The sequence below is a fragment of the Phalacrocorax aristotelis genome, chromosome 4, assembly GCF_949628215.1.
Source record: "Phalacrocorax aristotelis chromosome 4, bGulAri2.1, whole genome shotgun sequence".
Lineage (NCBI taxonomy): Eukaryota > Metazoa > Chordata > Aves > Suliformes > Phalacrocoracidae > Phalacrocorax > Phalacrocorax aristotelis.
The window spans coordinates 14,322,421-14,463,127 of NC_134279.1; the positions used below are offsets into that span (position 1 = coordinate 14,322,421).

Sequence of the window (140,707 nt, forward strand, 5' to 3'; positions counted from 1 at the left end):
CCCCTCCCATGTGATTTTTAGAGCAACTGACAAAATGCTGCTGAAATCCCAGTGGTTGATTGGTTGCACTCACGTAGTGCTGTAACATTTGCATTGCCTAAACTTCTAGTCCCAATATGAGCTGAGCAGTAGGGAACAGGCACTTCCTTGCTGTGCATTTTTTTTCAGCTGGACATAAGCCAGCTGCCACTTCCTGTTTACATCTGAGGGAGCTTGTCTTGCTCAAGTCATACCAAGCTGCATCCTGAATGGGAAGCTCTTGCACAAAGATCTGCATGAACTCCTGGCTGCTGGGGTGAAGCTGTGAACATGGCAGGTGTGCTGTGCACAGGGCTTCCCCATTTCTGAATTCCTCATGGGTTTTGTGCAGTTGCTGCCGATCAGCCAACTGAGCCAGAGACCACTGCACAGATAGGCTGACATCAGGCTCTGTGCATTCCTGTGGCTGACCTGCCCATACCCACAACCACCACAGTTTGTATATGCTTTTGTAGTTCACTAAAATATTGATGACAGATGTTTTCAAGAGATCTTGAGGAAGTTTTAAAGGGCTTGGTAGGATGATATTTGAGCAAAAGCACATTATTAGAAAAAAGCATGGCAGTTATCTAATTAACAAAGCTATCCAATATTATAAAAAAGCTTGACAGTTGCTATAGGAACCCTGTACCAATTGCCATTATTTTCCAAAAAAATACAGACCTGCTGTTTCCCACCACAGATACTGCTGGCTGTACTGACACTGCAGGAACTGTCATGTTTCAGTGGACTTTTTCAGCATTCATAACTCCACAATTGTGACCAAATGATTTGCCACACCACTCCTTTTCCCAAAGGATCTTTTGGACACTGCTTTCTCTTCCCAGCAACTCCTTGCTCAGACATTCACCGTCTCGCTCTGAAACACCCTCACTCTTGCTAGCACCACACCCCCCATGAGGTCTACACGAGCCCACCCCAAGTCACTCTGAGCACCTCATTCCTTCTCTCATTCCTCCACTGCAGCCTAAGGTAACTAACAGCCTTCTCCTGTGGCAGCTGGTGCGCTAGGGGTGGAAAAGCTCAGTCCAATAATATTTTTCATTTGCTCAACATCCTAACAATGCTCCTAAGACTCCCTGAGCATTGATCGTATACTACCTTTACCAAGTTGCTAAAAAAAGCTGAACGTAGAAACTGGATGCACAAAGCCAGGTTTTACTTTGGAGAAACAAACCACAAACTCTCTTAACTGACTTCTATTCCTTAATGCCACTGAGAAATACAACTTTGCAAAAGCCACTCACAAACCTTCTCCCCAAGACAGACATAAAAAGACACAAATGCAACAAGAAACAGTGCATTGCATCTTGATAACAAGCAGTCTAAGAGTCTTGACAAAGTTTTGCCTCAAAGTTTTGCCCAGGGTCCTCAATAAGCTCTGTGGAATACCCTTGCTGTCTTCAAGGGCGCTGCAGAACGGCCTTGCACATCCTTCTACTCAGTCTGAGCTTAACTCTTGCCCAGTCAGTGCTCGTGAAAAAAATTATGCTTTCTCATTAGAGTTTAAAAGAAATTGAGAAATGATCATGTGGGCTCAACTATCTGGTGCTGGCTTGGTTGACACATTTTGGCCTTTTATGAACTGTTCCACAATGTGTGATGAATTGCTAGGCACGACAGTATGCTAGTAACCAAGGGTTTACCTCTGGTAGGATTCGATCTCATGCTGAAAATCCAAGCCAGTACTTGCATCAGAAGTGGGTCTAGTGTTAACAGATTTATTTTCATGTTCCAGTGAAAATCTTCTGTGTGTATTTGTCAGTGCTGAAGGAAATGAGTGCAAAAAAAATATTTACAGAATAGTATAAATGTTTATTTTTCTTTGTGATTCATCTGACTTATTTGTACAATATAGAAAAGTGTACTCTGAATCGGTCTAGTAAATATAAATTTAATTTTTCTACTTTCAGATGTAAACAGAACTAGAAAATGAACCCTTGCCCCATTCCCAATTATGTAACTGGATGAACTTGACTGTAAATCTTGTCCAGCAGTTTGATGCAAATGGCTAAGGAAGTACAAAAACCAATTCACACATTCTACACCAGGGAGGGGGGAGAAAGGAATTCAAGCTTAATATTTGAAAAAAGCTTGTTCAAAACAAAATAGAAGAACTAAGAGCATTTGATTGCACCTTCAAAGTCTTTACAAGCGAAATATTCTCAAGCAATACCATCATACATAATTACAACTGTAATCTAAATTTCACAAGTGTTTTTGCACACTGTATATAAATACACATCACGAAAGGTGCAATTTAGAGTAAGACACAGAATATATACAAAACTAACATGGATTGAAGTCTAAACAAAACAAGGCATATTGCAATCTGTTTGAAAAATAACGTAAGTAGGTATTACTTTATTCACTTACACTAATTTACATTTATACAAATGTTACTGGACATACTGTATTAGGTCACTAAAAGTAAACTGAATATCTGCACTATCTACATGTAAAGTTACTGCACTGATTTTTAGTAAATCCAAATTCTAATTATGAAAAAAAGTGTTGCACAAGAGGTGGATTCCCTTTTCAGAGATTTGCACAAATATACTTGCTATTTATGCTCAGGGAGATGTTAATAGCAGACAGGGCCTTTCAAATGGTGACTGGGAGGTCAAACCTTGTCTGCAAGGGCCATTCAACAGGCCCACCACCACTGCTGGCCACCTCCTAGGCCCTTTGTGCCCCCAAGGCATTTCAAGGAGACACCAGAGAAGGGAAAAAGGGCCTTTTGCTCAGTGCACAGGACTGTGGGGTGAAGACAGGAGTAGAAGCATCCTCCCATCCTATTGCCATCACACATGTAGGCACTTAACTCTGTTGCTGGTTTGCCTACCTCCTACCTTTCCCCAGCCTGGCCCTGCTAGAAACTTGGAGAAAGAGCTCTGCTGCATTTTTCTTTATTTACAGTTTTACAGGAGGAATACAAAATCCCTTTTGCAAAAACCTAGCTAGTTCAGGCTGAGTGAGAGATAATAAAAACACCTGTGATTAAACATGGTTATTGACATTCATGGTAGGTAAGTAACCTCCCAGGTTAATTTTGCAAGTGTGTTGCACTATCAAAAATGGTATCTGAGATTGCCTGTAACAAATACTGAAAAAATCCCCTGCCCTAGTCTGTACACCGCTATAGTTGATTCCCCCTGCTGCCACACACCCCTCAACTCCAAGCTTTATGTAAAAGAATCCATCCATCTGTTTTGGTAGCAGTCCTGATTCTATGCTAGCATCCTCTCCGATCATGGCGCTCTCAGTCATTCTAAACAATACTAAAAAAATAACCTTCCGACAAGTAAATTACCAACACACAGAAGCAGCATCCTGAAGACCCACAACCAGGTTGAATGTGATCCATACCTGCCTTGGTAAGTCGATACAGATGCAGATTGTCTTGAGTCCTCACTAAGACAACTCCACGGTCTCCAGTGACATCAGTTTCTCAGATGAACACTTTTCCAGAGTTACAGCTCAATCCTAGAAAACACAGTGGACCGCACATCCCTTCCTCCAGTGAGGGATTAGGCTGCTGCAGACCTCTGAAAAACCAAGCTTCATCTATGCAACAGCATCGGTCTGCTGCACACTTAGGTTACACTGTAGACCAGGCAGACAGTCTGGTATTGCAGCATGGCTGCTTTTCCTCACTTCTGAAAACAGGCCACTGTCTCTGCCTTCAAGTTCCAGCTTAAACATTTGAGCTCTCAGCCACATACCTATCAAAAAATTTCCATTAATTTCATTTGCTTCTAAACCCCTTGGGCCCTGCTCCAGCAAGATTCTCTACCACTTGCCCAATGTTAAATCTGCAAGCAACCCCTCTGTATTATTACCTGTGTACTCCACAGTACTCTGTGCACTAAAGAAACTTGCTGTGTCAGGTCCTAAATACATGTACGCTTTCCATATATATGCTCATTTTTACATACTTCCTTTCAGAACTATCTTGGATCTTATTACATGCCTGTTGCCAAAAGTGTCACCTGGCTGTTGACACAACCTGTGTTTTCCTGTATGCACAAAGTTATGCAACTCCATAGACAGTAAATATATATTAAAATAATTTATATATGCTCTTCAGGCATTTTTTCTGGGGAAAGGGGAGAACACATCTTATTTTTAAGAAACCCAAGGTAAAAGCTGTACATCAGGAAGAAGAATTGACCTTTAGACATTGTCTTAAGTAGAAGAGGATTTAGCTAAGATTTAAAAGGCTCTACATCTTGTTATAAAAGATTTTTCTTGTTTCAATCTTACACAGGTCAATTTACAACAAGCACCAAATTAACAAATGTTATCAAATCCTCTATGACAAACCAAAGTGTCCCTGTGCCTTAAGTGTTCTGTTCAGTCTGCTTTGTTGTGGCTCACATGCATGGTCAGCAGTTCATGGTGCAAGGGTCACTTTTGGACTTCCCTGCAGAGTTAATAACTCTCATCAAACAGCGTCCAAACTCCTCCAGGATCATGCGCTCTGCTGCAGCTTTTGACTTGCCCATTTTCTCTGCTTGCTCTGCCTGTGCGAGAAGGCATTCGCAGGTTGCATCAGCTACCTCCTTGGTTACAAATGTAAATGGCAGCCTGAAACAAAGAAAATTCCACTCGCTCTCAGCAAAAACACACAATGAACCTAACTCAAGGGCTGGGTAACTTTTTCGTACACGGACTGATGAGATTTCATCTGCCCCATTGCTTCCAATAGCCTTTAGACAATCAAGAGGGAGTGAAATGAACTGGTGGGCCGTTGTGCTTTGGTGCCTGCCTCCACTGATGTACAATTTGAAGTAGACTTTGAAATGCACAGGTACATTGAACAATTCTCCAGCTTTTACCATAAGGGCAGCTCAACGATTACATCCTCTCAGTAAATGAGACACTTGTACTTCATGCTTCCTGTGAGCATATAGGCAACCATGAGAAGATAACACTTAGTTATGTGCTTGAACACAGCTATGCTTGTCATAACCTAGGTTCCACAGAAAGCAGTTGCATGAACAAAAAGCTCCATTCACGCGAGTGCTCCTGCTTTTACAACTTACACAGATAACATTCAAAGATGACAGGGACATACCTGTCACATCAAAAAGAAGAAACACATTAGAAGCAACTGAAACAGGGTGCTGCATTAACTTACTTCCCACCACCACTGCTGAGTGCTGGTGTTGGCCTTGTCAGCAGATCTGAGATCTGGGAAGATAATTTTGTCTTTGCAGCGGTCTGCTGCTGGACCCTAACTTCTGCAGCATCTGCTAAATGCATCAATGTCTTTCGCTCTGGGCTTTCTTCAAAATTTTTACAGCCAATGCATTTGCATATGGAAGAACACATGATTTTTGCCTGAAAGAAAGAAACAAACAAAACATGAGAAACCTGTTGCAACCTTGTCTCCCTTTATGACAAGCCACAACAAAAAGGAGATCTTGTTTTAATCTCTTACCAATTAGCCACTAGAAGCCCCCAAGTAGCAGGTTTTTTTCGTCAAAATTCTCACCTCAAACTGACTTGCCTTCCCAGAACATACACTTGAATCAAATGCAAATCAATGGTTTCCCACTGATCCCTTTCTTCACCAACCTATTGTTTCTGGTGGAATTTAGGTGGATGAGCTGAGAGAGGTCAGTCTGCCACTGTCTTTACAGCCACAGACTGATCAGTTAACTGACACAACAACTTTTGCTTTTGTCTTCCACAGACATGTTCTATCCCAGAGCATCTGTAGGATGCTGCTTCAACTCCTCCTAGGGACTTGGTGCAGTAGATCTCTTTAGAAAATACTGCTCTTCAGTAAAGGACAAATCCAAGCCTGAGTTCAAAGTTGCCGCATGGTCTAAAATTAGACTTATATAACAGAAGTTATCAGTTTTACCATATACATTACTTTCTACATGCAAACTGCTGGAATAAGAGGTAACATTATAGCAATAGAAAAGAATAGAGAGAAAACATTATAGCAAAACAAAGGAGAAACAAAGCAAATCAGAGAAGTTGCAGCACTAAAGGGAAAAAGCCAGTATATCTTTAAGATGAGATAATACCTCATACCTCGTAACATTCGCAGTAGTTTTTGAGACATCCCGAGCGTTTACAGTTACACCCTTTGCTGTGTCTCCGATCTGATTCTCCTTCCTTTCCTTTCCCTATTTTGGGCTTGAAGGCTTCAGGGTTTCTATCAAGGCAGGCCTGTCAATGCAGACCCAAAGGGTCAGTAACTGCATGCGGGGAACAGAATTTAGAGGTGCAATAAAAGAACTTAAGCCTTGCACATGTGGGAGGAGATCAGGGAATTATACATCCAACCCTGCCCTGTGCCGTAGCTTCAGAAAACACAAGCTAAACGGCTTTCATCCCAGGGGCAGGGGAAGACGCCCCTCACCTTTATTGCTTTTTGCCTATCGTTTTCATGGTCCAGGTTGTTATAACAATTTGTACAGTTGCAGTTATTGCAGAATTCACCATTTGCAAAACAATCACAATACCTGAAACAGAAGATGCAGAAGGTGTTTATAAACATGCCCATTACATCGGCATTAGTACTGATGGCAGTAGCAGAAGCTCCTAGTCTGATGATATGCACATGCGCCAATAAGGGTAAGGGTCACCTATGCTCAGCTCCATGTATACAAGTGGTATAGCTCAAGGGTGCCCACCTTAGCTGATGTTCACATAGCACAGGTCCCCATAGCAGCAAAAGGAGCTAATACTACTTTCCCCTAGGGCAACTCCTGGGTGGCTGACCCACATATTGAGGGCCATCCTGCTGCAGCTGCCTCATAGCCAGTTCAAGTCAGCCTTCAGGAGCTCTCAACAGCTGAAACAAAAGGCAACCAACTGGAATGCCAATCAACAGGCAGACTGACCAACACAGCAACAAGCCTTTTATTGTTAGTTCTGCCCATAGGTTGCTTGCAGCTGTGAACTGAGGCAGAGTTGGCCAAAGCAGGGATGGAAGAATAGAGAAGGAATAACAAGCAGTACACCTCATAGGCTTTGAAGCACAGGTAACTAGGGAAAGGATCTGAACGAGGATAAAACTGTAGTTATCAGAGACTTTTTAAAGGGATTAGTATATGAATAAAAAGCAGCAAAATATTGACAGGAAAAGCCAATCACATTGCCATGCCTCTTATGTACCTCTGCTACCTCACACAGATCTGATACAAGCAGCACCACATTCATCCCCAGCTCAAACATGGCTTTGGGCCACTACAAACTCTGGCACATTTCAATGCTTCCAGTACCACCTCCAGCTACAGCTGATAGAAACTGCTGATCCTCTTCAGTTGCTGTCCAAAATCCCGCTGGGAGTGTATGTTTATTTTTAGGAGCTTAAACCCCTTGCAAAACTGGCTTCCTGTGGCTTGCCCAGGGCAACACTACAAGAACTAGATTAGGGTTGCCCTGGAGTCCACTACAACCCTTATCAGGTTGAATTGCATTTTGGTGATTTTTAGAATCCTGAATGGTCCCAGGAACAAACTACATCAAAAGCTTCTACAACTTGTAATAACTTTCCTTTCTGTCCTGTTTAAAATTCAGTAGTGGAATGGTCCTGGTTTCCAAAACAAACAGTGCCAGCATCAACCTAGAGCATCAGTAAGCAAATAACTTCTCCGAGTTCTCTTCTTTGTAGAATAGGCTATGTGCCTACCTTCAATATTCATTTTGGAAAAACCACCCCCCCTTCCAGACAGGAAAGAGTTTTACTAGCAAGAAAGTATCTTTGCCAGAGTGGGTTAGCCATTTGCTCTGACCAATGCTTAGCCGCTTAGAGATATAATTAGAATAATTTACAAGAAAAATTTGGAAACACAGCATTCTGAAGCTGCAAAGCATCACCAGCGATGCCATTATTCTCCCAGAATTTCCAGAGCATTCAGCCGCCAAAGACCAAAATAAGTGGAAAACCATAAGCATCTAACATATATTTTACACTACAAAGTCAGTCACATATGTTGTAAAACATCTGAAAAAACAGCTACACATCTTCCCATTTTCTACATCTTCTGTGCAACAGGCACTTTTGAGGCTATGAAGCACAGGACACACCTCCCCACACAGAGGTTATTGTGAGGTTATTCAAACCGAAAAGTTTGAAAAGACACTTCTTAACTTGGGTTCAGAATCTGTTGCATCACTTCCCCTTTGAGCAGCACACCACTGATTTCCACTTCATTATCTAGGACTCAGGGAACCACAGATTAATTTCAGTACCTCCTCCTTTTATGTCCCAAAACTGGTAAACTGACTTTGCCTCAAGTTAAAAGAAACTTAATATCTCCTCAGCTTAAAATCTTTTATGTCAAATTCTTACAAAGACACTGAATGGAACAGCAAAATACGTCATGAGGATGAGCAAGACTCAGACCTACCAGTGAAGAATCACTTGTCTGTTCAGTCGTTTAAGAAAAGATACACAGCCCAGTTTTTCTGAAGTACTTGATACAGCATGGTATTACTGACACGCTTCACCAAAGTATAGCAGATACCCACTGATGATACCCTGGGATGTCATGTAACTCATGCAACAATAACAACGCAACTACAGCTGCTGAGTGGAATAGGCTCCACCAGGCAACAAGGCTACAAAGTTAGAACTTCATAAAATGTTAGCATACATATAGCTCACAGGAGTTACAAAATTACACAGACACTGCAACACCTCCACCAATATCAACAGCAACCTTAAATTAGCACTAGACATAATATTTCTGACATACTTAAAAACGGTATATTCCAATACTCGGCATAAATTTGTGATGTCAAAAAGGCGGCTTAAAAACAAACCAAAACCAAGCCGTACTTACAGTTTCAAACATAAAGACTTAGTACAATTGCAGGGCTTCCTGGGGCGGTTTGCAGATTCAGAAGAAATTATTCTGTGAGGGGGAAAATGGTGCATTTAGACACACACACACACTGTTTTATCAGTTTCTTCCTATTTTAAATTCAGGTAAATAGATCATAAACACTTAAATTTTTCTATTCCCCTTACATTAGGTTTTTGGCTGACTGCATTTAAGTAACTATTATATATAGTGCCTTTCTAACCCAGAAAGAGCTGGATTATTTGCTGCAAATCTGGCTGCATGCCTGAAGTAGAAATGAGGCTTAAAGCTAGAGGAAGCATCAAAACTGAAAACATCCTTGGAACTCCTCCACATGCAGGGGGTCTAGACCAAGACAAGGTTCACACAATATGACTGTGCCTTTTCTTGTGTTCTAGTTGACATTAAAGGGAAAAAAATATCTCTGGAATAACAAGCCAAAACATGGTATTCAGTTCATAAATAAACTTTATATCAGAGTCTTTAATTACTCTTAAAACTCAGATTTTGTGTCACTAATCGCTTTTGACGAGATTCATTCCATCCCTCTCCAGCAATTTCTGCACATAATACCAGGGAGATTAAGTCAAACCCATTTGTTTGAATAGCTGCATCTGGATTTGGGATTAGTTTGCATCAGTTAAAGTGACAGCAACAAAAAGCACCTTGGCATTTACAGTTTCCAGTAAACAATAATACAAGAGGACTGTGCAGAACCGCTAAGCCTGCTGGATTGGCAAAGGGAAAATAATACGTTAGCCATTATTTCCATTGTTAAAGAAAAAATACAAGACTGAAAAAACCCAAAGCTTCCTATCAGGATCCATTCTGCACTTTAGTTCCATGTTGCTGTTCGGCTGGATTTATGCACATGCTAAGCATCTAGCTCTTGTATCATCCAGTACCTCTTTCCAACAACGTTGAGAAATAGTTGAGGCCTGTAGCTCCCAGGTGCTGATGCAAAATGAAGAATGAGCAACAGGGAGCTTTCAGGCCAATCTCCTGCTACACAAGTTCAAAAAACAGAAAGGAAAGCACTGCTTTGATCAAGAGACTGGCTCAGCTGTCAGACAGATCCGTGTCCTTTAGTCAGAGGTAATAACCACACCACAGTACACTTGATTTTCTTGGAAAATTCCCCAAACCAAACTTCAAACCTCAGCTCCCATCCTTCCTTATAATGGGACTGAAAGATGCTGCTCATTCAGCAGCCTATACTGCAGGGTTTTTTTTGTTAGGGTGGGGCAGGGTTTTTTTGTGTTGTTTGTTTTGGGTTTTGTTTGTTTGTTTTTGCAAGACACTCACCCATTGAATGGTAGTCGTGCTTGGGACTGGATACTAGATGTCCCTGTAAAGCCAGTGTTGCTTGCTATAGATACATATGATGACTGTTGCAGCTAACAAAACAAAAACATTAATGTGTAGCCAAAGAAATCAAAGTATACACAAGAGGATGTGTAGCTATTCTTTTAATTAGGTTTCCAGATATTGTTATAGAAATAACATGCTTGGAAGTACAGTTTTAGACATCTGTAGAAATCGGGCAAGGCAGCAACCTCCTGCCTCCATACCTTGCATAAAAACATTATTTTAGATATTTTTGTTCTAGATTACATTGTCTACAGCCATACAGATAACAGAGGCTACCCATGGAAATGTTCAGACCAGAAACAGTTCCAGCTCCTGAAAATGTACTCATTTCCCCCCTTTTCCTAAGCAACCCTGACCCTAATAGAGCAGGATCACTTCCTGCACCAATTACTGCAGTAGCTTCCTCAATATATAAGCCACTCATTACAAAATTAAATAAAAGCAAGTAAAATTATTTACATTCCAACTCCTCTGCACACCTGGACAAACAGTTTGTTTTTCACATTAAAAAAACAAGATCTCCTAAGAACCTGTCAAATGACAAACTATGTGCAGCTATTTTTTCCTGCTGGGACAGGTTCTAAAGACAGACTGGCACATAACAAGATATGGACCTACTGGGACCAGGCCAAAGGGGACAGATTGTGTCCAGAACACAAAACCTCTGAGGAGAGGTCCAACAAATGGTATTATTTAGTTTAAGGTAAGATTTGTGGAAGAGGATTGGAAGAACACAGTAAGATTTCAGGGTCAAACTGCAGCTGTGACAGAAAGAAACCAGAAATGAGGTTGGTACCAGTAATGCCATGAGCTGACAGTCTTTATTTGCACAGATTGGCCAGTCAGCCTTCAGCAGAACATGCCATTTACTCTCTCCTTTTCATTCCAAATGTTGGTCAGATCTTGGCAAAGAGCAAAAAAACCTAATCCCTAGACCTGGGTTGGTGTGACTGATACCCCCTGCTACTGACCCATGGTAACGTGGTTAGCATGACTAACACCATTTTATAATGCGAGCAGCTATTATCTGACACCAAGTGGGTCACATATTCATTCCCTTTCCCCTCATTATGAAGGCCCTGAAGGTCCTGTGAACCAAGTAGACAAACAGATTTCTTCTTCCCCTCACTACTGGCCTCAAGATTCCTGGGCACCAGGCCAATTACTCCCTTCCTTACTGGCCATTAAGGTCTCCAGCACCCAGATAACCAGGTGGTGGTAATGACCCTGTCACAGAACAGGGAAGTGTAACAGTACACAGAGCACTGTCTATAAAATCAAGCAGTTACAAGTCCTAAGTGAGGAACTTGGATCAGAACTGCTGCTGGACAGCAAGACCTGTGACCCCCCGGTGGCTAGGGACACTTCCACTGACATCTGCTTCCTCTGAGGACTGAGTTAGTGACTCATTCTTTTATATGATTTTCGAGTCTAGATTATGAATATTATATTGATAAAGCAAACCATTTATTAACAATCTGGTCCAATCTGCAGAGGGCCTAGGTGATTAGAAATTATAAGTTAAGATCTAGGTGATTAGAAATTATAAGTTGTATTATAAATTCTGTACTACACTGCTTATAAAATCGTAATGCACCAATTCTGCTTACAGAAATCTTATGCTATTCAGATTATAGATTCTATGCTATGCTAATAAAAAAAATCCTGTTAAGAAAACAAAGGTTTAATTGTAACTATGATTTAGCGCCGTCATAATTCTGCCAAGGATCCCTTAAGAGCAACTGTTTGTCCCCTTAGTGTTACGTGACAGCTGGGGAGCAAAAACCTTTCAGAGGAAGGCAGTATGTTCCACAAAGCACCGCTTCCTTTTCTATCTCTGGGTTAACACCATACCTGTGTGACATACTGAGCTGGAAGGACTGCATACCCGACGTTTCCTGTGCCAGGTGCTGGTGCCAGTACAGTGCCCGGTGGGAGGTTGGTGAGGTTTGGCTGTATCTGTGGCAATGGAGTGGCTGGCATAATAAGTCTTTGTTGGGGCTGACTAGTAGTAACTATCTGGGAAGTTGGGTTGATCGGTTTGGGCACCACCTGGAGAGAAAAAAAAAAAAAAAAAAGAGTTCTTTATGAAATAATTGTTCTGTTGTTTCAGAATGCACTTTTATTAATAGAACACAATCACAGTGCTGAAACCGGATTTTTTTTCCTGTCCAGCCAAAATAAGTCAGGAGTATGCCTTTTATGTCTAGCTCACCTGTTTCACAGTTTGTGCTGGCACTATCGGAACAGACATCCGTACTGGTGTTGCATTCACCACCACTGGCTTTGCTAGTATCAAGAAACAACATCACATTAACACACCTTATTCACTCAAAGTCCACAGTTCAGTCCTCCAGAGTTTCACATGCACATAATGCAAAGGTATTTAATACTGTAACTATGCACTGAGATTACCTCACCAAACTCATGGCACGAAACATTTATGTCTAAAGAACACCTATGTAGACAGGTATTTGGCACAAGAGTGTGCACACGTTTCACATCAATGGCTTAGAAGGCAGCTTGGGTGCAGAGGTCCTCTGGACACCGGATTTCCCTTGGCAAGAGGAGAATAGAATAAAAACCCACACCTTGGTTTGAAATCTTTTATTCCATCACAGAAAGCATGGACAGAAACCAGCGGAAACATGTGGCACTTCTAAAGCACTTTAGATGGCAGGTTCTTCATGTTGCAGGAGTTTTGGCAATATGTCTGTGGGCTGTCCTAGCTTCATGCTTTTCACAGAGGATCTGGGACTTGCCAGGGAATCACCCACAAAGCTGGTAAACTAGGGAAAAGCAACCTAAAATGCTCCAGGAATTCAGGCCCAAAGACATAGCAATTTGACACAGAGGAGCATTTCCACATACAAACCAGAGGTTACAGTAGAATATGAAATTTATGGAGTCTACCACAAAACCAAATACATCTGGCTGTCTTGATGGATCTCTATTACGTACTCATTTTAATCCTCACAAAACACTCAAGAAAAAAAAACAAGAATAAACTTCAGACAATACATTAGCACCAGCACTTACCCTGTTGAAGAGGCTGCGTATTTGTACAGGGATTTTGACTGGCTGATTGGGTTGAACTATTGGCTGTTGTGGCAGTAACAAGTCTGACATAATGGAACTTGCTTCCCGGTACCTGAATCTGCTGAACATTGGGTGCAGTGGCCAAGGGAATAATTGTCTTAAATTGAGACGTACCCACTCCTCCTACAGTAATAGTCTGCACTGCTGATTTCACAGCCTGTTAAGCCAACACAGACAGCACAAAGTTACTTGTACAAAGGTAGAAAGAACATCAGTGTTTATTCCTCAACTGTTAAAGAGCAACTCTTTAATCCATTCGCATACTTGAGAACCAAGACAGTTAGTCCCATTTTTGCTTTCAAAAGTAAAACAGATGTGAGGAGATTAAACACCTCTCAACAGCTCAGAGCAAACTCAGTTCCATTTTCAAAGCTCCACACCAAACTACTATTTACATGAGTAAGGTGATTCAGTCCACTTCCCCAGATACAATATCTGCCAAAAACATTTCAGGCGACTACAGAAAACATTTCTTGGTTTGTATTCAAGAGTCAAGGAACGAACAAACCTAGAAAATTCCTGCTAATAAAAACAAATGGTAAGAACTTGCAGAACTGTTTGTGCTGGACTGTGGCATGATTTATCTCTGTGTGTACAGATACGTCCTATTAAGACAGTTTGTGATTAATACACAGAAATCACTGTGCAGCCCTTGAGAAGGAATTGGAACAGAGTCCATAAACTGATAGCTGAAGATATGAGAAAGAGGGCACAAGCTGAGAAATGAAAGATGCAAGAACAATGAAGAGTAGGAAAACACATTTATTAAAAAAAAGGCAAAAAGGGGAAAGACAGGGAGTTCAGCAGACCTGGGCTACCTCACAGCTGAAATAACGGTACATCTGGAATTTGCAAGACTTTCTCTTTCCGATTTCTCTCAAACTACAATCCGATAACAAGCAATTGTTTTATTTATATATGTTTATAAGCCTACCAGTTTGATAATGGCTTCTTTTTCCAGCCTTGCTGACAACCTCAAACCTTGGATTATTCCTCCTTCCATATAACTTCTTTTGGAGCTCAGCTTTTTATACTCAGTATCTTTTAATACTGAGATTAAATGTATCATTGTCCTTGGCGTTAAGTTTTAGTATTAAATTTGGTTGATAGTGCGATGTGACTTCTTGTTGGAAGATTTTCCCAGCTCCCCAGCCTTCAGCAGCTACATAAATGAAATCTCAATTTGCAAATATTTCACTGGAAATATAAGAACAACTCGGAAAATTGTAAAACTCAAGTGACAGTTCTTTTAAAGGAATGTTCTCGAGCCTAGAGAAGACAGGTGAAACCCTTGTGTTGTGTCAGATAGGTTTGGATCAGAACACAGCCATCCCCTTTTTGTCACTTAGAGTGCTTGCATTAGAGTGACTTAACCTTTTAACACCCGTTCCAAAAAATTTTTTCAGTTTTACTCTGAAATGAATTCAAATCATGCTGGTGTCCACATCCCCATATCCGTTTAGGATTCAAGTTAGCACCTGTATCAGTAAGATGAGACTGGCAAAATCTGTCTGAGTCTCTGCTCTTGTGCTGTATATGCAGCTGTGTCCACACACTACTATATCCACTCTGGTTATTTACACTCATACACACTATGTTTACCAAAAGAAGAATACAGACATTAAGATAGAAAAAGATTCACCTACAATTACAAAAGATGAAGAAATGTCAGTTTTGTCATTCATTAATGCAAATCAATTTATCAAAGCTATTATGGAAAACCATGATATTTTTCTAGAAATGAGGCACAGGAAATTAATAATTTCTAATTCTGTAGGTCTCAGACCGTGGTGTCTTGCTGATGCAGACTTCTACCGCAAGAATATGAACTCCATTGTTGCAAACCTCAGAAACACCTGCAAAGGAGCCCTAGTCAGTCAGTGGTACAGAAACACTGACAGACCCACCCAAAAAATGCTGCTTCGTGTCATAGGCAGCCTTTAAAGTTACTTGGGAGATTGAGAGTATGGAGACAAGAACCTGTACCAAGTGGGCTTTCCAGGTTTGAAAGCTGCTTTCTAACAGCATGCCCCTGCATGGGCTTGCAGTGGTTTGCACTGCTCAACCGAAGAAGCACGTGCTTCCTTAGGGCAATGCTTTTGCTAATTTTTAAGCATACACCATTACAAGAACACTTTGGGACTGATCACTGCCAGTTTGTGGTTCAACACTCCAGTTTCCCTGCAAGCGATGAGACAGGCATGCCAGAAGACACAGGAAAGTCAGTCTGTACCTGGGCGGTTGTGTGGTTGACTATAGCCTTCCCAGGGGAGGAGGGTGCTGACTGCTGCACTGTGAGGATCTGCTGTCCTAATGCTACATTCAGTGGGACACCCACTGTCTTCTGGGGGGAGTTGGGAGGCTGGGAGGCCACTGACACCACTGTTAGCTGCTTGGAAAAACAAAGAAGCAGTTTAAATCTCTGCACAGGATACAAGACCCTGCACACACACATTCGCCTTCTCATGAAAGTACAGTTCTCCACCAGTACAAAGAGTTCTTTCTGTGAACAAGGGTGCTGTATTTAATCACAGCTCACACAGGTCCAACTGTGCAACAACAGCACATAGACATGTTAGAATCTTCAAGGCTGGTTCCTAGCACCAAAAGGCCCCAGCAGAAAGCTAGCGCTGCTTCTGCTTTTTGGTTTTGGTTTGTTTGTTTGTTTAAGGAAACTAGCCCACTGAAGCCTGAGCATTGTCAGTGTAGATTTTTCTGAATAACAGCGTTATAGTCACTACCATGACTACTACATCATAAACAGAAATCTTAAAGGAGAGCTGTGGGAAAAAAAAAATCTCACATTACACTACTGATTCAGCCAAAGTATAAGAACATCAGTATTTTCAAGTGTACTTTCCAGATTCCTGTTGAGATCTAGTCTTCTGACTGCATTTCTGCTGAGTGCAGTGTTTGAGTACTCTATTCTATATAGCCACACCCCTTCCAAGGTTAGTTTTCTTTTTGTTCTACACTTCCTTCTTTATGTTTTAAGACGACTCCCAATTTTTGAAACCATTTGATTTTAAAATATACTTAGAATTACTTATCTACAGTAAATTCAAGATGTAACCCTAAGGACTGTTTTCGCCCCTGATGATAATTTTGATTCTATAATTTTTTTAACTTCTTCCTCATGTTGCCTCCCTCACTAATAGTTGTCAAACACAAGTCCTCCACTCCATTTGCATAATATTACATAGCTAGAGCACTGCCAAACTAAGGTGATGCTTTACTCTTACACTAGTTTTCATACACATTTAGTTTGCACGCACTATGCATCTTGTCCCCCCGACTCTTCCTTTCGCCAGCAATAGTCCTCTTCTCAGGACAATTTTATCAAGTCTAAAATAAAAGCGTCACCATGACACTTTTCTGTAACGCAACTTACAATGGACGAGTTACCTTTTCTATGTCTCGCCTACCTGTGCCAATCTCCAGCTCTATATTTGTCAAGGACCACTGCAAATCTCATTTGTTTCAGACGTGATTAGGGAAGACTAAATTTTCTACCCAATAGCAGCCAATGGTTAATAAATGCTGACCTATTAACATCATTGAGGTCTCATCTTAAACAGCCTGTAGATGTTTTATAAAGGCATTAAAAAAAGAAACACAACTGTTCAAGCACTTTGCTAAACGAGAACAGCTGCTCTCAGAATGGATGCTTAGGGAATAGCAAGAAATGGCAGGAATGGGAAACTAATGCAGTAATGCATATTAATTAAAACCAGAGTAAGGAAGCCAATTGCAAAAAATCTAGCTTAGGCCATTACCGCAGAGCATCGTGATGTGCAATGGAGACTCTGAAGTGGCGGGATCATAAACAGCTTGTAGCAAAGACACAGAGCTCCATTCAGACCACTGTGCAGGAGGGACAGAAGACTGCAGCCAGAATCAGGTCCTTACCTTATTAGGGGATTTGAGTGGCGAGATAGCTATTTTATTCGGTGTCTGTTGTGTCGTTGTACTCAAAGATGATCCAATGATTCCACTCTCAGAGATCGTTATTGTCTTTGGTGGTGTTCCTGGAGCAGACTGTGAAAGAACCCTACCTACAAACAATGAAGATACCATCAGCTCAAGTCATACTTCTTTATGTTAACTTTTAAAGCAAAGTTTTCTCTGCATATCATGCAACTGATCCCTACTGCTGAGGGTGTATTACCTGGTAGGAAGGACATCGGCATCCTTTAAGTTAGAGTTAGGAACAAAGAAAATAATTGGTATTATTGCAAATAAAAGTACAGTTCGCTTGGGCTTAAAAAAGCCAAAATGTACATGGAGCTTTCTGTGACATTCAGCTGAAAATTCTTTAAAGCCAGGACAGCATCCTGAGGCACGCAGCCCTCCAATACACCTGCATTGTGCAAAATGCCCAACCAATGGGCAGTTCCCTAGGAACTCCCTGGACTGCTGCCAATGTACAGAGAAACTGAGCATTTTTGGGGGGTGGTGGGGTGTACTTACTTTTAAAACCTCAGCCATCAGAAATGAGCTGTGACCAAGAAAAAGGTGTTTGGTCTGTCTACACTCAAGTTTGTTTTTTTTTCTTCTCTGTGTTGGTGGTTGTTTTTGTCACTGCCTAACAGAATATATGCCACTCCGTGAAAATATGGGTAATGGTGTAACTCTACAAACATTGCTTTTACAACAGCAAAAAAGTTTAAACAGCAAAATCAGCAGCTCCAAATCATGAAATTAGTCTTAGGAATATTGCAAAACTCCCAGAGTAGAAAACAGATCTTTTTCCTTTTCATTTTCATACTTCTAAGTTTCTTTCCAAAGACTACTTGACCACAGAGCTTTCATCTGCTGCACTTTGGCTTAGACTCATTTCTGCCATAGCTTCTCTGTCACCCATTCTCTTGTACTACATTTATCAAAATAAGAAACAAACACCAGCATAACTTTTCCATCCAAAACCAACCAGTGGCATGACAATTAATTCAACTGGAACTAACAAGAAAAAGCATCCTCCTTTTGGAAAGCTGCCTTCCTCTGAGGTCTACGTGCTCTAAAATAACCTTCACTTTTGTGCAGCCTAAGTAACAGCACAGATACTTGCCAGCAGCTGCTAAAGCCACACGCAACCTAGTAAAATTCCCACAGACTGACATGTTTCATCTACAGTGTTCAATACTTTGATTTTGTTTTCTCCTGGTGACAGCTTTCCCTTTCTCACTACATCCCCTCTGCGCCCCTTGGCATCAGCTTCCTAAACAGAATCTGGCTGCTTATATTAACAAGTCTTTCAAATTTAGAACTTCCACCTCAGTTTGCAGAAATTCTCAGGCAATTAAAAATATTTGTCAGATTCATAAAAACACACACACAAAATCAAAACAGAACACACAAATGTTACACCTTCCCCAAAAATGAAGCCAGTCTCTCTAACCTGGCAGGCTGTGCTGACTGTTTGGGATGGTAAGGAGAAAAGTAGCTGTTTAAAAAGATTTCCCTCTCAATTAGAGAAGCATCCTCACCTCCCAGTGATGCTTCTCTTCACAAGCTCAGGGACAGGTACTCTTGATTTTCCAACATATTGATTTAAAAGCAGGAAGTTTGTTCATTTTGTAACATATCTACTTGTCAATATTATATAGGTATGTTTGGATTTGGACATTTCCCTTCATCTGGAGGCAGCAAACTTAAACATGCTTTTGTTAGTATTATTTTTGTTGTGGTTTGTTTACCAGTTTTCATGTATTGCCAGATGAAGGTATAATGCAGCTTCAAGTTGCTCATTTCAGGGTTTTTAATGTTTTGGGTTTTTTTCTTTAAAAAACCAAAATGAAACACACCAACAACTTAATTTAAATATTTATAAACACAATGAAGCAATCTTCTTATTCACATATCTGTAGATTTGGTAGGGAACTGTTTGAGAAAGGGGAAAAACTGGGGAGTGGGATGGGGAATCCTCCTTTTACCCAAAAGGTGAGTCAGGCTTCAGGATGCAGGCAGCCTGACAACTCAAGGAAAAGATTATATTTCAGTTATGTGCCATTCACTCATATCTATCAAAGTTTTGATTACAGGAGACAGTTGCATTCTTTTTAAAACCAGCTCAAGTCTCAGTTCTGTAAAGGCTTAACAAATTTGTTCAAATATGTCGAAAAGATTTTAGGCCTACTTGGGTTGGTCAATCTGGAAGCAGTTGAAGACATCCTTCAAAGCTCTGAAGACGACTCTGGCTTCCTACATTTGTCCTTTTGAGATAATTTACACGTCTCAGATGTTACTTGCATACATGCAATGATGCATTTAGCAAGGGACACATTAGTCCCACTGCCATGATAAACTATTACACTATGGGGTTGTTTTTTTTTTAAAGGACAAATTTATTTACTGAAGAGGGAAACCATTTCTTATTTGCCTTAATTACTTTCTTAGACTCTTCTGCAGTGCTTATTTTTGAAGTAGGTGAGCAACTTCATAGAAACAATACAGCTTGATCCACTTTTTTCAAACATTTTTCCTGTTATATGCAGGTATTACATTTAAGTCCAACTCTAAGCAGATTAAAGTAATACAAAACCATGTTTCTCCTCTCCCCCCCCGCCATGTGTATTTATATAATCATCTACAAAAACTTTGTTTATCAAGTAGCCTTTTCTCTGGCTGTGAGGTATTTTTTTCCTCCCCAAAATCCAGGAAGTAAAAGCAAAATAATCAAACTCTACAATCACAAAGGTGATTTTAAATGAGCAAAGTGTAAAGGTACCAACAACCGCATTTATCTGCTTCTACCCACAAAATTATCTGCTGATTTTTTTTTTAAACTGCTTGAGGTATACTTCAACAGAAACTACAGTAAAATAGAGACACAAAAATTTCTACAATCACAGTCTCTTTGAACAGTCTTAAAAATGGCAAAGCAAAACAAGTCAAAGTAGTACAACCTGCAATGACTGGTGACACCTGAGTAGTCTGCCCTGTAACAGCTTTGCTATTGATTGGTTTTGCAAAGATCAGCTTGGTGATCACCGGGCCAGAAGTTGGGGTTCGGGTCTTCTTTGCAATCTGAAAGATGGAGGGAAAAAAGATCTAAAGTAACTTGAGCATTTTGGATCTGAATTATTGTGTTGAGTACATTAGAAAATAGAAAAGACAATACTTGCACGCAGAAGAATAATTGCTTATCTTGCATTTCACCCCCATTTCTCACTATGGAGAGAACTAGAATATCATCCATGCCACTTTACAAAACCAGCCACCAAAGCAGGATAGCCAAATCCCTTACAGCTTTTTCGTAAGATATCTCTGTGCAAACATACATCATTTTCAAGATGCTGAAATTACTTCTTACATGCTGTTGGTCTATATAAAAATATTAAAATTAAATGCACAACACTCAATATTTGAGGCTTACAAAAAGCTGCTACTTTTTCAGCCAACCAGGACAAAACTTGTTCCTCAAGTGATTTAAATACGACAACTACTGCTCTTAAACATGTCTTCACCTATTCTGATGTAGCAGCACACTTTTATCCTGGAAATGGGGAAACAGCCTTCTGCAACAGTTCTCAAAAAGTATATTCCTGAAAGTTTTGGGTACTCACTAGCCAAGAACAAATCAGTTGGCTACATCTGGGTACAAGGGGGTCTTTTTTTCCTTCTGTGATCCAATCTCCTGAAACACAGCTGGACCAGGAACATGTACGTGCAATTCGATGAGACAGATCACTTCATCTTGAAATCTTTGTAAGTAGGATTTTATAGTCTTAAGTCTTAAACAAGACTTTTTGCCCTTTTCCACACATACAGAAGTTAACTACCAAATGCATTTATCTTAATAGTTTATATACACTGGCTGGTGAATAGTTCAATTAAGAGGTTACTTCTTTCAAAGACTATTTTAACCTGTTGACTGCAGAGGCTGCCTGCAGATGCAGATTATCACTAGGATCTTTCCTGAGTCCAAGTGAGTATGCTGGAAGGCATTACTGAAGCCCTTACACTTGTCCATCCCACAGGTCAGGCCCATACTGCCTCTCCGCCACACCACCCAGCCACATCCCATGGGCACCAGCCCCCAAATCCAGCAACAGAGAGGCACAACATTGGCATCCACATGCAGAGCCACCTCTCAAAGGTGCAGAACCCCCTTTGTTACTCAAGTAGCTAACTGAAGAAATGTCACTGACATTCAAAGATACAGAGATTACAGCTACTTTTAACAGCCTGAGAAAGTTCTGAGTGCTTAAATGAAGCAACTGAGTAGACTGGATGTTATGGTTTCCTACACAAAACACTGTTTATAGAATTTGCTGACTTGAAAACACCTCCTTTACAGTAGAGTAACGCCAAAACATTTGAACTATTCAGTAGCACATAACAAATTCCCCAGCTGCCCTGCAAAAAGCACACAAGGCTGTTTCAGCTCCCAGCAGCACACTCACAGCACAGCTGGGGAAGCCAGAGCTCTCCCCTGCTATGGCACTAGAGCTCTCCAGTCTCCCATGGAAAGCAAATGCCACCTCTATGTTCAAGCTGTGCCCAGCCAAGGGAAGCCAGCAATAAGCAGCTCTGACACCAGGGCAGTGGCAGAAAACAGTCCTCATTTAAAGGAATTCATGTGCTGCTTCACAGTTACAGTTCATGTTCCTCAGAGGAAACCTTCACCTCAGACCATTGGCAGGTGAAGGTCATTTGCCCAAACGCACTGCACCCAAGCCACATTAGCTACTTTCTAGGTGACATACAATAGTCAAGGCTTAAAAGTGAATCAGAAAAAACACCCCACTGACATCTATTAACTAAAAACTTGGAACATAAGTTGTTTGAAGGAGGAAGCTTCATTCACAGCCCAGCTTACAAATTTAACTCAAAGCTATTTTAACATTTCAAGGATTCAGTTCTCTTAGCAAATACACAGCTGATCAATAAGCAGGCATTTTTATCAGTAAATTTTTTTGTAAATTCACACACATTTTAATTCCTAATAAATTCCCCACATTTCACCTGCTTGGTTTGAGATTTGTTCCACTGAAATGAATCTTACCTTGTCATAAGGTATTATTGTAACTCAACTGCTACAGCTTTTACTCTCTGAAGTGAGGGCAAAGTCTGGCTCAGACATGTTCAACATCCAGCAGAAACAGCCAGCTCTGGACAACAGAAGTCGTTTCCCAGTAACAGTCAATAACCATGCTTAAGTGACTTACATAAATATGTGTAAAATACTAGCTACCTGTTAACATGAACTATTTCAGAAAAAACTTAAAATCCCAAAACAATAGCTGGTCAACAACACAAGTAGCCATGCTTCCCTCAGACTCAACTTGCAATATCCTCCTCAAATAAATTCCCCCCTGCTTTTTGGGTGAACTGTTTGTCTATGAAGGAGGTCTAACAAATGAGTGAATCCCCTCATGGCTTAGGAGATCTGGCAAAATTCAAATGCAGTTGGTTATAGGTGAGGAACAGCCCTTGGCCCCCAAGTGCAGGTAGTGCACTCCTGCCCGTACTGGCTGCCGAGCAAGTCTTTTTGAAGTTTTTGCCACTGGAGCTGATAAACCTAGCCACTCATAAGAGCCTTCTGGGCATTGGTGAGAAACTCACTACCCCTTTTCAGTAGAGGCTGGAGAAGCCAGAGGAAATAATCAAGATGACAGGCTGCCCCTCTGATGCTTCAGAAAGAGCAAGTTCTCTGGAGCCCTCTGCCACTACATGTACTAATCACAAGAAGCTTATCATCATTCCTCTGCCTATGTAAGCTAAACATGCTCTCTGCAAGTTACTTTGAATTAGACCGCAAAAATATTTCCTGGGGCAACAAGCTCTTCCATAAGATGACTATTATATTTACACGCGCACACCAACCTTCTTCCCCCTACAGAAGCCAAGAGATTTATCTGCAAGCATCTTTACTTAAAAAGGGTCAATTTGTGTCTTCCTAAGAACTCTCCACTAAACAAGATGAGCTAGCAAGTTTCTATGGCAGGACTTTGTTTTCAGCTGTCAAACCATGTTCTATTCATACAGAAAGAGGCACATGCATACCTTGCATTTATTGGTGGATCGAATACCCACGTAGTCAGCTACCACAGAGGAGCTAACATACTATAAACCCACTCCCTAGATGACTTCATGGGAGCTTGTCCATGTGGCCACACCCTATGTAATTCATATTTGGCATAATATGAAAAAATCAGGGATTCTAGCAATAGAAAAAAAGAACAGTGTACTTTAGAAAAGATGACGAAACTGAGCTAGTAATGGGAGTTTGCTCTGAGGTTAGTTCACAGGGTCACTTTTCCACGATGAGGTGAAGCCACAACGATGGCTTAACAGTTTTCTTGCCATGGTAGTAACAATGCTATGGACACGTAGATTTAACTGCTGAAATGCAGAGCCAGTTGCCACATGAAGACAAGTTCAAGTTAGACTAGCTTAGTGACAGCAGTTGTAATGGATCTGGACATCTGGTTGAGAATCATCTGCAAGGCCAAACTCCTCCTTAATGCACTTGGACTAAAGTAGTACACCAGCAGGCACATTGTTTTTTAAGCCTGTACACAGGCAGGAGCCACAGGCTGAAAACAGAAGCACTTGCCCAGTAGTTTTGTCCACATATCTAGGGCAGTGGTTTCAAGTAAATCAGGACAAGCTGCTAAGGGACAGTAATAAACCTCTGGATATAGAAGCAGCACAAGGTCCTGTTGAATTTTATACCTCACAGCCTCTAAAACTAAAAAAACCTCTAAAATTGTAATCAGAGAGGGAGTCAGATCCCAAGGAACATTTTGCTCAACCGATCAGTCATACCTTTTCTCAAGTGCTGAGATTTCAAACGTCACAATTAGATTGTAGCAATGCTAACTGAATTTCTCTAACAACCTGCAAAGCCCCTACAACAGTGAGGATGTAAGAACTGAAGAGAGCTCTGTCATCTAATCTTTTACCAATTCACTTTTCAGCACCAAGTCAAACTGCTGTGCTGCCTTGCATCTGAAATACCTGATTCACAACACCACAAGAGAAGTTACGTAAGACCCTTGGGAGGCAGGGAGGCATTCACAGTTTCCTCTTCCACTCACTGAAAGGTTAAGAGGCTTGTTCAGGTTTTCAAAGCCAGGGACTCAAGGCGTGGGTTACCTCCCATCATGCATGATAGGGTAGACAATGAATCTCTTGCCCAGCCTCATATATTCCTCTGACACTTCAGTAAATTCCTACAGGGAAAAGCACTGTCTGGGAAGTTCTAATGTAATCATCTTCCCTGCAGTATTGGGTACTTACAACCAACTGAACATTGCCTTCTTGCTTATCATCTCTATTTCCTCCTCTCCTTATAGCAAAAAAAGGAACGCCAGGTATTAACAGTTCAACCTGTCTTGCAAATGGAAGCAAAGGTTTAATAAAAAGAGACCACAACAAAACAAATTTTCTCAAACAGCAATTAACTAGATCTACAAATGGATGCAAATCCATTTGTAACGGCTTCTATTAAGGAACCTGTACAATTCCTAATGATAAACTGCAGAGGTTGATTGCCAAGTCACTATATCTCAGTCACTGATGGCACAGGTCATCTCATACAAGCAAAAGCACATCACAGCTAAGTCCTTCTCCTTGGTTTCCTCTATCTGTCACTTAACAGTGAGCAACTGAAGCCAAGTAGCAGGAACTGATCCACTCAAATGTTCCTATGCTGAGTCAAGAGCAGAGGCTTTTTGGAAAGCTATGATGACAACCATATCACTAATGATCAAAGTACAAAAATAAGTCACAAGAAAATCAATATGTTTCAAACAGCCATTATTAAACATGTTTTCCACAGATATGATGTAGCAAAAAAGGAGAAAGCAGAAATCAGTGCTAGGATCACCTGCAGCTTTAAAACATACCATCTTGAGTTGCTCACATTTGCTTGCCATGAAATACTAGTCGGGGAACTTAGCATTTGGCTAATAACATGCTTAAAAGTTTGTCATTTTTCATGTGCAGCAAATTAGTTTTTATTAGCATACTTAAGAGTTTAGTAATTTCATTTAGACTGTAAAAGAAATATTCCTCCATCATAACCTGCATCAAGTTCTACTTTTCCTTCACTTCTATGAGGTCTTATTTCTGCCAAGAAAGTAACTCACATTTAGTTTTCCCACGTACCAGATAAAAATCAGACCCATTGGGTTATAATCCAAGTCTTTTCTACACATTTCCAGATTCCAGCCAATTCTCTGCAGTTTCAAATATTTCAACATCCATGCCAGAGATGAGAAACAAGGCCTTGAAGTGTCCAGGTTACAATAGCATCTAGTCTATCAGTATCTATTAACAAGCTTGACTTGCTAATAGAGGCAGACAAGATATACCTTTCTGTTCTTTTTCAAATGCTGGAAAGCTGGTTTTCCCCCCCCCCTCAGAGAGTTTATTTAAACAAACTAAATGCAATAGGCAGAAGCTACTCTTTCATAAAGGAGTATAGCAGTGTATGCTTTGAATAAAGAACAACAGGCATATAGAGTTCAAGTCAGTCTTCCTGAAAGCATATAGAATTTTTTAATAAAATGAAATTAATGGGAAAATTATCCTCAATTTACTGAATTTTAATAGCGCAGTTTCTTTGATGCAAGTCCTAAGACCGTATTGCTCTCTACAACTACCTGAAAGGAGGTTGGAATGAAGTGGGTGTTGGTCTCTTCTCCCAAGTTACTAGTGACAAGATGAGAGGAAATGGCCTCAGGTTGGGCCAGGGGAGGTTTAGATTGGGTATTAGGAACAATTTCTTTACTGAAAAAGTGGTCAGGCATTGGAACAGGCTGCCCAGAAAGGTAGTAGAGTCACCATCCTTGGAGGTGTTCAAAAGGCATGTAGACACAGCACTTCAGGGCATGGTTAAGGAGGCATGGTGGTATTGGGTTGACGGTTGGACCTGATCTTAGAGGTCTTTTCCAACATTAATGACACTATGATTCTAAGTTTCTAGACAGTAGCTACAAGTAAAAGGCATAAAATGGTAAATGCATCCACAGATGAAAGCATGGGTTAAGACCAGCATTGTATATTTAATACAAGGAATAAATGCAAAGGCTGAAAGCAACCATGTGTCAATCAGTGAAGGAAATGGACAACAGCTGCAGCAACAAAATTGTTCTTAAGATGTTTCATCAGCATAACTCACTTTACCTGTACTGTTTTTAATTGCTGGGTCTGCAAAACAGAAGGCTGGGCCGCAGTGTTTATCAGCTGACTTCCTTGTGTCAAAGTTGAGACACCAACAACAGGCTTCACCTCTGACCGACCTCCAATAACAACTTTGATCTGCTGGCCTTGTACCTTGGAGTCTCCACCTTGGGCTTGGGACGTGGCCTTCTGCGCCTGTGGGATTTGGCTGTGGGGTAATGCTAAAACAATAGGTTGGCCAGACTTGCCCAAAGTGGTTACAATTAGCTTTTGCCCATCCGGTTTAATACTCTGATGGCCTATTTTAATATCGGCGGTCTTGTTCAGAATAATTTGATTGGCTGATATAGTGACAGGGGTCTGAGCACCAAGTTTATGGAGGCCACTTGGAAAGCTAGGCTTTACTACTGCATTCACATCAGTTTTTGGGGTTGTGTTCACTGTCGTATCGCTTGAGTGATTGCTGGGTGTGGTAACAGATTCTGTGGTAGTTGTAGCTGAGGAGTCGCTGGTGGAGCTCATGTTCACTATTTCTTCCAGTTCTGTTTCCATGGGAATAGACTCTGCCATTGGCGACGACACGATAACTGCCTCAATGCTATCATCTTCCACCAGAGTTATACCAGTGTCCATTATTTCCTCAGGGAGCAAGCTGTTGACTTCTGCTGAAACCACCTCCATTTTAGCAGTTGTGGCAGTGATGACTGGAGCAGGTACTGCAATAATATTTTTAAATGTTATTGGCTTCCAGAAAACATACATTTTCAAAGCTTTATGAATAACATTACCAAAGACTAAAATATAGTAGCAGAAATTTTTTTCAGACTGAAGGTACTGTGCATGCACAAGAGGGATATAATAAAAAAATTGTTATCAAAACAGAACACATGAAGCTGAATTTACTCTCAGCAAGAATTTATATCAAACCTCTCCAACATCATCCATTGAAGTCAAATCAAAGCACTGACTTGCTGTGGATTACCAGTCCACTCTTGACAACACAGTACACAGAGTAGTAGAGTTCCCCTTCCCAAGATACAGGCATCTTGTTCACAGACACTTAAGCTTACAGAAATATAAAGCAAGAAAAGTTTTAAAAATACAACAGATGATAATGGCTTTTCTCATACGTGTCAACATTAATTAGCAGGTTATCTTGCCTCAAGAGACTTGTTATCTATACCAGATATAACTGGTTCATTTTTGCCAAATCCTTGTTTTGGAAATCTTGGTAAAACAAACAGCTGTCTAGTGACAGGGCTTAACAACGCCACACACAACAGTCCGCCTACCCCAGGACCAAGCCAAAGCCCTGCCCTTCCAAGATGAACTGCCACTATGCTGGCTGTGAAAAGAACAGCTCAATTTTTTTCCCTCAATACTCACAAGAAAACATAATGCCCAAATTCATAATTAATTTGAAATGTGTTCTAAACACAAAACAAAGAATACCCCATCTGAAAGAACAGATTTTTTAAGCTGACTAGTGACCAATTGATATAAAAAAAAACTACAGTGAGATTCAAAGCCAGATTCACTTCCCATTTGAGAAGCCTTAAAGACATTGCTGGAAATGGTCACATCTGCCATTCCCACTAAAACTGTATCACTGTCACAGGCTGAAAACAGGTCAGCTTAATATGGCACTTTCCCCACTTGCTGGCCCCATCAGCATGCTTGGCCACTGGACGAGCAAGCACACTGTGTAGTTATGTGTACATACTCTCGAGTAGTTGTTATAAACTCGAGACGAGAGGATCCTCACAAATTCAGTTTCCTACCTGCTGGGAAAAGCAGAGCTGAGCTATTTGTACTTGGCAATATTCATAATTAAGGAACTGTGCCACTGAAAACACTGACCAAATGCCAAGGTGGCATTAACTCCTCTGGAGTCACTGTGGTTCCATTTTGCACAGCGGCTAACTACAGAACAGCTGCGTTTTGCCCATGAGGTAGAAGAATGGGGAAAAACCTCTGCTATATTCTACCTAGTTTTCATGCTGGGTTCAGGAGGTTGTGCTGGAGCTGTCCAAGGCCTTCCTAATCATGACAGGTGTCATCCTGACTCCCCTCACCTCCAGAGTACAAGCCATATCAAACTGCCTTGATATTCAAGAAGCCTAAGCTGTGAAAGAACTTGTTCAGATGACCGAGGGTCAAACACACACAGCTCGCTTATTGGCAGGCATTTAAAGATACAAAGTTATCCAGTGTCACTGCCAGAAATACCTCATTTGGAAAGCATTTCTCCAAAAGTAATGACAGTACAACTTTCAGTGATGCCAGCCCCGGTAACTAGCACTTGACAAAACAGCTTACTCCTGAGGACACATTAGTAGTAGTATTGCATTGCTGTCTTAAAGGCAAATCGGTTAACTGCATAGGAATGGTAAAAGCAGACTGTTTCAGCATATATTAAGGCCACTAGCTCTCCTCCTGAGCTGCGTCGCTTTATCATCGCCTCATCAACCTGCATGGGCTTCAAGCTGTTTTGGACAAAACCACTCCCATCATCCTGTTCTATACTGACAACGACAAGGGACTTGGGTTCAGAAGTTAGACTCCTATGGTCAACCACAATCCAAGTAATGATTGCCTCATGTTTGAAAAGGAAGGAATCATCTAAGGAATCATACAGTATCACCAGTTAGCAAATACAAAAGGGGTAACATTTGGCATTTCCTTTGCAGAGACAGAAGTGTGACAACACCATCACTTCTCTTTCAAATAAAGGTAGAGCAGGGGACTATCAGCAGGCTATGGCTCAAATTTAAGGATTTTAAACTCAAAAATCCCACAATATTCATATAAAGTTATATTCATAAAATCAGCATATTTCTCTTAACTGGTAAACATTTTAAAACATTATTTCATTCCTAAATCCATTCCTTAAAACAAAGGCAAAAGCAGGAGGAAGTAGGGGAAATACAGAATAAATCCTTGACAATTTAACTGAGAAGAATGAGATGCTCTCATCCACATGCAAAGTTTAGGTGATTAAATGCTTTCCAAATTTTTGAGCTTCTGCTTATCTGCCCTCTTCAGTAGTGGTGATACATAAACTCCAGAAGACTGCTGAGCTGAAAAAATCCAAATTTTTTTGGTCTTAATACTTAAGAGATTAAGCAGTTGAAAATTACCAGGGCTCAAATAGTTAGAAGCTGCCACAAAAGAGAGATCCAAGTACTATTCAATAGGAACACCGCAGTAGCAATTCATTCACCTCCTCCCATTCCCCTTACTAATCTTCCAGCTCTTGGGATGGAGGAGGGAAAAAAGCATATCTTGCAATTATTCAGCCATGGAACAGTTACTAAACTCTCCATGCTGCTACCATTGACATATAACACTACAAAATATTGAGAAAGACAGGTAAAACATAAGGAGCCAAAAACCCACAGAGGAACAAACAGAAGATACTCTTTGTAGACATGCTATAAAAAAATAAAAATCTTTTACTTAAGTTTTCAAACATTCATGCCCTATTGTCTTCAAAACAGAAATGTTTTAGCATATTGATATGAAATACACTGCCTTTACCACAAAAATCTTGAGTTCATCATACCCAAAGCTTTAGAAGCCATGCATGCAACACGACCACATCTTCTTCCTTCACCACAACCGCTATTAAAAACATGCTTTAAGACTCAGCTATCCTGTGACCTGTAGTCGTTTTCTTCACATCAAAATTAATTCTCACATACCAGGAATCACAGCATGCCAGCACAGAAATTAGATTACACACAATGCATATCAAAGTGTTTTTTACAATCAAGCTAACAAAGACCTTAGATATAGTACAGAGAATACTTCAGGCAAAACAGAAGCTAGAGAGAAAGAAAAAAGCCACAACTAATTTTTTGATGAAAGCATTACATCATACAAATTGTAAATGGTTGAATTACATGTACATGCGAGTGCATTGCTTGCTAGAAAACCAGCATTTTGAAGCACTAAGATATCTAGTGAGATATCTATCTCAGACCTCCTAGAAGCTATGCTAAAGCACATGAAGGACAGGGAGGTGATTTGAGACAGCCAGCATGCCTTCACCAATGGCAAGTCCTGCCCAACCAGCCTAGTGGCTTTCTATGATGGAGTGACTGCATCAGTAGACAAGAGAAAAGCAACGGATGTCATCTACCTGGACTTCTGTAAGGCCTTCAACAGAGTCCCCCACAGTATCCTTCTCTCTAAATTGGGGAGATAGGGATTTGATAGATGGAGTGTTTGGTGGATAAGAAATTGGTTGGATGGTCGCATCCAGAGGGTAGTGGTCAACGGCTCGATGTCCAGATGGAGACTGGTGACGAGTGGTGTCCCTCAGAGGTCCATACTGGGACCAGTGCTGTTTAACATTTTCATCAGTGAGTTAGTGGGATCACGTCTACCCTCAACAAGTTTGCAGATGACACCAAGCTGATGGGGGCAATTTCTTTAGCGAGGCCTACTGTTACAGGACAAGGGGTAATGGTTTTAAACTAAAGGAGGGTAGATTTAAACTGAATACGAAGAAAAATTTTACAATGAGGGTGGGGAAGCACTGGGGAATGGGTTGCCCAGAGAGGTAGTGGAGGCCCCACACCCAGAAACATTCAAGGTCAGGCTGGATGGGGCTCTGAGCAACCCGATCCGGTTAAAGATGTCCCCGCTCACTGCAGGGGGGTTGGACTAGGTGACCTCTTAAAGGTCCCTTCCAACCTAAACCATTCTATTATTCTATGATCTATCTCTGGATTAGACAATCCCCTTTTTACTACATTACGTTGCCCAAATGTACCACCAATTACAAAACAAGATTATTAAGGAAGAACATTCTAGTCATTTGAGGTATTGAGTAGTATTATAAAAAAAAAAAACCAACAAAACTCTAAGCAGCTACCCAGAATAATTAGTATCTAGAAAACTAAACCACTTAAAGGACAAGTTACTTTCCCATGCATGGCTCACCGATGTTACCTAGCTCTCACATGCTAGTTAGATGTCCATTAAGAAGGTGGCAAAACAACACCATTTTACTAATATTAGTCTGCATTTCAAGCCATGTCTACATTTCAGAAGTGCATAGGTATCTATCTCAATCATCAGTTGATACTCTCAATGTTCACTATTTGTAGCAGAGCAAGCCAAAAATTTAAGACTTCCATGTGGTTCTGACGATGGACCATGATCAGCAAGCTGATGATAAACCTTCTTCTTGAGAACTACTTACTGCCCTTTACGGGTCTAATCCTTACTGATGCTAAGTAAATTCTAGAGTGCACTGAAGAGCAAAGGCATTGCTGTTATATGAACACTGCCTGCTGATCTAACAGTGCAATGTTCTGCAGAAGTAAAAGAACATCAACATGTGTATATTTTTCAAATGACTGGCATGTCCAGGCTAAGAAGGCAGAAACAGAGAAGTAATTAGAATAGCCATTTATGCTATGATTACCAATAAATGAATGCTGTTGACCACAGCAAGAGGTTCCATACACATCTGTACATCCTCCTTTTCTCTTGAAAGGGAGTGTTGAGGTCGCTTTATCATGGTAAGGTTAAAGTCTTAAACACTGTTTGTTTAGCACACAGCTTACAGCAACTTTCCAGGACAGAACTGGAAATAATGTTCATTGCAGCCCAACAAAGCAATTCAGTTTGCTTTCTGTGACTGGAAACAGTGTTCTACATTCAAGCAAACAAAAATTAAAATAGAACCCAAAAATCAGAACATTTCCCTTCACCCTTCCCTTGGTTTACATGCCAATTTCAGTCATTTTCACACATACAGTAGCACAAAAGCTGAAAAACAAAACTACACCAGTGTTCTTACAATCATTAAACACATTTTGAAGGTGTTTCCAGTGAACTGGAAAAGAAAAAAAACCCCAAAACTTAAATACAAAGAGTACTTATCACTCAACCCAAGAAACGCAGATTTCAGTCTTTTAAATATAGCTTGAAATAAAGGTCTTGCTTTCCAAATTCCAGATGCCTCTTGAATACGGGGCTATAGAAGAATTCAGAACACACAGCAATATCACACCAAGAACATTCAAAAAACAAGCATGAAAACTGCTATCATAGGCTTGACATCGAGTTCCCCACAGACTTCTAACAGGTGTTATCATACAGGGCACTGTTTAATATTAGGCTTGCTGCCAGCAGTTTTCAGTGAGAGTGCATTTTAGCACTGTATTTATGAGCAAAGGTTCCTCAAAATGGAATTGTAACCTTTCAATTTTACTGAGACTTTGTGAATCAGGAAGTGCAATGACTATGCAGTGCATTATATGTATACTTCAGCAGCGCTGATCAGTCAGAAGGTACAATACATGAAGTTCATTCTGAAACAAACACACATGCAACACTGATTTCATTTCCAAAAATATGCTAGCATGGCATTTTGTCCTAAACACTTAATTCCTTATGTGTCTCATGTAACCATGATTCTGTTCAAAGTCAGAAGAATGCAGAGATGAAAACCTGATAAAAATTTAAGACCATAAATTGCAATGCTTTCAGGGTAGTGCTGTCAAAATTCAGAAGCAGTGAAAGCTGTTATGGCCACTACTGCTTTTTAAACTTACCCTAGAAATCTAAGGTGGCTTTCTTCATTTTTTTTAAATACAATGGAGTATTGAAAGAAAAGCAAAAATAGCTCAAACAGTTATACTGCAGTGATTCATCAGAAAACATGCTTCTAGCTGCAGATCTCAGCAGCTCTACCAGCCTTGAACTTAAGCAGTACAGAATATATTTACTTGCAGAAGGACTGAGCTGGAGATAAATAGCTTGCCTGCGGGCAAACCACGACTTCATCCCAATGCCAAAACACACTATTACCCCTTCCCTCCCACTTTAATCTCTAGATAAAGAACTTCCATATTCTTTTTTGGGAAAACTTAAATAACTGGGATTGCGCAATAACTGGCTTTTGTGGAATGAAATTCCACATTAAGATTTTGAGTCAAGAGATCAATTTAAAAAGAAATGGGAATTTCAGTGAAATCATCATCTCTGCTCCAGAACCACATGGGCCACTTCAAATGCAGGCTTCTCAGACCTCTGAAGTCTCATTTATCATAATACAAAAGATTGAAGAGCTTCTGAAACACAAATTGTAAGTTTCATTAGGTATACATAAGAAGCTAACAATTAAGCTTTTGGATAAACACCTCAAAAAAATCTTACAGACAGGACTAGCCAGAGAGAAGCATTTCAGTGAATAGGACCACATGTTCTCCCTTACAGCTTTTGTTTTCAATATCCTGAAAGTGACAGAGATATTTACTGTACCATCGCTGGAGATGCTTTATTCCAGACAGTATACCAAGGCCATCTGGAAGGAAGAGTTCTTTGCATGCAACCTCCATGCTACTCAATATCCCCCTTTCTGTCCTTACAGAATACCCTTCCCAATTTGACTTCCATGGCAAACATGCTCTACTACTGGTTGGACAAGTCACCATTACACTATCTGAGTTGAAACAGATCCAGAAGGTTCATCTCATTCTCAGAATTAATAAGACAAGAACCAATTATATGCAGAGGCTTAATTGTGTTTCTCCATGGAAAAAGTTGTTTTCTTTTTTTATTTTGCAAGATCACATAGCTCATTGCTTCCCTCTTTACTACATCTAAGAAAACTTTGTATACACAGAAGCTTTTGCCAATTGTCAGTTTATAATTTTGTGGATTGGAGATTAACAGTGTTACTATATATGATGGGACAACAAAGCTGACTTGTAGCCTTGGTAGGTTGCTGTGTCTCAGCTGCCCTAGTCGATCACTACAGTATGTTAAACCACCACACACCCACAATGAGCTGGATGCACTAAAATCAGAGGGTGTCTCAGCACCTCAATTAAGTTCCCCCAGAATCCAGCTCAGGAGATGCACCCAAACAGCTGTGTCAAACTGTACAGTCTATCAAAACCAACTGAGCAGCAGCAATATAACTATATAACTATGGGATCAGTTTGTGCAAAATTGTATATCATCTGTGTTGTTTACAGTAGTCTAGGTTCTTATTATCTGGACAACTAAGTGATAATTCTCTTCCAAGGACAAAGCTTATTTTGCAGACATGAAAAAATATCAGAAGCAGAAGCAAATGTAACAACTCACAACAACAGTGGCATTAAGAATTTTTGTTAAGAATCCAGGAAAACCAACTTGTCAAAGCTTTTTATTCAACCTATGTCTTTTTGATGACATAACACAAAAAACTCACCTGTTCAACAGAGAATGAGCCCTTATTTTTTCCCAGTCATTCCAGTAGCAACAGTAAAAATTCACAAGTAGCCTCCCCCTTTTCATGTTTTCTGCTTCTTTCCTGGGAGAATCCATAGCTCATATGCAGTTGTTAATTTTTTTCTTCACAGGAAACAGAAGTGACAATCTTTACTAATGTCATTGTAGGTGCTAAATTGACCAGAGCTTTGTTGGTCCCTCTGCTGTAGCCAGTTCGCAGCACTGGCACCAGAACTATTCCTTGCAAGCAGAAAAAACAACACTCTTCATTTAATGTTCTGGATGTTAACCCATCAAACAGAAGAAACTTAATTCAATAAAAGATTGAATACACTACATATGAACACAAGGCTCAGTTTCCACAGATTCTTGACTGCTTGCTAGTGCAAGTGACAGAACACCTACCTAAGCAAAGCAGAAACAAGCTACAGTTAAAAAAGTAAAGGTCACTTGTTTGCCTAAGTTGATTTCAAAGGAAAACAAAAATCTTAGAGAAACAAATAATTTTATTGGGACATTTTCTAACCAAAACAAAATAAAGAACATGCTAGTTCATCCCCTTGTTTGCTGTGTTCTCCCATCCCTTTTTGCCAAGTACATACAAGCAAACTACTATTCTAGACAAGTGAAATTCATAAATATCAATAGCACAAAAAGATAGCAAACGCAGGTCTTAAACTCATGACACTGGACATATTTTCCCTCATTTGCTAGAAAAGCCTTCACAGAAGCATATATATACCCATGATTCATCCCATACTGTTGGTGTATTATCAAATGAAAGACCACAACTGCACATAGGCAATCTTACTGTACTACACTTGTCCTAATTAATTGCCATCCTTGATTTTTGCTATCATTTTAATAATAGGTAAAATAGTGTCATTTTATGCATTCCCCACTTTCTTACTCTGACACTCTACATCGTCTTTAAAATTGAAAGGTTTTGTCATAAACCAAAGAATTAAAAAATCACTCAGCACTGAATTTTTTCAGTCTTTTGTTTAAGCTTACTGAGCTAGATTGCCTTAAAAAATGTCATGAAACAAACAAACAAAAAATCAATCCGTAAGAAAGCTATGATTAACAAAGGAAAAAATCCTCTAAGACTGCAAACTCACCATGTTTACATATGTAACAGCAGAGTGAAAGCAAATAGTTTTAACACAGTAGCAAAATATGCATGTGGAACAAGACAATTTCCATTCTCCTTCCCATTCTCTACAGAAGACAAGATATGGAGGTGGTTTGTCTGCATGCTTCCCAGAGAATTATGGTTCTAGATTTATCAAATACAACATCAATGGCAAACTATAGCAAGGGAAAAACCCCAACCTTACTCCTTATCAAATGTTGGAAACAGAGCTAGTGTAAGTATCCAGTCTTTTTTCATCAGTTACAAGGAATACTAAGAAAATATCAGGTGTTCTCCACCACAAAGTTAACCATCTATAGTCACAAAATTCAAAATAATAGTTCCCAAGGCAACCATAATTCGCTCAACCAATGCACACCATTCCCTTCCCATTACTCTACATTCTGCTAGGTGAATGTTCCCTATGTGACTCACTGTACACACAACCATGTGCAACATCTCAGAGGAACGGGCAAGGTACACAAATTAGCAAGTCACATGTGTTTAAAGTAGCAGTTATCAATTCATATGGACATGAAAGTTTTAAATTACACAGTTAAGGTTTTTGTTTTGTTTCTCATGGGAAGAAAAGGTAATCTCATGTCACCAGTGCCATGTTTATAACAGAGGTGCTAGTTGTTTGCTTTTTAAGAATGGCTGGAGGATAAAGAAACACCAACAAACCAACCACTTGCTCACATACCAGTTATCCTTCTTCCCTTGGCATGTGCTGGGTAATTTAAGCTTCCATTGTAATATGAAAAGGAAAACCTTTTCAAAGGTTTTCAAAGGTAAAAAACCCTGCATCTGGCAAACTGGTAATTACATACTAATAAAACAAGCAACTGCTACATTTTTCTTAGGATTTACTGTGAAAAACATCATAGAAATATCTTTATTGCACTGTTATTTCAAATAGCATCCTTTGCAACTTTGACCACTGGGTGCACATGATCAGCAGCATTACTTTCCTTATACTCCCAATTCCCTGTGCATATTAAGCCAGCACTACTGCTAAAGCTCTGCTGTCCTCCTTTAGCATCTGCCTATTAATTTCCATACATTTTCTGTCCTTGTGCTAGCAAGCATTTATGCAGCTTCAAGGACAGCCTAGATGAAGGAACCAAGCTGTGTTAAAGCTAGCCATCCAAATTGAACTGTGAGCTGTCACAGCCCTACTTTTTCCGTGCTGCTGACATGGCTGTTCAACCCAGGAAGAAAACTACACCACAAAGTAGTGAGCAAATTCTGGTGGGTCCGTGTGCTGAGATAGCTCAGTTCAAAGTCTATGAACACCAGAACAGCACCAAGGAATCTCATCGCAGCCAACTATCCAGCTGGGTCAGGGACTGGGGAAACCAAGGAACCTCCCTCCCCCTCCCAGCTTAGCATTTATACTCCCTGCATAGAGGGAAGGGGAAGAGCACAACCAACTCCTTCAGTTGTGGCAGAACACTAGACCAATGGCTGGCCATTTTGCGTAGATTCACTCTAACCTAGAATCAAAGCCAGGTTAGTTTTAATGCAGATCGGTCTTTAACTGTGGTCTATGGGTAGCTGCTTAAGCGCTTACACAGCACAAGAGAAAGGGAAAGCATGGAAGAGGAAGAAGCTGCCAGGGAAGTGCAGAGCCACCTTCCTCACAAGCAAAGCAGCAAACACTCATGGGATTATAGTAGTGCATAGCCACATCTTCTCCCAAATAAGTGGGAGCATAACACTTAGGAAAAAAAACATTGAAAACAAGTACGAAACTACAAAAGTTGTCAAAAAGCTCCGTCCAGACGCTACAATATTAACAATTAAGTAGATCTTAAAATAGAAAGCTTTCACTTATTTGCAGAGTGTGTCTCCTGTTTAATTCAAATATTTGAGGGCAGAAAGCAGATTAAGCTATGTAGGCAGACCTGAGACCACTGGGAACTTTTCAATAAAATATAATATAAAAAAAACCCTGAAGAACTTTTCCCAGGAAAGCCAGATTAATGTAAAGAAGTTTCTAAAACATTCTTCAAATAAGCTTCTGGAGTCCATTCAGCAGAAACTTCTGCTACTCCAAAGGAAGAAAAACAACCCTAGTCAGACCACAGAGATGGGGATTGGGTACATGCCTGGAACTTCTATGACAGATGAGAGCACAGACCAAAACTAAGGACATAACCCTCATGTGGGTCCAACTGCAGAAGTATAGCTTGTGCAGGGGAACGACACAGAAGTTGGAAGAGTTAAGAAGCCACTAATCTACATCCAGATCTGGAACGTGAGGAAGCTGAATCTCTCGCATCATGTAGCTATGTACTCCCACCACTGATCAACAGATTGTTACAGCAGTCTTGTTCTTTCTTATGCAAGAAAAACTTATGTTTTCTAATGTTGTTAAGGGAGCAAGTCTAGTCACAGGCTATACAGAAAGCCACATGCTGCTTACTAGTTTTCTAAGCAACTGAGGAAACCAAGCTACTCAAATGTAAGGCCTGGCAGAACACAACCCTTGAATCAATATTTCAAGAAATGTTTTCTACTTCTCATTGGCAGGTCCTACAGCTAAGAATTAAAAAACCCAAAAACAAAACATGAGTTTGTCTCCTAGGCAGTTATTAATCTCACCATTGTACTATACAAATTCTGTAGGATATTAAGATGTCCTTCTAACAGCATGTTAAGAAAGCACTACCTCTATAGCACAAGAAGGGAACAGAAGCACAAGCAGACCAAGTGACAGATAAGGAAGCACAGTTTGTTACTGAAGCAGAAATCAACACACACTTCAATGTACCTTGATTTTTTTCTCCCATGAAATATTTTTCAAACAAGTGTAAGGGAAAATAATTTAAGGACCTTTAACTGCTTTTCAAAACCTAAAATAAATTATATCCCAACATATGAGATAACAATATCTCTAAGGCTGAAATCTGACAGCACTCTTCCCCACACTTCAAGCAAACCTTTAGATAGCAGATACTCAACCTGAAATCAGTTAAAGCTTTTTGAGAATTGTAGCTGAACCCTTCAGAGCATTCAGTTACAAACTGTCTGAGCTCGGACATCACAGAAGCATAAGCAAACCAAACTATCTGCTGTTGTACATAGTTCTCCATAAACAATCAACATTGCATAACAAACTTCTGAAACTTAAGCATTACAACAAGTATGAGGTACCTTTTTAACCCATTAGAGAAGCCAGGCTGTACTTTCTAACACACTCTCCAAGCCAGCCTTTAAGAGTGCTTGGCCTAGAGAGCAATACAGCCCCACATCTCTGTAAGTTGATACAAGTCTGCACAAGGCATATAACCAAGTTATCACTTGCTGATGCATACATAAACTGGATGTCTTGGGGAATAAGAAACACAAGTCTAATGCATTTTATTTTATGAAAGGATTCCCCTGACAGAAGAAATATTCTCAGCTGATAACCTGCTATTTTCCTTGCAACCAATAAGCCAAAAAGATATTGTGTATAAGCTAACCACATGCACAAGGCATTGCCTGTTATTGTCAAGCTTTATGTAAAACAAAGAATATTCCAAATGACTTTTCTGTATTCAGTATTTTCTACAATAACCGTAATATATTTCAAGCAACTGTTCAGAAGGATGAAGCTAATGAAAGATTATTTAAATATCTGTTCCTTCTTCCCTTGAAGTCTTAAGTCTGAGAGCTTTCCTCCTGTTCATGCTACGTTCCACTGGACAATTTCACATGCTCTCAATCAATGCTGAAGTGTTTTCCAGAACTCAACACCTCCATACCAAACGTTACGTAATTAGTACACGATGTGCTTCAAAGTCAAGGCCTCAAGTAATTAACAACACATTATGGCCATCAATACATCTTGTAACAAGCAAGAGCGATGAAGAGAGAAGCTGGGACTATCCCAAAGGACGGTCCAGCTAAATTCACTTCGAGCGTGGAGGCTGTCCACAGCCGTGTAGCAGCACGGTGAAGGCACAGGTGCGCCCTCGCATTTGGGCGAGTTAAACAAGTGTGGAAAACGCCCTACACAGTTTTCACCGTACCCACTCCGCAGGGCTGAGCCCGAGCAAGCACCCCCGAAGACGAAGGTGGAACGTCCTCAGCCCGGCCCAGGTCCTTGGGGGCAGGCCAGTCCCCCCTCTGGCGGCCCGCGCCAGCAAGTTTAGCGAAGAGCGCGTCCCCGGGCCTAAGCCAGCCGCCGCCGCGTCCCGCCACCGCCACAGACGGTGCCCCGGGACCGCCCGCCCCAAGGGCTCCCCACCGCCCGATACGGTGTCCTGTGGGCCACTGGAGGCGCGCCCGGCCGGCCCCAGGCCCAACGAGGCGAGCCACCGCGACCGTTGACATCGCGTAACGCCGGCAACGACCGCCCCCCTACCCCTACAGCGACCGTTATCCCCGCGCCCCCGCCGGGGTCTCACCTCATCGGCGGGCGGCACGGGGGCGGCCATGAGCCGCCGGGCTTCGCCAGCGTCCGCCACCGTATTTCGAAAGATCCGCCATTTTCACCCCGTCACCACCGCCCCCCGCGGCCCGCCCCCACCACACCTGCCCCCGACGCGCCGCCCCGCCTCGCCTCCCCGCCGCCTGCGGGGCGCCCCCCCGAGCTGCCCCGCCACCAAACCCCAACTGCTTCCGGACCGGCAGGGAAGGAGGCGGCGGCGGGTCTCGCACAGATCCCCGGTCCGCAGAGGAAGCCTCGCCGCCAGTCCCCCGCCGCTTCCCGGGTCCGTTTTAACCCCACCGCTCCGCTACGGCTTTGGGTGCAGCTGTTCTCGGCGAACAGCGGTGAAGAGTCCCGCCAAGCAGCAGAGGGGCGACCGGGACGGCTGTCCCCGCGAGCACAGGGAGGTCGGCGGGGCCGCCCGGGAACCCGCCCCGCGGCGTGGAGTGCGCCCAGCGGGGCCGGGCCTGTGCGTTCCCGGCAGAAGGCGGCTGTCAGCGCTCCCCCGCTCCCTCCCTGCCAGCGGACCCATGCCCGCACTCCCTTCTTCGTCCTCCCGCCGCCGCTTTCCCGCCCCTCGCACTCACCGGGCGGGCGGGCGCTATTCCTCCTCCTCCTCCTCCACCACCGCCGCCGCCACCACCACCACCACCGATGCCTCTCTCCGCCGCCGTCGCCGCCGCCACACGCCCTCCGCGCCTCGCGCCACCCCCGTCCCCCTCCCCTCCGCTACTGCGTCCGGCGGCGCCGGCGGCAGCACCCGCGACGAAGCCGCCGTGTTTGTTCAAAATCACGCGCCCCGCGCCATTCCCCCGCCGCATCCCATAATACTGCGCCGCGCCGCCCTGGCAACCGCCGGCGCAGCTCCCCGCGCGTGCCGCCCCGCCCCGTGCTTCCGGGCCCGCCCCACCCGCGCCGGACAGCCCGCTTCCGGGGCCGCGCGCGCTACTCGAGGAGGACCCAGCCTTGCCCCACGTTGAGACCACCGGTAAGCCTGCACGCACCCACGCCCGATTATATACGTATATCTTTCTATACGTGCTGCCCTGCGGCCCCAAAGGGAGGTGTGTGTAGCACCCGCACGAGCTTTATCCCCGCGGCCGGGCTTTGCCCGCGAGGACGCCCCCTGCCACGTGACCCCGCCGCGCGGCCGCCCCTCTAGTCTGCCGGCGGCGCGGCTCTATGGTTGGAGGAGGTCTGCGGCGCGCGACGGGGACGGCGGTGTGTCGGCGAAGATGGCGGCCGCGGTGAGGCAGGACCTGGCGCAGCTGATGAACTCCAGCGGCTCCCACAAGGACCTGGCGGGCAAGTGAGTGCCGACGCCGGCCTCCCCATGGCGAGGCGAGCGGGCGAGCGAGCGGCCGTTGGCGCTACGGCCGTTGGGGGGGGGGACGAGGGGCTGCCGGGCCCTGGGCGGGCGAGGCGGCTCTTGCCCCAGCAGCCGCGCTTCTTTAAATAAAACGAAGAAAGAAAGAGAGATATCGCCGTATGATTAAGTAATTTTTTATTTAATTTTCGCTTCTAACGACGGCTTGCTCTGCGCTGGCGGTGTCTTAGTGCAGGCTTTCACGCGGGGCCTCAGCCCTTGGCCGTAGCTCCCTCCTGCCCGCCCGCCGGCTGCGCGGAACTGATCGATTGGGGGATTTATCATCCTCGACTGCTATAGATATGTTAGTAAATCTGTTACTATATTTATTTATTTATTCATTTTCATTAGGTGGGTATTTTGGTTGGCAGATCTTGGGGTTTGAGCTACTCACAGTGGAATGTGTCACATAAATTTTCCCTCCCCCGAGGGTTCAGTCAGATGTCGATCAGACAACTGAAATTCTTAGAGTCTCAGTCCAGTTCCTTATTTTCTAGAGGAATTGCTTCACTTCTGGGAGTTTCATGTAAAAACTTGGAAATGGCTTCAACATGAGCATAGTACTTCATCAGCATTGCGCACGCTGGGGTTATGGTCCAGGCAAAGTTAAGCTTTATGAAGCATGAAAACAGGAGTTGCTGTTTTTGCAGGAATAAACACTTAAAAATGCATAGTTTGTGCCTATGTTCATGTCAAATGGCCGTAACATACTATTTACTTCCCATTCCCAACACTGTTCCTCGTTCTCATTGAAATGGCATTTGGAACATTTGACTAAGTTTATTAATCTTAATCCATGAGCGATATAGTTTTGATTATTTCTCTGTGCACTATACTAGGGACGTGATTTTTTTTTTTAACCTTGAAAATTGCATGTATATTCACAGATAACAAGACGATGAGCTATGTTATCTGAGAATCTAGTCCTAGGATTTAAAAAGAGCTAGATACCAGTTCCAGGTGAATGATCCAGACATTTGAGCTCAAACAATTTGGAAAATTGCCACCTCAAAGGTATAGAAAATATAAGCAAAAGTAGGACTCTGACATAGAAAATAAGCAGAGATAAAGAACTTGACAGTGAAAAAATGTGTCTTATGACTGATTTTTTAATCTGTTATTTTTTTAATCTGTGGACAGATATCGTCAAATATTGGAAAAAGCCATTCAGCTATCGGGTGTAGAGCAACTTGAAGCTTTGAAAGCTTTTGTAGAAGCAAGTAAGTGCATCTGGTATAATCGGTTGCACACTGAGTGAAGTCCAGGTCTGTAAGATTGTGTATTTGTTAGCTCTCCATGAGGCTATGTGAATACATGATATTTTAGTCCCGTTGGAACTCAAACACAACTAGAAGAGGAACCATCATCGCCACATTCAGAAGTTAAGGGAGAATGGACTTGTGCTTTGTAAGTTGTAACTTTCCAGCCTGTCAGTGTGACAGCGTCAGAAGGTGAAAACGGTCTCTGTTGAATAGTAAAATTGATACTGGATGCCAAGAGGTATTTAAACTAACAATGCCCTTCTTCCCCCATTTCAAGTTAGTTTGAAAAACTGTCAAGAAGAAATAGGTAGGGTTTTTTTTGGTGTGTGTTGTATTGGATGTTTAGCTTATTGAATACCTCTGTAAATTATACCTGTTGTAGTTTTTTTAATTTGAGAATAAACTTAGTAAAATTTAGCCTAAAGGTTTATGTTGTCCAAGATGTTTCAGCAACTGAGAACAGTGATTCAGAATGAAACATCTCTCTAAAGTATAAATCAAAGTGAGAAATTAATTATCTGTTGGGTTAGAACACTAGTGACCCCTAGTGTAAACAAACTATTTCTGAGAGAAGAAAATTCACCTTTTAAAATCAAAGAAGAAAAACCCCCTTCACTTGGATACAGATTTAAAAACTTGAAATATTCAAAGTTTATATAAAAGCAAATGATCACTTATAGTTCAGGTACTGATAAGCATTGCATCTATCTTGTGTTTTTTTTCCATGCGTCTCTGAACCAGTGGTGAACGAGAATGTCAGTCTAGTGATCTCACGTCAGCTACTGACAGATTTCTGTACCCATCTTCCAAGTCTTCCTGACAGCACAGCCAAAGAAATTTACCACTTCACCTTGGAAAAGATACAGCCTAGAGTTATTTCATTTGAAGAGCAGGTGAGACATCAATGACAAGAGGTTTTTTGTTTACAGGCTTGGCTTTGTTTTTTTTCCCCTTACCTGCTAACTATTTTAAGTCTTTAAAAAAGCTGTTCAAAACAGATATTCTTACTTGGAGTCTAATTTTGAATTCCTGTACATGCAAAACCTGAGGTAAATGCAGAAAGTATTTAGGACTGTGCAAAGAATACAGACTTTGTCTCTTCATCAGGATGCTGGGCATGTAATTCTTCCACTACCAGAAAATGACTTCTTGCAATGAAACAATACTTGTGCTACTGAAGGTAATGTGAAAAGACAGACCGGTACTCTTTGTATTGCATTTTACCCAACTAATGGAACAGGCAGGTGATACAAAGAGAGAAGCATCTTGACAAATAGTTCTTGTTTCAGAATAAATATCTCTGTGTGTGTATTTTAGCCATAATCATTTTACCAGAAAAAAATGTTTTCTTGAAATCGCTGTTCTAGTTAACTACTGAATGTGCGGCAGTTCTTTGTCAGTTCAGTTCTTGGGTTTGTTGTACAAGTATTTACCATCGATCTGAGAGTTCTTATAAAAGATGTTTATATAAAAAGCCTTTAAGATCTAATATTTTAGAAGAAAAGCAAGGCAGTTTCTGCAGTTATTTGTACTTGCTTCTCTTTATCTTTTGTCTTTTTAAGCAGCTTTTGCTCTCAGTCTTAAACTGAACGTGCTTGACTATATGTTATAATGATTATGCATAAATTAAATCCAAGGCATCATATGATTTCTTTTTTTTTTAACCACACTTCTGCTCATAAAACGCAGATTGTAAGCACTGATATTTTACCTGCTGACAGCTGCTCTACAAAGTAGAAGTTACTGCATTAGGATCTAATCATAGTTCACCCCATTCATGTTTCACAGGCATGATATGAGGTATAACTGCAAGAAATGGCTTGTGAATCTTGGTGCTCCAGTTCTTGAAAGCCTTGTTTCATCTTTTTAAAAGCTTTATAAAAGGTTACTACTTGTTGCTCCCTGAAGATGCAATCCTTTTAACTTGCCACAAGCTTAAGTGGAAATGCTTCAAATCAGCAGTCATATTTAAAAAGCTTGGTATTAAAGCTTGATCCAGGAGTCTCAAACAGAACTCTTCACACGAGGGTAGTTGTGTACGTGCAGGTTGCTGCGTCTGTGAAGCTGGGATATCTGTTGAGGGGATTCATGAACAAGAACAAATACTGTGAAAGTTAATGCAGAACCATTCAACTTTTATAGCATTTGCTATTGATTTTATCATTGTTTAGGTTGCTTCAATAAGGCAACATCTTGCATCAATCTATGAGAAAGAAGAAGACTGGAGAAATGCAGCACAAGTGTTGGTGGGGATCCCTTTGGAAACAGGGCAAAAGTAAGTACTGTGCTAGACACAGTTCTGTGTGGTTAAGTATACTTGCTGCCTTTGTACTTAACTAGACCAGCGAGTGAGAATTTTGGGGGTGCATATTTTCCCAGGGTTTCAGTAGTTCAGGCCAGAACTACTGCCAAATGCCAAAAGTATAGCTTGATGACTGTACACTGCAATAAACAGTTCAGTGAGTAAAATGACTGCACCAGAAATTTTGCACTGCTAGTTGTGTCGATAAACAGTCTTTTTGATAGTATTTTACAAAAATGGTTCTAAGGTTCTTGAAAGGTTACAGTTCTTCCACGTGTTTGGCTTTACAGCTCAAAATGAAGAGAGAGTTTGAAACTGGATATTAACAAATAGTTAACAATTTAACAAAATAGTTAAAGTTGAGTTTTTTGTGGAGTTTTTTATGTTTGTTGGTTTTTTTTTTTTTGTTAAGTCTAGAACCCTTGCTGTTACTTCTCTCTGGCTGTTCTTTCTATGCTCTTTCTCTGTATGCATGTAGAAGGAATTGCTGTAGGTTTTGTCTATTTAGCACCTATTGGTTCGAGTGCAAGTTTGCTTCTTAACTCAAGTGGCTCACCACTTACAGGAAACTTCCAATCCACTAAAACCAGATCATTAGAATGTACATTTGTGTCTTGGTGGACAGCATTATTTCTACTGGTGTTTGTAGAAGCCTATATTCTCTCTATAGGAGCCTGTGGAGTGTATATATATATTCCAAAGTTCTATATTTGCATTCATCTCAAATTTCCTTACACTGAACAGAGATCACTAATTTTGGTGTTAGTGAAAAAGAAAGCAGGGTAAAGCAAATGTAGCCAAGTGCTTAAAAATCATAATACATGTTTAGAACAGCAAAGAGCAAGGGTAGTTGTGGAGCAACTCTGAGCACTTGCTTTTCTTTTTCTCTACAGACAATACAATGTAGATTATAAACTGGAGACCTACCTGAAAATTGCCAGGCTGTATCTGGAGGATGATGACCCAGTTCAAGCAGAAGCTTATATTAATCGAGCTTCCCTGCTTCAGAATGAATCAACTAATGAACAGCTGCAAATCCATTATAAGGTTGTCTAACTTGCTTTATTGCTTTCTCTTTCTAAAGGGAAATGATTCCACTTTGAGATGTTTTTATGTAATGCCACTTGATAATGAGAAAAGAGACAAAGGGAAAAGCTTCTAAGTGATTTTGGGGACTTGAGAGCCACATCTTAGCAATAATTCAAGAGCTCATTCCTTATGATTTGGACATAAGTCTATAAAGGTTCCTTAAATGCCAACTTTACTGATTGAAAATAAAACTTAGGCTTCAAAACATCTGAAATATTGTTGAAAATATTACCTCTATCTGTGTCTGTAAATCTAAGAGGGGGAAAAAATTCATGTCCCATATTAGGGACAACAGAAGCTCCCTCCCACTAGTAATTAAATAGTAAGTCCCATCCGTAAAAGTAGCTTTAAGTTTCATGTAGTAAAGTGACTGCTAACCTTTCTCCTTATTTGTGGGTTTACTGTCTACATAGTTCATACGCTAATTTCTTGAATCATTTTAGTAACTAGGATAAGTAGTGATAACTATAGCATGACAGAACCATCAAGTGTGGTGGTGTTTAAAATTCTGCAAGTCAAAGCAGATGTGCCATGAGCTGTAACTCAGGGTGTGGTGGTTTTGGTTTGTTGGTTTTCCCTTTTCTTTTTCTCCCCCCCCTTATATTTTAAAGCATGCACTCAGTTGGAAGTGTAAATATTTTCTGTAAGCATTAGAAAAGCACAAGGGAAGGGAGAGAAGAAATATCAGATGCTGTTACAGTGCTGAAAGGCAAAAGTAAACACTTGAAACATATAAACTGCTACCTAAGTGCTAGCTGTCAATGTCAGTAATGAAGGGGGAGCTTATGTAAGTACAGGATCAGCTGTACAATATTTCTTTTACTTAGTTTCTGGCATTTAGACATTTGTAATGTTTAACGTGAAGAGTGCTGGGAAATGCCCTTTGAATTGCTTTGCATGATACTTTAGCAAGGGATTTACGAGTCAACCTAATCATCCGAAGACACAGATTTCCCTAGGATGCAGTAGAGCAATATTTATGGAGCTGTCACTTGATAATGTGGCAATTTATACACACCTATATTATGCAGCCACCCCTGTTAGTTTTTTTTTCCTGAGACATACTTTCTTTTTAGGTTTGCTATGCTCGAGTTCTTGATTACAGAAGAAAGTTCATTGAGGCTGCCCAAAGATACAATGAGCTCTCCTATAAGAGCATAGTCCATGAAACCGAACGACTGGAGGCACTGAAGCATGCTTTGCATTGTACGATTTTGGCATCAGCAGGTAAAATACACGTTACGTTTTTGTATAAAACACCCAGCAGAGCTATTTCATATCCCCTGAAGCAAGTCAGCTTGTGCATTACTTGTGGGGAGGGATCTTGTCACCAGGGTTTGGTGAGGAATCCAGAATTGTGGACGTGGTGTCAAAATTACGTGTTGGCATACTGTTAACTCAGAGTTGGATTACTTCTGTGTCTTTGCCAGTGATAAGGTGGCATCTTGGCTAAAGGTTCAAAAGATAGTGGCAAACAGTGTTTTGGAACTGAACATAACTGAGTTCCTTCTTTAGTAGAGCTTTGTTGGTTATTTGCATGTATTGAGGAAAAGAAAGATAACTTTCTGTTGTTTACCTCTAAATACTCAGTGCTTTGGTGATAATTTATGAGGATTCTTCTTGACTCTCCTAGGACAACAGCGTTCTCGCATGCTTGCTACACTCTTCAAGGATGAGAGATGCCAGCAGCTGGCAGCCTATGGGATCCTGGAGAAAATGTATCTCGACAGAATCATCCGTGGAAATCAGCTGCAAGAGTTTGCAGCTATGCTAATGCCTCACCAGAAAGCAACTACAGCTGATGGTACATATTTCTCTAAAGCCTCCTAGTGCTAGGTGCTCATCCACAGGAGTTGTATTTGCCCAATGCAGTCAAAAAGTGTGTTGGAAAAGAATTTCGTATTGCTTATGTGATTATTTTAAAATTATTTCCCAGCATGATGCCCTCATGAGTATAATTTAATAATAAAGCTTCTTAGCCATCGTTCATCTTTCTCGTTGGCTGTTAAGGTTTTGAAATACTCTTCCAGAATAAAACTTGTAAAAATCTTATTTCTCTGTCCACGTACAGTCCTCTTCACTGACAACCTCCCAGTATTTCTAACCTTGCTTCATACTTTGAGTCTCTGTCCTTTTGAACTTCTCCAGTTCTAAGGCACTGTTATTAATAGGATGCCTAGCAACATGTGACATACATGTAGGCTGTAAATGGTTTGTGCGGATGATAAATTTATTTGAACTGCTTCCTGACTTGACAGGAAGATGATAGATAGTGAGTGGACTTGGACCTCACACTGTCTCCAAATTGTTTTCTGATCCATCTCGCTGACATCTTATTAGATCTTATTAGAACAGAGTGTTCTTCCTGGAACATGTGAACAGTGAGAAATAATGTGAAGTAATGACTTCACTGGAATCCTAAACACACTGGTCTCAATTTTCTAAATAAGAAGAACATTGAAGTGGAAAAAATATATAAGCATAAAATGCCTCTTAATCAGGAAAACCTTCCTAGTGAACAATACTCATTAATTAAGGACAAATAAACAACTCTAATCACAGAGATGAAAACTGCTTAAAGGTACTCACTATCAATAAGCTGCAGCCCTTTCCTTGGGTCAATTTGTTGTTTATTTATAACCTGTACTTTTTGTCTGTGTAAGTTAAAGAATGCAGGTTAGTCGGCCTTTAATAATGTGCTTATCTTCAACTAGAGGTAAAGGGGCAAATGAATTAAACTGTTAAATCAAGAAGAGGGAAATTAGATGAGGGTTTATCACCATACAAGCACAGTAAGAGAGAGGTTAATTGTACCCCCAAGAGCTGTAATGAATAAATGAAAACGGAATGGTCTTTCCATTTGGCAAACCCAAGGGCTCCACTTGATTATTCTAGAAATTAAATAAAAAGGTTTAAGCTACCTGTCCTAAAATCAACCACATGCCATCTCTCTCTTTGTTCACTTTCTTCTGTGTAGCATAACACTGATGCAAGGCAGGTGCATCTGGACCTTCTGCACACATAACCCTTGGGGAAGAAAAGCGTTTTCCATCTGCTTTACAACACAAACCAAGTATTTAAACATTATAGTAATGGAATATTTTCTCATCTAACTCCTAAGGTTCCAGTATCCTGGACAGAGCTGTTATTGAACACAACTTACTGTCTGCAAGCAAACTTTACAACAACATTACTTTTGAAGAGCTCGGAGCATTACTAGAGATCCCTGCAGCTAAGGTATCAGTTTTCTACATTTTTTGTAAAAACAAGGAGCATCAGAGACATGAGAAAATATCTGTGGTGAATATTAGAAAATAATTAAATACTCCGTATTATGAGGAAGGTTAAATATCTAGCACATCTTATTTGAAGGAAAGGTACACGATGTGGAATGAACAATAGTGGAGTTAGATGCCACTGAGAGTATGTCTAGTCATTTAATAATTACTGTTGTCTGTAGGTTCTGTGTCCTATCCCCCCACTGTGCAGAGATGTTGAAAAACCCATAAGGACTATTAAGTGTTAATTATTTTAAAGTTTCTAACACCTTTTTCTCTCTTCATTATTTCAGGCAGAAAAGATAGCTTCTCAGATGATAACTGAGGGTCGCATGAATGGATTCATTGATCAGATTGATGGAATTGTTCATTTTGAGAGTAAGTTTAACCACAGTAATTAATTTTTTTAGCACCATTCAGAGTGAGCTTTTTGAGATGCTGCCTTACAGTGTAAGTAAGGAAATTAAGTTTCTTAGTATTTTCTGTCTGAAGTGAGCTTGCTGCGTCTTGCTGTGGCCAGGAGGTGGCAGAGTTTGCCTTAATGGAGACCCACACTTCACACACCCCCACCCCGGCATTTTCTTGCCCACCGGAAAGTGAATTTCTTTCATCAGTCTCTTTGTGGGAACAGGTTCACTAGGAAGTTCTATGTTCAATTCTACTTTGCAATGCAGGAGTTAGGCTTATAACAGACAGCCAAAATCACTTTAGCTTTTGAATACAGGAATGAGCATGATGTAGCTGCGAGGAAGGCTGCTTCTGTGAGGTAGGTGAGGGCAGTGGCCGAAGAGGAGGTTACAGTTGAAAAGACAAGGGAATTGCTAAGACTTACTTTGGTTTTTATGGGTTTTTGTTTGTTTTTTTGGTTGGTTTTTTTCCAGCTCGTGAAGCTTTGCCAACTTGGGACAAGCAGATTCAGTCACTGTGTTTCCAGGTTAACAACCTGCTGGAGAAGATAAGTCAGACAGCCCCAGAATGGACAGCGCAGGCAATGGAGGCCCAGATGGCTCAGTGACTGATTGTGCAGCCATTGTCTGAATGGAGGCAATCAACTGCCTGCTGTGCTGGAAGAAGGGAGCTGAGTAGGACTGTGAGCCAAATGAATAACCCACCTTCATTTCTGCACCTTATGCTTTCACTGTGGCTTAGGACACAATTAGGTGACACCATGTTTGGTGTGACAGTCCTCCAGTTCTCTGAGAATAGAATGATGCTGTTGCTGCCTCTGCATTGCACTCTGCTGTCCTGAAGGCTGTGGTTTTCATGTAGAAGAAGCTGTAATGTCTTTGGTTTTGGTTTATTTAATTTTATTTTTTCCACTGTACTGCTATAGCTTTGTAGCCCATTACTTGTCCTGCTGTGAAAATATAAGTGCCACGTTTCTTTTAGTTGTAATCCAATAAAGACCGGAATGAGCTACTTGGTTTAAGTGTTGTAGGGACCTGTTTTTTTGTTAGTTTTTTTTTTTCTTAAGCAGTAACTTGAAATAAATTGAATTTTTGGAATTGTCAGTCTCAGCCCCCGAAAATGTTAAGTGAAAACCAGCTCTTTTTCCTTCTCTCTGTTTGTAAAACACAAGTCTGAAATCTTAACTGAAAGAAATACTGACCCTTCTCTGGCATTGGTGCAGCAGGGCACAGAGTTATCTGTGCTGAGAGATAGGGTAAAAAACTGTTCCCAGGAGACCTTGTTGCAATGATATGGTAAGTGATGAGAATGTAGCACATGCCAAGTAAGGTAAGCTGCACATGCTCTTTGTTTTATTGTCTAGGTCAGCATGAATTGGTAATTTTACAAAAGTATCCATAGTGGTTTTTTGGAACTGGAGGTGTAACAAGAGACTCTGACAGGTAGGGATTCTGCACTACAAAAGATTGAACACCTTCTGAAACTGGAGTGGCTGGAGAATACTGTGCAGATTACTTATATAAGGAGATACGACAACTAGGTAAGGGTGTTAATGTGATAAGCAGGACTAATTTGAAATGCTTATGCACAGCAACAGAATATCAGAGTGGCCCTTGTGATGCTTTTTAGTCTGGAGTTATGCAGTTGTGCATCCTTATGGTCTGCCAGATACAGAAGTCTTATTGTGCTGTTTCCTGGAGAGGTTTTCACAGAGAGCTCTTCTGGTAATGGACAGGCTGTTCCTGTGCAGAGGTTATGTTTTAGTTTGAGGTGATCTCATTCAGGTTGTAATACCAGCTTTGATGTGAATTACCTTAGCTCCTTTTTCATTTCAGTCAAGTAATAATACTATTAATGAGTTTTTGATCTATGTTCATCTTAGTCTTTTTGTCTCAAAAATCTGGAGGGTGATGTCTTCTCAAGTCAAAGGTTTTGGCTTAATCCACAGTTCTGATGGTTTGTTTTTTTTGTTTTGCCTTCCCCCCCCCCCCAAGTTTATGCATTTAGATTTGTAGTGCTAATTTTCAGAAAAGCCAGGAGCCTAGTGAAGGGTGGTTCATCCACAAATAGGATGGACTTCTGTCAGCCTGGCAGGTGATATTTCTGAGTCCCAAAACAACTGGCCAGGTAAGTTATGATGGCTCCCAGTTGGTGGCATCCTTTAGTTTCTCTGGGAGGGGGAGCGGTGACAGAGCAGCTATGGGAGCAGGAAGGAGCTGCCCACCTCTTGACAAGTTTACTGTAAAAGAGCTGTGGAAGATGACTGTGGAAAATTTTCCAGATCCTTATTATGCATGGAGGTTGGGTGGCTCTTGTCCTGCAGTGTGGGCTGACATAGTCCGGTATAAGGGTCTGTCTACTATGGTTGGTGTCTGGCACTCTGGACGCTCACCTGCAATACCCACAAGGTCATCTGTCTTACTAAATAGACTTCTGCGTTACCCTCTAACACAGCAAATGTAAATAATTTACTCGCTACAGGAGAGATGCTGGTATTTCAGTAGATGGCAGTAAAAGCCGAGCTGACCACAAGCAAGTCCTGAGCACGCTTTACACACCTTTTCTGTACTGCTTTTTCCAAGTCAACAGTATCAGAACTCAGCGCTGGCTTTGTATACTCGTTGGAGAGATTACTTTATATCCAGATGACCTTTTTTCATATCAACTCTCCCAATTACTTTAAAGGCAAAACATTATGTGGACAGTGTAAGACAGTATCTAATCAGTGATTAACCTGAGTTGTAGTCTAATCTAGTATCTGCAGAAAATATATACCGTTCAAAAATTTGTGATTATACTTTTGATCAGTGAAGCGTAGAGACTGACTTCATGATTAAAACAGAAACTTCAAGTGATGTGGTAAATCTACTCTCTTAACTTAGTGTGGCAGGTACACCCCGTCCCGCCCCACTCCTCTAGAGACGGCTTTTGGCACAGCGGTCGCTGGCTTTTCGCGCCTCATTTTCGCGCCCTTTGTGCTTTGCCGTGCCCCCCCCAGGCACGTGCACCCCTCGGCGGGGGTGGGTTGGGGGGGCTCGCCGCGGTTCAGAGAAGCTCCTGGACTGTGACCGGTTGTGGCACAGCTCGGACCGGACCCGGGGTACAAACGGGGCGTCGCCGGAGCCCCCCTCGGAGCCTCTGCCCTTGGGCTGGGTGGGCGCCTGAGGGAACGTCCCGGGACTGAGCCCCTCGCCTGCTTCTGGGTGAGTGATTCCTTCTGGATACGTCCTTCAGTGAGCCCTCGCCCCCCGGGCGAGCGATCGCACCGTCTGGGCACCCCGGGGAGAGTTCCTTTTTGTGAGAGTGTGTGTGTGCGCTTACTTTGGAGCGTCATTCTTGTGTATGAACGTGTAGTAACGGTACCCCGGCTGACAACTCGAATCTGCTACGTGTTAAATGTTATTGGAGGGCTGACTGAGTTCAGTTTACCCGTTTCTCATTGCTTTTCTGTTGTGGTTTTGGCTGTTTCGTGAAAAAGAGTTGTTTGAGCTTGTCTTTTGTTTAGTATACCTCTGTGACACTTAGTCATACCATTACAGCTTGAGTTTTGCAGTGTAACCTTGGTTAACGACTGTTCTACAGAGGATCAGACATTCTGCCTCATTTCGTTATAGTAAGTTCATTGCTTGCCTGGCTTATCCAGAAATAATCACATATGTTTTGACTTCATTTATATTCTCTTTTGCCCTGGAAAAGTGACATGTGAAACTCACATTACTTAGGGATTTGGGGTTAGGTTGGATGCACAAGCTCTTATCTATTGAATGCTACAAGGAGATGAATTCATGGTTTTGCAGTAACAAAAATTTAGCCCTATTGGAACAAAGTATTCATTGCCAAGATTTCACTCATTTCACTGTTCCAATCTGGAAGAAAAAAACAATTTCGGAACCATCTAAATATGAAAGCAACAGTTGTAGAGGAAGCTGCTGTTTCCCAAACAAAAACAGACAACAAGGATTTGCATAGTACGGGAACTGACATAGGAAAGATAGCAACCTGAAAATTTTATATTTGCTATTAATAAATATTATATGTAACTTTTTTTAAAAATGTGGTAAAAAATAGAGATACTGCATTCACAGAATTTTAATGTATTTAGCTACTCTTTTTCCATTTCTGCTGTTGATGTTTAAAAAAACCACGACAAACATTTGAGTCTTCAGAGGCTTTTATGCTTTGTTACCTCCATTCTGTTGGAAACTCCATTCAGTCAATTGCATATGTAGTTGCATACCTTGGACGCAAGCAACTTTATACTTTTCAACTCTTTAGCTGCTTATAGAAAGAAAACCAAGACAGATGACAAGGCAAACATCCCTCAAGAAAGGAATTAACAAGGTTTCAGGATGTCAAGCTCAGGGTGACGGCACATCACTGCTCTTCAAAATAATTTTACAGCACTAAGTATTTCCTATCAAATCAAATTCATTAATAGAGGAAAGAACAGAAAGAGCGTTCATACTTGCTATACTTATTACACCTGTCTAGATTCATAAAGAGGTGTCTTGTTTCAAGGCACCTTGCCACTACTACTAAGAAACTGTCAAGTGAGTTTAGACTCAATTATAATGCTGTTCTTCATTTTGCAAGTATTCTTGCACATCTTAGTCCAACAGCATGAGAAAAGGAAGAGCAAAATGGTGACATAGATGGTGCTCCTTTTCAAGGCTGAAAAGTATTTTGACCATGTATTTTCAAGTGAAATTACTTGTAATTTGTTCAAAGTGGTACTGGCTGAGAATTTTCTCTCCATCCAAGAGTAACGTGGACATAGCTACTATTAGTCTAGAGACTGTTGCTTTTCTTCCTGTTTTAGGATAATTTTTTTTTTATATTGAAAAGCAAGTCATGCTGACTTCTGTGCACAGCTCTTCTCTTGGGAGCATGCCCTTTGCAGATCATAGAATTGTACAATGGTTTAGGTTGGAAGGGACCTTCAGAGGCCATCTAGTCCAACCCCACTGCAGTGAGCAGGGACATCTTCAACTAGATCAGGTTGCTCAGAGCCCCATCCAACCTGACCTTGAATGTTTCTACAGGTGGGGCTTCCACTACCTCTCTGGGCAACCCATTCCAGCGCTTCAGCACCCTCACTGTAAAAAATTTTCTCCTTATATTCAGTCTAAATCTACCCTCCTTTAGTTTAAAACCATTACCCCTTGTCCTGTCACAAGATGCCTTGCTAAAGAGACCGCCCCATCTTTCCTCTGGTTCTGAAAGGCCACAATAAGGTGTCCCTGCAGCCCTCTCTTCTCCAGGCTGAACAACCCCAACTCTCTCAGCCTGTCCTCATAGGAGAGGTGCTCCAGCCCTCGGATCATTTTTGTGGCCCTCCTGTGGACCTGCTCCAACAGTTCCACGTCCTTGTGCTGAGGACCCCAGAGCGGGAAGCAGTACTCCAGGTGGGGTCTCACCAGAGTGAAGGAGAGGGGCAGAATCACCTCCTTTGACCTAAGGCCACACTGCTTTTGATGCAGCCCAGGGTACAGTTGGCCTTCTGGGCTGTGAGTGCACATTGTTGGCTCATGTCCAGCTTTTCATCCAATACTCCAAGGCCTTCTCTGCAGGGCTCCTTTTGATCCCTTCATCCCCCAGCCTGTATTGATACTGGGGGCTGCCCTGACCCAGGTGCAGGATGTTGCACTTGGCCTTGTTGAACCTCATGAGGTTCTCACAGGCCCACCTCTCCAGCTTGTCCAGGTCTCTCTCGATGACATCGCGTCCTTCTGGCATGTCAACTGCACCACTCAGCTTGGTGTCATCTGCAGGCTTGATGAGGGTGCACCCGATCCCACTGTCTATGTCCTGGAGATGGAGCTGTGCTATGTATGCCACTCATATTGTGGTGGGTTGACCCTGGCTGTATGCCAGGTGCCACCAAAGCTTCTCTATCACTCCCCCTCCCAACTGGACAGGGGAAAGAAAATATAATTAAAAGCTCGTGGGTCAAGGTGAGGACAGAGTGAGATCATTCATCAACTACCATCACAGGCAAAACAGGGTCAACTTGGGGAAATCAGTTAATTTACTGACAATCAAATCAGAATAAGGTAATGAGAAAATAAACCAAGTCTTAAAACACCTTCCCCCACCCTTCCCTTCTGCTTAACTTTACTTACCATTTCTTTGCCTCCTCCCCCCACCAGCAGTGCAGAGGGATGGGGAATGGGGGTTGTGGTTAGTTCATCACCCATCTCCCCTGCCCCTTCCTCCTCAGGGAGGACTCTTCACACTCTTCCCCTGCTCCAGCGCGGGGTCCCTCCCATCAGAGGCAGTCCTCCATGAACGTCTCCAACATGGGTCCTTCCCATGTGCTACAGTTCTTCACAAACTGTTACGGGGTGGGGTCCCTTCCATGGGGTGCAGTACTTCAGGAACTGATTGCTCCAGCATGGGCTCCTCTCTCCGTGGGTCCACGAGTCCTGCCAGGAGCCTTCTCCAGCACAGGCTTCCCAAGGGGTTGCAGCCTCCTTTGGGCATCCACTGGCTCTGGCATGGGGTCCTCCTCAGGCTGCAGGTGGATATCTGCTCCAATGTTAACCTCCATGGGCTGCAAGGGGACAGCCTGCCTCACCATGGCCTTCACCACAGGCTGCAGAGGAATCTCTGCTCTGGTGCCTGGAACACCTCCTCCCCCTCCTTCTTCACTGACCTTGGTGTCTGCAGGATTGTTCCTCACATATTCTCAATCCTCTCTCTGGCTGCAATTGGTGCAGGTTCCCCCCTTTTAAATATGTTATCCCAGAGGCACTACCACTGTTGGCTGATGGGCTCAGCCTTGGCCAGTGGCAGGTCCATCTTAGAACCAGCTGGCATTGGCTCTGTTGGACGCAGAGAAAGGTTCCAGGACCCTCCCACAGAAGTTACCCCTATAGCCGCCCGCTACCAAAATCTTGCTGTGTAAACCCAATACATATCTACATCCCAATTTAGGGAATTTGCTGCTTCATTCTGCTACTTCAGAGAGATGAGATTTCTAAAAAGCTGTAACAGGGTATGTTCACAGCTGCTTTGTGGAGTGTCTTTTCTCCCTGTGGGTCAGGAGTGACTTCTGGAAAGCAATAAACAGATCTACTGAACCATTTATGAGAAGAGAAACCGAAGTGGCCAGCTCTAGCCTCAAACCCAAGACCTTTGGTGATCAGCTAAGAGAACATGTGGAGAGGTCAGTGATAACCGCTCTGAGCCCATGCCCCACTGCTGGCCCAGGTATTCCTGCTTCAGCCAGGGCCTGTCCTAATGCAGGAGCCAAAACCAGCAGCTCCCCACTAGATGGAGAGCTAAGCACACATAACCAATGTAGAGGCCTCAGCTCTTACGGAAGACTACCAGTACATTCCCAGTTTTAATTTGTGATTAAACTGTGTTCATCTGTAGCAAGCACAGAAGAACAAATTAATGAGCCTCTGGCCTTTTTAGATTTCCGAGCCTTCACCTGTACTCAAAAGATGTTACATAGCTTGCTTCTCACATGCATGGCCTGTACTTCAGTTAATGGGTCATCTGGTACCAGAAAGTTTTCCTTCCACAAGAGGAAAAAATGACAAGAATAGGACTTAACTCAGAATAAGGGAGTAAACACTAGCACTGGGATTTGCAGACTCATTCAAAACAATATATAATACACTTTTAAGTATAGTGTGGGACTGAACTTGGGGTCCATGATGTCTTGGTGGGTTTACAATTTTTTTTTCAATAAAAGCTTAGTACACTGAATTCCATTTATGTAGTAAAAAAAGACTTCTATGAAGGAACTTGAAAACAATGTCAGTCATCAGTTAGGGAGACAAAACGCATGCAATCCCTCTCTACTTTTTCTTTTCAAAGCTTAGAGACTTTGCTTTACACATGATAAGTAACTTCTTTATGAAATAATGTTTTTATTTTTTGTAGTAGTTACTACTCAAACTTTGTTATTCATTGCAAAAGATAATCCAAAAGCAAAGTAAAAAAATCTACCAGACTTAAGAACATTAGACTAGTTCTTAGTTAGAAAACAGCTTTTTTTTTTTCTTTAAACAAATACTAACCAACCTGGACAGCTAATCTAGTAGTAAGGCTCTGTGCTGTTTTGCCAAAATTTTTTATTATCTGAGTAACTAGGCACATTCTTGTCACGCAAAAACATATTATTCAATGGAAAAATAAAAAGATACATTGAAAGAGCCTAGAGTTTCATTGTCAGATGTGAATGCTTTTTTGTTATTTCAAATCTTCCTAACAATCTCAAGACACCTCATATAAAATCTGAACTATATAAACTGAGAAACAAAGTTGAATATATACCTAGAACTAAGTATTTCTACTACTTTTATTTCTGCTACTTTTATTTACTGCGTGGTAATAAAACAACATTCATACTTATATTCTTTCTCCCTATTCTACTAATTATTAGTCTAAATCAAATACTTATAAATAAGGACTTCTTTTTATAACAAGACTAAATTTTTAATCAACTATTTAATGCTATTAAAAAAACAAAACCACACCCCACATATGGTTACAACTCCTTGAAAAACCTGTAGCTTTATTCAACTTTTATCAGATGTTAAACAACATATCACTCACCTGTAAAAACATAACATAACCTAAACATTCTCTTTTTAAACAACTTATCTGGGTCTTTCTCCAGCTACTTTTAATTAATGTGCCCCTCCTGTTAATCAGTGCCTTGGTTTTGGGTCAAATTACTCTAAGTATATATAAGCTTGCAGTATATACTAGGTAGAGTTTTTGTTAGATTGCTTAGCATATGGGGATTTTTTTCTGTTTTAGGAAGAGGACAATCAAGTGGGGTTTTTTTGAAGTATCTTCATTATTTTCTTAGGGGTTTTTATGTCACTGTAAGCTACTTAGTAATTCTTTTCTAAATCTCTAGGAAGAAATTTTTTTTCTAGTCCTCAGTGTATGTTGTTTCTTATATTGTTAAGTATTGGGGGTTTTTTAGGGAGGGACCTGGAGTATTTTATGATGGGGCTTCAATGGAGAGTAGGTTGCTGAATAGCTTTAGGCTTGCTTTTAACTACCTCCGTCTTTATCACTGTGTTCCTTTTGTTTGTGGGAGATCTGATAATATGTCACTGATATATTTGTACATGATAAGGGGAAGTCTGAAAGATGAGTTTGTACACAATGAGGGAACCTCTAAAGTATTCAGCCTATTCCACTCTTGTTTTTATTTAAGGAACAGTTTATTTTATCAATTGTGCTGAGTTGATTCAAGTGCACTTTACGTTCTTTGCCTGAAATGATGTAGTAAGCTAGCTGACCATGAGTCTCAAAGCTTGGTGGCTTCTACTAAACTTTAGCAGAATATTTTTTTAGTAATACCTAATATTACTGCCATGGCAGTCTCAATTCCCGTTTTCCAGGGAGAACCAGGTTGCTAGTGTATTTATTCTGGGCTAAATCAGAAGTACTTCATAATTTCTTTTTTGCTTGTTACCATGCTATAAAGCCAGCAATTGATAAAACATTTTCACAGGCTAGCATGTGTGGAATGTTTCTGGGCATGACTGAGGAAAATGTGTTAACAGTTACCACATAATTCAGGGTGAGGCCTGGCATGGTTATCTTTTGTTGGCTTTCAAATGCTGCAATCGTTGCAACTTCTATGCTTGAGGGTACATACATGCTTCCATTTTTGTATGGGACTTGAGAGAATGATACCTGAGTACCTGATCATTTCTGGATACAAAACACTGCACTGCTCTATGACTTTGCTTTTAAAACATGCACTGTGGCTACACACCTGAGTGCCATTAAACCATCATGTAATTATTTGCAGTAATTGTTACTGAGTGTTTTCAAAAGCCAGGAAGCACGAAGACTACATTCACCAGCATATTCTGCCTAGTTGGACTCCACTATGTATGGACAGTCCCATGCACTAACTATGAAATTAGAGGGGAATGGTAAGGTGTAGCAGTACTCTATAACTGCTTCATGTGGTCAAAATCCACTACCAGCTATGGTTCTCTGTTCTGTAGGATAGGGAATAGTCGCTTTATATAGTTACTACTGCTTTGTTTAGCTATGCTGGGTATGGCACTTTGTTGTGATTCCTCATAGCCTTTAGCATTTTAGGCAATAATATGCCTTTGTGGCATGTGTGAAGAGCCAAACAGAAGGAAGTTGATCACTAGACTGGGAGCTCATATTAGTTTAGGGCTCATGAGTAGGCTTGCTATCCTGTCATAGTCCCAGGGAAAATATATAAAATGTGAAATGAGATTCACTCAATAAATAATTATAGGATGGAAAGGTATTAGTGTAAGTCAATATGGCTTAAAGGAACACAGATGCTAGCAAACAAGCTACGTGATGTTTCTTAAGCAGAAGCACTAGAGTTGGAAAAAGTGATGGTGCAGGTGTAGTACATTTGGGGGCCAAATGTACTACACAGGAGCTTATGATTTGCAAGAGTTAGTTTTTCAGAGCTAATAGGATAAGAGCTGGTACACTAGTCTCATTCTAGCTATTAAGGAATCCTTATCTGCTGAGGGCTTTTGTTAAACAGTCACAAGTCAGCATTTCTATTTACAGTCTGCAAGTAAATAGGTAATAGAACGATCTTTGTGGATGCTGCATTACAGTGCGAACAGACTGGTAAGGCAGGACTGTCCGGATGGAGTTGTGTCATTAAGGCAAATTAGACCTTGAAATGTTTGCATGCAAATTAGATATAGATATGTTGGTATTTCATTCCTTTTTAGCTTGCATATTGGCTCTGGCAAACCTGTTAAGAGAAATAAGCCTGAAATATTGATACATGTGTTTTAAAAGAGGTGTTAAAGCATTGGGGCAATACGGCAAAGCATTGTCAGACTGATTTTAAAAAAGATAAATGCTTTTTATGGAGGACCTGAGGAATTTATGTTATTGAGTTCTTTCAGAAATCCTTGGAGTAGCTAACTATCCATTTTGCTTCTATGGAAAGCACGTTTATTAAACTAGGGTGACAGATGCAATAATAAATGGGTAGAAATTGAAAACATGCAACTGTAATGAGAAAACAAAGCACCAGTTCCTAAGAGCAGTGCTTAATCTCTGGAACTATCAAGGGGAAAGGGTAAATTTCCACTGTTTTGCTTTCTTGAAATCCAGACTGGCTGCTTTGTTGGGAAGTGGTTTAGTCAGGTAACACTGGCTGAGTTTAGTCCGGAAGTAATGGTGCAATTTAAGGGTCTGATCTACAGGAGGTCAGACATGTTGACCTAATGGTCTGTTCAGGCCTTAAGCTTTTTGAAGCTATGAAGTGATTTGAAGGTGAAAAAATTTATACCTTACCAATTTCTGCACAGCAGCCATGCTGCAGGTTTTAATTAATTTTATTCTGTGATGCTTGTATTTGAGGCGTAGCGGCATCAGAAATTTGTGGTCAGACAACAAAGCAAGCAAGCTCGTCAAGTAATATCTACATTAACGTTTGGGTCTAAGTGGAAGGTTACATTCTGTTTTTCACTAAGGTGATCATACTTTGTGAAATACATGTTTAATGTACATGTTTAATGTTTAATACATGTTTAAAATTCTTGATCAGAAAGGGAGCTGCTAGAGTACGTGCTGCCATGTGAAATAATTCTTTTGTTGTTTTGTGTTTGTCTGGGGTTTTTCTGTTTGTGTTTTTTCGTGTGTGTATGGTTTGCTATAATTGAGTCAGGAGAATGTTTTCCACCTCTCAGTAGCTTTATGCCAAATACTTGCTTAGAAGTGGTCTTATAGTTTCTAGTTTTTCACTAGTCAAGGAAGTCCGTGGGCCTGGGAGAAAAGAGGTACCTGGCTTCACAGCGGGTACTGAACTGAAGGAGATGGTATATGCTTTTCTGTGAGAAGATGTGGGCTATCCTGAACACACGGGGCACTGCAAGCAATGTGGAGGTTAACCTTTCTGGAAAGGAGCTATTCTTACCTTGTAAAGAACAGACATAGTTTCAAGTACTGTTGTCACAAGGAGTTAAGTAGCCTTGGTGAACACAGCCCTGGAAGGGTTATGCTATGTTAAGCTGTTACCAAGTACGAATGAACAAACAGAAGCAACGTGGCAGTGGCATTAGGTTCCAGGCTAAGGACATGAAATGAAAGAGGAGCCAGGATGGAAGCCTGTGGTGTGCTTGTGCCAGGGGCTCGGCAAATATCTGCATCCTCCAGCAATGGTGGAATGCATTCCTTTGTTTGGAGATGGGTCATCCTTGTTGTTTTCACTTCCCTCTGATGATGGGTGGAGGGTGGTGTTGGCTAAATCTGTGGGAGTCTGGCCTCAGCAAATAATTAATTTCTTGTTGGGGGTATGGTCTCTGGTTGGGATGGCCAGGCCTTTGGCTGAAGCTGAAGGGCTGTCATTAAATGACTGGGTACCTCTGGGCATGCTTTCAGACACAAGCCATGGCTAGCTATGGAGTGGAGGTACCTCTGGGCAGGTTGGGTAGTAGCTGAATGACGGCATTGTGGGTGCCAGTGATGTCTGGCTGCTGGTCTTTGACACCTGAAGATGTGGAACTACTACTAAGCAGCAATGCTTGAAGAACTAAGTGTGTCGGATGAGAAGATGCATATAGGTACATAAGCCTTTGAATCTCCTAATCACCTGGCTTTTCAGTTGTTTTATTTCCTGAGTTGCCTCTTGCAGGAGAATTATCAAACATGGATGAGCAGCTAATAATAATCATTGCTTGCCTGCTAGTGAGGACTAGTGAGTGACAGTGACATTAGTGCTGACAAGTGACAGAGCTGGATGCCTGGGGAAAATGAAGAGGCAGGTGGGTGATTGTCAAATCAGTCTTCCCTGCCTCGCATGTGTGGGCTGTTGTTAGCAGAATGGTGAGGTTGTTCAGAAATGCCTTCTGCTGTCAACTAGAGCCTGTGGCATTGGGCTTACTCTTAACACAATTTACAGATAGTGATGCTGATCATGAAATTGTGCAGCTGCTCTTTGAAATCCCATCAGCGCACTGCCTCCTGGCATGAATGTGGATAGCCTTTGGGAGCCAGACTGGTAGAAGACAACTAAAGGAGAGAGATTGGATTATCAGTTACAACAGTTCATCACACTGGACTCTTGCATAATTTTTAATTGAAAAAAGGTAACTGACAATTAAATTACATGTCCTGACATGCAGACAGTAGATTTCATATCCAGTTGTTCCTCTTCTCTTTGCCTAAGGACAGATGTGGTTTTACCCTGGTCTTGCTTTTGATGCCTTGTAACCATTAATCTTTCATTGCCAAGCTGCTGTGTGCACCAGTATTGAGGAATCCTACTGTAGCTCATGGGGCAGTCAGCTTGGAGCTGCTGCTGGTAGGAAGAGATCTGGCAGAAAACTGGCTGGCTTGTGTCAGAGGGTTATTACAACCCCACTTGTCTGTCCTGTGCTCACACCAGACATTGGGGAATGTTTAGGTGTGTTTACGCATTCAGGAGCTGGGAGGGAAGTAAGGTCATGGGCAGACTTGTAGGTGATTAAAGAGAAAGTTGGGTTTGCTTTGCATATATACTGTATTTAATGGTTTTAGGTAAATCTGTTGAAGACAGATTCTGTACTCTAGCTTGTACTGAGTAGATGGCTTGATTCCCATTATGGCTATTTCTGGGCCTTTCACTTTAGATGCTGTAATTGCTATGTTGGTTTCTGTTGACTCATTTTTACTCAAATGTCTCACTAGGAGACAGATACCAGTCAGCTGTTACCTGCTTCTGAGGTTCTAACACAATTATGATACTTAAAGGAGAAGACAGTTAAAGATTTTCCATGTGCTCCTCCAAGCTAGTTATTTTGTTTGCCACACTTGCAGAGTTGGCAGGCATTTTCTTCCTTTGTTGACTTATTGCAATTGGTTGTGGCTGCTATCAGCATCAATTGTGGTATTAGCTTGTACTGCAATAGGAAAGAATCTATGCAAAGGATTAGGTCTTCTTTCTCACCAGTACATAGCAATCAATTCCTAAGATACTGGGGCTGGCAGTACAAATCATTGGATTCTCACAAAATGAGATGTATTCTGTTTTGGTGTGAAGCCCCTTGTACTTAGCTGGATTGCTTTTCCTGAGAGTACTACAAAGTTGACTTAGGATTTCTGCAAGTCAGTTGCAGCTCATGGGAAGGGAGTTTGTTGCCTCACATTTTAAGGGCATCAAATTAAACGTTGACTCTGTCTCCCAGCAAATATAACTAGGTTTTAGTGGGTGTATGGACCTTTGGTTAGGTTAGGTTTGGTTAGGACCTGCACACCTCATGCAGGTAACCAGCCTTACTGTTCTACACCAAGCAGGGATACTTAATGCAATTTGAAGTCAGTATGGTTCAGTAAATTTAATACAAGGCATAATTGTTTTCTGAGCAGCTGTTGCTGAGGGAACTGAAAAGTGAGCCTCATCTTCTAAATGAAAGTTAGTCTTTTAAGCTAATTCTTTGAAATACCTTCCAAAGTGGACAATTGATTTAAAAAAAACCCCAAACAATTAAAATTAGGTCATCAGGGATAAAGAAAACAAGACTCTACAGGGCAAGAGTTTTCCTGTAATTGACTATTTATTCTCATGGTGGTGTCCAGAGGTTTTCACAAAGGATAGCCCTGCTTTACAGGCAGTTTGTTCTTCTGTGCTGGCCTTATGGCAGATAGAAAACTGGTTCAGGTCCATTGGTGCTGGACTCAGATGACAATTGCTGTACCCAGACTGTCTCAGCCAGGTAAATAGCCTTTTGTGAAAACAGCACGTTCTCAGTTAGCTTTGGGCTTTCACCAACCATTTTGTATCTAGGTACATTATAAACCCCTCCTGTGTCCCTCCTATTAAACAGAGTCTGGTGAGCTGTGTGTGGCTTGGATGAGTTACAGCTCCAGCAGCTCAGTGTGCCACATCTTCCCCAGTAACAGTCATGGAGTTGTAAAGATGTACCGAAATGCTACAGATGTGCAAGAGTAACTTAGCCTTTGTTTCCAAGGGGTAGTCCATAAGAAGGAGAGAGCCCAGCTCTAGTTAGAACTGTACTTCTGAAAGTTGGTATTGTGTAAAAAGGGGGCATATTGTGGCACTACTTCCACAGAAGTGTGTCAGCATGGGCCTAATTCTGAGCAAGTGAATAATCTGTCTGAAATGGATCACAAGATTAAAGCACGTGCAGCAGAAGCTAGTTAGGAAACCAAGTGAAAATACCCTGTCAGATTACCTAGTAGTACCAAGGGCTGCTGTAAAATGGCATCGGGTTTAGTACCTAAAAAGTTCTCTGATCTATACCCCATTAAAAAGTTACTCTTTAAACTGATTAGTTGTTTTGGGGCATGTCTTAAAGAATCAATCATGTGCAGTACTGTGATAAAGGCTTTTCTTTACTGCTGTGCATGGGATGTGTTTTATTCATGTTTCCTGTGCAGTTGTTTTTTTGTTTCCTGGAAATGGCTGTTCTGCATGGTGACCCAGAGAGAAACCTAATGGTTAAACAGCACCTCCACATCTGTGAGGGTGAAATAACTGGGTAGTTTTCCTTAATGAGCAGCTGAGTCCCACAGTGGAAGTTTCCACTGCAAGGAGAAAGGCTATGTTTGCAGGATGAAGCAAGCTGTTCTTGCACCTTATTCTGTCCATCAGACAGTGACTCCCATGGGACCTGCAAACAGAAGAACAAGAGAGGAAGCTGTGCCAACCCTCGCTGCAAGGCATTTTGTTTGGGTTTTGCCTTATGACAGTCAGGTGGCAGAATGTGGATTTCTGTTTCAAGCTTATGGTCACCTGCTGTGTCCATCCTGCAAAGGGCTTTGTACTATAGGCACATCCAAGCTACTTAGCAAAGACAAGCTGGACAAAACAGACTGCGCTGAATTCTAAGCTTTTGTATTGAGCCTCTTGTAGGTTCTTGGTTCAGCTCAGCTAAGGCTTGCCTTTGTATCCCTTGACTCTACTATGTCATAATTTGGGCATGGCTTATAGGGACTTCAGTTGCTTTGAAACAAACAAGCTGCCTTCATGAAGTGTAGTTGTGGCCTTATGGCAGTTGGCTAGTGAAGAGCTGAATCAGGTCAGCGCAAGCGCTTATAAAAGCAACGAGAACAGCACCCAGTATAGGGGAATATGCTGCAGAGTATATGAAAATTTCTCTAGAGAACATCTGGTGGTCATGAGCTTTTAAACATACCTTCAGACTCTCACCGGACTCCATTGCTTCCTGCTACCAGCTTCACAGGAGCTGAACTGCTTTCTTATTAGTGACAGTAACAATCATCTGCTCAAGGAGGGGTTCTCTCCAGGCCATCCCTCTTCTTGAACTCTTCTTTTGTGTTCCTACAGCACTGAACAACTTATCTGCTGCCATAAAACTTGAGTGCTAGCTATACAACACTTGGTTAATTCTCAGACACTTGCCATGTTGTCACACGGATCATTCTTGATGTACTCTGCAGCTGGTCTCCTTTGCTGCTCTTAATCTCTGCTGAAACATTTTAAGCTCCTAAGCACACAGTGATTCACAGTGGTTTCATGGTTTATTTTCAATATTAACATAGAGGAGGCATCACCTCATGAACAAAAGAGCCTCAAGGCTAGTGCATTAGGCAGTCTCAGGAAAAGCCTAAAGGTTGCTGAGCTGAGACTACAAAAATCCTTTCTTAAACATAGTAATTGAAGAACTTCTAAAAACCTGATTTCTCTTCTATCAGAAGTCTTTGCTGGTGGTTTGTGCAAATGCCTGCACATAGCATGTTAGCCAGGGATTTATTTTTGTTAGCTGAAAAATGCCCTACAGGGATTTCTCTAGCATTGTTGGATTATGCTGGTCCCTGGTGGCACCTTCTGGGTTTAAAATTCCTCAGAAGAAGGCTTGAGAGAAAGCTCAGCCAGAGTGTTTTTGTTTCAATACCTAGAGGCAGAAATTAGTCTTTGCTCTTCCTTTGGGTCCTCTTTAGGAAAGAATAAGTAGCAGAGTATTTCTAAGATCTGTTTAGACAAGAAAAATTACAAAATGCAGCCAAGAGTTACGTAAAAGTTTAGGATCCCTTGGGGGTTTGAATTTTTCAGGTTCACTAGGGTTGGAGATGAATCTTGGAAGGAGTAGCCTCAAGCTGTAATGGGAGGCCACACAAAGCCCATGCGTGTCCAGGCAATGAGAACTGAGTATTTCTCAGAGGGAAAATGCAACTCCATCCAAACCCCTCTGCCAGTGGTTCAGATAATGGAGGACTCTTATCCTAAACCTTTAATTTACAAATGAGATAATACTAGCCCACCAGAATTAGGGTTTCTGAGTACCAGAGGGGACAGTCAAATGTCAGTTGTCCCAAATAATCTTAGTGTGGACTGCAAGGTGGTCAGGGAGTAAGGATGCTTCTCATGCAGCATTACCTATTGCACTGTGTGAATAACTAATAATCCAGTCTCCCGTAGTTGAGAGACACCAGAGGAGAGTCATTCACCTTTTAAGATGTGTGGGATGTCTCATGCCCTGGAGAGCGCTGTTTTTCCTACTTGGCTATGGAGGGAGTCAACATGCCTTGGATATTACATGCTTACACCACCTTGAGACAGTATTCATTGTGCAGGACAAATGGCATTCATTCACTCTCCCTGTTACCATGACTGTTTAGCTGCATGGTCCCAAGTGTTAACCGTTCCTCTGAGAATTATATTCATATCACCCCAATTGGTAACCTCTTTCGCAGAGACTGAAATGAACCATAGATATGCTCATGTGAATAGAAAGCATGCTTGTGTTGATGGTAACAGAATCAGTGTAACTAACAAGTGTTGTCACTTCAAACTTAAAGGGGGGAAAATGCTAGTTTATACATGTCAAGACAGTGATAATGGGGTAAGTTTACTTCTCCTCTTGTCTGAAATGTGTTTCTGTGCATGATTTTCTGGGGTTGTCCTAGCAATTCCTTTAACTTGTGAGTAATAACTATTTCCTTGACAATGTTTCCCTTGTTATCAGAGCTTGTGCTCTGACGGAAAACTGCCACTTCATCTTTTACAGCCAGTTGACCTACTGGAATAAATGCACTTCAGCTAATTAGTCATTGTGGTTTTACTTGAGATGTCTGGCTCTTTGGAGCAATCTTCCTTTCTATACTGCAGTATAATTACTAAAAAGCAGTTGAATATTACTGATAGCGTTTGGTGCTATCGGTCTTCTAAGAAAGAGTACAGTACGGGAAGCTAGCTTCTCTGTGCCTGTTGATGTGTGTGTGCCCTCTTGACTTCAGATGTGGAAGCAGCCATGTTGCAAGATGCTGATTCTCAAACTGAGATTGCTTCATGTTCGGTCTGTATTTCTGTTTCCTGTGGCTGCATGAGCATCAGGTAGATTGTTAATCCTAAGGGAGCAGTGGAAGAAATGTCTTGTCTTCAATGCATACAAGCTCATAAATCATGCGTATGATAACTTCATATTCATCTAGAGAGAAGTTCCTTTGGCTCCTGTCTGCAGTAAACTCTTTATTGAGAAAGCAGAGACACTGGTGCTCAGTGATTCCCAGCACTGTGCTTTAGTGCAAGTTTGTTTTGCTAAGGACTATTGGTCCTCCCAGATGACATAAATATCCTTCCTCCCTTCATGTGCTGGTTGATAGGACTTGGCAAGCTCACTGACATAGCTTAGAAGTCCTGCTTTGTAAGGAGATCTTTGAAGTAGCTATATAGAAAAATCTACAAAACCTAGCCTGAAGTGAGTGCTCATTTTCAGCTGAAATCTTCCCAGTAGCCTCTTGTCAAAGGGAAGATAGAAGATATGTAACAGGTTCTGATCCCTGGCTGTGAGCTGAGCTGTCTTGGGTTTGGGGGGCAATGTTAATACAGATATTGTCACACAGTAACAATAAGAAAATATCTTCTCTGTTCACTGTAATATAGACTTCCTTGAGCCATGGAGTAGCAGGTAATAGGTAGTGCTGAGGGCAGCTGTAATGAAGATGGGGACTGGATATCTTGGGATTAAGGTGTTGTTTCCTTTGCAGACACTATATCAGTGCTTTTAGCTGGATAAATTGTTGTGTTATTCCTTCAAAATGTGCCACAACTAGCATCACCTATGGTTGAGGAAAGTAGAAAACAGTTGTTCTGGCTATGGTGGAATGGGAGTCACAAAAAAGGGATGAAGATGTGCAGAGACTATTCCCTCTTTTGCACTGTCCATCAAGTGCACAGGCTTAATAATTATGTAGCTATAGGATAATGGATGGAATTGGCACTGCTAGAGTTGAGGTACAGCGTTGATTCAGTGTAGAGTTGATTTAGTGTGCCTTCAATATTTATGTTGCCTGAATGGGATGGGTGGAGCAGGGAAATAAACTCACAGGGGAATAGAAAGTGAGCCAGATAGATTAGTGATGTGTCTGAACTACTGTGAGTTTGAGGGGAGAATTTGTGTTGGTGGGATGCATGATTACACGTATACCCTTGAGACACAGATCAACAACTTTATTGATATGTCTGGTAATCCACCCAGTACAAAACCCTGTGCTTACAAGGGTCAGGGGTGTTGGGCTTCTCATTTAGATGTTAACTATGAAACTTGGTCTGTTAATACCATAGTGATCCTGAGCACAGGGGTCTCGCACCAGCAGGTTGGAATGAAGGAATTCAAGAAAGGTAAAAGCTGTTTCTTAACAAGTTGGTACTAATTAAGTGTCCTCCTGGTCTCTGCTACTCTTGTTTACTCAAATGCCATTTACTATCATGTTTTTTGAACTTGCCTGTGTGAAGGTTGAGTAGGGACTGTCTGTGCCCCTTGAAACTGCTTCAAATCTCTTAGACTGTACACATGAGGGACCTAAATATACATTTAGGTAAAATATATAACACAGCTGCTAGGCAATTTATTTTCACCAGTGGAAAGACTATTTCAAGACAGTGGTAAAATGCCAAGTTAATGATGGGGGTTGTCCTCTTACTTGTGAAAATAAATTGTATATTCTATGATCTCAACCAGACTAGTTTTTAATTATGTGTTTGGCTTTGATTTACTAGGTGGGTTATCTAGAAGCAAAAGCACTAGCAGATTTACTGTAGTCAGTCTGGAATAACTTAAAGGGCAAACATTAGACTGAGTATTTCATTTTTAACAAGCTACCACAGTTTTTCACTAGGCTTTCTTTTATCTTTTGCCTACAAGATTAACTCTTCTGTAGATTATTATCAGCTTCTCCTTTCTGTTTTATGATGTGACTACTAATTATCAACCCTGTAGATTCTGCATATAGTTTACATCCATAGGTTTCTGGAGAAAAAGATGTAACTTGAACTTGTCTATGCAGGGCTTTTAGCTAATTGACTGCTCTTTCTTTTGAAGATCTGAGACTGGAGAGATAAGCTAGAGGCACTTGATGGTTCAGTGAAATGTATGCATCTCTGTGCTCAGGCAGTGGTCCTCAATCTGTGGCTGCTGGCTCTGTGCCTGGGACCCTGCCCAAGACCTGGGGCTGCAGGGAATTAAAGCCAAAACAACGCTGCTGCTGCTGCTACGGAGCAGGTTGACTGGGAGAGCAAAACTGGTGATACTGGTAGGCCTTAATTTCTTGGTACTGCTGCTCAGAGACAAAAAAAGTCTGGGAGCCGCAGTCAGTGCTGTTGTTAGACCCATTTTACTTTAAGTCTAATTTTTTGCTGATGGTTTGCGGAAGAGTAAGGCTGTCTAGTCTGGTGAAGCAGTGAAGTGCATCCCACCTTTGAGCCACTGCTGGGATGCCTGTCCACAGCCACCTGGCTGCTGGATAGCTTTGTGAGGATAGGTCCTGGGTAGTTTAGGCATGGTTGGAGAAAGGCACCTGGGGTGCAGAAGGAGCCAGGACCAAATAGCATCTGGTTAACTGGAGCCTTGCAGACCTCTTGGAACAGCTCTGGTTAGCAGCACATGATGGGAGAGAATATCCCCACATGCTTACTGTAGGCTTGCACTACTGATAGCAACACTGATACCTAATCTTACTAAACATGTGATGGTCCAGCCAAAAACCAGTGACATTTTACCCTCTTGCTCTGGTCTCACGTTTGAATTTTGTGTTCAAATCAAATGCAGAGATGAGTTTTGAGTCAGACAAGCATTTCTTATCAGTGGATTGAGTGCTTGTAGTCAGTAATGAAAATACAATATAACAGTTGTCTTTTTTTTTTTCTGCATGCTTGTCATGGATAAGTCTGTATCCTGACAGCACATAGAGAAGTGCTGTGGGTAGACTTCCAATGTTATGGTAACACATCACCCTCTAGAATGGCCAGTTGAAATGGTTAGTTTGGATTAGTAAAGATAAGAGCTGAGAAAAGCTAAATATAAGGACCATGTGTTAACAACCCAGTCTGCACATGATTAATCTAGTAGATTTGATAAAGTTCATAATATAGTGAGGCTGTAAAACTGTTGTTAGACCAGAATTTCTGTGTAAAATATCCAGTAAGTTTACCTAGTATAAAATAACCCAACAGCAACATAAGGCTGTTTTGGGCTGCCATTGTCTTGGAAGGTTTTTTAAAATAGATGATTAAAATAAGGAGATGCTAACCTTTAGTAGAAAGTACTTGAGAGAAAATCTTACATCAATAATTTGACAGGAGGAGTTCAAAAGGGACACTGCAGTCAGGCCAACTGTCAAAAGTTAGTGAGCGCTGATATTCTGCTGGAAAAATGACTATCGTTTTCATATCTACTGATACTCTAGCCTGACCCTGCGTTCTTCTGGGATCTTAAGTTATTTTAGCCTGTTTGATGCCTTAGATAGCTTAGCTGTAAAATGGACATATGGACATTCAACTTTTGTACTGGAAAGTGATTTCTTGACATGTGATGAAGTGCTGCAAAGCAAGCTGTTACTTGTTGGTGAGCAGTGGAACTGGATTTGTTCACTTGGATTTGTAATACTAGTTACTTAAGTCAGAGTTTGAGTTGCTTTTAGGTTATTCCTATGCCAGTAAAAAATTTATAAAAAGGCAACAAGTATTTCTGAATAATTATGTAAGTAGAAAGCCAATTATTCAGTAGCAGTAGTGTGTACTCCGTTTAAGTGCTCCCAAAGTGTATAGTGCCCATTACTAGTTGTTTGCAATAGGGGATAGAAGAGCATCTGCTTTGCACATACGCATGACTGTGGCTTCTAAATTAAGTCAGGGAAGAAAATCTGGCCCTGTTCCACAAAAAGCCTTTTTCTTGTTTGCAGTCAAATATCCCTGTCTTAAAGAAACTCCACAACCAGCAAAACTGGATGGAACTCCTCATTCACCAGATTTAACTTACAGTAAGTGCTGAATGTATGTACTGACCGTGGCATAAGTATTACCAGAGCCTACTCTGACCAGTCCAAAGCAAAGCTCGTGTTTTTTTTTCATTTACTCATCATGCAGTTAGCATGTACTGGCAAGGTTGTGGAGAGCTAGATTAATTCCTCGATATACCTTTGAAGCCAGGTAGTGTCTCAAACTGAATTTTCCCCAGAACTAGAGCTGCACTTGATTATTTTCTAACAGTAAGTTTTTAATTACCATGTCGCTTCCGTACACCAAATTTGAGACAGGCTTCAGTGAGTCTGCATATTGCAATACAGCTACTGAGTGTGGCACAACATGGATGATGTGCTTTATTTGGTGGGTCTGTCAAGGGGTTTTTAATTCTTCATATTAGTATCAAGTTATAGTATATACAACGTTAGAAGTGTGCATTTTTTAAATTTTTCTCTTGTAAAACATCTATTAGGAAAAATAAAAACTTTACCAGTTGAAAATCATCTTTCAGCATCAGGAAGCAATGCTGTGTTCACTGCCTCTTAGTGTCAGGGTAGCTTCTGCGGTAGCCACATGACAAACTACTGATAGGCAAATTGTAGACAGATATAGAAGGAGTGGTTGCACTTAGAAAAGGTGGAAATAGCAACAGGGTAGCTAATTAAAGGGACGATCTTGTACAGTGAAAGGGAGGGCCAAGGGAAGGCACTGAAAGCTGAAGTATAAAGAAGTGGTTGTGGGAAACAGGAAGAGATAAATAGTCTTGTGCTGCATTTGCCTTCTGTCTGGTGACTAAAAAATTAGCTGCAGTTGTCTGTGTAATACTACCCTGGCTATGGTCTGACAATCACCATTTGTTCCCAGGCAATCTCTTTCTCTCATGGAATTTGTTCTCCTGAAGTAAATCTGAGAGAATATTTATATAAATAAATCTGTCTACATGATGAATTTATTTTCATGCTGTAAACACGTATCTAAGGCAAACTTGTAGACAAAGTGCAACAGTTAAACAGGAAGAAGTAGAAAGTGACTCCATAGAGAGAGCCGTCTTGTAAAGAAGCAGTTAATTTTTAAGTTGTAAACACTTCAGCAGTGCATAATTTTCACTTCCTTTTTTCCTTACATGGCTGTCCACTACTTCTTCCTGGACATGATTGTATACATTAAAAAATAGCATCAGGTTTTCACAGCAAATGGCATTACTTAACTGAGCTTTGACACTTGTTAAAGGTCGGTGAAGTTTCTGTGGGTCACAGCAGAATCAGATACTCCACAACACCCAACCCAGGTTTGTTTGCTCTTTGCTTGAGACTAGGTATGAAGGAGTAAACCAGGTGGTGAACACAAATGGTCATTCTGTGTTTCTGGAGATACTTGGTATATTGCTGGCATGTGGGAGGTCAGGTGGCATGATCAGATTTGTTCCTTTTGGATTTGAGATCAAGGAATCCATAAATTGGAGGAGATGGAAATATTTTACCTGCTTATCAGGGTCTATATTTCAAATGTGTGTATTCAAATGTAGCCATTGGAATTCTCTGGTTTGTGGTCATGGTTTCAGAGACTGAAATATTTAACACCTGTTAACTTGAATGAAGTTAAGCGTTTGCACAGCTGGGGATCAAGCCATATATGAAACTTTGGTGTAACCTTGAAGAAAGCAGATAATCTCCACTTAGCTGCCTGAAAAATATTTCAATAATTCAATAGTTCAATAATTGTAGTGTGTTATGTAGTATGTTTCTAATTAAGTGGTGTTAGGTTGTTGGATGTGTGGCTGCTCCTTGGATCCCTTTATAGATGGGTGAGTTGTGTGCTACCAAACACATCTGTTAACCTTCATCTGATAGAGTAATTAAATAAAGTATGAAAAAGCTGTATTACAAAGATAGATATCTGTGTAGGCTGGTTGCTTCATGTTCTGGGTTGCCTGAACACTCTTGGATAATGCAGTGTAGTGTTAGTTGTGGCGTATCTGGATAGGATTATCTAGGTTTTCCAGCAATTCCTTCTAGCTGTTTCCAAGGTAAATGCGAGAAATGGAAAGCTTTGTGGAGAAGGGCTGGATGCAAACACACAAACTCTTCAGACCCTATGTGATAAATAATGTGTGAATGCAAATAGTACTGTTTTGAGGATGCGTAACAAGGATTTTGGGGATGGTGCTGTGCGACAGGTATACTGAGTGCAGACTTGGAAAAGACTAATTATCTCATGTAAAAGCAATAATAGCAGTATCAGAAAAAATAGTTGTAGCACTTCATGTTAGTGAGATTTCCTGACTGCTTGGTAATGCATGGTACAGCAACCCAAAGAATCCAATTTCTCATTGGCTGTTACATTTCCTGAGGGTAGAAAAGGTATTTCATTGCTTTTACAAGTAATACTTTCATACCTAAAGCAATTGGCTGGGCTGGATGCTTCAGTGAGGCTCTGTCCTGATCCCTGATAGATGGGAACCAAGACATGGATATGACCAGAAGTGAAATTAAGTGAAGTGGAAATACAGCCAGGCACTTCATCTTTAGAAAGACTTGTGAGGAATCCAAGGATTGTGCACTCTCACTGTTTCTCATGGTCTTTGTTATTCAAGAGTCTGAGGCCTGAAGCCACACTTTGCTGCTGGGGACCATGGAGGCAGGAAGGTATAGTCTAGCAGAGCATCTACTGTGTAGTTGGAGCAGTAAAGGAGAAATAGCTTGTGAATTTGCTGCTACTTTGTATTATTGATGCAGACCGGTGCCAGTGGTCAAACTCAAATCATTCTTTGTCTTTTAGCCCCTTTAAAGCTGGGCAACTAATTTTCTCAGCTTGATGATGCTCCCAGAAAATTTTCCAGGGCTGTAAAATTTGCAGTAGAAGCTGCTTCCACTCAGTCTAAGAAGCCAGACCTTAGGAAAGAAAGCAAATCCAAGGACATGAACTCCAAGATCAGCTGATGTTCAACAGGCAGGTCACACTCATCCCATCCTCCACGTGCTTTGTCTTATATATAACTGTATGTGAGCATTCCTGTAAATATTTTACATTGTAGGCATGCAGATTTTTTAAATTGATAAACAGAGCACCCATTCATCAAGGCTTTTGCATGGGAGGATCCCAGTTTGGTCTTAAATAAGAAACTTTTTCAATATATTTTAGCCCAATTTGTTGGTGTTTTTAGTTTTTGGAAAGTGTTCTAGAATAGAACCAAAATGCTTGTAGTACCAGTGACAAATTGCCTTTGAAAGGAAATACATGTTCTATAAAAATGTTTTTCAGAATAGGTAAAAAAATAATAAACTTCAAAATAAATACATATTATTGATACACTAATTGCTAAGTTTGTACCTTCTATATGCTCATATGCTAAATTACAAATGTTTTCACAAATAACTGCAGTTAATACTTGATAAAATACCTCCTGCAGTCAGTCAAGTTCATAATATGTGGTAAGCAGAGAAAATTCCTAGTTAAATGAAAAACATTTGATGTCAAATGGGCATGGCTAAGATTGTGTGCTTCCGATGATTTTTTTTTAACTGTTTTGTTCTGCTTCACTGAGATGCCTGAAGCACAATTTTATGTGGGAAAGCCATAAAAAAACTTCGAGCAGCCTTTCTAGCAGTGACTTTCTGTGGAATGCTATGGTATAACAAAAAGATGCACTGGTCTGCAATGTCATCTTCAGGTGTAATGCAACTTTGGCCGTAAGCTATGGAGTCATAATTGTACGGTTCCCATGGCATTAATGACCATGCTCTTGATTCCAGGAAATGCTGATTGGTATTTTTAGCTACCCCTTTCTTGAGCTAACAAGGCACCGAAACAAATATTTGTGCTTCCCTTCCCTCTCCTACAACACAAGGTTATTTTTAGGAAGTTTAAATGTTTGTAAAGGCAGGTATGAATACATGGAATGATATATCCACTCCCACTGGAATGGTCTGCTGATATAATAAATTTTCATCTCTACAAAGGCAGAGTTAGAAAGCTGCTGTATTATTTCCTCATTTTAAAAAGCAGCTGAGGAACAGCAAATAACATCATATTAGAAGAAACAGTATGAAGACACTATGAAGTCCAGAGAACGAGATAAAGTTTGGACAGACAAGTCACAACCTTTGTGGCTAAACCAGCAGTTTTCTTCTTCACTTTTGTTCTTTAAGTGACATCTTTTCTTAGGAACTCTCAAGTATGTGTTGAAATAGAATTTACTGTATTCTAGAAACAATAATTGGAATTTACTTCTTTCAGCTTAAGATGAGATAGAAATTATCTCAAAAGCTTCCCCATTTACAGTACAGATGTAATGCTACTTAAGTTAGTTGCATATTTATTGTGGGTTTATTGGTAAAAATTATTCCTGAGTAAATCTGTTGTACTCCTTATTTATGGCCATGTCAAGTAATGAAAAATTATGCTGGTTACAATTGCATCAGTATGCTTTTCATTCCAACTGATCTCTTACAAGCACATAACGTGCACAGGACTAATATCTAGTGGTATTTAGTGAAGCTACAAACTTGTGGACAGAAACAAGGATCACTGAAGTCATTTGCCATATGTGACCAAAGCACAGACTTGGCTGTTAATGGAAGATATTGCAGGCTAAAGCAAGGTAATATTTTTTTTCTATGATCCCAAAAGCAAGCTAGAATACTTAAAAAATCTCAGCCTCATTTCTTTTTGATAATGGTCAAATAAGTAGAGGTAATGTTTGAACAAATGTAGTTGCACCAAAAATTTCTTGTCTGGGGGAAAATAGTTCAAGAGCAGGGAAACAGTTAAATTTGTGTCAGGTTTCATTCTGTTAATAAGACTTCGTCATTGCATATGTTTGGGCTTCACTTGGTTCATGCAGGCTTAATGCAGCAAATGTAAGTTAACAAAGGATTAGCACTTTGATTTATCACTAGCATGTGACAGCTGTTGCCCTGTGTTGGTGATGCACAATAATTGAGTGCTCTGGGGTGTCCTGAACATAGCAAAGCCTGAGAAGTTTGAAAGTTGACACATTTTGTACTCAGATGACACTTTCTCTGCAGGGCTGCATTGCACCGTGTTAAAACATATGCATTTTATCTCACTTGTCACTCTAAGTAACAGGGAAATAATCTATCCAATGTTTGCATTCTGCTAATTGCATTGCAGGATGAACTCACCAGCTACACTCCTCCTTTTGGTATTGGAGTTTTTGCTTCAAGCCCCTTAAAGATGGTCTCTATGACTCTGGGCACTGCAGTTAAGCCTAAGTGCCACAGATGGGCTTGGCAATGGGGAGGTCTGTGGTAGGGTGGTAGTTGGGGTCATTCCCTCTTTCCTCCATCAGCTTCCATCTAAGGAGGCACTTGGCTGCTAGGCCGTTGCCACTGATGTACAATCCTAGTGAAGGAAAGCAAGGATTTTGATACGCGACAGTTGGCCAGGACACAGCATGGTGTGATACCATAGATGCCTCTTCAGTGGATGGACTTGACTAAGTCCTCAGCCATGGAAATTACTCAGTAATTTATACACTAGCCATGGGCCAGTGGTTGTGTCAAATGAAAGTCTGGCTGACTGCTATGATGAATGAACCTTAAACTCTCCCACTAATTGTCAACAGTAAGTAATTAATCACTTCTTCAACCTTGTTTTGGATGCTTCACAGGACTTTGGAACAGAACTCTTGAATAAGGGGTATATAGGCACTGAGAAAAGTGAATCTAAACTATTCTGTGCTAGATCTAGGAGGGAACATATAGATATTAAGACCTAAGGAAATTCTTTACCAGCCTTGATGGAAAAAATTTGACACACTTCAGCCCCAGATAAAGGAAGATATCTCAGTCATTTATGTCTTCAGACTGAGTTGGGATTCTGTTTACTGCTGCTTTATCTGTTTGATGTCCAAGTACTCTCACCTTTAACTGCTGTGTGCTTTCCACGTGCTCTTCAGATGTCTTCAAGGCTCTAGCTGAGACACGTACTTGACCTGACTCAGAGGCCTGGAGAAAGTTGCTGGCTTCCAGGTGAGTTAAAAAAAAGTGCTCCTAAACTTCTGAGGAATGCAACAGCTGCTAGGCAGGGTTACCAACTATATCTTTGTGTCCTGTTACCTTGCTGGTGCCCTAAACACAGTAGCAGTAGAGAGACGTGTAATGCTGGAACTGGACTGAGGCTGACTGGGCAATGTGGAAGTGGTATGCAGAGCCAGCACAAGGTTTCTGTACTGTTTGAGCAAAGTTTCTTCTCTCTATCCCAAGAATGGTGTGAAGGAAAAAGGGGGAGAGGGCAAGGATACTGCAGGATGAAGGACAACAGACTGCAATTGCTACTTCTCAAACTATATACCTCATTCTGAAATTCCGATTAGGAAAACCTGTTGGTTTCTGGACAGTAGCAACTGCTTCACAATTGAAGTTGAAACTGACTTTTCTGTAAAATCCCCTTTATCCACTTTACAGGAATCTTCCCAAGAGAAACCACTGTGCTTGTCTTCAGGTGCGACAGGTAGATTTCCTTTCTCTACATCTGGCAGCAGTATGGTTTCCCAGCTAAAAGGGAGGTTGTGCCAATGCCAGGCTGCTGGGCACCCTTGTCTGAGCTTTTTATGCAGTAGTGATGATTACAGGGAGAAGTTGATGATGGTTAAAAGTAGTGGGGGAAAAAAGAAAAAGGAGAGATGAGTTCTTAGGTCAGTTTTTCTTCTTTGGCTAACAATTAGTATTTCAAAACTTAAGGACAGTTCAATAAGGCAAGAATCTTAGGCTGCAATGCTGGTTGTGTCCTACTGGGTTCTTCATACTTTTGCTGGGAGGTGACATAGTCTACTAAGGACTTAATAGGGTCACAGACTAGCTTTCAGATTATTGACTTCTGGGGGATAAATAGTGTTCTGTGGGGTTTTCACTTCTCTTTTCAAAAAAAGATGTTTATGGCAATATTGTGAGACAGTGTTGTGGCAGTTGCTTGGGAGGCGGGGGAGGTTCTTAGTCTTCCAGTTACCAATTTTGCTTCGCTGCATTTATCTCAAGCTGTACCTGCATGAGTTGGGCCAAAACATTTTCTGTACTTGGAGAAAGATTCATTGTCGCAGAGGTCTGGATGTGATCCCTTAGTTGACGTTCTGCACAGCTGCTCATCCATCTGACTTCAGCTTTGTGGGTCCCATTATGTCTAACTATCACTGTCCTGGTCAGAGGCCGTTGGGTTAACCTCCTACGGCTGTTGCCTAGCCAGTGGCTATTGTTAGTGTGATGAGGGTGAAGACCCTCATCTCTGCAGTGTGAAGGTCCTTGAGGAATCTTAGAGCATGACATACTGCTGCCCTGACGTCTGCTGTTTGTGTGTTTTAGCTGTTAGTACAGTGCTAAGGGAGAGTAGAACAGAGATGGCCAGATGCACCCCTTTGTCAAACAGTTGCCTCTGTGCAGAAGAGGTGGGGTGGGGAAAAAACAAAATTTGAAGGTGGGACCATCTCTTTTACTTCAGTAGAGGCCTAAACTGATTATGAAAACGTAGCTCAAGTATCTGTCTTGGTCAGCCCAGCCTGTGCCGATAACTTGAAGGAGCTGGATTGTGAGAAGTGCCATATGGCTTATTGGCATACATTTTTCCATAAGTCTTGCTTTTCAAAATTATTGAAATAAGATGCATGCTGCTTTTAAAGCCAGAGTTTGAAGCTGCAAAATGCCTACTGTTGTAGGTATGTGACATAGTGAGGAAAAACCTGACACTAGTGTGTCCATGTGTGGAGCAGTGATCTGAGACCCTGAGCTTCATCTCCCCAGAAAGGATTTGCAAAACTAAGGCATGTGTCTCAGTTACTGACCAGGTCTCAAGGCTGTAAGGAATGTCTAACCAGTAGAGCCAGATGTTGTGTGCCCATCCTTGGTTTTGCTAGGAAGTATCGTTAATGCTGAATGCAAGCACTGAGTTTGGGAGGGTGGTGATATTTAGTGGTGGATGAAATAAGTGTTCATATAATGAGCAGTCCCCAAGGATGAGCATGATTTCTTCTTCAGAAATCATGGATCCTATGCTAATGCCTCAGCTGAATCATGGTCAGAATGGCTTGCAAAAAGTAAAGGTGTTACCTATGGGAAGAGCTCATGCCCTGCTCACTGCTGGGGGAAGGTGGGCCAGATGACTTTGGCAATCCAAGGTTATTTGCAAAGAGAGCAGATAACAAAAGGAATACATTTGAGAAGGAAACAGTCATACAGTTCATGTTCCTGCTAGGACAAGTTTGTATTGTTCTGTTAATATAAATCATTTCTTAAGTGAGCTGGGAAAACAGGCAGACAAAAATGACAAAAATGTTGACACCTAAGGATATTTGCTCAAGGTTTTTTCCTTAGAGGTTATATCTTTTGAGACTGATTCTGATAAAGGAAAATCTTTGTGCATCTTTCACAGTAGGAAATGACCTAGCAGTTAAACCAACTTTGACTTTTGTTACTTACTGATACCTCTGTTGAAAGGCTTAGTATTTCTAGAAAGTTGGCTAATCAACTGTAGTATTTATATAAGCTTTTTTGTCCTGTTTGGCTATTCTTCTGTTTGGAGAGACTTGTTATTTTCTCACTAAGTATTGGCTGGAATAAACTTCAAGGGCTTTGTTGTTCCTAAAGGAGTTTAATCAGTTTGGAACAAGAAATCTGTAAGGCATGCTTATATCTAACAGGAAGAGTATCATAAGAAGAGTGTGTCTTATGTTCCCAGCAATGCCCTGTGTATGTCAGTTTTGCTGTTGACATAGTTGTGTACAGGAAAGGGCTCAGGAGATATAAATTAATCTGACAGTCTCTCATAGCTTAGAACTTATTTTGCATGAAAATCAAGTGTTTGAAAACTAAGGTTTTTCCATTCAGCATGATCAGGAAAGAGAGAAGCTGTGGTGATCGAATAAATATAAAGCATCACTCTGAGATTGTGCAGGCTGGGAATAGTGCTAACTCTTCCACCAGTCGTGCCACCCAAAGCAAAACCTGTGCCAAGGCTGTCTTAGTTCTGCTACCTGTAAAATAGGGAGAGTAACTGACTGCTTTCTCCTAATGCTCTCACATCTGTGGGAGAGAACGTGCTTAAACACTAGCAAGGAAAATATTTTTCCCTTCAGTCTCACAACTGCTATTGTCACAGTCCTTAAACACTTGGAAGATTGCTATCTGTGGAAATAAGCAGATCTTCACTCAGGTTAAGGTTTTTAGCCTGTGTAGAGCAAAATTAGCACTAATCCCATTCTCTTCTGGGAAGAAACCTTTCCCCTGGAAAATATAACTTTTTCTTTGCAGGAGGCCACGTTCACTTGTGGAGACAATGGACAAAAATTACTTTGCTCTGGTGCTAAAGCAAATTTGAGATTTCCCACAATTTCCCTTCAGAGGTGGTATCTATTATTCATCTGAGTGGAGCAGTTCTGAAATTGGAGATCTGTTCAGGGAGAACCTGGCTTCGACTTGAGAAATAATAAAGTAGAGGAAGAATAAAAAATGATTTGTATGATATTTGGAGCAATGGCACTTTGAGATGCTTCAGCAGTCTTCTGAATCTTGAGTGCAGCCTTTCATGTTACCTCTGGCTGCACTCGCTTAGCTGCAGCCTCTACCTCTCAATCTTGTTTGGCTATTGTTCTCTTTGAAAGGATTTTTTTTTTCCTGTATGAATTGGATGGAGTTTACTTGCTTTAGAACAAGCTTTAATAAGGTGCTTTTATAAGGTGCTTCCTCCAGTTTATAGTCTATAGATCATAACTTTCTTTAATCTGCTTCCTCTGTAAACTTGCTGTGGCCATGTTTTTCCCAGTCTGAGCTTGCTCCTATACCTCCAGTGAAGTCTGAGGATGCAGTCAGCCCCATCCCCTCTTGAAGGTGACTGGTGAGTGAGGCTTGCTTTAAAAGGAGTTTTGCCGAGTTCCCCAAGACGTGTGAGTTTGGGAAACTAGGCAGAAATGCCTCTTGCTGCTTAGTACTGTGCCAGTACTAAGCTCAAATCAGTTCAAGGATATTTGGGTATGGTATTTTTTTTTTCCTGCTAAAGAACATGAAAAGACAAGTTTCTTCTCATCTGTTGAGTCTTCTTGAATTTTTGAGAGATTTCTGTAACCCCACAATTAAGAGAAAGCTGTTTAATTTATTGAGGATTTAAAGAAATGTGACATGCAGTGTCAGATCCCAAACTTCGAGTTGTGTAATTTCTTATTCGAAGTAAAACAGGTTTTTCAGTAAATACTCAGAGGCAGATACATCCCAAATCTACACTTCAGAGCTGCAGGTCGTAACCATGCCCTGGTAGGGCTGCAGCATGGCAGTACGTTGCAGGGCTGGGTGGAGTGCAGTGGCCTTGCCGCTGCGGGGAGGATGGAGGAGGCCTCCCCACTGCAAACCGGGTTGTAAGCAGCCAGCAAGGCTGCATGGGGAGTGCTTGTCAGACCAAGGGTGCTTTTGGGGATCCCTGCCACTGCCCAGGAGTGGGCAGGACAGAGCAAGGATGAGGAAGAGGGCCCTCAACCAAATCACAGAATCACAGAATGGTAGGGGTTGGAAGGGACCTCTGGAGATCATATTGTCCAACCCCCCTGACTGAGCAGGTACACCTAGAGCAGGGGACACAGGACCATCTCCACGAGGGTTTTGAATGTCTCCAGGGAAGGAGACTCTACAACATCTCTGGTCAGCCTGTTCCACTGTTCTGTCACCCTCACAGTAAGATGTGTAAGATGTGTTATTGCTCAATTGACTTGGTATCAATTGAGTGGTATCAAACCCAAGTTAGCTTTACCTGTCTGTATTGTAATACACCTTAATATAATATATTTTAGATATATGCAAGGACATTTATGTTAGTGTCATAGCTAAATTCTACTTTTTATGGTAAGTAGATAGTTGACTTTGGTCTGCTGAAATGTAAGAGCCTCATAAAGTTGAAGTGTGGGATTTTTGGTAAGGTCAGGAACCTTTCTCTTCATAGTTAGAAGATGGGCAAAAAAAAGTGTTCTGAATGCTTTAAAGACAAAAAATGAAATTTGGAGTGTATTGACTGCTAAAAATAGTTTATTCAGTACAGCATTTCACACATTTCACCTTTATATAATTTATTAAGTGATAGTTCTATTTTTCTTAATGTTTTGAAAATTATCTTAACATTGTAATATTACAAGATTTGTTTTCCTTGAAGAAATCTATTTAAATTGGAAAATACCCATCTGTATCCTGCAGATCTCCTCCAAGGTGGAGGCTTTGTGGCCTCCACCTGTTCTGTGTAGCTGCAGAGTAATACATCAGAGTTATTAACCTCTGAGAAATGGAGGTTTTGATAATGGGAATGCTGACACATGTAATCTTTAGGGCTACAAGGAGTGCTACTGTAATAATACATCTCATTTCAGTGTGTGAATATTGTGAAAAGAGGCCTTCAGATGCTCAGCTCCTTTTAAAAACAAATTTGATTTATCATGGAAGAAACTGTGGGACAGACAGGTCTTGAAATACTGTGTTTAATCAGAAGAGGTATACTGTGGACATCTGCTGTGGGTTTTTTAACATTGATAACTAGGAGCTGTGAGGTTTTTTTAAGGTTGATTAATAGAATCATTTATGTTGGAAAAGACCCTTAAGACTGAGTCCAACTGTAAGCCTAACGCTGCCGAGTCCACCACTAACCCATGTCCCTAAGCACCATGTCTACATGTCTCTTAAATACCTCCAGAGACGGTGACTAAACCACTTCCCTGGGCAGCCTGTTCCAGTGCTCAACAATCCTTTCAGTGAAGAAATTTTTCCTAATATCCAATCTAAACTTCCCCTGGTGCAACTTGCAGATGTTTCCCGTTGTCCTATCAGTTGTTACTTGGGAAAAGAGACCTACCTCACTACCCCCTCCTTTCAGGCAGTTGTAGAGAGAGATAAGGTCTCCCCTCAGCTGCCTTTTTCTAGGTGAAACAACCCCAGCTCCCTCAGCTGCTCCTCATAAGACTTTTCTCTAGACAGCTTTGCCCTTCTCTGGATGTGATCCAGCACCTCAATGTCCTTTTTGTACCGAGGGGTCCAAAACTGAACACAGTATTTGAGGTGTGGCCTCACCAGTGCCAAGTACAGGGGCACAATCACTTCCCTACTCCTGCTGGCCACACCATTCCTGATACAAGCCAGGATGCTGCTGGCCTTCTTGGCCGCCTGGGCACACTGCTGGCTCATGTTCAGCCCTCTCTCGACCAACAGCCCCATGACCTTTTCTGCCAGGCAGCTTTCCACCCACTCTTCCCCAAGCCTGTGGCATTGCATGGAGTTGTTGTAACCCAAGTGCAGGACCTGGCGCTTGGCTTTGTTAAACCTCATACGACTGGCCTCGGCCCATTGATCCAGCCTGTCCATATCCCTCTGCAGAGCCTTCCTACTCTTGAGCAGATCAACGCTCCCTCCCAATTTGGTGTCATCTGCAAACTTACTGAGGGTGCACTCGATCCCCTCATCCAGATCGTTGATAAAGACATTAAACACAACTGCCCCTGATACTGAGCCCTGGGGGGAAACCACCTGTGACTGGCTGACAACTGGTTTTAACTCCATTCACTGCAACTCTCTGGGCTTGGCCACCCAGCCAGGTTTTTACCCAGCAAAGAATACCCATCCAAGCCATAAGCAGCCAGTTTCTCCAGAAGAATGCTGTGGGAAACTGTGTCAAAGGCTTTACTAAAGTCCAGGTAGGCAACATCCACAGCCTTTCCCTCATCTACTAAATGGGTCACCTGGTCGTAGAAGATCAGGTTAGTCAAGCAGGACCTGCCTTCCTTAAATCCCTGCTGACTGGGCGTGATTGCTTGGTTGTCCTGCATATGCCATGTGATGGCACTCAAGATGATCTGCTTCACAACCTTCCCCTGCACTGAGGTCAGGCTGACAGCCCTGTAGTTCCCCGGATCCTCCTTCCAGCCCTTGTAGATGGGTGTCCCATTTGCTGATCTCCCTGGTTAGCCAGGTCTGCTGATAAAGGATTGAAAGTGGCTTGGTGAGCACTTCTGCCAGCTTCCTCGGTACCCTCGTGTGGATCCCATCTGGCCCCATAGATTTGTGTATGTCTGAGTAGTGTTGCAGGTCGTTAACCATTTCCCCATGGATTAGGGGGGCTTCATTCTGCTCCCTGTCTTCCAGCTCAGGGGGCTGGGTACCCCAAGAACAATTGGTCTTACTGTTGAGTACCTCCACCTTTTCCGCATCCTTTGTCACTATGTTTCCCCTTGCATCCAGTAAAGGATGGAGGTTGTCCTTAGCTCTCCTTTTATTGTTAGTGTATTTACAGAAACATTTTTTGTTGTCTTTTGCAGCAGTAGCTAGATTAAGTTCTAGTTTGGGGAGGCTTTGGTCCTTCTAATGGTCTCCCTGTGTAACCTCATTGACATCCTGGTAGTCCTCCTGAGTTGCCTGCCCCTTTTTCCAAAGGTCATAAGCTCTGCTTTTTCCCTGAGTTCCAGCCAAAGCTCTCTGTTCAGCCAGGCTGGTGGTCTTCCCTGCCAGCTCATCTTTCAGCACATGGGGACAGCCTGCTCCTGCGCATTTCCTGGGCTCCTTTACCCTTCAGGACTGCCTCTGAAAGGACTGTCAACCAGGCTCCTAAACAAGCCAAAGTCTGCCCTCCAGAAGTCCAATGCAGCAGTTCTGCTAACCACCCTCTCTACGTCTCCTAAAATCAAAACCTCTATTTCATGATTGCTATGCCCAAGATGACCAACCACCACATCACTTACAAGTTCTTCTCTGTTCACAAACAACAGATCTAGCAGGGCACCTTCCCTAGTTGGCTCCCTTACCATCTGTGTCAGCAAGTCATGTTCCACATGCTCCAGGGATCTCCTGGACTTTTTCCGCTCTGCTCTATTACATTTCCAGCAGACAAGGTAAGTTGAAGCCCCCCATGAGAACAAGGGCTAGTGATTGTAAGAGTTCTCACAGCTGGTTATAGAATATTTCATCTGCCTCTTCATCCTGGTTGGGTGGACTGTAGCAGACTCCCACCATGATATCTGCTTTGTTGGCCTTCCCCCTGATTCTTACCCATAAACACTCAACCGTCATCAAGCGCTAGACAGTAAAAACACTCCCTTACATAGAGGGCTACCCCACCACCTCTCCTTCGTTGCCTGTCCCTTCTGAAGACCTTATAGCCATCCATTCAGCACTCTGGTTGTGTTAGTCATCCTACCATGTGTCCACCATTTTAACTATATCATAGTTTTCCAGCTGCACAATGACTTCTAGCTCCTCCTAGTTGTTGCCCACGCTCCCTGCATTGGTGTAGGTGCACTTCAGTTGTGCTACTGATCCTGCCACCTTTTTTGGGGGAGAAGCCCTAATTCCTATTTGATTGTTCTTGGGAGCTTCCATGGTTTCTAACACATCAATAACCTTTGTGTCTTTGCTGCCACGTGGATGTCCATCCCTCCACTGAGATGGCAGACCAAAGGACATTGCTAGTACGCCACCCCTGGGCTTATATCTAGCAAGCCAGGTGTTATCCCTTTCCCCTTTCAAATCTAGTTTAAAGCTCTTTCAATGAGCCTTGCTAATTCCTGTGCAGAGGTCCCTTTCCCTTTTTAAAAACAGGTGTACCCCATCTGTCACCAGCAGGCCTGATGTCATATAGACAGCTCCGTAATCAAAAACCCCAAAATTCTGCCAGTGACACCAGTAACAGAGCCAAGTTTGATCTGCTGACTCTTAAACCATAGCAGAGAATGCTGGAAAAAAATGCAATATTATAAGGACACTGGAATTTTTTGTAGTCTGAGGGTGACTGGCAACACTTCCCATGGGAAGGAGCTTGCAGAACAACCAAGTTAGTGCACACAAAAGCACTGAGTAAATGAAGGGTTTGTAAGGGAGTCTGAATTGGAGTGTGTGCCCAAGAGCTAGGCTGTGCTTCCAAATTGCTGGGGGTGATATGTAAATAAGCTTATGGGGGTGGTGTGGGGGGCAGTGCTGAAGGTGCTGCACCCTGCATCTCTAACTCAGGTGTTGAATTTGCACTGGGATTGATGTGATGTAATTATTCACTAACCTTGTGATGAAGAGGGCAACAAAACATTGTTTTACCTTGCTTACCAGCCCATCAGCTTCAGGAACTTGATGTGCTATAATTTACCAACTGATGCATTTCTGAGTGCTAAGGCTTCATTTTCTAGCCTTTGGAATACAGTTATTACTTTAAATTAATTAAGCTAATCCTTAACAAGTAAAGGTGTCGGAGAGTGATCTGTCTCATTCTCTTGCATGTTCTGTGAAGCATGCTATTTTTCAAGTGCATTACGATACTGAAAGTTCAGGTGAAACGTGCTAATTTCCTGAGTGCAGCTGTCTGCAACTGAGTGTTGTTGGAGATCCCCTAAGAACTCCTAAGCAGTTTGTCTCCCAGGATTTAGTGCATGACATGGTGTTGCTCTTTTGTCTTCATCTAAAATAATGCTAGAACAGCATTGTTCTCCCCTGTTGAACATCAGCTAATGCTAACTGTGAGAGAGTACAAACAAGGAACTCAATCCTTCTTTCAGATTTTATCGCTCTCCATATAATTATGAGTGGAACCGTGTATCTGAAGAGTTCTTGTACATTACAAAAACAGCCTACTGCAGCTAGTGAACAATAAATATGAAGAATCATAACCACCTCAACTCTTTCTGGTGGTTGACTTAAATTATATACTGTTTCTAATAACATTGTAAAATTGTTTGAACAAAACAAAACCATTCTTTCTGTAGATTAAATATACCTCTCGTAGTACATACGCAGCATTATGACTGAGATTTGACTCATAATACAACTGTTCTTCTACCAGTGTAGCATGGGGCTTAATTTCTTGTTCCATAGCTTCCAGGAAGTCTTTTTCCCTTTAGTCATCTAGTGCAAGCATGTCTTCAATGACCCATGGTGTGCATTTTATGGTAGAATTATAAATGGGAAAACCACTGTGGATGACATACAAAATGACCAAACTTTAATCTCAAAAATGGGGTTAAACTTCTGTTAGGTTGTGGATCCTGTAACTTCTCCTTGTATTTTGCCTTGTAATGTGCTTTAATTTGCTAGCGGGTCTAAAACTGACTGAATGGGTAGTATAACAAAAGGGCTACTTTGGTTATTTTACTGATCAAATATAAATTGCGTTTAGGAATCCTAGGCAAGATGATGTCTAGGATTGGGATGAGCATCTGGCCAAACTGAATCTCTGAGTCCAAGGATGTGCTTTCAGTGCTCATGCATACAAGTTGGTGGATTCTTCAAATCTGACAATTTGAAAGCTCTAGTGAAACCATGATAATCCTGATCATAATCTCACACATCACATTCCAAAAGAGATTTCTATTAAAATTTTTGTGGAGGTTCCAACATCCTGCCTGTCAGCTTTGCATAGTCATGTTTGCAGAAACAGTAGAACCACAGGTTTTTTGAAATACCCATCATGATACATAATCAAAAAAATCTATTAGGTGGGAAAGACTTAATGAGCCATCAGATTACATGACTCCTTTTGCTCTATGCTTATTTGATTTTATCTGTTACAGGAGAGGTATTGTTGTGGATTCTGAAATGCTTGCTGAGTAATATGCTAGAAAAAGTAGATTATTCTTTGGCAGCTGTCATTCATTAATAATTGTGAACCCTGTCAAGAAGAGCTGTGAATTTTGATGCTGCCCTTCCAAGACAATGTAGTGAGAATAAAGAAGCACCAAATGACAATATCCACTAATGGATTTCCTTAGAGAGCAGCTTGATTTATAGAGGTAACCTACCTTTGTTCCTTTTTTCTGAGCCTACAGAGAAGTCTGAGGGTTAGAGCTTGTCTAGGGGAGTTGAGTAAGTGGCAGTGGGAGACTGCTTTTTTTTGCACATCAGCTTTATTACCTCACCTGCTCCTAGATATGCTCTATGGAGGCAGGGGACTGAGGAGACAGGAGATAATGTCAACTGAGCAAGAGATCATTTCCAAGAGGAAGAAACAGGGAGCCTGCACAGAAGGTGGGTTATACAAATAAAAATAACTTGTAGCATTGGCTTGTTTCTATGCTTGTTTTCCTTTCTCACAAGGATTGGGTTATGTGTTACAGGTTGAGAAGCTAGAAGTTTTTCTAATATGGCTGGTTCGTACTGGCCCTGAAATGATGCTGATAATGTTAAACTTGTAATAACAATACTTCCTTTTTGACCGCTGGAAAACCACACCTTCACTTAAATATTTTGTCTCTCTGACCTTAGCATGTTTGGTATGTCTGTAATGTGTTGCAGTAATTTGTGTAATGTAAACCTGTATTTATATGTAAAAATAGAAATGCATGTCCAGCACTGACAGATCCTGGGCTGTGTTTTTGAACTATGGCACCATCTGTTCAGTGTGATGTTTGTGTCCAAACCATGGTTTGGAAACAAGCATTCAGTGAGCTACTGGCATTTCCCCTGCCTGCCTGAGGAAGATGCTGAAGACTAAGATGGGCAATACTTAAAGGTGGCCATGAAGCATTTTGAGGGAGAAAAAGAGGGGAGAGGGGAACACGAGTCTTGATTCAATAATTCCTGAAGGGAGACAAATGGCTGAGAAGGATGGCAAAAGTTTGGAAAACTAGAAGGAAGTGAAAGATGTTGCTGGTTGGTTTTCTTTCTTTTTACCAAGGTCCTGGTAGTAAGGGGATTGAATGCTTGATGCTTATATTAGTTCAGCTGGCTGAATGATATAACACCATCACATGCGTTTAGGAGACTAGCAAGCCTCTGCAATTGCATGACAGGGCTTATGGAACTGAGTCCTTTTGCCCTATATTATGTGGGATTTCTGTCACTAGCTTGCACCAAGCCAAACCATGGGTGGGCAACCAGGCAGCAGAACCTGTGTCCCAGGTTCTGGGTTACCAGTCTATCCAGGAACAAGTCTGTCTTGTGCCTTATTTTGGCTGACAAAGGCAACTCTGCTCAGAACCTGACAGTTTGAACACCAAGTAGGATTTCAGAGCTCATGCCATCCCATTGTTAGTACTGGAGCTGGGACACTTGTTGTCAGTAAGGATAGAAACCCACCAGAACTGAAAAGTCTGAGGTGTGGTAAAAACAGTTTGTCCAGCTGATTGTTTGCAGCAGTTAAATGCTTTCAAAAGTTCTTACATCACTCATCAGCCACAGGATTCGAGTGTGCCAGTAGTCTGTGTCTGGAGTGTGGCTCAACTTGCATCTTACCCTTATGTTTGCTCTTTGTGAGGAGGAAAAATGTTATTCCTGCTTTACAGATGGGGAGCTGAGAGAGAGTAACTGTTTTCTATAGTTTCTCATAAGAAACAGCCAGTGGAGACAATTGATTTCTAAGGATGCCAAGTATTACTTTGGCAAGTTGACCACGGGCTGCCTTTCATTTCACAAAGACCAGAGATCTAAGTCATGCTACAATACTTGAACGCTATGGTTACATAGCTTTATGATACACTGATGGGGATGTTTGGAAATGTGGGACAATGACAGTTGCCCAAATTGTCTATTTTTGTCAGGCCAGAAGTTACTTTTTTATCTTAAAATCCATTTAACACTCAGAAAGAAAGAAAGAAACTTCCCACCAAACAAAAACAAAACCACAAAAGAAAACATTATTTTAAAATGCATTTTAAAAAACATAATGTGTTACCAGGGAGTTAAAAACCAGCACTCTTCAAGTGGTGTGCTTGACTGTCAGAATCAGTGTTGAGAACAAATGTCTTGAGCAAGTGTGAAGATGCTGAGTTTTCTAGCAATGTAGTTGAGCTTGTTACATGGTCCTTGCATACAGAATATGATTTCTTGGAATCTTCTAGCACTTTCTGCTACAGGCAACAGTTTTGCATGGGAAACTTTTTTTTTCTCCTCTGAAGAAACTTGTGAAAATCAGAGTTATAGAGCAAAGCCAGATCAATTTCAAAGCTATTTGAGTTGGATAACAAACCATCTATAAGACATTTGAACTTAAGCAGCTATTTGCATGCTTTTACAGACATGTATTTGAAAGCTTCTTGTCTCCCGAACTATTTCTACTTGAAACAATGGACATGTATTTCTTACTGGCAATGTACTATTGTTAAATTGCATCATTGCCTCTTTTTAAGAGCTCTGCTTAAAAAGCTCAGAGGTGATGTGGAGAAAAAAGTTATAATAACTGATGTTTTTCCTTTTGTTATTAAGCCAGAGAATAATTATTGTTTTAAAATAAATTATTATTATTTATTAAATTGTTTTTAAATAAATGTCTGTATTTTCCATTAAGAAGTGCAACTTGTCACCAGAAATAATACTTTTGATTGATGACAAAGTAAAATTCGGTTATATAACATAAAGGAGGACTGCAAAAACAGAAGGGAGCATGATGGTAGAATGAAATGCAGCATAGACGAGTTCAGTTTCAATTTTTGCTGATGTTAGCACTTTCTTCTTTGACAATAATGAAAACAATCTCCTTCATGTATACTTAGTATGAAAATTCTGAGATTGTTTTTAATAAACAGTCCAGTTCACATGGATATATAAAATTCTCTACTGCAAATACCAAGGAAGCCTTTCCATTTAGTCTAACTTTATTTTGTGTCATCATAGAGGAGCAATAAATGCCTTCTAAGTCTGAACAAAGATTTTTGTCTTTTGCTCTGAGCAAGGTTGGACTGAGCATGTGCTAGCAATACTTTTGAATCTCTCCTCTAAAAAGAAGGGAGGGCAGAGTAGCTGTATTCATAAGGTTCCCTGGAAATAGTGTGTGCATAGTGTTGGTGTCAGAAAAATCTATCTCAGTATAGTGCTAGCTGGGATGTCTCTCCATGCTTTAAATGACTAGACTTTCACTGAACGTTTCAGTGATGGATGCAGCTTTTGAGTGTATCTTGTTTTCCCACCATTGTTTCTGCTTGGTCAAAAGTAGATCAAAGTCTGAGGAGAAATAACATGGAAATTTGGGACAGTTGAACAGGAACCACAAAAAATAGGCAGAAGTTTCATGGGAAGTGCCTCAGGGGTGATGTCTGGACAGCAATTTGCAGCAAACGTTTTGGGACTGGAACTGAATGTGAAGAATGGGAACAATGGTGTTTTTTTCTCCCAGCTACTACAGGGAGCAGTGGGAGAAGAGGCATTTAGGGTGTACAGTGCAGCAACGCCTGGTAGCATGCTGGCTCCAAGCAGAAGCAGGACTGGAGAGGAGCAAACTGCCTCTCCGTGGGCTCTGCTTGCTGTTTGGATAGATCAGGCCTGGGAGATGACAAAGTGGCTCTTGGAGGGAAGGCAGCCTTTCCAGCAAGGAGAGGTTCTCCCAAAACCTGTTCCTGGTACAGATGCATCCTGGTGGGCTGTGTCCTGGGGTGGGGAACTCTGGGAAGATGAACCCTCCAAACTCATACCCCAAGCAATATTTAGCCCAGGAGAACTTGTGCCATGGTAGAATATGAGACAGCCTGCCCCATGAACTGTCTGCTAAACTGACATATCTGTTGGTGCTAAAAGTTTGACAAAAACCACTAAGAGAAGCCAGATTCCTTGTGGGTTTGTATATATGACAGTCAATATTTCTTGTAGCAGACACAATGCTGAGTGGTTGCCCTCAGGGCAAAATGATAGGCTACTTCAGATGCTCTGTAGGTCATTCCAGGCAATGAACAAGACTCTTAGAAAATTGAGCTCTCTGCTAGACCAGAATATAAAAGCTCTGGTTATTAAGCTGCTGGAGTCAACTGCACAGCTAAAGCTCTAGCAAATGAGCATTTTAAAATTATTTTATGCACCTAAAGGGAGAATATAATTCTCCTAATGGAAGTGGGAGACTGGAGTAAAATCAGGATTGCAAGATTATCAGCAATGTGGTAATTGCTTCAGTTGCCCACATTGGGGTGCGGGATACCAACAAATGAATTGCAGATGTTGTAATCTGTCTGAAGCGCTCAGACTCTGATTTAGCCTGAAAGAGCTTGTCAGTTTAATATTGTGTGTGATCGTAACAGTTGTCAGACATAAAGTGAATGGACTGGGTAGGAAAAAACCTGCACTATTTAAATGTGAGTCCTGGCTCTAGGAAGGTGGCTTTCTGTAAAGTTTTAAATAATATCTTAGCATTTGTTACAGAGATATTAAGGGTAAATTGCATTTCAGTCAAGTGCGTGTGATTATTTTCATCTTTGATCCTTAGCATGCTATTTTGGTGTTGGCTTAAGGTCCAAAAGTATGACTCAATCTGGATTTCATATCCTGCATTTCAGGGGCGTTGAAGCCTGAGACTTAGCTGTTCAGCAATAGCAGACACCAGCTTCTTTTTTAATCATTCCTGGTGGTACTCAAGTTTCTGTCCAGTTATCTGTCCAATTTAATTTGTTGGATCTGACTGCTCTTTCACACTGACACTTTTGATGGCACTGTAACTCCAAAAGTTATAGGCATGCCACCTAAGTTTGAGGTTCCAGGGCATTGTGTTCTCAGTTACAAGGCTGTCTGGACTGAATAGAAGTTGTCACTTAAAATCCTAGTAGACATGCAATCTCAGTTCAGTCGTTCCACCCAACTGTTCATAAAGTAAGGCTGGTCTTATTTGCTTCAGAGTGGAGGGGCAGGGTAGGGAAGAAGGAAATAAATCTGTTGTCTAAAAAATAGCTTGACTTTCAAATCTTTAAGGTGCTTCAAGCTGTACTGAGGCAAAGGCAGAATCTCCAGTAATTAATTTTGCAAGGACTTGGGTTCAATTCATCCTTCTTAGTTACATAATTGGCTCTCATCACCTTGCTTCCTCAGTGCTTGCTGGCTGGTTACTGCTCTGAGATTATGGAAGTGCCTGTTCTTTCCAAGTCAGATACAGGGTAGAAGTTCAGGAAAAAGGCAGAACTTTTAAGGCAGGTAGGTCCTGTAGGCTGTATTTGCTCTGTATTCAAGCAAAAGCCCTGTTGATAGTCTAGTTTTGCTGAAATAAGTATAATGGGATTTTAGTATTACAGGTGCCAAATTAAAGAATGCAAGAATTATTGAATGGTATGACAAAGGAAGCAATGCTTTTTCAGAATATGTGAAAATAGGCAAAGAAATGTTCCCTCTACCAGGGCTTACTAAATATCTTAGAGGGAAGCAGATCATCTCAGAAGAGCAGAGACAAGTAAGTTTGTGTGCTGGTTTTGGCTGGGATAGTTATTTTTCTTCACTGTAGCTGGTATGGTGTGTTTTGGATTTGGTATGAGAATAGTGCTGATGGCACATTGATGTCTTAGTTGTTGTTGTTAAGTAGCAGCTAAGTGTCCCTAAGTAGGGCCTATACTAGTGAAGGACTTTTTCAGCTTCCCATGCTCTGCCAGGGGCACAAGAAGCAGGGAAGGGAGGGTACACAGCCAAGACAGCTGATCCAAAACTGACCAAAGAAGGGATATACCACACTATATGACATCATGCTCAGTTTATAAAGCTGGGGAATGAAGAAGGAAGGGGGAGACATTTGGAGTGATGGCATCTGTCTTCCCAAGTAACTGTTGCGCATGATGGAGCCCTGCTTCCCTGGAGGTGGCTGAACACCTGCCTGCCCATGGGAAGGAGTGAATGAATTCCTTGTTTTGCTTTGCTTGCGTGCACAGATTTGCTTATCCTTTTCATTATATTATTATTGTTGTTGTTATTATTATTACTACTACTACTGTTTTGCTTTACCTATTAAACTGTGTTTATCTCAACCCACAACTTTTCTTACTTTTCTCATTCTGATTCTTTCCCCAATCCCACCGTAGGCGGGGAGTGAACGAGCAGCTGTGTGGGGCTTTGTTGCCAACTGGGCCTAAACCATGACAGTTTGTCAGAAGTTGCTAAGAACCTCATGCTTAAGCTTATTTATTTAGGTAGCTACCTGTCTTACACAGTCATAATATCTACAAGAAAACCCTAACATAATTAGATAGTTTAATGGGTTTTATATCTAACCCTTCCATCCTATTATGTTCTTCCCTTTGCCAGAGCATAAATGAGTATTACATAATGTTCTCTTTAGCTTACCCAGTCAAGTTTTAAATGCTGAAGGTGCAGGAGTTTGTGTTAATTTACCTACAGGTAGCATCAGGCAAGCACGTGAGAAGATGGTATGGTTACTTTAGTCTCGCCATTTAATACGACAGTTGAAAAACAATGCTCTCATGTTACCTTGTGCTTCTCTGTATTAAGTCCCTTATCATTCCATATTCATAGTGGTATGGTAACATATGGTAACATTATTGTACTTGCTGAGTATAAGCGTGCCTTAAACTGTTGGAATATGTCCATTTTATTCCTTAAAAAAAACAACAAACAAAACAAAACCATTACCCTGCGTTCTGAGGGAAGGATTAGGGTTTAGTGGTAGAGTAGGGGAGCTGCTAATTGAACACAGACATATCTAGTTTTCCCTGTCTCCAGATCAGAGTGCTGGTTAGTTTCATTTGTGTGTCTAACCCCAGACTATTTAAATTCAAGTCTTTGGTAAATCTTTTTGTACAAATCCTAAAGCTTTGGCCACATGGTTGAACATTACTAGCTGAGAAATAGGAGCTAGTCTAGTTACAGAAATCAAAAATCTGTCTGGAGTGAGCTTCCGTCAGAAGTCAAGAGTTGAAAAGTAGGTTAGGCCAAAAATCTAAAAATTACTTTAATTCCAGATATGCTTCTGGCAATTTCTTTTTCTCTTTCAGGTATACCTAGGGCCAGGACTGAAACTTCTTTAGACTACAAGAAAGTTTGAAAGAGAAGCCCATTTCTGTGTTGCCTGGATAGCCTGGGAGGCAGACTGCTCTATCGTATGAATTCACTAAGCTCAGGTTTGTTTTAAGGATAAATCAGCGTTTTGGACCTTCATGCTATTCTGTTTTCATACCTGCTGCGCAGTCTGTGCCTGTTTCTAGCAATTGTAGATTCCCTTTACCTTTATATCAAATGAGTCAATTGTTCGGTTCTTGAAAAGATGCTAGAAGTGCTGCTTACTCACCTGGGCAAAGACCATCTGAGCTGAGACTTGCAGAGGTTGAGTCATCTGCTCACTGACTGATCCTGAATGCCTTAAATACTATTCCCACCTCTGTAGTTTGCTTATAGTTGATCATGGTCAAAAAGAGCTACACAAACTTTTTCTCAAAGTTAAGGTTCAAGAGTACTTACACATTTGTTTCATATACCACACCCCAGGAGGGAGGAGGTGTGCTGCTGGGAGGTGGAAATACTTCCCTCTTTAGTTAACCACTTAGAAGGCAGTGTAGTTTTTAAGGAACTTGCAGGATCTTTTTGCTTTCTAGACTCTAGTCACAGTGCTTCAGTACCCTGTGTCTTAAGAGTAGTGATGAATCCTCATCAAAGGTGAGGAGAACACAGCTTGTTGGAGATTACTGAAGGTTGGCATCATCTCTGATTGGCCTTAAGATGTGAGAGTGTGCCATGATGCTTTACAGCTGGTCATTCAGCATTGCTCTGCTCTGAACATGCCAGGATACCCCTGTCTTCATGTTGCCTTTGGCTTCATCTGAAAGATGGGGTTATGCCCTACAGTATGATTCATGTTCATAGTAGCTTGCTACTGGTGTCTCTCAGGGTAGAGTTGGAGGTTTTGAGGCTTTCAGCTACATAGAGAATTAATGCTTGATTTTATGGACTATTCAGCCTTTTAAGAAGGAACTAACTTATGTGATGGCAAGAAATAAACTAGACATACATTTCTGTCACCCTGGGCAAAAGCAAAGTCATGTAAGAAAATTACTTTTTTATTCAGATGGGTTTTTAATCTACCAGCTTCCTTACTGAGCTTGCCTTCAAATTTCAATTGCTGTTTTTTATTTAGGTAGTTAAACTTAGGTTCTATGGGAACTCTTCTGAGTAAAAGAAAACTTGGTCATTCACAGGAAGTAAAGATGACTGAGATATGATTGCTTTCAGTCTTATACCACTGAAAGAGCAAAAGGCAATGGCCACAGACAGAAAAACAAGAAAATCTGTTTTAAGATAGGAAATCTTTCTCCTGTGAAGGTGGTCAGGTATGATCAGAGGTTGCTCAGAGAGGCTGTGAAATCTCCGTTCTTGGGGATATTCATAACCAGATGAACCTGGTCCTGGACAGCCTGTTGTAGCTAACCGGTGTTAAATAGGGACATTGGACCAGGTGATCTCCAGAGGCCTCTTACAACTCAGTCCTCTGGTGTTTTGTGTGAAAGCTGCAACCTTTCCCTCTGTAAGCGTCTATGTGAGGCAGAAAGCTGGTAATTTTACTTATAGTAAGATAAAGAAAAGCTTTGTTGAGCCACGCAAGAAAAAAAAAAGACTCAGGAGTGCTGCCCTTTTTTGCAGAAACTCGTAATAATGAATCTCCTGTTCTAGCCTATGAAATGTGTTGAGGAATTGTAGGCTTTATATTATTCCCTGTAAAAATAGGCTGACTTGGTTACTTTATGCACCTGCCTGAAAAAGTCTATTAAACACTGTTGTGATCTGCCACAGCCTGACTCATGAAATGGAAGCCTCAGCTAAAACCTATGGGCTGACTTAAGAGAAAGCCAACATCCTTTAATATCACACCTTTTAGCTTTATATAACACATATCAAATTAATGTACTTTACAGAGGGGAAAGCCAGACTATTTCAGGGATGATTTGAGTTACTTTTACAGGCCATTAATTGTATCCTTTCACCTGTAAAGCCATGTGCCCTCTAGTTGAGAAATCTAACTACATACCCATTGGAGGGAGAAGGAAAAAAATTATGTTAAATGGCTTTCTTGGACATGGAAATCTGAGCTCTGCTGTTTTGGAACATATTAACATTAAAAATCAAGTGGTGACAGTTGCAGCACTGGTAGAAACTTTTCCATTTCCAGGAGACCACATCTCCCTCTGAGCCTTTGCAGGAGCATGAGACCTGTCCTTGAGGCATGAATAGATGTGAAATGAACATAGCTTAGCCTGAAACATGGAGCAACTTGGGGAAGGGAAGGGGGACTTTGTATACAATGCTTTTAAGGGAAGATAAATAGTATTTGGGATGTTCTAATAAATTATAGAGGCTGAGTGGGCAGTCTGTAAGCAAGCAGAGTACAATGCAATACTTGCAGCAGTGTTGTGTTTTAGAAATATAAACTACTCCTGCAAACAATTTGAGTTGCATCTGTGGTAAGAATATAGCCATACCAGGAAGACCCACTGCAGAGTTGATGCCTTTTTACCTGAAAATTCCCCTGATGGAGTTAAAATTCCCTTAATGCTGGCTTGCAACTTGCTTAACTTGATGTATTACTAGGCTGTAACTCTGGGGGTTAAAATTAGCATTGGTAGGTCTTTTGCTTCATTTGCAAAGTGTGTAAGTATTAGAGATACTTAAAATTCTTGCTTTACTGGTGCTAGAGAAGAATCTATATTGTAACAGTGATTTTTGTCCTGCTGCAGATGAATTGAGGAGCCTTAGTTTAGTGGCTTACAGAAGCAACAAATACACAGTCTACATTTCATGGTTTGCTGTGGAATGGAATTTAAAATACATTGCGATACAATTAACCTCAAAATAGAAAGTCATTCTAATTGTCAGCTGGTATGTTCCACTATTATTGGACTACTATAACAGTGATATTCCCATATTCTATAGACAGTTTTCCTTCTGTTCTTCTTGGTTTTAAAAACAGTACAGGGAGAGAAATTAATGTTTCTAATAGTTCACAGCTGTATGCCTACTACATTGAAGACTAATACTGCCTATAATCGCAAGTGCAAATTAGGGGTCGGTGTGTTTTTTAAAATCAGTGAGAACAAAAGTAATGAAAGGTGATACTTTTATATCTTTAATGCTACTCCAGGTGATGTGGGGTAGAGGTAAAGGTTTGGCTCTGAGTGTATTTTTAACAAACTTGGTAAATCAATGCAATAAACAAGTGTAAATAACTTAAGATGCCTTCTGCTAGGGACCAAGCTATTAATAAGAATTTTAGTGTTTGAATGGACTCTCTATGGGTTATGCTTCCTGTTTAGGTCTCTACATAAATGAAATGGAGTGGTTTTCTTCAAAACCAGGAACACTGAATCTTCTTCAAATCTGAGCTTTGATATGGTTTCCCTTTGGAATATATTTAGTGTATGAGTTTTGTACCAGTAACAGTACAAGCCTCTCAAACCAAGAATAAGGAAACCCAAAAGGAAAATCTAAAGTGGTCTCCTGTATTGTTCCTGAATTTCCATCAAGAAAATTAAGCTATTGATTTTGAACTACCTAGCAGTGTAGATTTGAAAGCTTGCTGGCACTGAGGAGATACTCTTCTGTCAGACAGCTACAGAGAAAACTTAATGTGAAGGAAGAGTTTTCTGTTACTTAACTCATCAGTGTTTAGTCTCAGAAATGAAACCTTTGAGAAGAGGACCCGTTTCTTTCCACCCCAGTTCCTATGGAAGTGTTGATTCTAAAAAGTCTCTGACTTGGGCAACTGTCGGGGAAGGTGTTAGCTGAAAAGGTTGGTGTTTCTCTCAGCCATTTCTGCTGAACCTGTCTGTATCAGTTTGACCTAGCTAGCAGTGGATTGGCAGTTAAAGCAGCTGGAAGAATTGTTCAAATGAAATTTGGAATAACAAAATTCGCCAGTAAGCAGAGCCATTTTGCTAGTTTATCACTAAATCCAACAGTGACAGCTCTACTAGATGGGGTCTAGAGGTAAGTGTCTGTATAGCATAACTTCTACTTTATTGGTCTCTTGCTTCAGTGATATTTTAAGTTTTATGATGGTAAAGAAGTTTCTGGCATTGGCTAAAATGAATTATCCTTTTAGCTTTCTCAACTACTTATTGCTTTTGATGCAAACAAAAGGTTTGTTTTGAGCTGACAGTTTTAAAAAAGGCACTGAGAAAATTGATAAATGCCTCTTATGTTTTTCTTAATCCATATGATTGCATATATGGTATATACGATTAAATCATCTCATTAGGTAAAACATGGAATATTGCAAAGACGGAAAGAAGACTTAGCAGGCCTTAGTAGATCTGGTATTATTCACATGCATTTTAGGTCAGTAATGACTGAGACGCATTTTCATATTATGTTCTTGTTGTGGTTTAGCGGCAGCTCAGCCCCACACAGTTGCTCGCTCACTCGCCCACCGGTAGATGGGGGAGAGAATCAGAAGGGTAATGCTCGTGGGTTGGGATAAGAACAGTTTAATAATTGCATTTCTACTGTTGTTTCTTTTAATTTTAATTTAATTTAATTTAAATTAATTTAAATTTAAAGTAATTCACCTTACTTTGTTTTATGGCAAAACCAGCCTTCAGAAGGATTTGGACTATTTTCTCTCCTTTCTCAAAAACTTCTTCCGCTGTGTTGCCCCACGCAATGATGTCATCAATGTATTGAAGGTGTTCTGGAGCTTCTCCCTGTTCCAGTACAGTCTGAATCAGTCCATGGCAAATGGTAGGACTGTGTTTCCACCCCTGGGGCAGTCGATTCCAGGTGTACTGGACGCCCCTCCATGTGAAAGCAAACTGTGGCCTGCACTCTGCTGCCAGAGGGATTGAGAAGAATGCATTAGCAATATCAATTGTGGCATACCACTTGGCTGCCTTGGACTCCAGTTCATATTGAAGTTCTAGCATGTCTGGCACAGCAGCACTCAACGGTGGAGTGACTTCATTCAGGCCACGATAGTCTACTGTTAGTCTCCACTCTCCATTAGACTTCCGGACTGGCCATATGGGACTGTTAAAGGGTGAGTGGGTCTTACTGATGACTCCTTGGCTCCTCAGTTGGTGAATGAGTTTATGGATGGGGATCAGAGAGTCTCTGTTGGTGCGATATTGCCGCCGGTGCACTGTTGTGGTGGCGATTGGCACCTGTTGTTCTTTGACCTTCAGCAACCCCACCACAGAAGGGTCCTTTGAGAGACCGGGCAAGGTAGACAGCTGTTCAGTTTCCTCCGTCTCCAAGGCAGCTACACCAAAAGCCCACTTGTAACCTTTTGGGTCCTTGAAATACCCTCTCCTGAGGTAGTCTATGCCAAGGATGCACGGAGCCTCTGGGCCAGTCACAATGGGGTGCTTCTGCCACTCATTGCCAGTTAGGCTCACTTCGGTCTCCAATACAGTTAGCTCTTGAGATCCCCCTGTCACTCCAGCAATGCTGATGGGTTCTGCCCCTATATAGTTTGATGGCATTAAGGTGCACTGTGCGCCGGTGTCCACTAAAGCTTTATACTCCTGTGGGTCGGACGTGCCAGGCCATCGGATCCACACAGTCCAGTAAGCCCGGTTATCCCTTTCCTCCACCCGGCTGGAGGCAGGGCCCCTCTAGTCCTGATCATGGCAGTCACAACTCACTTCCTGTAAATGTGAATCAGGAGTCCCTCTATTACACTTAGAAATAAAATCTGTGCTTCTACTCCTCTGTCTGGGGACTTGCTCGCTGGACACTGGAGCAGCAGCTTTCCTGGAAGAGCCTCCCTGAGTGACTGTTCTTCCTTGCAGTTCATGTACTCGTGCCTGTAGGGTCGAAGTAGGCTTGCCATCCCACCTCATCATGTCCTCTCCGCGGTCACGCAGGTAGAACCATAGGGTGGCCCGTGGTGTGTATCCCCTTCTTTGAGCCAAAGGACGCTTATTCCTAACAGCTGAGACACTGCTCTGTCGAGGTGGGGAGTAGGACAGATCATCTTTGAGTTGCTGGACCTCTTGGGATAGTTTCTCCACAGCAGAGACAAGCGAGGAAGAGATATTTGTGTCGTAATCCCGGAGTCTATCTATCACCTCTGCCACCGTTGGTGTCTCGTCATCTTTCCAGGACATCACTGCCAATGAGTTTGCATGCGAAGATGGTGCGCTCCGTACAAACTTCCGCCACATGGGTCGTGTGCACTCGGCTTCATCTGGATCTTTGGATGACCGTTGATCATCCAGGTCACCATAAATCACCTCAAACACAGCTAATTCCCTTAGATACTGGATGCCTTTCTCCATAGTTGCCCATTCTCCTGGACGATATGTAACATCTTCTTTAAAGGGATACCTTTCCTTCACTCCAGACAGGAGTCGCCTCCAGAGGCTGAGGGCTTGTGGTTTTTTTCCAATTGCTTTGTCAACGCCCCCTTCCCCAGAAAGGGATCCCAATTGTTTGGCTTCTTTTCCCTCTAGTTCCAGGCTACTGGCCCCATTATCCCAGCATCGGAGCAGCCAGGTGACAATGTGCTCACCTGAACGACGGCTATAATCTTTTCGCATATCTCGCAACTCGCTTAAGGACAGGGATCGGGTGGTCTCTATTTCATTTATTACTTCTCCCTCCTCTCCCCGCGATGGCCCTGGTTCTTCATCATCCCGTTCTAAACGAGTTGATGTCCGCTTCCAATATTTCGTCTTGTGTATGGGGGCAACTGATACTGGTACGGGTTTATTTTCTGAGCTAGCTCCGGTACTTGTTGTGGGGGTTTGAGTGGCTGCAGTGCCTGTTGTCAGGGCTGGATTGTCTACAGTGCCAGTCACTTTGCATTTCAATCCAGAGACATTCTCTTCCCCCTGGGGGCACTGAATACTGTTGAGCAGGGCTCGGTATGCATGGGCCAGACCCCAGCACGTTGCAGTTATCTGTGTCTCTCTGGAGTTCCCAGCGTAACAACATACTTTCTCCAAATATTCTACTAGTTTTTTAGGATTCTGCACTTGTTTGGGGGTGAAACTCCAAAACAGTGGGGGTGCCCACTGCCCTAGGTATTTGCCCATGCTATCCCACATGCCCTGCCACTCGTAACTATCAAGCCTCGGGGCAGATCTCTGGGTGATATTCTTAGGTTGCTTAGTCAAAACCAAAACAACATGCCCAAAAACTAACAATAAGTGCACCTTAACCACCCAAGGATGTTCAAGATACAAAAACGTTGTTGTAACAAAGGCACAGACATCATAGAACAAAGTTGCAAAGGTACTATTCTGTATTTCCTCCATATAAAATCTCTCAGAGGAGGAGGTATAATTGCTAATTGCCTCAACAAGGTGGTATCCGAAGTACAGTAACGGTTTCAGCAAAAACCCCAAATACCAGATAAAGCTGAAAACGAGTGTTTGTATAACAAATCTCGTAGGCAAAACATTACTAATCACAGCAGAACACAGCAGACTCAAACAACCAACACCGATTTTTAACACCAATTGCAAAAAGGACAACATGGTGCTGTGACCAGCAGCTGTTGTTATCTCCAACCCTTGAGCCCCACGTTGGGCGCCAAAAAGACTGTCGTGGTTTAGCGGCAGCTCAGCCCCACACAGTCGCTCGCTCACTCCCCCACCGGTAGATGGGGGAGAGAATCAGAAGGGTAACGCTCGTGGGTTGGGATAAGAACAGTTTAATAATTAAAATTAAAAGAAACAACAGTAGAAATGCAATGTAAAGGAGAACAACGAGAGGCGCAAAGCCCCGGGGGAGGGGGGGAAGGGAGGGGAGAGGGGGAACGAACCGCCGAAACAAACCGCACGCGCCGCAGCCGCTCACCGCCCGCCGACCCGACGCCGCGCCGCCCCCGCGCTGCCACTGCCCCCCCCCCCCCCCCCCCCAATATATTGGTCATGGTGTCACATGGTACGGAATGAACCTGCCATTGGCCAGTCGGGGTCAGCCGCCCCCGCCGTGGCCCTGCCCCTCCCAGCCCCCCCTGCCACGCCACGCGGCAGAGCGCGGGAAGCTGGAAAGGTAGCCGACCCCCACAGTGAGGAGAATTAACCCCTTCTCAGCCAAAACCAGCACAGCTCTGATGATTTCTTTTACAGCAGCTTGTGCCAGACATGAGTGAAGATGTCAGAGAGGAGGTATTGTTCAGCATGTTGTGGGCAATATAGCCAGAGCTTGTCTGAAGGAAGAAGTGATGTAACAAAGGCAGAAAGTACTTCGTTCATTCTGTAAAGTAATTATTTCCAAGCTACCGTTATAGAACTGTTTGGATTTCCATACCTTCCTTTAGAAGACAGGGTTAGTGTCTTGCACATCAGCCCTCTTCTGGGGTTAAAGTGGGACAATTAAGAAAACGGTGAGCTAGGGTTCACTGAAGCAGAGCATGTGGGCAGCTGCCTACTCTCAGTGAGAGAAAATAAACATGGCTTGTGTTTACAAACCAAATACATGCAGGTGCTCCAGAATTCATGATGTCATGCGTGGTAGATTTCAAGGGGATGGAGAGGACAGTTAACATTAGAAGGAGGCTAGAAATGCTGGAGGAGAGATCAGTGTGTGTAAATGTGCACTTTCCTCCCCCTGTTTGGTATTGTTAAAAAGATTACAATCATCTCCTTCCTTTGATCCTTAATAAGGATTAGGGAGACTTTTTTTTTTACATTACAGCACTTGTGACATACTTGAAGTGATCCATCTGACCAATGAGACTGGGGTTTTAGATTTTTCTAGGCAGGGGCCATGACTCACTCATCGTTTGGTTGCCCTTAGACCACTGTGCTCATGGTTTAGGACTACTAGTTTTCACCAAGGAACAAGCTAATGATAAATTATGAAGATGAGAGCGTAAAAGGGCTGAGAAATAACACTGAAGAACAGTTGCAGTGTTCAATTTACACTGCAAAGAGGAGGTTCACCTTTCCAGCTATAAGTTCCTTTTTTTGTGTGTGTCTTAAGTTTTATTTTTTATTTCTCTCAACACAGCTGTCCACTCTAGCATCTGTTCTCGAGAGGCCTTCCTGTTGGGAAAACTTATGTTAAGTCATTACATCTGAGAATGTATGTTCCCACAAGTGCTCATGTTTCTTTTGTGTGTCTGTATATGTAAGAAGCCAGGAAATGTTCCCTTTATACTGTTGTTTTTAATTGTTGCCTATTCATGCTTTTGAATGCTCTAGGTTAAGTAGCTGAATGATCTGGCATTCCTCAAGTTCTGTTAAAGAGCCCTAACACAAAATATTGCTCCTTCACAGTACTTTACCAGTGATCTTGAGATATATCTAGATATATCTAGATATATAGATATAAAAAATCTCTTGAGATATACAAAAAATACTTGACAAATGAGGCCTGTGTACTTCATAATATGACATGCTCTCCCAGGAACATATTTCCAGTCTTAGGAAGTTGCACTAATTTAAAAGTTTGGCATCTGTAGAACAAGGTTGATTCTGAGGCTGTAAAATCCACAAATTCAGCTCTCTGAAATACTTGAATAACAGGCCAGTATGTTTGCAGATTCTTGCTTGTCTACTTGGCTTGTCAGAACTGATAGTTGGCTGCCTCAGGTGGTGCAAAATGAACCTGCTCAGAAAAATGTTTTTTATGATATTGCATTACTAGGTCCAGTGATGGAGTTGCTAGCAACACAAAAAAGAACTAGTTGTTCAATTTTGTGGTGGTAGTACATTTATTAGTCTTAAGTTTCAAACACTTTGAATTAAATTACAAATAGAAGCTGTTTGGTTTTAAATGCCTTAGTTAACCACTTTTAGTTATTTTAAGCTTCTTGCGTAAAATTCAGTTTGTTGAATGCTCAGCAAAATCAACAGTTCTGCATACAGCTATTTGGTCATTAAATGCACTACTTGGTGGATTTTTTTTCTCTGCTTTTTGGCATTTCAGCCTCAATGTACTGTACCAGTCAGTTCTGTCCTACCAGGATGTTACAATTGTCAATTTAACCAAAGAAGTAAAAAATGGCAGAAAAGCCTGGTCAAGTAGTTAAAGCACAGGACTAGTAGCCAGGCCTGCTGAATTCCAGGCTGCAGTGCAGCACAGGTGTTACCATGGTAACTTTTTTAAAATCTAAAAGGTATGCGGGTGCACAGACTTCCCCAGCAGAGACTTTGGAGACAGTTCTGTCTGTGTGAGACACAGGGTCTGAGCTGTATTGCAACTGCACTTCTCACTGAAAGCCGGGGGAATTAGGGGTTAAACAAGCATTTGAAAAGTCAATTTGTTAATAACACTTATTTTCTGAGCAGTTACTGCAAGTGGACTGAATGTATGTGCAAGGGTGGCATGATCTGTCCTTAACTAAAATAGCAGTGGGGAAAGAAAGTATTTATGGACATGACCTGAGGGTTTCATTGTTCAGTTGTCTCTGTATTCCAAATTATTTCTATTCCAAACGTATTTCTTGAAAACTTTAAGTGGCAGCCGTTAAGGGAAGGACAAATGTTTCCAAACCGGTGCTATGCAAGAGATTCATGGCCTGCCCATGCTGGCTTTCAGTCAGTTTTCATTGTGGTCTCAAGCCGACTTGACACAGGATATAGATGTCTGATGGGAAAGGGCAGCACATCTGTCTTCCGCTGACTTTAACCCTTTAAGCTGTTTGTTTTCAGTGCAATATGACACTCCTGGCAGGTCAAATCTGTGTTTGCCTTCCCAGAACGCAGGAAAGCTGGCTCCCTGGCAACTGTTATGGTTTCATTAAGATTTGAGATTTTTATGGGGCAGGACATTTGGTACCAGTTTCACTGTCATTTGACACGCTGGTGATGAGACTGATGAAATCCAATTCTGTTTGCATGTACGTACGTCCTGTCCTAAATTGGGATTGTAAGTATTATTTCCTTTAATGGAGCGGCTAGCTGTTAAGAAACTGTTTTCAGAGAGACACTGTGGTAAACATTCCCACAGACCTCCTCATCTGTCCCTCTCCATGCAACACACTCTGAAGGCTCTCTCTAAAGCAGGCATAGCTGGTGTTGGAATAATACCTAGGCTTTTCTGTGGTGCTTCAAGACTATTTACTCTAGTGTCCCTCATAAACAGAGGTCAGACCAAGTGAAATCCAGAGAGGGATTATTAATGACACTTGCTAGGGGAGAACAGAGGAGACAAAAGGACACAAAGTCCCCTTACGTGAACTGTCAGGCCAATGAATGACAATGGTCAGTGATGTGTCAGGAGGCTGCGTAATGAATGGTATGTTTTCAGTTGTTCCAGCTTTCTGGAACAGGTGCATGATACAGCCACTGTAGAGATGACCTCTGTCTGGACACCCAGAGACCATAACAAATTAGTTACGAGTCAGAAGTTACCTCTGCAAACCCCGTGTGGGATGGATGATAGGACTTAAGGCTGGTGAGCTCATCAGGTGAAGAGCTAGAGGACTGGAGATGGCTGCCACCCGCTGTTTGCTGGTCACCTCTAGTACGTTCTCTGACCCTTCACCTTCCCCTTCAAGACTGCCACATCAAATGTCAAGGCAAGACTTTAAAGCTCAGAGCTTTTTTTGACTATGCTGATGCAAAATTGTCTGACCACTATATACTGTGTATTGAAATTTGCTGTGTACTGGTCCTGGGACTTGGTTCTTGGCTTGAGTTTCAGATCTGGTTGCTTGCAAGTTACACAAACTCCGAAACTAAAATGAAATGATGCAGTGTCTTTCAGGTACTAATTCCTTTTTAGGGTAAGTAAGAGCAGGTTATAGAAGGGAAGAAGGAGATTTAAGGCTAGGGCATTTCATGTTACATAGCCAGCTCTAGATTGAGTCTTACACACGTTTTGGTAAAAGATTCAGGCATTACTGCTTCTTTGTTAATTAGTGTCTGAGTGCTCTATACCAGTTATGTGTACTTTATTTCAAGTGTCAGTTCACAGATAACGTTTGTTTGCATTCATACTCACACTTGCTGTGTCATAATTTTCATACAGTTATAGGAACGAACTTGTTTGAACATTCCTAGTTAAGTGTAAAAAATATTTTCCCATGAATATAATCTTTTTGGCAAACATTTATGTGAAAAGGACCTGCTGTGGAAACTGTTCTGTGTGTTTGGGAGGATCTTACTCTGAAATCCCTTCTTGTTGCTGAAAAAGAAGTTTCAGTATCAGTCATTGCACAGAAGGCCTGCAGAAATACAAATTTCATTCAACTGCCTGTGATATTGATAAATAACACTGTACTCCCTAAAAGATTCTTGGGGATGAGGCTAAAGTTAAGGGCCATGTTTTCAACAGTATCTGAGGAAACTTTATGACCTGTTTGAGCAACCAGGATATGCTTCATTTTTTTGCACGTGCAAGTCACATCTTGTGTTGCAAGGCTTTAGTAACTGGGAAAATTTGTATTTGATTTCTTGGGATGGAAACAATTCTGCCACGTTAAATTGTTATAGGCTAATTTCACTAATGTAAGCACTGTTAATGGTACTCTAAGCGTGTGATCCTAGGGCTGTATCTGAAAACTTCTAACATATTACGTCCTTTGCTTTTCTTTTCAGATTGTCAGGTAACACCATTATACTGAGGGAAAACTGCATTTTGTCTGGGATCCTGAGTGCAGTTTTCTCCCCTTTGTTTTTGATCTGAGGTCTGTAGGAGGTCACTGGAACTGATGGCTGGGAACAAATGAAAGCATGCTAGTACGGAAAGCTACAATGCCATAAACGAGCATCTGTTGCTGTAATGTGTGAATGTTTGGCATCTGGGAGCTGAGACATGGATTGTTACTAGCTCCTTTCTGAGGTTATTTCAGAAGCACGTAGAGCAGCTGGCAAGGTCTGGGGCAGGTTTAACTCCCTAGTGGTGTCCAAGTGCATGCGGTGTTAAAAGTTAAGTATGCATCAAGAAGCAGTTTTTCTCAGCTTAAGTTTCTTCTCTTCTGTAACTTATGCCTGACCTCAATACTAAATCCCTCGGTCACCATCTGAATGAATTACGTAGTGCGGGACATCTGAGAGCAGAAAATAGATATCTGCAATAGGTTTTGATGGGGTTGGATGATTGTTTTTGAAACTGAAGGGTTGAACAGAACTGAGCAAAATCATATGATCTGTATATTCAGAGCTGACATTACAGTATAGCCAGACATGAACTGCCCTAGTAATGACCTGTAGGATGTAAGGAGACATTCTTTCATCAGTCTTCACTGTGCTGTCCAACTAAGTAACTGAGGTTTCAGTTTGCCATTCTTCCTACAAGATGTTTACTGCACAATTGGACACTGGCAGCTAATAAAATGGGGACTCTAATATCTTTATTCTTTCACATTTGATCTGAGCTTCTTAGCTGTTTGGTAAAAAAATTTTTCATCATGTTCCCCTTGGCCCAGCTCTCCAGCCTGTCCAGGTCTCTCTGGATGGCAGCACAGCCTTCCAGCGTATCAGCTGCTCCTTCCAGTTTTGTATCATCAGCGAACTTGGCTGAGGTTACACGCTGTCCCTTCGTCCAGGTCATTGATGAATATGTTGAACAGGACTGGACCCAGCACAGACCCCTGGGGAACACCACTAGTGACAGGCCTCCATCCAGACTGTGCTCCATTGATCATGACCCTCTGAGTTCTGTTGTTGAGCCAGTTCTCTGTCCACCTCACTGTCCTCTCATTCAACCCACACTTCCTGAGCTTGTCTGTGAGGATGCTATGGGAGACAGTCCCAAATGCCTTGCTGAAGTAGAGGTAAAAAACATCCGCTGCTCTCCCTTCATGTATCCAGCCAGTCATGATCACAGAGTGATCATGCTTTACTTCCTTGAATGTACATTGAGTTCATCACTGAATACCTACTAGTTCTTGAGCTATCATAAAAATAATCTTTTAGTGGTTTAAGCAATAAACCATATGAGTTTTGAAGGTTCTGGGGGGACTTGGGTGTTTTGCTTTAGATTTTTTTTTTAATTACTTAAGATTTAACATAAAGATATACAATCTTCTTCAACCTCAAAGTAAGGAAAACATATGCAGGGAAACAGTGTTTCCCATTTTTGTGACATGTTATTATTGAAGCAGTGAAAAATGGACTAGTACCTGGTGGTGCACTAAAGCTGCTTGCTGTGGTTAACAAAGAAGTTGCGCATGGATGTCCTCACTTTGCCCTCTCAGATGGCTTCTAATGGTTAGCATGCATGGAATGGTCATTCGGTTATAAAAAAGTCTTAAGAGGTGAGCAAATCAAAGCATCCAGGTGTATACAGAAGCTCAGGTCAGTATATAAAAAAGGTGAGGCAGTCTTTCAGCACTGTCATGGGGTGGGTAGTTTTTATCTGTGCTTATTAGATAGCATCTTCTATTGTCTATTTGGTTTGAGGCGCAGTTTCAGTATGGCTTACAAGGGAAAATGTATTAAAGCTTCTGAGGCATATCTGTTACAGAAACTGCATTGTAGTCTTCGGTTTGTAATAAATTGCTGTTTAGTTGACTGTACAAAAGTGCAGTTCATACTGTTCATCCTCTAGTCTACCATTGAATATGATCTTATTTGCAATGTGATTTTTTTTTTTTTTTTAAATCCTTAGATAAGTTTCCTGTCTTCTGATAGTAGCTGTCTGAAATGTTGCTTGATGGAAGGGAATGAATCTTGACTGGTAATTCATCTGTTAGCTGTGGGTCTTGTACCTTTTACAGAAACCAAGACTGATTTCCTCTATAGATGTTCCACAAACACAACACTGGCCACAGCAGAGCTCAATTCCCCCATGACCTACTTCATTACAGTTGTCCTGGAGGTGTTCCTGTATCTGATGGAAGGGCTTAGATCCCACTATTCTTCATTTCCCTTGTGTCTCCACTGAGATCAGTGCTGATCAATAAGAAGCATGAGACTAGTGTAGCATTGCAAATGCTTTTACAGTAGCACTGCTTATTTTGCACTCTATCTCCAGAAGAATAAGTTCCTTTCAATGCTGTATATAGAAGTGTCATGTGTTCATTTTATGTCAAGAGCTTATTCTGTCCTAGGTACCTGTGCTTGACTTGTAGACATGAGGAATTGGAGCCCCACATGAGGAATAAGTTGAAAGTATAAAGCAAATTGTTTAGTCAGTCCAGGCTACGGTTTCTAAAGCAACCTGAAACATGTTGATGGTTCTCTGATGGTTGATGTAGGTTTGTTTGCATACTTTTTTGCTGCTGTAGGCTCTATTTCTCCCTGCTTTCCCTGTTCTGAAACCTCAAAGACTGCCTGCAAGTGTTTTTCCATGAATAAATTGTAGGTTTGGGGGAAAAACGAAAGATGAAACATAGTTCCTGTTGGTTTTCATCCTGCCTCTGCAATAAGGGAAATATAAGCAAAACACATTTCAGGGCACATAGGTGTGGAAATTGTCAGCTTGTGGTGTCCAGCACCTCCTGTAATGAGCAACTCTGCTTCTTTGGCCTTCCATTTTTCATCAGGGAGTGTCACATCCCACCTGAAAAGGGGGGAGGACTAAGATTCACAAATCCCCTTGGTATGGATTAAGGTAAAATATTACTCAAGGTCCATACATAAACATCAACTTTAATGGGAGATTCCTACAGAAAAGGTATTCTGCACACGTTGCCCCTCTCACAATTATATCTACCTAAGCTATGCAGCTTTATGGGAAATCAAGGTGTTACTTAACAACTCTGGCGGTGTGGGGGGAGGTAGAAATATCACCAGTCCTGGATCCAGTATTGAACTTGCTATCAGGAGTATTCAGTGTAGGGAAAGCCCATGGAGAGTGAGCCAGAGCCCCTGTTTTTGGCCACTGTCTGGGTACTTCTAGAATCTTCCACTGCTTTGGCTTCTTGGAGTGGTTAAGACATCAGTCAGTCAAAAACATTGACACAAGGCCCCTCCCGGTGATTTGAACTTTGTCTCTGACACTGTTCACAGTACAGCCACTTGGGGCTCATCCCTTACAGGGAGTCTCTGGTCTCCCTTGCCAGACTGAAGCCCATTAGGTGCATGTGTGATATGTAAATGTTTTGTATTGATATTCTGCCATAAATTTTGAATGAAGACAAATGCAAGATTATTGACGTGTCTCAGAAGAAATTCCTGTTTTGACTTAATGCCATGCTTATTGTAGAAATTTTTCCAGTGTATCTTCCATGATGTCGAAATGAAATGAAACTCTATGTTGTATGAACATGACAGAAAAGGAGAGGTTTTGTTTGCTAAAGTCAGATTAAAAAAAAAGGTTATGCTGTTTTGGGGGGATTCTTCCTGCACATATGCACTCTTACTGGGGCAGATGTGGGTGGCCTGCTCTGATAAAATCAAATATCTGAATAGGCTGCTTGTGGGCTGCTCAGTAAACAGCTCAAGTACTATGTCTTGAAGTGTCTTAAAAGGCAGTCATGTAACATTTTCTGCTCAGTATATTGCAAAACCTTTGGTAGTTCCTTGTCAATAATCTGCTCACACTTACTGTACTGTTACATCTCCGAAGCATTATTGGAAAAAAGTCTCTCTCATAACACCTGAAGTATTTATTTTCTCTTGATCACCTTTTCCTTTCATCTTTTTTATCAAATACCATGACCCATCCTTACCTTAAAGGTGAGCCATGTTACCAGGACCTGACAACAACGTTTTTATTATTTGCTTCACATCTATAATTTTCCTTTCACCATTCCCTGCATGCACACAGAATGTTGCAAGCAACTGACAGCTGCATTTTCAGACACTGAAAGGCTTCACTGTTTACATACCTTTGGTGATTGACGTGTTGATAATTTCATGGTTTCAGGATAGGTCAAAATATGGGTGACTTGGTAAGTGCTTTTTTTAGTGAGGGAGGTGAGTACAAAGATGGCATTTCATGAAGCTCTGTGGGAACACCTGGAATTACTTTTATATGTACTGGGCATATCTCTTCTGTGTTGATAAACATGCAGGCAGGGTTTGTGTACACAGTGTTTGACTCACCTTTGCCAAGGTACCTGGGTTAGTTCAGATCTTAGGAGTTTGGGGATGTGGCTTGGGTTTGAACTGTAGATCTCTGAATGTGACATAGATGCAGAAGAATGCTTTTTGAGAGGATTGCCAATCCTTTCTCAGCAAGTTGGCTAGGTATTTGGGAGGCTTTGCCTTCTGTGGGTCTCATCATTGATTTTTCAATAGTTGCTCTTGGGGAGATTCCGATTGGACATGAGAGGAAAATTTTTCACAGTGAGGGCAGTCAACTATTGGAATAATCTCCCCAGGGAAGTGGTTGACTCAGCCACATTGGACACTTTTAAGATCCGGTGGGACAGGGTGCTGGGCCATCTTGTCTAGACTGTGCTCTTCCTAGAAAGGTTGGACTAGATGACCTCTGAGGTCCCTTCCAACCTGTGATTCTGTGAAAACAGACACAGTTCATATCAATTTAATGGCACCAGGTGAAAATTGTTTTAAACCGATGCAGTTTAAACTGATTTTAAATGGATTTAAGCACACTGATTTTAAGTGAAGGTCAAAATACTCTATGTTACACTATGGTAAAGATGGAATAATTTACCTAGGTGCTTGTTTGTTTTGTCAGTATGGTGTTGGCAGCTGCTCTTGCTTTGCTTTATTTTATAAGGGAACTTGTATCCAGGCTGTAACAAACTGTCACTGTTTCAGTGTGGTTGCTGTCTTTCACCTTTCCTTCCATTTGCACCACTCTTATGATTGCCTCAGAAACCTGGGTTAACTGGGGCTGTCTACAAGGATGGTGCTGTGAGCCACCAAGCCTACACAGGTAGGGGAAGCCTCTGAGAGGCAGGTGAAAAATAAAAATTTACTAATTTGAGTTTAAAAAGCTCATGGAAGGCAAGAGTTTGGGCTGAGGCAATATGAAACTCTTCCTGGGCCAGGATCACATCACAAGAGATTTAGACACATTTTAGTCTGTCACTCATTGAAAGCTCCTTTCAGAGAGAAAAAGGAAGTTTTGTTAAGTCTTTGTACTAGTAAAAGAAAGCGTTTTGGGAGAGGTACCATGGAGGTAGCAGCTACTGCGTATTAAAGATCTAAAAACAAAAAAAACCCATGCTCAAAACAATTTACAGATATTTTTAGAATAAAAGCAATGAAACTAAACCAAACTCATTATCTTTGGGGTATAGAGTCATCCATGGAAATAAATAAGTAGTATAGCTGTTTACATCATTTGGGGCATGATTGTTATAATCTGTGCACCCTCAGTAAGTTTGCCGATGACACCAAATTGGGAGGGAGCGTTGATCTGCTCAAGAGTAGGAAGGCTCTGCAGAGGGATATGGACAGGCTGGATCAATGGGCCGAGGCCAGTCGTATGAGGTTTAACAAAGCCAAGCGCCAGGTCCTGCACTTGGGTTACAACAACTCCATGCAATGCCACAGGCTTGGGGAAGAGTGGGTGGAAAGCTGCCTGGCAGAAAAGGTCATGGGGCTGTTGGTCGAGAGAGGGCTGAACATGAGCCAGCAGTGTGCCCAGGCGGCCAAGAAGGCCAGCAGCATCCTGGCTTGTATCAGGAATGGTGTGGCCAGCAGGAGTAGGGAAGTGATTGTGCCCCTGTACTTGGCACTGGTGAGGCCACACCTCAAATACTGTGTTCAGTTTTGGGCCCTTCAGTACAAGAAGGACATTGAGGTGCTGGAGTGTGTCCAGAGAAGGGCAACGAAGCTGGTAGAGGGTTTGGAGAAAAAGTCTTATGAGGAGCAGCTGAGGGAGCTGGGGTTGTTTAGGGTGGAGAAGAGAAGGCTGAGGGGAGACCTTATCACTTTCCACAACTGCCTGAAAGGAGGTTGTAGCGAGGTGGGTGTTGGTCTCTTCTCCCAAGTAACAAGTGATAGGACAAGAGGAAATGGCCTCAAGCTGCATCAGGGGAGGTTTAGATTGGATATTAGGAAAGATTTCTTTACTGAAAGAGTGGTCAGGCATTGGAACAGGCTGCCCAGGGAAGTGGTTTAGTCACCATCCCTGGAGGTGTTGAAAAAACATGTAGTCATGGCACTTCAGGGCATGGTTTAGGAGGCGTGAGGGTGTCAGGTTGATGGTTGGACTTGGTGATCCTAGAGGTCTTTTTCAACCTAAATGGTTCTATGATCTCTGATTTTTCAGGTTTCTTGTTCATCAAACAGTGAGGCAGGAGCCAGGATGAAGATCTAAGTTACTGGATAAAGCAGCAGTAACCCTCCCCATAGCTGTAATAACAAAGTTGTTCTCTGATTTAAAAGAACAGCATGCTGAAACATTAAAGCATATGGAAGGTTTCCAGATGAAGAAAATAAATTAAACTAACTTAGAAGCTTCTGATTTATGGTACCAGTGGATACAAAGCTTTACAAGATTGTCTCATTCAGAAGCTTATAATTAGAGTATCTGTTTTCTTGTGGGAAACTGTTTCTTTATATATCTGAAAGGACAAATTCCTTACTAGTTCTATCATCTATTTTATTTATTTTTCATGTTACGATTCAGACAAAAGTATTTTTCAAATGTCAACAAGTCAGCTATTCATATTTGACAATCTGTGACTCAAACCCATTTTAAAAAATCACACATTAAATTAGAAATAGCACTCTAGACTGTCTTTATTACACAGAATTCTTAAGAATTGGTTTTTTGTAATACCTTAACCCTGAAATCAAGTTGATAGACAGAGTGGTCTTTAAGACAGATTCAAAGCAGTCTAGTGAGGAAGAGGAGAGATTGTAAAATAGTCGTTTGCCTGAGGACATGGTGCTATTTAATACCTGGATAGGAACCTCTGGCTTATTCTTTAGCCTTTTTGGCATAGCAAATGGGAATAATAACCTAACTAAGAATTGTAGGCTCTTCAACTAAGAACATGTGCACACTCTGTTACTGTTCTGCCTGAACCTTTTGTAGGTACGTCAAGTTGTGGTTTCTTCACAGCTGAGAGATTATATAGCTCCTGTAGCCTTCAGTTATCTCCTATTTCTAAATGTCTGATTTGTTTTGCTGTTTCTTCAAGGTTTCTTCCTGTAGACAAATATGTTTCCAGTGTAGAAACTTTTGGAAAAGTCAGGCGTTTTAATTAACAGACACTTAAATATTGCCATGCCTCCAAAAATCTAGAGGACTGTTCAATATCTAGAATGAGAAAATACCTGACAAAAAAATTAGGTGTTAAGAATTATAACTTGATGAAAGATAGTTTTCTAGGGTGGGTGCCCCCTTTTCCCACTTGAACTGCAGGATAATGGAAAAGGGCTCTAGTGCTAAGGAAAAGGAGCTTGTGAAAGTTTGGACACACATTATCAGCTGGTATTTGCTGCTGCCTTCCTTCCAGGACACACTGCCCCTAATGAGAGGTGCCAATGAAAGGGAACTTGTGGGTGCTCCGTGACTGTTTTACACTGAAGTCCTGTGCCTCAGCTGAAGCTGCTGTCTTCTGTACTTGAGTGTGGCAAGAGGGCTCAGATTAACTCTTCCCCCAAAAAAGAGTTGTGGGACAGTGAGGCCTGCTAAACAGCTAGGAAGGAAGAGCATTGTCAGTCTTTCACTAAGTAAATGAGTGCTTAAACCTTAGCACCTTTGCATAGTGCTCCATAGGAAATGTACAGCACCTATTAATGGTATTTAGCAATTATTGCTCTCTGAAGAAAGTTTCAAATTAATTTTCCTCTGCAATCAGTTTCTCCAATGTACTTTTTTGTAATGTATCTGATTGCTATGGATGAAACAGTAATCATGTCTTCTTCCATTTAGTATATAGAGTTGATAGTATTTTGTTAATGAGTGGTTTACCATTTCCCTCCAAAAGGAATCATATTTTCCCTGTTCCTTTATGCATGTGGGTTTGCTACTATAAAAAAAAGAGGGTATGGAGGTAGGTTTTTTTAACTGGAAAAGTTGATGCTAGACAAGACTGATTATAAATGTAATTCAGTGATATCTGAAATGCCTACTGAAACAGGCTGCCCAGAGAAGCAGTGGAGTCACCATCTGTGGAGGTGTTCAAAAAACCTGTAGACGTGGCACTTGGGGACATGGTTTAGGAGACATGGTAGTGTTGGTTTGACAGTTGCACTTGATGATCCTAGAGGTCTTTTCCAACCTTAATGATTCTATGATTCTACGCTTAACATGATCTCTTAACAGGAGTTCTAACAAGATGTTTGATCATTTGCAGTTGCACTAGGACACTGTAAGTCTATGCAGCATCATTTTTCACTTAGCTTTTAGGTGATTTTGAGTGATAATGAAGTTGACATACTGTATTTAATACTATTGGTCAGTATCTAGAATTAAATTTAAAGGTATCTGGTATGCTGGATTCCCTGGCATGCAAACTCCCGTGTAACAGAAAGAGGGTTAAATATTTTTTTTAGTGAAGGACAACTGCATAGTTGTATGTTTTGTTTATAAAAAAATCTATTAAATTCCATTGACATAGAGGTTACAGTGCTGCAGCATAATCAATTCTCCTGTGTTGCTGGAATTTAGCCTGTAGAGGTTTAAGTGGGATTTCAGATAGGTTGTATAACATCAGAAGTATTGTACCTACATTGGAAAGTGTAATTTTGTTTATTTCAAAATAATGTGCAATTTTAAAATCCAAAAATGGTAGTTAGGATGCAAAATACCACTTTTCATTTTTGAAAGGACATATACCTCTGAGCTGTTTTGGTGAGGCCTCATGTACATTTTCTTCAGTTCTCTTTGTACAGGTAAAATTACTATATTAAAAGTCTAAGGATAACTTGATAAAGTTCCTTTGTAAAGATAGTGACTCAACTGGAAAACAGAAAATAAGTATTGTACCTAGTTTGTGATGAGTCCAAATGTACAAATTAAATCTTTTAAACTCAGCATTATTTGATGACAGTGATGCATACTCGCAAAGTCTGCATACCTGTTAGAAATAATGGAGCATAGAGCTCTTGACATGCTTTCTAAGTTGTTTCAGAAACTGAGAAGGCTCTGGGATCACAGTATAACTCAGGATGTAAATTAGTATCTAATCAAAGTATAGTTCAAATGTTTCCCTGGATTAAGTAGGCCATGAATATTGTCCCTTCTTGGCATACATAGAAAACATTCCTGAGTTGGGTGCTTCAGTACCTGAAGGTGGATTGGTTAGGAGGTGCAGGAGAAGTTTTTTAGAAGTAGAAAAGCCAACTTTGTGCCTGTTGCCAGTTTGACTTGTGACCCTTTGTCTCCTGCACTCTCCTCTTTCTGTTCTTATTCCTGGAGAGTGCTCTGTTCATCTGTGCTTACCTGGATGTCTTATTTGGTGCAGATGCTTCATGTCTGAAGGTCAATTTTGTAGAAGAGTTTAACAGAGAAAGGGGTTAAGGAGAGGCTGCTTGAGTTTATGCCTGAGTAAGGTCAGCTGTCATACATTTGGGAGTACAAGCACTAGCCAAGGGGAGCCTGCTCTGCAGTTAGAATAAACAGTCTTTTTTTTGCTACCTTCCCACCCTGATAAACTTAAGTAGCTCTCACTGAACTTCAATTAACTCTTGCATCTTACTGATATGCCCCCTGTGGGTTTGGCTAAGTCAAGACTGCCCTTTATATAACAGCTCATGATCTAAGCTCCAGATACTGCAGTAAAAAGAAAAACAACTGAACAAGTGAATGATGGATCCTGAGATGAGATCATTGTGCAAAATAATGAACCACTTCTTTCAGAGATGAAATATTACTGTAATTCCAGCAATGTTCTGGCTATCATAACTGAGTTACTATTGCCCTGGAGGTTTTGTAATCAGCCTACTGGAGTGCAGTCTCACGTCTGCTAAAACGCTCCAGTTAAGTGACCGTACTGATGCAGTTATGCTCATTTATTACATGCTTACATTCACTGTAGGTGGAGACATAAGAAGGCAATCTTCTATGCAGGGGATAATCACAACATGACAGGCAAGGCAATATTAATAGCGGTGACCAATAAACGTGGAAGGGCCAAAACTAGTGTCTCATGAGAGTCTGGTTGAACATCAGTGCGGGACATGAGAAGGAGCTCACTGCTGAGGCTTCTGTTTCCCCTGTGCTAAGGATGTGCCTGCTTACGGTTCTGCATGAACCAAACTCCTTGCAGTCCAGGCTCTCAAAGCATGCTCTGGTTATATTGCTTTAACTACTATTTCTTCTGTGATATATCAGCAGGTAATAAACATGAGGTTATTCCTGTCAAGTGTTACAAGAAGTTTGGTCAGAAACACAAACAAGTTGTGGGCTTCCCAGTTCCTGAGTTTGGCCTTGCTCAGATGACTACCTGCTGCAGTTTGGAAGGAAGAAGAAACAAACAGCACAGGTTTTGCAACAGTGAAGTGGAAAAGAGTATCTTTTTTACACTTTGTGCCTGTAGAATAGAGCCCAATTTGTGGGACTGAAGCAACAGCAACATGCCAAGATGGGTGTAGTTGGGACTGCTGCACACACGCAAGGGCTTTGCAAAGCAGCATCTTGAGAAAAGGAGGTGGTCCTCTGAGGGTAGGAGGTGAGTGAAACAGATTGTCTGCCAGGCTAAAGTTGGCCGTGGGGCCCTGATACTGTTCCTCATTGTGAACCCGAATGGTCTGGCAGATTCCCTCTTGCATGCAGCAGCAAAGGGAATTGTGTTGGTGTGAGCATGGGTGGTGGTGTGTCCCCATTGGCCTTGCAGCACTGGGCACCTGCCACAATCCCTCTTACCTGGCCAACAGCTGGTCTTGTAATAGTTCACTTGGAGAGAGGATGTTTCCTAAATACAGCTGGAATTCATACAGATGTCTGTGAATGCTTGCTTCATGACTGGTTTTTCAAGAAATACTGGACACCTCTCCAGTCTTGTGAAATCCATCAAAGCATCAGTGAAAATACATGAACCGGTGCTTGAAATGGTCATTTTTCCTCACATAAAGAACCAGTGTTTTATACCTCTGCTGGTTTTGGCTGAGAAGGGGTTAATTCTCCTCACTGTGGGGGTCGGCTACCTTTCCAGCTTCCCGCGCTCTGCCACGTGGCGTGGCAGGGGGGGCTGGGAGGGGCAGGGCCATGGTGGGGGCGGCTGACCCCGACTGGCCAATGGCAGGTTCATTCCATACCATGTGACACCATGACCAGTATATTGAGGGGGGGGCAGTGGCAGCGCGGAGGCGGCGCGGCGTCGGGTCGGCGGGCGGCGAGCGGCTGCGGCGCGTGCGGTTTGTTCCGGCGGTTCGTTCCCCCTCTCCCCTCCCTTCCCCCCCTCCCCCGGGGCTTTGCGCCTCTCGTTGTTCTCCTTTACATTGCATTTCTACTGTTGTTTCTTTTAATTTTAATTATTAAACTGTTCTTATCCCAACCCACGAGCGTTACCCTTCTGATTCTCTCCCCCATCTACCGGTGGGGGAGTGAGCGAGCGACTGTGTGGGGCTGAGCTGCCGCTAAACCACGACAGTCTTTTTGGCGCCCAACGTGGGGCTCAAGGGTTGGAGATAACAACAGCTGCTGGTCCCAGCACCATGTTGTCCTTTTTGCAGTTGGTGTTAAAAATCGGTGTTGGTTGTTTGAGTCTGCTGTGTTCTGCTGTGATTAGTAATGTTTTGCCTACGAGATTTGTTATACAAACACTCGTTTTCAGCTTTATCTGGTATTTGGGGTTTTTGCTGAAACCGTTACTGTACTTCGGATACCACCTTGTTGAGGCAATTAGCAATTATACCTCCTCCTCTGAGAGATTTTATATGGAGGAAATACAGAATAGTACCTTTGCAACTTTGTTCTATGATGTCTGTGCCTTTGTTACAACAACGTTTTTGTATCTTGAACATCCTTGGGTGGTTAAGGTGCACTTATTGTTAGTTTTTGGGCATGTTGTTTTGGTTTTGACTAAGCAACTTAAGAATATCACCCAGAAATCTGCCCCGAGGCTTGATAGTTACGAGTGGCAGGGCATGTGGGATAGCATGGGCAAATACCTAGGGCAGTGGGCACCCCCAGTGTTTTGGAGTTTCACCCCCAAACAAGTGCAGAATCCTAAAAAACTAGTAGAATATTTGGAGAAAGTATGTTGTTACGCTGGGAACTCCAGAGAGACACAGATAACTGCAACGTGCTGGGGTCTGGCCCATGCATACCGAGCCCTGCTCAACAGTATTCAGTGCCCCCAGGGGGAAGAGAATGTCTCTGGATTGAAATGCAAAGTGACTGGCACTGTAGACAATCCAGCCCTGACAACAGGCACTGCAGCCACTCAAACCCCCACAACAAGTACCGGAGCTAGCTCAGAAAATAAACCCGTACCAGTATCAGTTGCCCCCATACACAAGACGAAATATTGGAAGCGGACATCAACTCGTTTAGAACGGGATGATGAAGAACCAGGGCCATCGCGGGGAGAGGAGGGAGAAGTAATAAATGAAATAGAGACCACCCGATCCCTGTCCTTAAGCGAGTTGCGAGATATGCGAAAAGATTATAGCCGTCGTTCAGGTGAGCACATTGTCACCTGGCTGCTCCGATGCTGGGATAATGGGGCCAGTAGCCTGGAACTAGAGGGAAAAGAAGCCAAACAATTGGGATCCCTTTCTGGGGAAGGGGGCGTTGACAAAGCAATTGGAAAAAAACCACAAGCCCTCAGCCTCTGGAGGCGACTCCTGTCTGGAGTGAAGGAAAGGTATCCCTTTAAAGAAGATGTTACATATCGTCCAGGAGAATGGGCAACTATGGAGAAAGGCATCCAGTATCTAAGGGAATTAGCTGTGTTTGAGGTGATTTATGGTGACCTGGATGATCAACGGTCATCCAAAGATCCAGATGAAGCCGAGTGCACACGACCCATGTGGCGGAAGTTTGTACGGAGCGCACCATCTTCGCATGCAAACTCATTGGCAGTGATGTCCTGGAAAGATGACGAGACACCAACGGTGGCAGAGGTGATAGATAGACTCCGGGATTATGACACAAATATCTCTTCCTCGCTTGTCTCTGCTGTGGAGAAACTATCCCAAGAGGTCCAGCAACTCAAAGAAGATCTGTCCTACTCCCCACCTCGACAGAGCAGTGTCTCAGCTGTTAGGAATAAGCGTCCTTTGGCTCAAAGAAGGGGATACACACCACGGGCCACCCTATGGTTCTACCTGCGTGACCACGGAGAGGACATGATGAGGTGGGATGGCAAGCCTACTTCGACCCTACAGGCACGAGTACATGAACTGCAAGGAAGAACAGTCACTCAGGGAGGCTCTTCCAGGAAAGCTGCTGCTCCAGTGTCCAGCGAGCAAGTCCCCAGACAGAGGAGTAGAAGCACAGATTTTATTTCTAAGTGTAATAGAGGGACTCCTGATTCACATTTACAGGAAGTGAGTTGTGACTGCCATGATCAGGACTAGAGGGGCCCTGCCTCCAGCCGGGTGGAGGAAAGGGATAACCGGGCTTACTGGACTGTGTGGATCCGATGGCCTGGCACGTCCGACCCACAGGAGTATAAAGCTTTAGTGGACACCGGCGCACAGTGCACCTTAATGCCATCAAACTATATAGGGGCAGAACCCATCAGCATTGCTGGAGTGACAGGGGGATCTCAAGAGCTAACTGTATTGGAGGCCGAAGTGAGCCTAACTGGCAATGAGTGGCAGAAGCACCCCATTGTGACTGGCCCAGAGGCTCCGTGCATCCTTGGCATAGACTACCTCAGGAGAGGGTATTTCAAGGACCCAAAAGGTTACAAGTGGGCTTTTGGTGTAGCTGCCTTGGAGACGGAGGAAACTGAACAGCTGTCTACCTTGCCCGGTCTCTCAAAGGACCCTTCTGTGGTGGGGTTGCTGAAGGTCAAAGAACAACAGGTGCCAATCGCCACCACAACAGTGCACCGGCGGCAATATCGCACCAACAGAGACTCTCTGATCCCCATCCATAAACTCATTCACCAACTGAGGAGCCAAGGAGTCATCAGTAAGACCCACTCACCCTTTAACAGTCCCATATGGCCAGTCCGGAAGTCTAATGGAGAGTGGAGACTAACAGTAGACTATCGTGGCCTGAATGAAGTCACTCCACCGTTGAGTGCTGCTGTGCCAGACATGCTAGAACTTCAATATGAACTGGAGTCCAAGGCAGCCAAGTGGTATGCCACAATTGATATTGCTAATGCATTCTTCTCAATCCCTCTGGCAGCAGAGTGCAGGCCACAGTTTGCTTTCACATGGAGGGGCGTCCAGTACACCTGGAATCGACTGCCCCAGGGGTGGAAACACAGTCCTACCATTTGCCACGGACTGATTCAGACTGTACTGGAACAGGGAGAAGCTCCAGAACACCTTCAATACATTGATGACATCATTGTGTGGGGCAGCACAGCAGAAGAAGTTTTTGAGAAAGGTGAGAAAATAGTCCAAATCCTTCTGAAAGCTGGTTTTGCCATAAGACAAAGTAAGGTGAAGGGACCTGCACGAGAAATCCAGTTCTTAGGAATTAAATGGCAAGACGGTCGTCGTCAGATTCCAATGGATGTGATCAACAAAATAGCAGCCATGTCTCCACCAACTAGCAAAAAGGAAACACAAGCTTTCTTGGGCGTTGTGGGTTTTTGGAGAATGCATATTCCAAATTACAGTCTGATCGTGAGCCCTCTCTATCAAGTGACCCGGAAAAAGAATGATTTCAAATGGGGCCCTGAGCAACGACAAGCCTTTGAACAGATTAAACGAGAAATAGTCCATGCAGTAGCTCTTGGGCCAGTCCGGGCAGGACAAGATGTAAAAAGTGTGCTCTACAGTGCAGCCGGGGAGAATGGCCCTACGTGGAGCCTCTGGCAGAAAGCACCTGGGGAGACCCGGGGTCGACCCCTAGGGTTTTGGAGTCGGGGATACAGAGGGTCTGAAGCCCGCTATACTCCAACTGAAAAAGAGATATTGGCAGCATATGAAGGGGTTCGAGCTGCTTCAGAAGTGGTTGGTACTGAAGCACAGTTGCTCCTGGCACCCCGACTGCCAGTGCTGGGCTGGATGTTCAAAGGAAACATCCCTTTACACACCATGCAACTGATGCTACATGGAGTAAATGGGTTGCACTGATCACCCAGCGGGCTCGAGTAGGAAACCCCAGTCGCCCAGGAATCTTGGAAGTGATTATGGACTGGCCAGAAGGCAAAGATTTTGGATTATCACCAGAGGAGGAGGTGACACGTGCTGAAGAAGCCCCACTGTATAACAAACTGCCAGAAGATGAGAAGCAATATGCCCTGTTCACTGATGGGTCCTGTCGCCTTGTGGGAAAGCACCGGAGATGGAAGGCTGCTGTATGGAGTCCTACACGACAAGTAGCAGAAACTGCTGAAGGAGAAGGTGAATCGAGCCAGTTTGCAGAGGTAAAGGCCATCCAGCTGGCCTTAGACATCGCTGAACGGGAGAAGTGGCCAGTGCTCTATCTCTATACTGACTCCTGGATGGTGGCAAATGCCTTGTGGGGCTGGCTGCAGCAATGGAAGCAAAGCAACTGGCAGCGCAGAGGCAAACCCATCTGGGCTGCCACATTGTGGCAAGATATTGCTGCCCGGGTAGAGAAACTGGTTGTAAAGGTACGGCATGTGGATGCTCACGTCCCCAAGAGTCGGGCCACTGAAGAACATCGAAACAACCAGCAGGTAGATCGGGCTGCCAAGATTGAAGTGGCTGAGGTGGATCTGGACTGGCAGCATAAGGGTGAACTATTTCTAGCTCGGTGGGCCCATGACACCTCAGGCCATCAAGGGAGAGATGCAACATACAGGTGGGCTCGTGATCGAGGGGTGGACTTGACCATGGATATTATTGAACAGGTTATCCACGAATGTGACACATGCGCTGCAATCAAGCAAGCGAAGCGGGTAAAGCCTCTGTGGTATGGGGGACGATGGCTGAAATATAAATATGGGGAGGCCTGGCAAATTGACTATATCACACTCCCACAGACCCGCCAAGGCAAGCGCCATGTGCTTACAATGGTAGAAACAACGACTGGCTGGCTGGAAACATATCCTGTCCCCCACACCACTGCCCGGAACACTATCCTGGGTCTTGAGAAACAAGTCCTGCGGCGACATGGCACCCCAGAGAGGATTGAGTCAGACAATGGGACTCATTTCCGAAATAGCCTCATAGACACCTGGGCCAAAGAGCACGGCATTGAGTGGGTGTATCACATCCCCTATCACGCACCAGCCTCTGGGAAAATTGAAAGGTACAATGGACTGTTAAAAACCACACTGAGAGCAATGGGGGGTGGGACATTCAAGCACTGGGATACACATTTAGCAAAAGCCACGTGGTTAGTCAACACGAGGGGATCTGCCAACCGAGCTGGCCCTGCCCAGTCAGAAATCCTACATACTGTGGAAGGGGATAGAGTCCCTGTAGTGCACACAAAAAGTATGCTGGGCAAAACAGTCTGGGTTCTTCCTGCCTCTGGCAAAGGCAAACCCATTCGAGGGATTGTTTTTGCTCGAGGACCTGGGTGCACTTGGTGGGTGATGCGGGAGGATGGAGAAATCCGATGTGTGCCTCAAGGGGATTTGATTTTGGGTGAAAACAGTCAATGAACTGAATGGCACAATGTGAACTGCTATATAATACTGTGTGTCACCTCTGTGTTGTATCAATGATATCAGAGTACGAGCCTCCCAACCCATGGAAGATCAACTATGAAACAAGCCGTGCAGCAGTGATGGAACAATGACTGACTCGGTATGCAGCAACCCAACGCCACACACCATCTCTCCCACCCGGAAAGACTGATACAACAGATGGAGCCCAGAGTCATGGACTGCGTGAACTCAATGGACATTTTAATGGACATTTTACAGGGAAGGTCCATGAACTAAGGGAATGATGTCTGTGTATTATGTTAAAGGATGGGAAGGGGAGGGGTGGTGGTTGGTACGGTTGTATTGCATCATATGGGACCTGGGCATGGTGTAAATGGTATGGAATAAGAGGTGGAGAATGTGCTGGTTTTGGCTGAGAAGGGGTTAATTCTCCTCACTGTGGGGGTCAGCTACCTTTCCAGCTTCCCGCGCTCTGCCGCGTGGCGTGGCAGGGGGGGCTGGGAGGGGCAGGGCCATGGTGGGGGCGGCTGACCCCGACTGGCCAATGGCAGGTTCATTCCATACCATGTGACACCATGACCAGTATATTGAGGGGGGGGCAGTGGCAGCGCGGAGGCGGCGCGGCGTCGGGTCGGCGGGCGGCGAGCGGCTGCGGCGCGTGCGGTTTGTTCCGGCGGTTCGTTCCCCCTCTCCCCTCCCTTCCCCCCTCCCCCGGGGCTTTGCGCCTCTCGTTGTTCTCCTTTACATTGCATTTCTACTGTTGTTTCTTTTAATTTTAATTATTAAACTGTTCTTATCCCAACCCACGAGCGTTACCCTTCTGATTCTCTCCCCCATCTACCGGTGGGGGAGTGAGCGAGCGACTGTGTGGGGCTGAGCTGCCGCTAAACCACAACAATACTTCATCTTATGTTTTGTACTCACACTTTGACACTGTGGGATGCTGTAACTGTAGCCCTCATTAACTCTAAAGTAGCAATGTTTATCTGTGTATATGCTCACATAAGATTAAGAGAGTCAGACTACTAATCTGGAAAAGGTTGAGAATAATTTGAAAATAACCTTGTTAAGTAGTGAAGTTGCTGCTTTTTTCTGTGTGCTTTGGGATGAAGGACAAACAGTGCTTGGTAGGGCCAGATCAGACGCGTAATAGAATCATAGAATATCTCAAGTTGGAAGGGACTAATAAAGATCATCGCATTCAACTCCATGTACCTCACAGGACTACCTAAAACTAAACTATATGACTAAGACCAGCCACTTGTCCAGACACTTTTAAAACTCTTGACTACTTCCCTGAGGAACCTGTTCCAGTGACCGACAACTTTCTCAGTGGGCCACTCTCTCAGAACCTTTTCCTAATGTCCAGTCTAAACTTTCCCTGACACAGCTTCATTCCATTTCCTCGTGTTCTGTCACTGGTCACCAGAGGGAGGACATCAGCACCTCCCTCTATGCTTCCCCCCTTGAGGAACTTGTAGACTGCAATGAGGACGCCCCTCAGCCTTCCTTTCTCCAAGCTGAACAAACCAAGTGACCTCAGCCACTCCTCCCAAATCTTGCCCTCAAGGCCTTTTACCATCTTGGTCATGCTTCTCTGGACACACTCTAAAACTTTGATGTCCTTCTTATATTGAGGCACTCAAAATTGCACATGGTACTTGGGGTGGGGCCACACCTGTGCAGCATAGAGTTGGACAATCACCTCCCTCAACCAGCTAGCTACGCTGTGCTTGATGGTAGTACTTTTAAAGAGACTGCTCTAGCAAGCTTCCAAAGCAGCATGTTGTTCTTTGGCATGGCAACCCCTTCCCCTGACAACCCTTTTTCTCTGGATAAGATACTTCCACGCTAGTGAAACACAGTCAACTTTTAAGTCAGGTTGCCCACTGTTCAGCAGGTGAGATAGACTTGGCGAGTGTTAGAACAAAACAACTGTTAAGACATGGCTTCTATCTAATTTAAAACACTCCTGTGGGAAGCAGACACACCTGTTGGCAGGCAGAAATTTGTCTAGTTATTCTTGTTCAAATCTGTCTTGTCTTCATCAAATATTACCAATTGCTGTATTTTCTTTTTAAACAAGCTTCTGGGTAAATACTTCCTTTCTGATGAAATAACTTAGTCTTGACTGGGTGTTGCTTATTCTTTCTGCTCAGCATGCTTTACCAAACATGTTTCAGCTGTACATTGTCTCTATTGTATTCTACTATAAATATAATTCTTGTGCAGTATGGTATTTTTCTCACCAACAAGTTGTTCACCCTATTCTGTTATCTTCTGGTCTCATTTCTCTCATAGACCATACTTTACAGACTGAAGGAAATCCCTAATTTCAATTTGGCATAGCATTAAGTAGTTTTTTGGAAGCTTCCAGAAACAGCTTCCAGGATGATTTTCAGCCATGCTCTGAAACATTTTCTACTTCCTTACTTATCTTTGCTTTATTATGTAGATTTAATCCAAAGATGTACTACCAATTACTGAGGACAATTAATGACAGAACATTGTCATGATATGGGTTGTCTTGCATTACAGGCTAGTGAGTCTTTCAGAAGTAATACCTGAACTATAAGTTCTTTTAAAAAGATTTGGCTTACCCTTCTCTCTTTTTTTCTGAAGCCGAGGTCACATTTTACCTGTTTGGAGATGCTGATACAAAGCAGATTCAAGCTGTGACTCTGATATTGGTGTTTTGTCAGTTTTCTTACAGTGAAAATTGCAGTAGAGATAATACTCTATACAGGTAAAAAAGTGAATTTCCAAAATTGTACGCAGAAGATGGTTGAACACTGGCTTTGCAGGACACAGTTGCTGTACAGCTTAAGATGTGTTTCATTGTCCTGCTCATCTTGTGCAAGTTTCCTTTCTTGGTCTGCCTGACCCTTCTGATGTTACTCAGGATAAGATGGCCAGGCTGATTCTGAAGCCACTGATTGATTTTGTTAGTTAGGTCATTATGAAGCAGATGAATGTCAGTATTTCATCTGTACATGTGCAGTAGCTCAGCTGAAGTACCAGGCATCAGTGACAGCTCTTAAAGGTAGAGCTCTGGAGGTTGTCTGTGTGATGGTCATAACGGAGGGAGGCTTTCTTGTTGTAGTAGTGCATCATAAAAATTACACGTGACAGCTGGTAGTGAAACTTAGCTACTGCAGAGGCCCTGTGCATGGCTGAGTAATGCTAAATAACATTGGTGAAATATTGCTGCTGATAAAAAAAAGAGGCCTGGAGGCTGATCTTGCAGATATTTGTCTGTATATTCTTTCTAATACGAGAAGTCATTTATCAACAGGAGTAGCTAGAAACATAGCTAGGAGAGCTCTGCAGCAAATGACCCAGAAGCGGTGTTCTGATGTGAATATATACATGGAGTTTAATTTAGTTAGCAAATACACAGTGTAGCATGTTAGTGCACTTACTGTGTCTAAGGGAAACCATGACCATTGAACTTGTTTTTTCATCACCTGGAAGGCAAGGTCATAACTCAAACTATTGTTTTGCCAATACCTGTAAAAGCTAAGACAAAATCCAAATAAGCAAAAAAGGTTTTGTGGGACTGTTGCCAACGGTCTCTGTTCTTTGGAAAAGGGTAAAGAAGGAATATGTTTACTTTTTTGGTAAAGGACTTTGGGCTGGGAGGAACATTAGCTGTCATTTTCCATTGCACATAGATTGAAGTGGAAGAGCAAAGAAAATGGAGAGTCCTAACATCAAGGAATGCCCAGATCATACCATGCAGACAGTAAAGCCAGAGATTTTTGTATTATACATCTACATGTATTCTACATGTTTTGTTTTCATCCAACCATTTGTTGGTGAAGAAAATGTATTATTCAATTTCACGAAGCTGCTATACTGTTAATTATTTCTGACAAGTGCCAGCATGCCTGGTCAGTTCATCAGAACATGCTTTGCTAGATAAAAGCACCTGACGAGGAAAGAAACTTTAAGTATTAATTCTCAGAAGTTTGGAGGGTTATTATAATTACATAAAAATATGTTCTATGTAAACCCCCTACACCACCTGTCGGAACAGGCTGCTGCTATGTTCCAACCGATAGGGTAATTTCCACTGTAGGAGTCCATAGTAATTAAAGGTGAAGGAGCTCCATAACATACTGTGTTTGGAAGGGAGCTTAAATGTGGTAGGTTAGAGGTCACTTATAAGAACTCCAAGTTAGAGGACACTGATGGATCTAGAAATACACTGAATACACTGATGAAGAACAGGTGGAAACAAATTTCCAGGGATTTTTTTGATGGATGTCTGAAACTTTAGATCATAGTTGTAGGGGGAAAAAAAAGTGGGAGGGGAGTGCATGTTGAAGAAACCTTTTATGCATCTAACAAAAATGTCAGCGTGTGGAGAATTTGGAGTGTTGGTTTTTCATCCTAGCTGTAAGTTAGATGAAAGGCTGACTTTTAAACTGATGTCAATGCTATCAGAACTGTGAATTTTTTGGCCTATCAGTGAAAGACTGTATCGAATGTTCCTTCTGGCTATAACAGACATACTTCGGTGCTTGGCAAAGAGCTTGCATACTGTCCCAGTTGCACCATAGCCCTGGGCTCTGGAGAGGACTATGATCCAGTTTTCATTTCCTTCAAGGATCATTGCATGTTCAGAGTGAATATGAGTGATGAATTCTTTGTCTTTGAGTAAACGGACGACAAAATTATGTCCAGAATATAATGACATTGTTATAAAATATGCTTTTATTTTAAGAACAGTCTTCACCTGTGCTGCTCTTTCCATGACATAAGCAGTAGGGCACCTTATCTGAAAAGTAAGCCAGAAAGTCTGTATGATGTGCTGAATTGTTTAATCCATTTTAGAGTAAGGGTAGAATTGTTCTATAGAGCAGTATTATAGCATGTTGCACAGAGTGTATGTATTGTCTTTACAATTTCTAAGTATTTTGCTTGCTTGTACGTTGTCACAGGGTGGTATTTTGTTAAGAGAGCAATATACAAGTCTAGGAAATAACGGTTTCCTATTTCCAAAAATCCAAAAAGCAGAAAACTGAAACAATCTTTACTGAAAAATCATGGTCACATTTGTATTGTGTTTTAAAGCTGACTCTTCTGTGTATCTCTACCAAAAAAATGCATGCCTCTGTTGATGAGGTGACTATAGCATTCAGGAGGAATGCTGACCCACTAGACTGTGTAAGTGAGTAATGTCTTACAACAGTTGGCCTTGACGATCTTACACTTTCTTAAGCGAATTTATAATCATCTAATATTTGCACACCTTCTTTCAATACTTAAAGCACCAGCTTCTATTTTGTCACCATTAATCTAGGGCTACTCTTTCAGGAGGCAGCCTATCCAGTATGAGGAGAATTTTCCACCAAATAATTTCATTTTCCTGAAATGCTAAGTAAGATGGTTGCAGCTTTAATGAGAGGGACATTTCTTAGTTCATCATTGGCTCTGTCATAAGAGGATATTTGCATTCTTGTTTGGCCAACAAGAGTCTCATTATAACAATTCCCAGTTAAAAAGAGCTGAATGCTGACGCTCAGCTTTAATTAATATATCTAGCTTAGCTTCTTTAAAAGGCTTAGATGATGAAATACCAAATAATTAAAGGTATAAGGTAGACTAATGGCTAGGAGCTATAACAAAGAACCAAGTCTTGTTTCTTTTCATCATGAAAATTTTTTTTTTGGACATCTCAGCCCTTGTGGCTCAGTTCACCCAGATGAAGAAATAAATGGTTATAATGCTCCTGAACAAGTTGTTAGTGAAAAATAACAACCTTAAAAGACCTATTATTTTTCTAGGTATTGGCACAAAGGAAAACATGACAGTAGGATGAATATGGAAGAACTGTTTGGAAGATGAGCACTTTGGTTGCTGCAAAAACAATTACTGTTGCTGTGGGTTTGGTCAGACATATTAGCTTTGCTTGGTCAGGAATTACTGGTGTTCTTTAAAACAGGCAAAAAAAAACCCAATAGTACTAGTATCTCAGACCTCTTGTCTGAGTTAGCTGAGTAAACGCTGGAGCGTATCTGTTAGTTTGCTACATTGAGGCTGTTGCTGTGAGCAAAGAATTGCTGGTTTTAGAAAATAAGGAGCACTGATGTTCTGGCTATGTTGTGATGTTACATACATCTCCTTATTGATATTTTTGTTGAAGTGTGACAGAATTTGAAGAGCATTTTACCAGTACTGATACATTTTAGGACAGAATTACATTAAGAATAGTATTCATGATATTTTAAATCTGAAAATTTGTTAAGGTTCTGTGACAATGAAGATTTTGGTAATTTGTTACCAGAAGCTATAGTTGAAATTTAGACATTATAATCTAGACTTTTTTCACACTACAGAGGTGGCTCTAATTGAGAGTAATCATACTATTTATTAAAATTTATTCAATACTGCATTAGTCAAAATCACTTTTGTCTTTGTTCATTAACTCATGTTGCTTCTTTCTGTATATTCAGGTCCTTAGGTATAGAGTGTAATCACTATTCTCATTTTCTATATTTTTCTTTTTCCAGTATACATCTTCCAAATCTAATCATCTGACAAAAAAGCATGGCTGTGTATCTTTAAGCACAAGTCTGAAGTTCAAGCAGGACAAGGAAGTGCAGGGAAAAAATGTTAAGATGCATGTTTTACCAAGTCGATCTGCAAAATAATAACACTTAGAGATGTAGTAGATGCAATCAAGAGCTAGGTTTACTTTGAGAAGTGTGTTAGATCAAATCATTAGGTAGGTGGATAAGGTTGAAAGAATGGATTGTTGGATAAATGAAGATATTTAAAATAAATTTGCTTGTATCAAAGTATTTCACTGCCATTTCACTATCAGTATGAATTAGACTTACGGTACCGAATGGTAATGTTCTTATCTGTCAGATGATGTTCATCTCAGAACAACCCAGTAATGAAGGATTGCTATTTTACAGAAAGACCTAGAGTTAAACATATGGAGTGATAATCTTGAAATTGATAGTATTTGGAAGCAAGAATTGAAGATGTTACCAGACAAGAAATAATTGGAATCAGAATTGATGTTTATTGTCAAAAGCGGTAGTGTAGTAATTTCCCTTTGCACCATGTTTCACAAAAAAAATCTGTTTACTGTGCATTTTACTTTGGGCATACACTTTGAAGTTAGCAGTCATAGTAGAAGCTGGACTTAATTTAGGAAAGTTAAAAACATACAGTATTTCTACATCAATATTGTAGAAATTTTTAAATTTATGTTGTTTATTAAAGCTATTAATCAAAATAAGCAGATCTGAACCACACTTTTTTTTTTCCGTTTAAGGAGACCTCTTTCTATGCATATTAGTAGCAAAGTATTGTAGTTTGTAGAAAGCATGGAAAAAATGGTTGCCATATCTGATAAGATTATTTGATTTTATTATTTTGGCATGAGTCTTCCTATATTCTGTGACTTAATGTTTTAAATGATAGTGCTGGTGCTGTTATTTCAGAATTTTACTACAAATTTCATGTAGTGAAAGGAAGTGGGGTTCATGAAATATGACATCTCTTGGAAGCAGCCATTTTGTGAGATACAGTCTCTCCTTTTTCTTTAATCTACGGAAGTTATCCTTCTAAGTGGTTGCCAGGAAGACCTCAGAAGGGTGGAAAGACACCTTGCTGGTTCTAGGACAGTGTTTCACAGATGGGTGGTCCTCGTCTCCCACAACACCAGCAAATCTAATATTCTCCACAAAAAATTTCATGCCAGTATTGTCTGTGCTTTCTTCGGCAATGGATAAGCTAAAGATGATGTTAAGGAAAGTGCTGAATGGAAGGTGTGATCTCCATGGTGAGAAATCTTTTCAACATGAGAGCAGGGATGGCTTTTTGGTAGGCAACTAGCCTTTTCCCTTTTTGTATAAATAGCAAAGTTTCAGAAGGTTTTCAGAGGGCAGGGAAACACTGAATTTCCATGAAGTTGAGCTTGTTGAACCCAAACACATCATGCTCAAGACTTGCTGAAGAGAGCAAGCCCCGTAAACAAGGCCAAATTTTATTTTGAACATATATCAGAAGTAAAAATTGCTATAGCTTGGATGGAACAAATTCTGTGGGTATAGCATAGAAGATACTCTAGTGCTTTTTTCTGTAAAATTGAATTCTTAAAAGGAACACATCTTCATGTTAGTGCTGACATTGTATTATTGTATATTTAGAAAAAACTCCCCAAAGGCAAGCCACACTTTGAAGAAACTGGGTGAGGAAGATGAAATACAGATGCTATTGTAGGGCAGGAGTTCATTGAAAAAAGGGAGACCACCACCATCAAGAGAAGTTCAGCAGCATGGATTTAGCCTTTCTCTTAGTTTTCTGTTCTCCTGGTAGTGAAATAATTGTAGTAGCTATTTAAATCTGTACTATGTCTTTCCTCATGTCCTGAGGAAATTGGAGAAGGGTAAGAAACAGAGGGGGATAGTCCAGAGGAAAATGAACAATGGGATAGCACAGAGGGAAGTCACTGTCTACTTGATTTAATTAGAGGAGAAACCCTACGAGGAGTAGCTAAAGTCACTGGGTTTGTTCAGCTTAGAGAAGAGGAGACTAAGGGGAGACCTCATTGTGGTCTACAGCTTCCTCAAAGGGGAGGAGGGGCAGGTGCTGATCTCTTCTCTCTGGTGACCAATGATTTAACAGAACCTGAGGGAATGGCAGGAAGATGTGCCAGGGGAGTCTTGCATTGAATATTAGGAAAAGGTTCTTCACCCAGAGGGTGGTGGAGCACTGGAACAGCCTCCCCAGGGAGGCAGTCATGGCACCAACCCTGACGATATTCAAGAATCACTTGGACAACACCCTCAGAGACATGGTGTAAATTTGGGTTTGTCCTGTGCAGGGACAGAAGTTGGACCTGATGATCCTTGTGGGTCCCTTCTAACTCAGGGCATTTTATTCAATGATTTTAAATTCATCCTGCTACAAACTGTTGAGGGTTTTATAGTTTGACAGTAATGCCAGAGTTGTCATCAGTCCCCACTGTCAAACTTTACTTATGCTTTAATTAGTTCACCTCTGGCAACATAAACTGGAGGACGTGATTGGGTAATATGTTATGTCTTGGGAAACTAAGGTATGCAGATCAGCACTAAGACTGTAGGTTGTTCAGAAGAGAGAAGAATTCATAATATGTGCTAGGCAGAGAATACTTTGGAACTGTACAAAGAAACATTAATATAAAGAAAAGGATCCTAGATGAAAATGAGGCCATACGTTATTATTTGCTTAGAAGCTAACTGTGATCTTGACTTTGCATGTGGCTGAATTTAAATGCCCTTAAACACCAGTAATTTCTTCAATTTATGGATCTGGGAAATTGACTTGTATATGGAGTTGGGTGTAACCTATTTAGGTTAGCAATAGGAAGGGAAACTCCAGTCTGAGGTTTTTCAATACCTCAGGCTGTAACTGTCACCGGTGTATATTCTCAGTTATTTAGGCCTTCAGTACTTTATCACAGAAATGGAAGACTCATGGTTTGCGCAGCTCAGATAATTGTCAAACATGTTCATGCTTGGCAGCCAAATGTTAACTAGTGGTGACCTGCCCTGATGAAGCAGACAGCTGCCTTTGACTGAGAGTCTGGGAATTTTGTTTTACAGGTTCAGAAATATCAGCAAAGTGTTGGAAATGTCCTTGAGGCTATGAAATGGTCACTTTGATCCAGGATTGCTTGTTGTTTGGACTTGTTAAAATGTTGGAGTTTGGTTTGGCCACTTGTGGGATAGCCGAAGTAGAAAATAACTGTATTTTAGATAACAATTACTATTGTCTGCAGTGTACCTGATAATCAAGGCATAAGATTTTGCTTAGGTCTATTTCAGTGCTTGCCCTTCTTGCTTGATCACTGAATTTATTTCGTGAGGTAGAAATGGTAAAATACTTCTAGCAGATGATGTTACAAGAAGTTTTGGCCAAACTGATAGCATGAGTTATGTGAAAAAAGGTGGAAGGAGGGTGATAAGAATTAGGCAATCTCACGTCTTGGAAGAAATGGTGTCTGTGTCACTAAGATTTCTGCAGAAGAGTTCAAAACTGTAGTTTTTCTTCCTGTATTTGAAGAATAACTGAACCCTACTCTTTGGCTTCCCTTTCTGACTAAAATACTAGCATGAGCTTAGGTCGGTGTGTAGTGCTGCCACAGCAGGCATCCTTGTCATCCGTTACCACATGGAGAAATGTTCGTCATGCTTTAATATGTTTAATTTTCAGGGTAGGAGTTAGGCAAAATGCTTTTTCCGCATTTTCTGAGAAGTGCCTACAGCACATGCTGTTCATTCCTGTGTGGACTCTGAATCCATTCAGTGCTGGAAGAGTTGGTCCCTTTATATCCGAAGTTAAGATTTGCTTAAGAATCAGTGACACGTAAGCTGGGGACCAGCTGATGGGCCTGAATGATTTTCATGCAATTTGAGAGACAGTAGGTACATCAGTTGTATGAATGAATTATATTGTTTCCTGGAATTGCTGCTTCTTCAGTGCAGCAAACTTGTAATTTCAGGAGGCGATAACGGTACCTAGAGAAAATAATGAACAGGGCTGCAAAGAGGTGTGAGGGAAAAAAACCCAAACACTAAAATGGTCCTGGTGACATTGTAAACCATGAGAGTATGGTCTGAGTGCCTTATCATGTCACTAAAAGCTCCCCCTTCCTAGGTTACTGTTTATATGCTTAACGGAAACAACAAATTTGGCTTTGAAACATTTTTAGAAATCTCTCAGGATTTCTTGTCCAATATTACAGTAATGTTTTTTTTCCTGGGCTTGACAAACACCTCCAAAAAAACCCCAAACCACCAAACCCCAACCACTGGCATCTTCCCATCCTGTTCTTGTCAGTGAAATAAAATCCACTTATTTGATGGAAAAGCTGCTAAGTAAAAGCACCCAAAGCAAATAAATTTTTCCTAAAAATTCAGAAAACAAAATGGAATTGGATACAAGGGCATTGCTTATTGTCAAATTGTGGACATCCTGAACATATTAGAAAATCAATTACAGCTTTTCAGGAGCCACTTTATTTAAAAACAAATTAAATTGCTTACTTTTCTATGGAGGTCATCTCTCTCCTGTCGTACTCTGTTGCAGTTATGACTGGTTGCACCTCATTCATGCCATGCTCATACCAAAATGTGCCATACATCATCTTGTACACAAAATATTAGGATTTTTGGTTAAAACTGAGTAGCCACTATAAACTAGAGTAAATGTTTGCCTTCAGTCTGTAAAGGATATAAACATTTACTATTTGGCAATAATATTCACAAAAGCAGCTGCACAAAACTACCGACTTCTCAGCCTGTGCCATCAAGGGACACCTGCAAAATACTTGTGAAATGAGACTGTGAACTAAAATTCCATAATGGTATACTGAGAAGTAAAGACCCAGTAATCTTATTTTATGATCTGTTATAGTTTTCCTGTTGACTGCTCCTGGTAACGTGAATGCTAATGCTGTTGTTCCACCTTTGAAACAGACAAAAAAACTTCTTCCCCTCATTCTGATAACAAGATTTTTCTACTCTGTGATGACACTGTTGTTTGATTTGGGGTATTTTTTCCCCTCCCCAAGAAATGTCCAATTGATTAAAGCAGCAACAGTGAAGTGCAGTTTGGCAGGAGACACACCAGTCCTATCTAGTACTAACTATCCAACTAGAGTACTGTTCCACAACAATAGGAGTGCAGAAATAACAGGCATAATGAGAATAAGAAAAAAGGTAGCTAGTACTGTGTGTACTACAGATGGACAGCACTTGAGTCAAATGTCAGAAGAAATCCTCCAGTTTCTCATCTGCACTCATGTGGAGTGTATAAATACCCACTGAGATCTGCTGTAGCGCAGACATGGTCATCAGGTGCAGCAAGGGAGTGGTGAATAGGTAGAAAAGGTGGTATGTGAGGAGGGTGTGTCTGAGCTTTGGGAATAGTCAGAAAAGGCACTTAAGTATGTGCTGTCATTCTCTGTCTTGAAAAATAATCTAAACATCCCAGAGATACACATGATAGGCAGCAGTGTATATAGTCAGGTCCTCCCAGATGGCAGTGGCAATGGAGCGCCCATCATCCGTAGAGCTGAAACCCTCTGTGCCTTAGGGTGTAATAGGCACCTTCAAACCATGTTGTGGATTTCAGCGATTGTACATGCTAATGTGCTTTCATTTCCTCTTTAGTGTGTCTTAAAGCTGGTTTTGCCCAATGGATAGATATATCTTGGGCCTGTCTGTTTGTGTGTTATGCATAATTTGGTACAGATTTAACTTGGATCCTTAACTTTCCAATGTCCTCGTTAATTTTTTCATTCTCTTACTACTTGAGCGTGCTTTCGTCACACATAGTGAGTCAGTAGCTTACTGAAATGGAAGGTATTATAGAATTTGTTATGTAACTAACATCATCTTGGGTGTTGCTTGGTTGAGTAACTTAGACTGTGTTATAAATGTGTTTTTCCTCTTTGTCTCTCCCAGTAACAGTGGGGTGTAGTGGGTGGTTGACTGGCAGAGGTGATGGTTTCATGAATGCGGTTTGTAAGTACAGTGCAGATGGCTTTGGGGATGAATTGAGCAGAAGTATCAGCATTGGGATATTACCATCAAAGCATCTGTGAAATGGAATGCTTCTGCCTTTAGCTAAACTCTGAAAGGCATTTAATGCATGTGACTGAGCAGTAGTGAAAATGGTTATATTTTCTCCTCTAAACCATGCTCTGTGCTGTGCCCATCTATTTCTCTTTTGGGAGCCCCTTCCCATGTCCCAGTTGTCAGTATCATTTTAATAATCAGGATGTTGCTGCAGGTAGATGCTCACAGTCAGTGAAACATTGGTGTGTCTGCTTAGTATTTTCCACCCTGCTGCAGTATATAGCTGGGCCTGTGTTCGCGAGCTTTGGAGAAGCTAAGTTACTGAGTCCTATTATTCATATTAGTGTGTATCTCAAAATAAGGGACATATCTAAAGGTGGTTTATTTTACTGAAGCAATTTCCAGCCCAGAGCAAAGGATAAGAGCAAAAGGATGTCCACTTCCCACTTGCTTTTTTGAGACTTTGTTTACCCTGCATAGTGGGACCAATATTGGGCTACTTTTCCCTCCCCTTTTCCAGGACATATACATACCATCAAATATAGAAAAAATGATGAGGGCGTGCCCAAAATTTTCCTGTGCCAGAAAAAGTCCTAGAATCAGAGAGTTCTCTTTGATTTTTATGGTCTGTGTAAAAACTGGCAAGGCATTGTTTACTCATGCTTTACACAGTTGCTTGTAGTGATCGTAGATGCGTTTCCTGATCTGTCAAGACAGGATTCACAGTCCAAATTCCTCTTTGCTTTGCTTGCAGTGCAATGAGTGGGTGACTTCATCGTGTTCCTCTGCAACAGAAAATACAGAAAAGATAATCCTGTGCCAGAATCTTTGAGAACTGAGCTTGGGTATCCAATGGTCACCTTATGCATATAAGGTTTTTGTTGCTTCCAAATGGAAGCACAACATGTTGGGCATTGTAGCAACAGAGAGTCATTGTCCTGGAGAGCTTAAGTTGAAACAGGTGTGTTAGAAGTGGGGGAGAAAGAAGAGATACAGAATAGCAGCATGGGTTGCCCAGATTCACTTGGCTGGCAGAAACTTGGACTAGAACTCACATCTCATGGCCCCTAGCTCATTGCTTTTTTTGGGCTGGATCCTGTTCTCCATTTATATCACTCATGACATCTGTCTCAGTTCTGAGACTTGCCAGGTAGGTTGAAGGGAAGTTAATGGGACATTACCCATATTGCAGTATGGATATCCAGAAGTTCCCAACACCACAATTACATTTTTGGAAGGGGGAAAGTAACAGTGGGGTTTATTGTTTTTTGGGTTGTTGTTTTTTTTATCATGCAGATTTGCTGAAATATTCCAGTTACAGGATTCACTTGTACATGATTTCTATGCAAGGATCAGTAGGAATGGTTTACAGTCTGGGATGCATTTTCCTGCTCTGGATTTTTCAGCTCCATTGTTATGTTAGCAGTGTAGCAACTTGCTGCTGTTGGGGGAAGTGGGAAAGCTGTGCCAAAACCTTCATGACATTGTGCTTCTGTAGATGGGCCAGGAATTATTGTGGTGATTTTTTTTCTTTGGGTTTTTTTTGACGGGGGGAGTGGTGGCTAATCACAAGGGTATCACATTTTCTCTTGCATCTGGTCCCCAAGGTATGGTAAGCAGGAAGGCTGGGGTTGCTATAAAGCCCTATTCTGTGTTTGAGACAGCTAGGTTCTGGCTGAGAACTGGTGAGGTTTCTGGCAGCCTCTCTGAAAGGGATTTGAGTCCCACTGTGGGCTTAATGGTAGATGCAGTGTGATCTGGTTCCACAGAAAGTTTCTTTTCTTGTGCAGCCAATTACATTTTCTTCCTGCTCTACAGTTTGTATTGTATGGTCACAATTAGATGGGTGAGGGGGGCTTAGGTGGGCAAGGGGGGCTTGGGTGAAGTAGACCTCAGAAAGTATTTATCATTACACAGTTCCTCTGTCAGTTACAGGAAGAAGGCTCTCATTTTTTTGCCTGATGGCAAATGTTTTACCTCAAAAAGTCGAAGAGGTTCACAAAATAAATGTATTGGAGCATCAGGTTGAGAATTCCTAGCCTGTGGCAGGGGGAGGACAGTCACTTATCAGGAGTTAAAAAGAGGAGAAGCTTTTAACTTCTTGGGGCTTGGAACTTCTCGTGAAAAGCTTGGTGGAGATGAGGCAGATGGTGCTATTCCTCTATCAGCCATTGTTTGCATGACAAATGCTCCTTGCTGGTCTCCTTGTAAGTAAGTAGAGAAATTCTGGTTATTTGGTGCTGCCTTAAAGTCTTTCAGAACTGCTTCTCCATAAATGGAGATAAGCAGATCTCTAAGCAGCAAAGAGAGGGTCAGAAGGGACATGTGAGATTGTGGAGAGGGTTGGGAGAGACTGTGAAGGAAACTTGGTATTAAATGCTGGAAAGCTTGTAATTTCTGTTTGGTGTATCATCTCAAAGCTTTAAAGAGTTCCAGTACCTGATAGTTAAGCACAACTGTTGGAAAGTCATCCCATTGACAGTTACCCATAAAGGTAAATATTATGCCTAATTTGAAGTTTGTAGTTATTTAGTCTCACTTGCTAACTGTTGGGATTAATTCATTTTTATTCACAAGTTTCTGTTCCCCATACCTGATACACACAGTGATGCACAGTGTGAGGCAGGTGTTGAATCACTGGTAGCCTCTGTCAGATCACTGCCTTGTTTTTCAGCATTTGTTGTAGACTCTGAATTCTGGAATTGTGTACTGACTTAGAAATGCTCCTGTCTACAAAGGTTGAGAGGTGGCAGCCTCCTTCATGATGAGGAAAACTGCGTGGCCAAGGCCTTCCTGGGAGCAGCTCCTGAGGTTCTTAGACTGGACCTGGTATTTCTAGAATTTAGCTTTTCCATTTTTGGATCTGAATGTCTGTCACAGGAGTCT

The 140,707-nt window shown here is 41.7% G+C and overlaps 2 protein-coding genes across 9 annotated transcripts; one reads left to right on the forward strand and one right to left on the reverse strand.

Annotated features, from left to right (window-relative positions):
- Positions 1 to 1,917: 1,917 nt before the first annotated feature.
- LIN54 (lin-54 DREAM MuvB core complex component) lies at positions 1,918 to 40,930 on the reverse strand. Of its 6 annotated transcripts, none has more exons than XM_075090335.1 (14): positions 40,858 to 40,930; positions 26,481 to 27,193; positions 20,249 to 20,369; positions 17,253 to 17,398; positions 15,577 to 15,732; positions 13,284 to 13,500; positions 12,460 to 12,533; positions 12,099 to 12,296; positions 10,179 to 10,270; positions 8,853 to 8,924; positions 6,422 to 6,524; positions 6,091 to 6,228; positions 5,183 to 5,385; positions 1,918 to 4,629 (listed from the first exon to the last, which is right to left on the reverse strand). In XM_075090335.1, the coding sequence occupies exons 2-14, from the start codon at positions 27,156 to 27,158 to the stop codon at positions 4,428 to 4,430; spliced, it is 2,400 nt and encodes a 799-aa protein (XP_074946436.1). In that variant the 5' UTR covers positions 27,159 to 27,193; positions 40,858 to 40,930; the 3' UTR covers positions 1,918 to 4,427. The 6 variants fall into 6 exon arrangements, 5 of the variants coding, with proteins under 5 accessions (XP_074946436.1, XP_074946434.1, XP_074946435.1 ...); XM_075090333.1 differs by having other exon boundaries at positions 15,577 to 15,735; XM_075090334.1 differs by lacking the exon at positions 40,858 to 40,930 and adding an exon at positions 40,248 to 40,352.
- Positions 40,931 to 41,171: 241 nt separating this feature from the next.
- On the forward strand, positions 41,172 to 50,996 carry COPS4 (COP9 signalosome subunit 4). 3 transcript variants are annotated; one of them, XM_075090338.1, is made up of 11 exons: positions 41,501 to 41,579; positions 42,524 to 42,650; positions 42,777 to 42,856; positions 43,640 to 43,791; positions 45,070 to 45,173; positions 46,094 to 46,247; positions 47,366 to 47,516; positions 47,923 to 48,093; positions 49,411 to 49,526; positions 49,861 to 49,945; positions 50,449 to 50,996. In XM_075090338.1, the coding sequence occupies exons 2-11, from the start codon at positions 42,601 to 42,603 to the stop codon at positions 50,580 to 50,582; spliced, it is 1,197 nt and encodes a 398-aa protein (XP_074946439.1). In that variant the 5' UTR covers positions 41,501 to 41,579; positions 42,524 to 42,600; the 3' UTR covers positions 50,583 to 50,996. The 3 variants fall into 3 exon arrangements, with proteins under 3 accessions (XP_074946440.1, XP_074946438.1, XP_074946439.1); XM_075090339.1 differs by lacking the exons at positions 41,501 to 41,579; positions 42,524 to 42,650 and adding an exon at positions 41,172 to 41,258; XM_075090337.1 differs by lacking the exon at positions 42,524 to 42,650 and having other exon boundaries at positions 41,192 to 41,579.
- The last annotated feature ends 89,711 nt before the right edge of the window (positions 50,997 to 140,707 follow it).

Coding starts and splice junctions, on each gene's coding strand:
- LIN54 (XM_075090333.1), bottom strand. CDS start 27,158: ATGGAGGTGGTTTCAGCAGAAGTCAACAGCTTGCTCCCTGAGGAAATA. Junction 17,399..20,248: donor GGTGTCACCAGTCATTGCAG/GTTGTACTACTT, acceptor CATTGTTTGTAG/GTAGGGTTCTTTCACAGTCT. Junction 6,525..8,852: donor AAGTCTTTATGTTTGAAACT/GTAAGTACGGCT, acceptor CTTCTGTTTCAG/GTATTGTGATTGTTTTGCAA.
- COPS4 (XM_075090337.1), top strand. CDS start 41,506: ATGGCGGCCGCGGTGAGGCAGGACCTGGCGCAGCTGATGAACTCCAGC. Junction 45,174..46,093: donor CCTTTGGAAACAGGGCAAAA/GTAAGTACTGTG, acceptor TTTTCTCTACAG/ACAATACAATGTAGATTATA. Junction 49,946..50,448: donor TGGAATTGTTCATTTTGAGA/GTAAGTTTAACC, acceptor GTTTTTTTCCAG/CTCGTGAAGCTTTGCCAACT.